Raw genomic sequence first — 144,179 nt, 5'->3', positions numbered from 1 at the left:
ACCCTTCCTTCCCTCACGGCCGTTCAAAATCATAGCATAAAACAAATCACATCATGAAAACCTTTCATAAATCGTTTTAGAATGATCATGCATAAACCAAGGGATTCAACCAAACACTAGGGCAAAGCACTACTCTATCCATTCATGACATTCACATGACATTACTAAGCTTTTCTTAACTTTACTCTATCTCTTTTCAACATAGTTCTTTCCATTCATAATCTCTATATACATCATAACTTTCTCTTTACAATCATGTCCACTAACTAAACTAGTCAAGCATACAAAACAAAGCATAACATCTCTTTATATCCATAAACATATACATACCACTATAACAAAACTAAGCTAAGCTATTACAACCAAGTCCATGCTTATACTCTGATACTTCCCATAGATCACTCTGACTTGACTTTAGCCCTGCAAAACTGGGATTAGGGGAAAGGGATGAGCTAAAAAGCCCAGTGAGTAGAAACAGAGAAAACAGTTCATTAATTACATGCTTTCATGAAATGCGCCATATCACAATTATTACACAACAATCCTTTTCACTCCCGCTTGAGTTCACGCTAGCATTCTCTTCCTCTCGCGGGTGATTTTAGAGGGTTCTCGAAACGTCCTTCCCCTCAGGGTTAGACATGACCCCAACATTCCCTCTGTCAAAAACTCGGCCCCGAAGGAGCTCTCATTGGGCTTTCCTACATGTACTCGCCCGACTAACAAGGACTCAATGACAGACTTACGGGCTATTGAGGTCGCCTTGGTCCACCCATCTCATCATATAATCAACAATTTATGCAATGCGTCACATTCGTGAAACTAGTGCAATCATCCTATTACATATAAACATGATGCATGAACATGCTTTAGGCATTTGATTTTCTTAAAATAAAAGATTAAGTTAGTTCTACTCACCTCTGTAGCCGACGCTGACTGACTCGGCAACAGCTACCACTGATGGCCTCCTCGGTCCCTCGGGTCCGATCCTACACAGGTGGACTCGAATGAGGTGCCAACACACTCTAAACAACTCATAAACAACTCCCCAAAAACCCCCTAGAACATCACTTAAACATGCATAGAAAACAACCTTGAAAAGGCTGGACAGGGCACTTTCGGCGGCACCTTCGGCGGCCGAAAGTCCCACTCCAGAGACGAAAGTCAGGCACTTTCGACGGCCGAATCCTTCCTTCGGCGGCCGAAAGTCTGCTTTCAAGCCAAAACTCAACTTTCGGGGGCAAGGTTAGGCGGCCAATCCATGCATCCAAAGGCAGGTTCGGCGGCCGAAACCACCTTCGGCGGCCGAACCTGAGTTCTTCCCAGAAGGGCAGAACTCAGCTTCTCATGCATTCAAGCCTCCTAAACCTTCCAACACCCCAAAACAAACACCCAACCTTACCAAAACATGCATAAACCCTTAACCATGCACAAAGGAGCTTAACAACTAGATTAAACTCCATAAACAACATCAAAACATACATAGATAGCTTATGACCCACATAGGCCAAAACCATCAAAACAACCCATAATCTCACATACTCTCTCCCCATCATGCATACTCACTCCCACAAGTATAAACTAGCTTAAAACTTCTTCATAACATCACATAAACACACATTGGGCATAAAACCCACATAACTCCTAACATGCATATCTACCCATACTCAACCATTAAAACCTCTTAAAACTTACTTAAAACTTCATGAAACATAAAAGAAAGCATAGATCCGCACTTACCTCTTAAAGATCGAGGGCTGGTGCGACCCAAAGCTTGAGGTGTGGAGAATCCAAGCTCCAAGCTCTCCAAACCTTGATCCAAGCTTTAAAACTCTTCAAAATAACCATAAAACTCATGAAAACATGAAGGAGATGAAGAAAAACATGAAAACGGCCAAGGGAGGACAAAAACTCACCTGAGCTCGAGAATGGGGAGAAAACTCGCCCATTTCCGATCTGAGGGCCTTTTATAGGCGCTCCCGAAGCCTTTCCATGTTCGGCGGCCGAACTTCACTTTCGGCGGCCGAACTTCACTTTCGGCGGCCGAACCTGGCAAACGCCTCCTTGGTCTTTTCTTTTCAAAACTCAATTCTTTTTCATTTAAAACCATGAAATCAGTAAAAACCTTTTAGAAAACACATTTTACCCCTCTAGAAACCTCTGGCATATTCAGAATTCTAGATTCCAACGGAGATTCCACCGGAAGGTAGAGATTCCGATGCCGGAATCTAGCCGGGTATTACATTCTTCCCCCCTTTAAGAACATTCGTCCCCGAATGTTCCACAAACAAACAGGCATAGCATAGAACATAACATCAATCATACATGAACAAGCAAGCAAACCAGCAAGCAAAACCTAAAAATCTCTCTCCTGAAAGAGAGACACACGGATACTGCTGGAGTAAGAACTCCCGGGTCTTCCAGACACTCACTACTGTCCAGGGGTGATTTCCGAAAGCCCTTCACCATTGGGATTTCCTGGTTCCTTAGCTTCTTGACTTGTGTGTCCATGATCCGCACTAGCTACTCAACATAGGTGAGACCTCCTGCGATCTCCACCTCTGGTTCATTAAGAATCCTACTAGGACCTGACATGAACTTCCATAACATAGGAACATGGAAATCCGAATGGATTTTTCTCCATAAGGAATCACCCTTCTCAAAGAGACACCTTAGCAATACCCAACCTACTCCTGAACTCCACTGGCTTCCGCTGCGTTTCTCTGATCCTTACTCTTCTCTCTTCATCTTTACTAACTGGCTTCTTCTCACTGCTAACCCAAAACTAACTCTAACTCTCACAGGTAGTACCCGAATTTCAGATCTATCTTGGAAAACAAACAGCTCCTACTAGCTGTCCCAATAGATCATCCATCCTGTATGGGAATACCTGCTCTTGGTAGTGACCTTGTTTAACTGCTTACAGTCGTTACAAAGTCTCAAGGATCTATCCTTCTTTTCCCACAACCACACCGGAACAATCCAGGGTGAGGTACTAGGTCAGATAAAACCCCTTGTCTACCAAGTCTCGCCTCTACTCGGACTACTACCTCTCTCTACGCAGGCGCCATCCTGTAGGGAAGGAAAGAAATGGTTCTGGTTCCAGACACCACTCCTACTCCAAACTCTAACTCCCTGACAGGTGGTAAACCTGACAACTAGCCTGGGAAAACAACTAAGAACTCTCTCTAACAACTGGCACTGAGGCTGGTTCCCTGACCTGACGGCAAAACTCTCAAACAAGAGCTAGAACCCTCTAACAGCCCCTCCTACGCACCCTACGAACCTGACAGGCTGACATCAGACCTCTAGGCATCCCTACTGTGTCCCCTCAGAAGAAAACCTCTGATCCATCCTATCCTCTGAACCTGACTACCTTGTCTCTACAGACCAAGATAGCACCACGAGCAGAAAAACCCAGTCCAACCCTAAACTAACGTCCAGACAGTCAAGTCTAGAACCTCAAAGTCGGGTGGAAGGCATCTACCCTCAACTGTCACAAAACTGGACCGGCAGACTGACTCTACCACAGATGGATCACGCTCGGGTCCACTAACCCAAAGAGAACACTCTAGCCCAGAAGCTATCAACTCAACCTCTCAACGGTTCCTAGAGCAACTAAAGAAAGAGAAAAACACCAGGGTTCACAAAAACATACACATTAGAACATTCAAAAGTGAGCATACCTGGCACCACTGTGTTCGATGTGTCTGCCCCTTGCTGAGTTTGGGTGAAGATCCGAGCTGAAGCTGACGGACCTTCTCCACGGGAACCTTCCAAAGAAAAGGCTGACCCTCTTCTTCTGCCTCGACCACTAACCTGAACCATGGCTGAAGCTGCTGGCTGAGACTGTGCTACCCGGGGCACAGTAGGACACTCACGTACCATGTGCCCTTCCTGACCGCATCTGAAACATGCTGTCGTCCCCGCGAGACAGACTCCCTTGTGCGGCCTACCGCACCTCATGCATCTTGAACTGCCTGAGCCAGAGCTCGAACCACCACCTAATCCCAGACTAGACTTCAACCGTCTCCACAACTTCTTCTTCTTTCCCCTCAGGGTTCTGCCCCACTTCTTGCTTTTCGTGGAGGCTGTACTCAGAGTGGAGGGATCAATCCCTCCTGAACTTGAGATCCTGGAATCCTGAGTCTGAGCACGCTCCTGAGAATCTCCCATGCCTTCCTCTGGCACTCTGATTCCCAAACTGACATCCCTTCTCTGAACCTCCAACTCTACTTCCCTCATACTAGCTGACATCCTTCTTGGAGCCATTCCTTCTCGACTTACATCAAAAGACCTTCCAGGGTCCCTTGATGTTCCCCATCTGCTGACTCCCCACGACTGCGCTCTTGGCAGAACAGGGGGAAAGGTGTCCAAACCTTCCCTCTCAGATGGGACTCCAGTCGATTCCACAGATCGACGAGCACCTCGCATTCTGGCTCCTCTGAAGAACAACACACAAGCTGTAATACCCGGCTAGACTCTGATATCGGAATCCCTACCGTCCGGTGGGACCTCGGATGTCGGAAACCTCTAGAAGGGTAAAACTATGGTTTTATGAAAAGTTTTCATGTATTTCATGTTTTTAAGTAAGAAATTAAATGAGTTTTTGCATGAAAAATCTTTGGAGGAAAAACCCAGGTTCGGCCGCCGAAAGCCAAGTTCGGCCGCCGAACATGCATGTGATTAGGAGGCACGTTAGGCCCCCGAAAGCATGAGTGAGGGAAGTGCAGGTTCGGCCGCCGAACCTTATATTCGGCCGCCGAACCTTGCATGCATGCGGAGGCACTTTCGGCCCCCGAACGTGGCCTGGCCAGCCACCTATAAAAGGGGCACTTAGCCGAAATGGGAGAGTTTTCTCCCATTTTCAGCCACAGCAAGCTTCCGACCTCCCTCTCCCAAATCTTGTGTTTTTCCTTCAATCCCCACCATTTTCTTTGAGTTTTAAGGTTCCACAAAGGTTTTTGAGTGTTTTTAAGCAAGTTTGGAGCTTGGAAGTATTGGAGCTAAATCCCTCCATTTTCCGAGCTAGGGTTGTTCTTCCTCTCGATCTTCAAGAGGTAAGCTTCGATCTATGCTTCTTTTATGTTTTATGAAAGTTTTATGCAAGATCTATGGGTAGAATGCATGTTTAGGCTTGTTGTTAGGTTTATGGGTTTATGTTGTGATTTGAACAATGTATGTTGGAAATGTGTTGTTTAAAGTGTTGTAGTTGGGGTATATTATAGTTTGAGACCCCTAGGTGTGATGTATGATGTGTATGCATGTGTAGAAACAAGTTTATGCATGTTTTGAGGTGTTTTGGAGGCTGTGGACACAAGGGAGCCAAGTTTCTGCCCTTCGGCAGAAACTCAGGTTCGGCCGCCGAAGTGACTTTCGGCCGCCGAACCCCCTTGTGGAGGCAGTTTCGGCTGCCGAAGCCTGCCCCCGAAACTCAAGTTTCGTCTCTGTCTGGGAGGTTCGGCCGCCGAAAGTGCCGCCGAACCTGCATGACTTTCGGCTGCAGAGGGACTTTCGGCCGCCGAACCTGCCGCCGAAAGTGCCCTGTTCAGCCATTTCTTGCATGTTTTCATGTGATGTTTTCAGGATGTTTTAGGGGGTTTTTGGGGAGTATTTTAGAGTCAGATTCATGTATGTTTGGTCCCTCATTTGAGTCCACCTGTGTAGGTTCGGACCCGAGGAACCGAGACCCCCAGCAGTGAGCCAGCTGCTTCAGAGTCTCTTCAGAGCTAGCCAGAGGTGAGTGGAATAAACTTTAAGTTTAAAGCAAATTAATGAAATGTTTTAGCATGATTCACGCATCATGAATGCCATGAGATATATCAGGTTGTTGCATTAGAATTCACGAATATGTTGCATTGCATACTTTGTTGTTGATGTGGATGAATGTTGAATGATCCATTAGCCCTTGTATGTCATGATAGCCTATGTGAGTCCAGGTGTGCCTGCTACGGCTCTACGCCCCTGGCACTATGACAGATTATGGAAGTCCGGGTGTGCCAGCTACGGCTCTACGCCCCCGGCATGTCTAAGTAAGAAAGATAGGGGCTAAATGGTGACAAGTTCATCCTTGTTGTGAAATGTTTGTGTTATGGCGCATACATGAAAGCATGATTTAAATTGATGTTTTATGATTCTGCTCACTGGGCTCTAGTAGCTCACCCCACTCCCTTTATCCCCAGAGTTGCAGGTACAGGACAGATCGGGAAGTCGGCTAGAGTGAAGTTAAGTCATGTTTGTTGTAATAGATAGTAGTGGACATGAACATGATGTAATGAGTATTTATGGCCATGTAATGTAATGAATAAATTGATGATGTATTGAGGTTTATAGTAGTGCTTGACCTAGAGGTGTGTGAATCCCCATTATGTACAGAGTGTTTAATGAGTAATGAGGTTAATGACCATGATTATCCAAGCTGATATGTATGATGATGATACCCCATTGGAGTATTTGATGAGGACTCCAGTGTGGGGTTTATGTATGATTTTGTGCATGCACAGGTTTTGCTTGGATAAGAGAAAAGAAAAATTTTTACAGATCATGTATATGTTGTTATGTATGGGATTCCACAGGTTTACAGAAGGTATGTAGGCTTGCTACGGGTCCCGGCGGCCTTAAGCCGATCTGGATCCTAGCGCCGGTAACGGGTCGGATTTCCGGGTCGTTACAGAGCATACAATCAATCATTAGCATTATACGGTTCATATGGAAACACATGAACCTGCAACATACATAGCATACATACATACATAGCATAACATCATGGCATATCACATCATCATCATACAAGACAGAACTCTACATCCTATCCTAGTGGACATGATTCTACTCTTGATCTTTCTTATTGTGCTTGCCCTTCTATGACCTCTAAGCCAACCTCTTTCCGATGTGCACCACACCGTACTCTCGAGGCCCAAAGCTTTGATACCAACTGTAACAGCCCGGAAACCGGTACCCTGCCGTAACGGCTCCAAACTGTTCGGCGCTAGGATCCAGATCGGCTTAAGGCCGCCGGGACCCGTAGCAAGCCAAACATACCTCCTATCACCTGGTTAAATCCCATACATGATCACACTTTTCTTGAAAATTAAACTTGTGTTTCAGAAAAAAAACCTTTAATCTTGCTTTCATTACCTCAGCTTGACCTATGCATGAAAACATAGAACCTCATACTAGATGGGTCATCAAGCTTGCTTTAAAACCATGTCCGCTTTGGGTCAAGGGATTGAAACCCTTCCTTCCCTCACGGCCGTTCAAAATCATAGCATAAAACAAATCACATCATGAAAACCTTTCATAAATCGTTTTAGAATGATCATGCATAAACCAAGGGATTCAACCAAACACTAGGGCAAAGCACTACTCTATCCATTCATGACATTCACATGACATTACTAAGCTTTTCTTAACTTTACTCTATCTCTTTTCAACATAGTTCTTTCCATTCATAATCTCTATATACATCATAACTTTCTCTTTACAATCATGTCCACTAACTAAACTAGTCAAGCATACAAAACAAAGCATAACATCTCTTTATATCCATAAACATATACATACCACTATAACAAAACTAAGCTAAGCTATTACAACCAAGTCCATGCTTATACTCTGATACTTCCCATAGATCACTCTGACTTGACTTTAGCCCTGCAAAACTGGGATTAGGGGAAAGGGATGAGCTAAAAAGCCCAGTGAGTAGAAACAGAGAAAACAGTTCATTAATTACATGCTTTCATGAAATGCGCCATATCACAATTATTACACAACAATCCTTTTCACTCCCGCTTGAGTTCACGCTAGCATTCTCTTCCTCTCGCGGGTGATTTTAGAGGGTTCTCGAAACGTCCTTCCCTTCGGGGTTAGACATGACCCCAACATTCCCTCTGTCAAAAACTCGGCCCCGAAGGAGCTCTCATTGGGCTTTCCTACATGTACTCGCCCGACTAACAAGGACTCAATGACAGACTTACGGGCTATTGAGGTCGCCTTGGTCCACCCATCTCATCATATAATCAACAATTTATGCAATGCGTCACATTCGTGAAACTAGTGCAATCATCCTATTACATATAAACATGATGCATGAACATGCTTTAGGCATTTGATTTTCTTAAAATAAAAGATTAAGTTAGTTCTACTCACCTCTGTAGCCGACGCTGACTGACTCGGCAACAGCTACCACTGATGGCCTCCTTGGTCCCTCGGGTCCGATCCTACACAGGTGGACTCGAATGAGGTGCCAACACACTCTAAACAACTCATAAACAACTCCCCAAAAACCCCCTAGAACATCACTTAAACATGCATAGAAAACAACCTTGAAAAGGCTGGACAGGGCACTTTCGGCGGCACCTTCGGCGGCCGAACCCTCCCTCCAGAGACGAAACTCGGGCACTTTCGGCGGCACCTTTGGCAGCCGAAAGTCCCACTCCAGAGACGAAAGTCAGGCACTTTCGGCGACCGAATCCTTCCTTCGGCGGCCGAAAGTCTGCTTTCAAGCCAAAACTCAACTTTCGGGGGCAAGGTTAGGCGGCCAATCCATGCATCCAAAGGCAGGTTCGGCGGCCGAAACCAACTTCGGCGGCCGAACATGAGTTCTTCCCAGAAGGGCAGAACTCAGCTTCTCATGCATTCAAGCCTCCTAAACCTTCCAACACCCCAAAACAAACACCCAACCTTACCAAAACATGCATAAACCCTTAACCATGCACAAAGGAGCTTAACAACTAGATTAAACTCCAAAAACAACATCAAAACATACATAGATAGCTTATGACCCACATAGGCCAAAACCATCAAAACAACCCATAATCTCACATACTCTCTCCCCATCATGCATACTCACTCCCATAAGTATAAAACTAGCTTAAAACTTCTTCATAACATCACATAAACACACATTGGGCATAAAACCCACATAACTCCTAACATGCATATCTACCCATACTCAACCATTAAAACCTCTTAAAACTTACTTAAAACTTCATGAAACATAAAAGAAAGCATAGATCCGCACTTACCTCTTAAAGATCGAGGGCTGGTGCGACCCAAAGCTTGAGGTGTGGAGAATCCAAGCTCCAAAAGCTCCAAGCTCTCCAAACCTTGATCCAAGATTTAAAACTCTTCAAAATAACCATAAAACTCATGAAAACATGAAGGAGATGAAGAAAAACATGAAAACGGCCAAGGGAGGACAAAAACTCACCTGAGCTCGAGAATGGGGAGAAAACTCGCCCATTTTCGATCTGAGGGCCTTTTATAGGTGGCCTGGTCAAAGACCTTCGGCAGCCTAACGTGCCCCCTAAACTCATGCATGTTCGGCGGCCGAACTTGACTTTCGGCGGCCGAACCTTGGCTCGTTCAAACAAGACTTTCGGAGGCCAAAGGCGCTCCCGAAGCCTTTCCATGTTCGGCGGCCGAACTTCACTTTCGGCGGCCGAACCTGGCAAACGCCTCCTTGGTCTTTTCTTTTCAAAACTCAATTCTTTTTCATTTAAAACCATGAAATCAGTAAAAACCTTTTAGAAAACACATTTTACCCCTCTAGAAACCTCTGGCATATTCAGAATTCTAGATTCCAACGGAGATTCCACCGGAAGGTAGAGATTCCGATGCCAGAATCTAGCCGGGTATTACACCTCTTCTAACTAAATTATGTGCTGCCGGTAGAGTATTATGAAGTGAGCGCTAAAGAAAAAACTTAAGTTTTAGCATAACCTAACACTACAAGAATTTACAAATTTACCAATGGAAATTTCCGTTGGTAAACACTGATTTTCCGTTAGTGGAGTTTTTCACTAACGGATCTGTGACGGATTCATTTCGTTTGGAAAATCCTCGTTGGTAAATTATTCACCAACTGAATTTGTATTCGTGAGTGACATTAACGGACCACCAACGGAAATTTCCGTTGGTGACACTAATGGACCACCAACGGAAATTTCCGTTGGTGATACTAACGGATTTCTTGGTTAGTAATCCGTTAGTGAATAGAAATGGACACCAACGAAAATTCTGTTGGTAATCCGTTGGTGATCCATAAAATTACAAACTCACTCGTTTATTTTCATACATTATGCATTATGTACCTGTTATGCACATGTACCTTGTACATTTATATACATCCATCATCATCCTTCATCATACTGGATAATAATAATAATAATACTATATACGTAATAAACAAAAGTACTCATTAAAATATATTTAAAACTAAAAGAAATTGTACTACATTTATAATTTGAAATTAAAATTAGCAACTGGTCATAACAAAAGATACATACTAAACTAAACTAGCTAGCTCATCATCTGTATCATCATCACTATCTGTATGATGATCACCAATGACAGGGGCATCATCACGCCGCTGTAATACCCGGCTAGAATCCGGCATCGGGATTCCTGCCTTCCGGCGGAATCTAGGGTGTTGGATCTCTCTAGAAGGGTAGAATGTGTTTTCTAAAACGTTTTCACATGATTTCATGGTTTTAAATGAAAATGAATTGAGTTTTGAAGAGAAAAGGCCAAGGAGGAAGAACCCAGGTTCGGCCGCCGAACATGAGATGGTTTCGGATGGACTTTTGGCTTCCGAAAGTTGAGTTGGGCAGAAACCAGGTTCGGCTGCCGAACCTCAAGTTCGGCCGCCGAACATGGGGGACTTTAGGGTGCTGGTTTGGCCGCCGAATGTGGCTCAGCCGGTCGCCTATAAAAGGCCTCAGACCGAAAATGGGCGAGTTTTCTCCCCATTCTCGTGCCCAGGAGAGTTCATGTCCTCCCTTGGTCGATTTCACGTTTTCCTTCAATCTTCTATGGTTTTTATGAGTTTCATTCTTGGTTTTGAAGAGTTTTAAGCTTGGATCAAGGATTTGGAGCTTGGAGACCCCGGAGCTAGTTTCCTCCACATCTCCAAGGTTCGGGTCACACCAACCCTCGATCTCCAAGAGGTTAGTGTAGATCCTTGCTTTTCCTTATGTTTAATGAAGTTTTAAGTAAGTTTTATAGAGTTTGATGGTTGAGTTTGGGTAGAAATGCATGTTTAAGGTTTATGTGGGTTTTATACCCAATGTATGTTATGTGATGTTTGTGTTGAGGAGTTTATGTTAGTTTATGCTCCTTTATGCTTGTGGGAGTGAGTATGCATGATTGGGAGAGAGTATGTGAGGATTTGGGTATATTTGAGTTTGGTTTTTGGCTTGGCAGAATCGGACCTGTCGTCCAGAGGGGACCAGGTTCGGCCGCCGAAAGGAGTTTCGGCCGCCGAACCTGCATGGGAGGCAGTCTTTAGGCTGCCGAACGTGCCCCCGAAGGAGGGACTTTCGTTTCTGTCCAGGAGTTTCGGCCGCCGAACCTGCCGCCGAACTTACCCGAGTTTCGTCTCTGGAAGGGACTTTCGGCCGCCGAAGGTGCCGCCGAAAGTGCCCTGTCCAGCCGTTTCTTGGGTGTTTCGTATGCATGTTTTAGTGATGTTTAGAGGGGTTTTTGGGGGTATGTTTATGAGTTGTTTAGAGTATGTTTGGCACCTCATTCGAGTCCACCTGTGTAGGATCGGACCCGAGGGACCGAGGAGGCCAGTAGTGCTAGCAGTTGCAGAGTCTGTCAGCGTCTGCCAGGAGGTGAGTAGAACTAACTAAATCTTTTATTTTAAGAAATCAATGTCTAATGCATCTTTATTTTAAGGAATTCAAATGCCTAAAGCATATGCATGCATCATGTTTATATGTAATAGGATGATTGCACTAGTTTCACGAATATGACGCATTGCATAAATTGCTGTGTATATGATGTGATGGGTGGACCAAGGCGACCTCAATAGCCCACAAGTCTGTCAATGAGTCTTTGTCAACCGGGCAAGTACATGTAGGAAAGCCCTATGAGAGCTCCTTCGGGACCAAGTTTTGACAGAGGGAATGTTGGGGTCATGTCTAACCCTGAGGGGAAGGACGTTTCGAGAACCCTCTAAAATCACCCGCAAGAGGAAGAGATTGCTAGCGTGAACTCAAGAGGGGAAGAAATGTTTGATGTGTATTCGTTGTGATATGACGCATTTCATGAAAGCATGAAATAAAAGAAAGAATAAAATAAAATGAAATAAAAATAAAAATAAATAATGAATAATAAAATGAAATCATAAGTAATGAACTGTTTTCTCTGTTTCTACTCACTGGGCTCTTGTAGCTCACCCCATTCCCTTAACCCCAGTTTTGGCAGGGCCAGAGTAAGTAAGCCAGAGTAAGTCAGATAGAGCTATGGGAAAGAAGAGGTTCAAGCATGGGTTGCCATGTTTGGTTGTAATAGCTTAGCTATGTTTTGTTTATGTTTGAGTAAGGCTTGATGTGTATGTTTATGGTTATAGTGGATGTTATGTAAGGAAGTTGTTAAAGAGATGATATGTTATGTAATGCTATGTATGTTTTGTACGCTTGTTTAGCTTAGTAGTGGACATGATGATAATGATGATAATGATGATAATGATGATATATGGACATGATAGATGGACTTGATGTATGGTCCTTATGTATATAAAGAATATGATGAATGGAAAGAGTAATGAGTATGTTATAAGAGATAGAGCCAAGCTAAGAAAAGTATGTGAGATGTATAGTATAGAGTTGTGCTTTGCCTAGTGTTGGTAAATCCCTTGGTTTTGCATGATCAATATGGAAGTTAAAGAAATGTTTTAAGAATGTTTTCAAGTTATATAAAATGTTTTAATGGTTTGAAGTATGTATGGCCGTGAGGGAAGAAAGGGTCTCAAACCCTTGACCCAAAGCGGATATGTTTTTACAGCTAGCTTGATGACTCATCTAGTATGAAGTTCTATGTTTCTATACATAGGTCAAGCTGAAATAAAGAAAAGTTTAAAGGCTTTCTGAAAAAGCTTAAGTTTTTATGAAAATGCTGATCATGTATGGGATTATACCTAGAGTTCAGGATGTCTAGAGGCTTACTACGGGTCCCGGCGGCCTTAAGCCGATCTGGATCCTAGTGCCGAGCAGTTTGGGGCCGTTACAAGAGGTGTACCGGTTTCCGGGCTGTTACAGCCGCTGCTGTGGAGACGGAGCTGGAGGTGCCGTAGGAGCAGATGTCTGAGTGGATGTCCCAATACCCTGTTGTGCCATCATCCTATGCATAATCGTCTGCAACTCGTCCAGCCTTGTGGTAATTCGACTATTTTCTGTCTCTAGCCGATCAATTTTATTCTGCATCCTGTTCATTGTTTCAATTGTAGGAGGATCCACTGGGGGTGCAGACGTGTATGATGCAGAACAATGAGATGGCTCATGAAAATATGCTGAAGCCTGAGACCCTAACCCATAAACTCGACTCTTTTTATGTCCGCCAACCGCTTCGTAGTACAGTTGGGCCTCATTTATGGGTGTCGGCTCATTGCTTCCCTCCTGTTGATGTGTTGCAGCCTCCTTTAGTTGTACTGTAACGACCCCAAAATGGACCGTCACCGGCGCTAGGATTCAGGTCGGCTTAAGGCCGCCAGAACCCGTAGCAAGCCTGCTATACTCTCTGTGTACCTGTAAACCTCATACATGATCATACATTTTCTGTGAAAATAAAACTCTTTTCTGAACCAAGGCTTAACCTGTGCATGCACTATCTCTGTACTCTGTATCCCTGACTAGAGCTTGCTCTAGATGGGTTAACTCATACCTGTTAAGCCTGGTTTTCACATACAGAAAAACATATATACATATACAGATCATGTACAAAACATACATCACTAGGTCAAGCAACAACTATTACATCTCTTTAATATTACATGTCCACTCTAAGCTATTACAGATCTCTTTACTTTTCCTGTACTTTGCTGGACTGTCCCTGTACACTGTACACTGAACCTGCAAAACAGGGGTTAAGGGAGTGGGATGAGCTCTATAGCTCAGTGAGTAGAACAGTAAAACATCTCAGTAAAATATGATCTCATGGAATGCACCATATCACAGACAAGCCACATCAAGAGTAAACCTGTCACCACATAGTCCCAGTAACTCTGTGCCAGGGCGTAGAATCGAGCACCTGGTCTTCCTGTCATATATGTATATGTGTATATAACACCTCTGTACTTACCATTGCCAGGGCGTAGTCAAAGGCTCCTGGACTTTGCTATACCTGCCAGGGCGTAGTCAAAGGCTCCTGGACTTCGCTATACCTGCCAGGGCGTAGTCAAAGGCTCCTGGACTTCCTGTCTGAGACTATGGGATCATTCAGCATTCACTCACATTACCAAATAACGATGCAATGCAACATATTCGTGAATACTAATGCAATCAACCTATGGCATAAACATGATGCATGAGATATGCTAAAAGCAGTTTGTGGTTCAATTAAATTAAAAGTCATACGTTTAGTTCCACTCACCTCTGGCTATCTGGACTGACTGACTCTGCAGGCTCTGAACCTCTGGCGCAGTACTTACTGCTGCTCTCTCTGGTTCCTCTGGTCTGTACCTATACAGATGGACTCAAATGAGGGACCAAACAAGCGTAGAAATAACTCTCCCCAAGACTCCCCTTAAACTCACTCAACTATCCATGCAAAGCATGCAAAAGAAAGCTGGACAGGACACTTTCGGCGGCAGGTTCGGCGGCCGAATGTCCTTTCCAGAGACGAAACTCAAGCACCTTCGGCGGCACCTTCGGCGGCCGAATCCCCCCAAACAGAGCCGAACATGCAAAACAGGCTGTGGCAGCCAAGCCACCATGCAAGAGGTTCGGCGGCCGAATGAACCTTCGGCTGCCGAACCTGAGTTCATCCAGAACTCAGCTTCAACGGCAAACCATCTCCTCCTTCCCTTCAATCTCTCCAAACATGCATACCTCATCTACTCAACTCACATATACTCAAGTATATGGTCACAGGGGTCCAAAACTATCTAATAACCCCAAACGACAAAACAAACATAACACATACTCATGTATACCTGCATATATCAGCAACACTCCCATGGAAAACCTAAACATGCACCTCTTTCTCCACAACTCCCATAAAACCTTCAGAAAACATAGAAACATGGTCAAGAGCATTACTTACCTCCTGTAACAAGAAGCTGAACACTCTGAACTAAGGAAAACGGACCAACTCTCCTCAAACTCTCAAACTCGCACAAACGGAGCTTTTTGCTTCAAAACATTCAAAACTAAGTTTGTTTTCCCTTCAAAACTTTCCACACCTGTGAAACCCTTAGCCTGAGCAGCTCAAAGCGTGCAGATAAAGCATGGGAGATGTGACCAACTTCTGGACATGATCTGGTGATAACACCTGTCCAAAATGCTGACTAAGGGATACAAAACTGCTGGCTAAGCAACTCAGCTTCGGCTGCCGAATCGCATGCAAAACCATGCAACATTCGGGGGCCGAACCTGAATTCGGAAGCCGAATATTGGGCACTTTCGGCGGCCGAACTTATCTTCGGCGGCCGAACTTGGCTCCTCTGCCTTGGTTCATTTCAACTCAAAACTTGGTTCCATTTACCTGTAACACAGTAAACCACACAACATTCGTGAGAAACTCATATCTCCTACCCTCTAGAGGATTCCGACATCCCAGAGTCCACCGGACGACAAGAATTCCGGTGCCGGACTCTAGCCGGGTATTACATGTACGTATTTATCCTGCATTATAAATTTAAAGTAACGTATAAGTAAAACAATTTAAGTCAATCAAAATTGTTAATAACTACATTTAAGATTAACTTACATAAATAGCTTTTAACCTCGCATCAACAAACTCCTCCGTCCCCTTTCTCTTATGTGTGGCCTCAAAAAGCTCATGAAGATGTGGTTCTCTGCCTAGTCTTTCCCTCTGTTACCAATTATAAGAATTGTAGTATTTATCATCGAACCAAAATATTTATAAGAAGATAATTATAAAATAAAAATTTTAACAAATACCATCCTCCGCTGGTGGGTATATTGTGAAACAGAACCGCATGCGTGCCTGGAAATGCTAGATCCTGACCCTCCAGCCTCACTGCGCCTATTGGCAGAAAACTTCTCACACTTCTCTTTGTATTCAGAAGTGTTCCAAGTTTTCTGCCACTTCCTCAAAACAGAATCAGGGGTTGCAAGATTCTTCGTCTTCCCTTTCCTGATTTCCCAAATTAAGCCCCTGTATCGCTCAGCTGCCTTTTTCTGCCATGTAATTTTTACCAAGTTGTCAATTTCTTGGTCCCATATGAAGTATTTTTTCAAAAAGATTACATTTTATGAGTAGTTAGTAATTAAACATTTCATAAATATATGACAAACTGCTTAAATAATTATGTTTCACTTTGAATTCCTGCCAATAAAACTCCTTAGTTTCATTGGGCACAGTCTTCCAACAGTGGCCTTCCTCGACCAATCTTTCTTTCACTATCAGAGTTATCCTACGGCTGCACATCTCCGACGGATGTAAACTACATGAACAATGGTGAGTAAGTAAATGGTAACATTTAAATTAATCTTAATTAATAAACAATTTATTATTACTTGTTGTTAATGAGTGAAATAGTCTGTCGGAATGACTGTGTTCCGCCTACAGCAGTGGTCGATGCAGCTGATGCTGGAGCAGATGATGGAGTACATGCTGATACAGATCCTGTCCCTCTAGCTAATGCAGTACCAAAAGGGGATGCAGGATGAGGTGAATGTGTATGTGATACCGCTGGTCGTGGAGCTGCAGTAGGGTGGTGAGGATGTAAACTGTGATGTGAGGAGCTGGAAGGGGACGGGGAAGCTGTGCATCGGCACATGGTGGAACTGGTGTATATGATCGATCTGTATGAGATGGCTATACACCGGATGCAAGTGGTACCCATATTTGAAGTTCCGTATCCCCAAGTCCCGTCGATGCCCGTGGTAAATGCGGCTCATGCTCTTGTCCGTCATCTGTATTCGCGTCCTCTTGACTTGCACTAGCAGGAAGTTGAACCAGTCCTCTGGGCTTCTTAACCCTTCCACGTCCCCTCATCTGTGAACAAACAAAAATTGTCATTGCCAAAAATAATATAAAGTTCATCCATATCAAAAGTGCATCATGTTTGGAATATCTACCTATCCAACCACACTTAGTGTAAATTCAAACACATGCATAAAAAAAATTTCACAATGCAATTAGAATTCAATTCTAGAGTAACTTTGAAAACTTTAAAATGGGACATTCCATGTGAATATTCAACATCAATTCAAATCCATTAAATATCATGAAAATTTTCTCTTTTTTTGACTCGACTTTGAGGCCGAATTTATTTACAAATTTGCTAGAAATTGCACCTGCTGGTGCACTTGCCAAGTGCACCAGCAGGTGCAATTTCAAGTGCACCAGCAGGTGCAATTTCAAGTGTGCACCTTAAACATGCACGAACTTGTCAAGGAACCCATTCACAGCCCAAAGCAGTGATGCACCAAGCCTTGAACTTATATACAATCAGTTATACACTGAATATGAATTGCAAGGACAGAAAATTCACAAATGCTGGAAGAAATTTATTCCCCAGCAATGATTTAGATAGCAAAGTGCTATTACATTCCAAAGAAATCTCAGTTTCTGGTTTCAAATAGCAAAACACGGCTACATGTCTATAACAGCAATGAGGATGCATAGATCCATTATTTCTAATTCAGAAGAGCAATAATATTGCAGAGCAATATTACATAACATCCAGTACAGTCTCTTACCCTCAGTGTCACGAGATTTTGGGTGATACAAGTTTCACATTTAGTTTATCTAAATGAATGCTTGGATAATTTGATGATTTAGTGCAGACAATGGGCCTTAAAATTTTCAAGGGGAAGGTACTTGTAGCTACTGATTTAAGATACAAGATTCTATCTATTAAATTGGAACCAAAAAGATGACCCAACAGGCAAATATCCCAGGATAACATTTCCAAACAAAGATTGGACCATACTTGGACTTATACTTGAATTCTATTATTTTTCAAGAAGGTGAGCATTCAATGATTACTTAAAAATCAAAAGTAAAGAGTAGTTCTTAGATTCATGGGGCTAAGTCACATGCAATATCTTTAGCTTTGGCAAACAACCCAAAAGTCAAACTCAATGCAAGTGCCCTAAAAGTTGACGGAGTTCATGAATCAGCATAGACAATACTCGTACCAAACAGATGGTGTTAAAAATTGCTTCTTCTCTCACTCAACATGCTAATAACATCTTCCAAAAGCAAGTACTTATAGTCATCTGAATAGGGCTGTAAATGAGCCAAGCTATTCGTGAGCTACTCGAGACTCGACTCGATAAAAGCTCGACCGAGTTCGGCTCGTTTTTTAAACGAGCCAAGCTCGAGCTCAATTTTGAGGCTCGTCACTTAAACGAGCTGAGCTTGAGCTCAATAGTATTCGGCTCGTTAAAGCTCGCGAGCTGGCTCGTTTTTAGGCTCGCAAGCTGGCTCGTTGAGAAGGCTCGCGAGCTGGCTCGTTGAGAAGGCTCGCGAGCAGGCTCGTTGAGAAGGCTCACGAGCAGGCTCGTTAAATAGGCTCGTGAGTAATATTATTTAAATAAATTGGTGAACTAATTCATTAAATAAATTTATGAACAAGTTCATATATTATTAAAAAAATAAAAATAACTATAAAGTTATAAAATTTAAACTATTATAAATACTTGAAAATTATAGTATTGAAAATTACAAATAATTAAGATTAATTATTATAATTAGTATTCTTTAAAATTAAATTATAAAAATCTTTTGTATATAATTATTATAATAAGATTCCATAAAATTAATGTATAATCACAAATAATTAATATTAATTATTATAATAAGTATTCTTTAAAATTATAGTACTACATGATAAATTGAGTTGTAAAAATTATATACATTTTAAAATTAAAGTATAATTATAAAAAAAATTTATATATAATTAAGCATACAATATAAAAGATGATAATAATTATCAAAGTATATTAATAATAATTAATTAAGGTTATATGGATGTTGAAGTTGAAATTCAAGTTAACTAATTGAACAAGCATGAAGATGATTATGAAGATAATTAAATTATATTAGCTTGTTTCAACCGTTGGGAAGTTGAAATCAACTTTATTCGTTTGATATTAAATTTTGTGTGTAATCTAATTTTATTATGTTGTTGAATTTATATTTATTTGTGTTATTTTAGTTATAAATTGTGTTATGTAATTTTTTTTATGTACACTCTCTTTTTTTTATATTATTTAAATTAATGATGATTAAAAACTGATTAAAGTGTAATTATTAATTCGAGCTCGAGCCTGAACTTGAGTTCAAATCAAACTTTTTAATTTTGAGCTCGGTCTCGAGCTTTTTTAACGAGTTTCTTAATCGAGCTTTCTGAGTTCGAGCTCGAGTTTTATTAACGAGCTTCTTAATCGAGCTTTTCGAGCTCGAGCTCGAATTAGGCTCGTTATTAAATCAAACGAGCCTTTCACGAGTCGAGCTCGAATCGAGCTCGATTATAATATTTAATTCTCGAGCCGAGCTCGAATCAAATATTAGAGCTCGAGTCGAGCTCGAGCTCGAACTCGAGCTTCCAAACTTTTTTAATAAACGAGCTTGAGCTTTACAAAGCTCGGCTCGGCTCGGTTCGATTACAGCCCTACATCTGAATCTAGCAAGACAACTAAGAAATTAAAGCTATTGTGAACCCAGACGTTATCCATGAAGTAGAAATAGATCAACTAAGAAAAGAAGAAGAAGAAGAAGAAGAAGAAGAGGAAGAGCAGTACCAGGTGAGAGCTGAACTGCAGGATTTCTCGTTAAAACCAAAGAGCAGTCCAGTAAATTAGACATCTTGTACTCTAGATGAAAATTACAAGGAAACTAACACACTTAAAGAATGGAAGAAGAATGACATCAAATAAATTTATATCGTGTTAAAAATGGGTAATGAAGAGATGGATAGGGTACTCGTGGACACTGTCCGTGGAGAAGGGAAAGACTGGTAAGAGAGACGGGCTCACTCGTGGACAGTGATGCCGAGAAGGGGCGCACTTGTCGGCGGTGGACGGCGGCGGACCGTTGATCGCGGCGGACGAAGGATGCCGGCGGCAGTGAACGAACGGGAGGTTGGACGCAAGCTCAGATTTCAGAGTGATTTTGATTTGGCAAACACACGATTTAGGGATTTCATTTAGGATTGTGTATTTGGATCCACAATTCACTAACGGAATTATTAGTCCGTTAGTGAAAAAATGTTTACATTAAATAAATAATAAATTCACTTACGGATACTTACAGATTTCTAACGGGAAAAGATCCGTTAGCATTTTACCAACGGACTTCTTACGGATGGTTTCATCCGTTAATGGACAATACGATACAAATATTCCGTCGGTGAATCTGTTAGTATCACTAACGGACTTCAATCCGTTGGTGAAGTCCGTTAGTGATCTGCTCAATTTTTGTAGTGTAAAGCGACCAAACACTTTTCCATATTCTAATATGATATGTGGTAGAAGAAGATAGTTGATCAACCAACGCTCGAGCTTGAGTGTTGTGCATAAGAAATCTGTAATCGTAACATACACTATAATTGTCGTATTTTGTATAATGCCAGACTAACGTATCTGGGTACTGAAAGGTGCAACTGGAATAGATAAAATAGCAACAGCTTACCAATGTGAAAACAGGCTAAAGATAAATTGATGCTTCCAATCAATAACTGTAATACCCGGCTAGAATCCGGCATCGGGATTCCTGCCTTCCGGCGGAATCTAGGGTGTTGGATCTCTCTAGAAGGGTAAAATGTGTTTTCTAAAATATTTTCAAATGATTTTAAGGGTTTTAATTGAAAGAGAATTGAGTTTTGAAGAGAAAAGACCAAGGAGGCAATTGCCAGGTTCGGCCGCCGAAAGTGAAGTTCGGCCGCCGAACATGGAAAGGCTTCGGGAGCGCCTTTGGCCTCCGAAAGTCTTGTTTGAACGAGCCAAGGTTCGGCCGCCGAAAGTCAAGTTCGGCCGCCGAACATGCATGAGTTTAGGGGGCACGTTAGGCTGCCGAAGGTCTTTGACCAGGCCACCTATAAAGGGCCCTCAGATCGGAAATGGGTGAGTTTTCTCCCCATTCTCGAGCTCAGGTGAGTTTATGCCTTCCTTTGGTCGTTTTCGTGTTTTCTCTACCCATCTCTCAAGCTTTTCATGATTTCTACCCTTGTGTTTGAAGATTTAAAGCTTAAAAGGAGTTTTGGGAGCTTGGAGCTTTTGGAGCTTGGATTCTCCACACCTCCGAGTTAGGGGTCGCACCACCCTCGATCTTCAAGAGGTTAGTGTAGATCCTTGCTTTACCTTATGTTTAATGAAGTTTTAAGTAAGTTTTATAGAGTTTGATGTTAGAGTTTGGGTAGAAATGCATGTTTAAGGTTTATGTGGGTTTTATGCCCAATGTATGTTATGTGATGTTTGTGTTGAGGAGTTTATGTTAGGTTATGCTCCTTTATGCTTGTGGGAGTGAGTATGCATGATTGGGAGAGAGTATGTGAGGATTTGGGGCGTTTTGAGTTTGGTTTTTGGCTTGGCAGAATCGGACCTGTCGTCCAGAGGGGACCAGGTTCGGCCGCCGAAAGGAGTTTCGGCCGCCGAACCTGCATGGGAGGCAGTCTTTAGGCTGCCGAACGTGCCCCCGAAGGAGGGACTTTCGTTTCTGTCCTGGGGTTTCGGCCGCCGAACCTGCCGCCGAACCTACCCGAGTTTCGTCTCTGGAAGGGACTTTCGGCCGCCGAAGGTGCCGCCGAAAGTGCCCTGTCCAGCCGTTTCTTGGGTGTTTTCCATGCATGTTTAAGTGATGTTTAGAGGGGTTTTTGGGGAGTTGTTTATGAGTTGTTTAGAGTATGTTTGGCACCTCATTCGAGTCCACCTGTGTAGGATCAGACCCGAGAGACCGAGGAGGCCATCAGTGGTAGCAGTTGCAGAGTCAGTCAGCGTCTGCTAGGAGGTGAGTAGAACTAAACTTAATGTTTTATTTTAAGAAATTCTAATGCCTAAAGCATGAGCATGCATCATGATTATGTATAGTAGGTTGATTGCACTAGTTCACGAATATGTTGCATTGCATTATTTCATGTTGATGCTGAGGTAGGTTTGGACCAAGGCGACTTCAATAGCCCATATCTGTCATTGAGTCTTGGGTGAGTCTTTTGAGAGCCGGACAAGTACATATAGGAAAGTCCTTGTGAGCTCTCTGTGGACTAGGCACCCTGTCATGTATGTGAAGTCCTGTGTGAGCTCCTTTGGGGGAGCCGGGCACCGACAGAGGGATTTTTGAGGTCATGTCCGATCCTTGAGAGTAAAGATGCTAGCAATTCAAAGGAACTCTCTAAAAACACTCCGTGGGGAATATTTATCTGCATGAGCCCCGAGCCGGACAAAGTGATGTGATTTACTTGTGTTATGACGCATTTCATGAAAGCATGTAATTAATGAATGGTTTTTCCTGTTTCTACTCACTGGGCTTTTTAGCTCACCCCTTTCCCCTAACCCCAGTGTTGCAGGTTTAAGTCAGAGTCCAGAGGCTGCAGGGTAAAGTCAAGGTTAAGATATACATGTTGTAATAGCTTAGATTGTGTTTATGTTTAGTATGTTAGAGTGGACATGTATTATAAATTCATGTAAGATAATGTAATGTTAAGTAAAGTTGTGTGTATGGATTAGTTGTGCTTGGCCCTATAGACTGGTTAGTCCCTGTTAATGCATGGTTATGTTTATGTTATATGTTGAAGTTGAGAACCAGGCTTGTTGTATGTAATGTTGACCCAGCTAGAGCATTTGATGAGGGCTCTAGCATGGGAAAGTTTATGTTCACAGTTATGTTGTAGCATACGGATCAAGCTTGGTGTATGTTCAGTTTTACAGGTTTTATGTTAAGGTTTTTAATCATGTATGGGATTTGACCAGGTAATAGTAGGTATGTTTGGCTTGCTACGGGTCCCGGCGGCCTTAAGCCGATCTGGATCCTAGCGCCGGTGATAGTTTGGAGCCGTTACAGAGGGGTATCGGTTTCCGGGCTGTTACAGAATGGTATCAGAGCTTAGGGCCTCAAGAGTACGGTGTTTTGAGCAAGGATGCTCAGGGATGAAGGTATCCCACATCGGAAAGAGGTTAGCCTAAAGGTCATAGAAGGGCAAGCACAATAAGAAAGATCAAGAGTAGAATCATGTCCACTAGGATAGGATGTCGAGTCCTGTCTTGCTATGATGATGTGATATGCCATGATTTCATGCATGTGCATAAATGCTATGATGTATGACATGTTATGTATGCTATGTATGTATGATGTAGGTTCATGTGTTCCCACATGGACCGTATGATGCTGATGTTGTTTGCATGCTTGTGTGTGTGCTTCAGAGGAGTCAGGATGCGAGGTGCTCGTCGATCTGTGGAATCGACTGGAGTTCCATCTGAGAGGGAAGGTATGGATACCTTTTCCCCTGCTCTGCCAAGAGCGCAGTCGTGGGGAGTCAGCAGATGGGGAACATCAAGGGACCCTGGAAGGTCTTTTGATGCAAGCAGAGAAGCAATGGCTCCAAGAAGGATGTCAGCTAGTATGAGGGAAGTAGAGTTGGATGTTCAGAGAAGAGATGTTAGTTTGGAAATCAGAGTGTCAGAAGAAGGCATGGGAGATTCTCAGGAGGATGCTCAGACTCAGGATTCTAGGATTTCAGGTTCAGGAGGGATTGATCCCTCCATTCTGAGTACAGCCACCACTAGAAGAGTGAAGTGGGGCAGAACCCTTAGGGGTAGGAAGAAGAAGTTTTGGCAGAATTTGAAGGCTAGTTTAGGTTTTGGTGGTTCGAGCTCTGGCTCAGGCAATTCAAAGTGCTTGAGGTGCGGAAGGCCGCACAAGGGAGTCTGCCGTTATGGGACGACAGCTTGTTTTCGGTGTGGACAGGAAGGACACATAGCACGTGAGTGTCCTACTGTGCCCCGTTTAGTACAGTCTCAGCCAGTAGCTCCAACCATGTTTCAGGTTAGTGGTCGAGGCAGAGGAAGAGGGTCAGCCTTTTCTTCTGAAGGTTTCCGTGGAGAAGGTCCGTCAGCTCCAGCTCGGATCTTCACCCAAGCTCAGCAGGAGGCAGGCACATCAAACATGGTGGTGTCAGGTACGCTCACTTTTGAATGTTCTGATGTGTGTGTTTTTGTGAACCCTGGAGTTTCTCTTTCTTTAGTTGCTCTAGGAGCCGTCGAGAGGTTGAGTTGATAGCTTCTGGGCTAGAGTGTTCTCTTTGGTCAGTAGACCCGAGTGTGATTCATCTGTGGCAGAGTCAGTCTGCCGGTTCAGTTCTGTGTCAGTTGAGGGTAGATGCCTTCCACCCGACTTTGAGGTCCTAGACTTGATTGTCTGGACGTCAGTTTAGGGTTGGACTGGATTTTTCTGCTCGTGGTGCTATCTTGGTCTGCAGAGACAAGATAGTCAGATTCATAGGACAGGATGGGTCAGAGGTAGATTGTTGAGGGAACACAGTAGGGATGCCTAGAGGTTTGATGTCAGCTGGTCAGGTTCGTAGGGTGCGTAGGAGGGGTTGTCAGAGGGTTCTAGCTCTTGCTTGAAAGTTCTTAGATGTCTTCCCAGGCGAGTTGTCAGGTTTACCATCTGTCAGGGAGTTAGAGTTTGGTATAGGAGTGGTGTCTGGACGCAGAACCATTTCTTTCCCTCCCTATAGGATGGCACCTGTAGTTGAGAGTTGTCAGAATAGAGGTGAGGCTTGGTAGATAAGGATTTTATCCGACCTAGTACCTCACCCTGGGTTGTTCCAGTGTTGTTGTGGGAAAAGAAGGATAGATCCTGTGAGACTTTGTAACGACTGTAAGCAGTTGACTGAGGTCACTACCAAGAGCAGGTATTCCCATACAGGATGGATGATCTATTGGGACAGCTAGTAGGAGCTGTTTGTTTTCCAAGATAGATCTGAAATTCGGGTACTACCTGTGAGAGTTAGAGTTAGTTTGGGTTAGCAGTGAGAAGAAGCCAGTTAGTAAAGATGAGAAGAGAAGAGAAGAGTAAGGATCAAAGTAGCGCAGTGGAAGCGTTGAGTTTCAGAGGAAGTTGGGTATTGCTAGAGGTGTCTCCTATTGGAAGAGTGTTCTTAGGAGAACCGGGAGTTTTACTCCAGCAGTGCCTGTGTCTCTCTTTCAGGAGAGAGGTTTTTAAGTTTTGCTTGCTTGATTGCTTGCTTGTTTATGTATGATTGATGCTATGTTTCAGATGCCTGTTTGTTTGTGGAACATTCGGGGACGAATGTTCTTAAAGGGGGGAAGAATGTAATACCCGGCTAGAATCCGGCATCGGGATTCCTGCCTTCCGGCGGAATCTAGGGTGTTGGATCTCTCTAGAAGGGTAAAATGTGTTTTCTAAAATATTTTCAAATGATTTTAAGGGTTTTAATTGAAAGAGAATTGAGTTTTGAAGAGAAAAGACCAAGGAGGCAATTGCCAGGTTCGGCCGCCGAAAGTGAAGTTCGGCCGCCGAACATGGAAAGGCTTCGGGAGCGCCTTTGGCCTCCGAAAGTCTTGTTTGAACGAGCCAAGGTTCGGCCGCCGAAAGTCAAGTTCGGCCGCCGAACATGCATGAGTTTAGGGGGCACGTTAGGCTGCCGAAGGTCTTTGACCAGGCCACCTATAAAGGGCCCTCAGATCGGAAATGGGTGAGTTTTCTCCCCATTCTCGAGCTCAGGTGAGTTTATGCCTTCCTTTGGTCGTTTTCGTGTTTTCTCTACCCATCTCTCAAGCTTTTCATGATTTCTACCCTTGTGTTTGAAGATTTAAAGCTTAAAAGGAGTTTTGGGAGCTTGGAGCTTTTGGAGCTTGGATTCTCCACACCTCCGAGTTAGGGGTCGCACCACCCTCGATCTTCAAGAGGTTAGTGTAGATCCTTGCTTTACCTTATGTTTAATGAAGTTTTAAGTAAGTTTTATAGAGTTTGATGTTAGAGTTTGGGTAGAAATGCATGTTTAAGGTTTATGTGGGTTTTATGCCCAATGTATGTTATGTGATGTTTGTGTTGAGGAGTTTATGTTAGGTTATGCTCCTTTATGCTTGTGGGAGTGAGTATGCATGATTGGGAGAGAGTATGTGAGGATTTGGGGCGTTTTGAGTTTGGTTTTTGGCTTGGCAGAATCGGACCTGTCGTCCAGAGGGGACCAGGTTCGGCCGCCGAAAGGAGTTTCGGCCGCCGAACCTGCATGGGAGGCAGTCTTTAGGCTGCCGAACGTGCCCCCGAAGGAGGGACTTTCGTTTCTGTCCTGGGGTTTCGGCCGCCGAACCTGCCGCCGAACCTACCCGAGTTTCGTCTCTGGAAGGGACTTTCGGCCGCCGAAGGTGCCGCCGAAAGTGCCCTGTCCAGCCGTTTCTTGGGTGTTTTCCATGCATGTTTAAGTGATGTTTAGAGGGGTTTTTGGGGAGTTGTTTATGAGTTGTTTAGAGTATGTTTGGCACCTCATTCGAGTCCACCTGTGTAGGATCAGACCCGAGAGACCGAGGAGGCCATCAGTGGTAGCAGTTGCAGAGTCAGTCAGCGTCTGCTAGGAGGTGAGTAGAACTAAACTTAATGTTTTATTTTAAGAAATTCTAATGCCTAAAGCATGAGCATGCATCATGATTATGTATAGTAGGTTGATTGCACTAGTTCACGAATATGTTGCATTGCATTATTTCATGTTGATGCTGAGGTAGGTTTGGACCAAGGCGACTTCAATAGCCCATATCTGTCATTGAGTCTTGGGTGAGTCTTTTGAGAGCCGGACAAGTACATATAGGAAAGTCCTTGTGAGCTCTCTGTGGACTAGGCACCCTGTCATGTATGTGAAGTCCTGTGTGAGCTCCTTTGGGGGAGCCGGGCACCGACAGAGGGATTTTTGAGGTCATGTCCGATCCTTGAGAGTAAAGATGCTAGCAATTCAAAGGAACTCTCTAAAAACACTCCGTGGGGAATATTTATCTGCATGAGCCCCGAGCCGGACAAAGTGATGTGATTTACTTGTGTTATGACGCATTTCATGAAAGCATGTAATTAATGAATGGTTTTTCCTGTTTCTACTCACTGGGCTTTTTAGCTCACCCCTTTCCCCTAACCCCAGTGTTGCAGGTTTAAGTCAGAGTCCAGAGGCTGCAGGGTAAAGTCAAGGTTAAGATATACATGTTGTAATAGCTTAGATTGTGTTTATGTTTAGTATGTTAGAGTGGACATGTATTATAAATTCATGTAAGATAATGTAATGTTAAGTAAAGTTGTGTGTATGGATTAGTTGTGCTTGGCCCTATAGACTGGTTAGTCCCTGTTAATGCATGGTTATGTTTATGTTATATGTTGAAGTTGAGAACCAGGCTTGTTGTATGTAATGTTGACCCAGCTAGAGCATTTGATGAGGGCTCTAGCATGGGAAAGTTTATGTTCACAGTTATGTTGTAGCATACGGATCAAGCTTGGTGTATGTTCAGTTTTACAGGTTTTATGTTAAGGTTTTTAATCATGTATGGGATTTGACCAGGTAATAGTAGGTATGTTTGGCTTGCTACGGGTCCCGGCGGCCTTAAGCCGATCTGGATCCTAGCGCCGGTGATAGTTTGGAGCCGTTACAGAGGGGTATCGGTTTCCGGGCTGTTACAATAACATTATGATCAATCAAATCAGATACCATATTGAGACCAATCGGGCATGGAAAAGGTCGGTTCAACTAAAACTATCTAGTTTAAGTACCCAATGATCAAACCAAATATGAGTCGCTCCACCATCACCAATGTTCATGCGCATTTCCTAACGTAGCATGTCCCATCCCGTCAACAGACTCTGCCAAATCCATGAACAATTCCACTTGCATCCAACCTCCCAAAATGAAGCTTGAGGGAAAATAGACTTTTTAAAACACGAGCTCATAAACTAGATGAATTATAATGAGCCAAAACAAACCAAATTGAAGCACTCTAAGTCTTTAAACCCTAAACCACCACTAGACTTTGAACCACAAGATCGTAATCAACGTATCCAATTGAGCTTTTTGAGCTTTATCACTATCTCACCAAAATTGAGAGAACAAACTATTAAGCATTGATAAAAAGTGCTAAGAATATAAAAAGACCAATATAGAATAAGTAGGAATAGCGGCTCAAACTGAAGTGTAGTTGCTTGTCCCGCATGTGATAAACCCGATGTCTTTGAAGGTGCTTTTTAGCTACTCGAGATAGACACTGTGAAAGAAACAGTGAGATAGACGTTTAAGATAAAGTGCTAGCCAACAAGCATTTCTTTAGCCATGAATCTGATTTTGGGAGCATATATATAGTATGCCAACACCTTTTTTTCATTTTCCTATTCGGTTGTCTTTTGAAGAGTATGCCCGGTTTACAATATCACTTACTTATGACACCTCTTCCGTCGTTTTTGGCCCCAATGCCACCACCACACTTGATCTTTTCCAGATGAGAGAGTGAGGTTCTTTGCTTTTAGGAATTGAGTGAACGAAGCACTCGACTCTCACTTTCCAAACATAAGTTTCCTGTACTTGTCTTGTATTGAGGACACCCTCCCACTGCTGTGAGAAAAAGCACTTGGCTCTCATTCCATCTTCAGTATAATACCTTCTGCGGTTAAGCCATCACTTCATACCCTTCGTGTCACTAATACTCATGTGCAGAAACTAGAATTTCTTTCCTCCACTAACACGGAAAAATTAACTCCTTTCCATATAGCCCAAATACCACTCCAGTAGCCATAAAACTTCAAATTCGTCTTTAATGTCCAAAGCCTATGAAGCACTGTAACGACCCGAAAATCGGACCGCTACCGGTGCTAGGATCCAGATCGGTATAAGACCGCTAGGACCTGTAGCAAGCCTAACATACATCCTGTGATCCTGTTTAATCCCATACATGATCAACAACATACATAAAAATTTGAACTTTTCTTTTACCAAGCTCAACTTGTGCATGCCCATAAACATATACATAAACATAAACATAAACCCCACACTGGAGCTCTCATCAAATGCTCCAATGGGGCATCTCATCATACACAAGCTTGGTGGAACATAACATCATAAAACATAGATCATGTTTACAAAAGGGATTACTATACAAACTCGGTCAAGCACAATTTCTAATCCTCAATCTCAAAATCAACATTTACATGACATAACTATTCATAACTGTACATCATTTTACAATTTATCATGTCCACATTCTAACTATTACATACACATGACTTCATTCATCTCGACTTCTCTGCCTAGCCCGTACCTGCAAACCTGGGGGATTAGGGAAAGGGGTGAGCTACTAGAGTCCAGTGAGCAGAATAATAAAAACATTTGAATCATATGCCATAATGGAATGCAACACATCACAGACAAATCACATCACGGATGGTATTGTCACCAATAGTCCTCTACATTCCAAAGTGCCGGGACGTAGAATGGGTCAACCGGTCTTTCTCTTAAACATAACATAACATAACATTTCCAAGATGCCGGGACGTAGAATGGGTCAACCGGTCTTTCTCTTACATAGTGCCGGGACGTAGAATGGGTCAACCGGACTTCCATACCATGACATACCGTACCATATCACATCATATCATATGAGGACTAAAGGATCATCCAATAACCAATCCACATCAACATCATAGAACGCAATGCAACATATTCGTGAATTCTAATGCAAACAACCTAGTATATCACATGGCATTCATGATGTAACAGCCCGGAAACCGACCTGCTACCGGCGCTAGGATCCAGATCGGCTTAAGGCCGCCGGGACCCGTAGCAAGCCTGCTGTGAACTCTGTGTACCTGTGAAATCCCATACATGATCATACATGTTCTAGAAAAATGAAAACTTTTCTCTGTTCCAAGGCTTAACCTGTGTATACACTATCTTTACACTGTAAACCCCTGCTAGAGCTCTCATCTTTGCTCTAGGTGGGCTAACTCATATCCTGTTAAGCCTGGGTTTTCATACATATAACATAAAACATTTACATAAAAGATCATGTATACAAAAGGATTACAACTCTGCTAAAACCATACTCTTACATATACATGTCCATACTAACTATTACATAACCCTTCTCTTCATTTGTACCCTGCTGACACCTCTGGACTCTGAACCTGCAAGACTGGGGTTAAGGGAGAGGGGTGAGCTATACTAGCCCAGTGAGTAGTACATATAAAACATGTTATAAAACATGATCTCATGGAATGCATCACAACACAAGTAAATCACATAATCTCAGACGGACTAATTCAAAATTCCCCCACATTGCCCGGCCCGCGAAGGAGCTCCTCAGGTCTTCATTCAGCACCCTATGGTACCGTGTGCCCTGCCCTTTCAGGGCTCCTCAGGTCTTCATTTAGGGGGCTAATGAATCCAAGCTACGCCCGATCTGTACATGCACTGAGTAATGCAACATCTTTGTGCTCACTAATGCAATACTATAAACATGGCATAAATGATGCATGAAACATGCTAAAAATGTTTGAGTTCTCATATTAAAAGATTTAGTTCAGTTCCACTCACCTCTGGCTGACTCTGTACTGACTCTGCAGGTTCTGAAACAGTGCTCATTGCTGAACTCCTTGGTTCCTCTGGTCCGTTCCTACACAGGTGGACTGAAATGAGGGACCAAACTAACTCAAGAACATCTCTAAGAAACTCCCCAAAAACCCTCTAAAGCATCCTAGAACAATCACATAAAACATGCAAAAGAAAGCTGGACAGGGTACTTTCGGCGGCAGGTTCGGCGGCCGAAACTCCCCGCCAGAGACGAAACTCATGCATGTTAGGCGGAACCTTCAGCAGCCGAAAGTCTCGTCCAGAGACGAAACTCAACCTTCGGTGGCACTTTCGGCGGCCGAACCTTGCCTCCAGAGACGAAAGTCTAAATGTTCGGGGGCAAGCTTTGGCAGTCGAAACTGCCTCCACAAGGGGTTCGGCGGCCGAACCTTCCTTCGGCAGCCGAACCTGGTTTTGCCCGTTGGCCAGAAACCTGCTCTGTTTCATGCAAACTTCACCCAAAACCTATCCAACATGCATAGCAACTACTCCCAACTAGCATATACCATATAACATGCATAAAGAGGTCTAAACCTATCCTAACACCTCCCACAAACATATCAAACAACACTTAACCATGCTGATACACCAAAATCCTCAAAAACCTCCCTTAACCTAAACATGCATAACTACCCATACAACTCTCATAAAACCTTCAAAATCAAGAAAGGAAGTTCAGGATCTTGACTTACCTCTTCCAAACAAGAGATTGAACGATCCCTACGTGGAGATATGGAGAAATCCTCTCTCAAACTCTCCAAGCTTCCAACCTTACTCTTTGTCTCAAAAACTTCAAAACCACATGAAAATCCATCAAAACCATGAAAGATTTGAGAAAACACATAAATCACTCAAGGAAGATCAAGTCTCACCTCAGCTCGTGCAAATGGAAAGAAAATCTTATCCATTTGACCGACCTAGGGCCTTTTATAGTTGGCTGGCTAGACCAACTACGGCGGCCGAATGATAACTCGAATGCCATGCACGTTCGGCGGCCGAAAGTCACCTTCGGCGGCCGAACCTTGGCTTTTCTGCCTTGGTACTTTTCTTGCAAAACCTTACTTCTTTAAACACTTTAAAACATGAAAACACTTTCAAAACATAGGAAAACATAATTCGTACCCTTCCAGAGGATTCCGACATCAGAAATTCCACCGGACTACAGGACTTCCGACGCCGGACTCTAGCCGGGTATTACATTCTCCCCCCCTTAAGAACATTTGTCCCCGAATGTTCCTCAACCACGAAGCACATAAACACATAGAAAAGGGGAAAACTAACCTCAAAACAGATATGGGTATTGCTGGAGCATAGACTCCCGTGTCTTCCAGGTGCACTCTTCTAGGTTATGGTGGTTCCACAGGACTTTTACCATCGGAATTTCCTTGTTTCTCAACTTTCTGATCTAGGTGTCAATGATCCTCACTGGCTGTTCTACATATGTGAGATCTCCTAGGATCTCCACGTCAGGCTCACTGAGAACCTGGCCCGGATCTGACACAAATTTCTGTAGCATAGAAACATGAAAAACCGGATGGATTCTTTCCATAGATGCAGGTAAATCCAGCTTGTACGACACATTCCCGATCCTCTGCAGAATCTCAAAGGGACCAATGTATCGTGGAGCTAGCTTACCCTTTCTCCCAAAGCGAACCACGCCCTTCATTGGAGACACCTTCAGCAAAACCATATCCCTCTCTTGGAACTCTATCTGCTTCCTACGGACATCTGCATAGCTTTTCTGTCTGCTGACAGCTGTTCTGATCCTCTCTCTGATGATAGGCACTAGTCTGCTGGTAATCTCGACTAACTCTGGCCCTGCAAGAGCCTTCTCTCCTACCTCTTCCCAGCAAACAGGTGTTCTGCACTTCCTCCCATACAGAGCTTCATAAGGAGCCATCCCTATGCTAGCATGATGGCTGTTATTGTAGGCAAACTCCACCAGAGGTAGATGCTGCCGCCAAGAACCGCCAAAGTCTAACACACACATTCGGAGCATATCCTCTATTGTCTGGATGGTCCTCTCTGACTGACCGTCTGTCTGTGGATGGAAAGCAGTGCTAAAATCCAACCTCTTGCCCATAGCAGCTTTCAGACTCCGCCAAAACCTGGAGGTGAACTGAGGTCCTCTATCTGATACGATTGACACAGAAACTCCATGCAGCCTTACTATCTCTTCTACATACACCTGCGCTAGCTTGTCCACAGAATAGTTACTCTTGACTGGATCCTAGCGCCGGTGACGGTTCATTTTGGGGTCGTTACAGATGTGAGCAGATTTAGTTAGTCTATCCACAATCACCCATATGGAGTCTAGCCTGTTGGACGTCGCCAGTAACCCCACTACAAAATCCATCGCTATATTCTCCCACTTCCATTCTGGAATCGGCAGTGGGTTAAGCATTCCAGCCGGCTTCTAGTGCTCTAGCTTCACCCTTTGACATGTTTCGCAGGCTGACACATATTGTGCCACTTCTCTCTTCATCGCTGGCCACCAATACACCTTTCTCAAGTCTTGATACATCTTGGTGGCTCCAGGGTGAACGCTATATCGAGCATGATGAGCTTCCCTCATAATGTCTTCCTTTAAACTGTTGTCATCTGGCACGCATAACCTCTTCCCGTGACGAAGAATCCCCTCACTGTCAAATCTGAACTCCGCACTGTTGCCTGACTGAACAGTCCTGGCAATTTTCACTAACTCAGGGTCCTCGTGCTGTTTTAGAGCCACTTGCTCTAGAAACACAGGAGTAACTCTCATCTGTGCAATCAAAGCACCGGTACCAGATAACTCTAACTGTAGCCCTTCTTCCATGAGCTTGTAGAACTCCTTCACCACCGACCTCCTCTCTGCTGTAATGTGGGATAAACTGCCGAGTGACTTCCGGCTTAAGGCATCAGCTACAACATTAGCCTTACCCAGGTGATACTGGATCTTGCAATCATACTCACTGAGCAATTCTACCCACCGTCTCTGCCTCAAGTTTAGCTCTCTCTGGCTCAAGATGTGCTGCAGGCTCTTATGATCCGTGAAGATCTCACACTTTACCCCATAGAGGTAATGCCTCCACATCTTGAGTGCAAAGATAACTGCTGCCATCTCCAGATCGTGTGTAGGATAGTGTAGCTCGTGCTTCTTCAGCTGTTTCCAAGCATAAGCTATCACTCTGTCATTCTGCATCAACACACAACCCAATCCACTCGGGATGCATCACAGAACACTGTGAAGTCTTCATCACTGATCGGCAGAGCTAACACCGGTGCTGAAGTCAACTGTCTCTTCAGCTCTTCAAAACTCTCTTCACACTCTTCTGACCATATGAACTTCTGGTTCTTTCTGGTCAATCTGGTCATCGGAGCAGCAATCTTTGAGAAGTCTTGAACGAACCTTCGATAGTAGCTTGCCAAACCCAGGAAACTCTTGATCTCTGTTACTGTCATGGGTGTAGGCCGGTTGGTGTAACAGCCCGGAAACCGGTACACCTCTTGTAACGGCCCCAAACTGCTCGGCACTAGGATCCAGATCGGCTTAAGGCCGCCGGGACCCGTAGTAAGCCTCTAGACATCCTGAACTCTAGGTATAATCCCATACATGATCAGCATTTTCATAAAAACTTAAGCTTTTACAGAAAGCCTTTAAACTTTTCTTTATTTCAGCTTGACCTATGTATAGAAACATAGAACTTCATACTAGATGAGTCATCAAGCTAGCTGTAAAAACATATCCGCTTTGGGTCAAGGGTTTGAGACCCTTTCTTCCCTCACGGCCATACATACTTCAAACCATTAAAACATTTCATATAACTTGAAAACATTCTTAAAACATTTCTTTAACTTTCATAATGATCATGCAAAACCAAGGGATTTACCAACACTAGGCAAAGCACAACTCTATACTATACATCTCACATACTTTTCTTAGCTTGGCTCTATCTCTTATAACATACTCATTACTCTTTCCATTCATCATATTCTTTATATACATAAGGACCATACATCAAGTCCATCTATCATGTCCATATATCATCATTATCATCATTATCATCATTATCATCATTATCATCATGTCCACTACTAAGCTAAACAAGCGTACAAAACATACATAGCATTACATAACATATCATCTCTTTAACAACTTCCTTACATAACATCCACTATAACCATAAACATACACATCAAGCCTTACTCAAACATAAACAAAACATAGCTAAGCTATTACAACCAAACATGGCAACCCATGCTTGAACCTCTTCTTTCCCATAGCTCTATCTGACTTACTCTGGCTTACTTACTCTGGCCCTGCAAAACTGGGGTTAAGGGAATGGGGTGAGCTACAAGAGCCCAGTGAGTAGAAACAGAGAAAACAGTTCATTAATTATGATTTCATTTTATTATTCATTATTTATTTTTATTTTATTTCATTCTATTTTATTCTTTCTTTTATTTCATGCTTTCATGAAATGCGTCATATCACAACGAATACACATCAAACATTTCTTCCCCGCTTGAGTTCACGCTAGCAATCTCTTCCTCTCGCGGGTGATTTTAGAGGGTTCTCGAAACGTCCTTCCCCTCAGGGTTAGACATGACCCCAACATTCCCTCTGTCAAAACTTGGTCCCGAAGGAGCTCTCATAGGGCTTTCCTACATGTACTTGCCCGATTGACAAAGACTCATTGACAGACTTGTGGGCTATTGAGGTCGCCTTGGTCCACTCATCACATCATATACACAGCAATTTATGCAATGTGTCATATTCGTGAAACTAGTGCAATCATCCTATTACATATAAACATGATGCATGCATATGCTTTAGGCATTTGAATTCCTTAAAATAAAAGATGCATTAGACATTGATTTCTTAAAAATAAGAGATTTAGTTAGTTCTACTCACCTGAAGCCACTGCTCAGCTAACTCTACTGGCCAACTAGCACTGAAGCTAGACACCTCGATGTCTCAGGTCCGATCCTACATAGATGGACTCGAATGAGGTGCCAAACATACTCTAAACAACTTATAAACATACTCCCAAAAACCCCTCTAAACAACACTAAAACATGCGTAGGAAACACCCAAGAAACGGCTGGACAGGGCACTTTCGGCGGCACCTTCGGCGGCCGAAAGTCCCTTCCAGAGACGAAACTCGGGTAAGTTTGGCGGCAGGTTCGGCGGCCGAAACTCCTGGACAGAAACGAAAGTCCCTCCTTCGGGGGCACGTTCGGCAGCCTAAAGACTGCCTCCCATGCAGGTTCGGCGGCCGAAGCTCCTTTCGGCGGCCGAACCTGGTCCCCTCTGGACGACAGGTCCGATTCTGCCAAGCCAAAAACCAAACTCAAATATACCCAAATCCTCACATACTCTCTCCCAATCATGCATACTCACTCCCACAAGCATAAAGGAGCATAAACTAACATAAACTCCTCAACACAAACATCACATAACATACATTGGGTATAAAACCCACATAAACCTTAAACATGCATTTCTACCCAAACTCAACCATCAAACTCTATAAAACTTACTTAAAACTTCATTAAACATAAGGAAAAGCAAGGATCTACACTAACCTCTTGGAGATCGAGGGTTGGTGTGAACCGAACCTTGGAGATGTGGAGGAAACTAGCTCCGGGGTCTCCAAGCTCCAAATCCTTGATCCAAGCTTAAAACTCTTCAAAACCAAGAATGAAACTCATAAAAACCATAGAAGATTGAAGGAAAACGTGAAATCGACCAAGGGAGGACATGAACTCACCTGGGCACGAGAATGGGGAGAAAACTCGCCCATTTTCGGTCTGAGGCCTTTTATAGGCGACCGGCTGAGCCACATTCGGCGGCCAAACCAGCACCCTAAAGTCCCCCATGTTCGGCGGCCGAACTTGGGGTTCGGCAGCCGAACCTGGTTTCTGCCCAACTCAACTTTCGGAAGCCAAAAGTCCATCCGAAACCATCTCATGTTCGGCGGCCGAACATCACCTTCGGCGGCCGAACCTGGGTTCTTCCTCCTTGGCCTTTTCTCTTCAAAACTCAATTCATTTTCATTTAAAACCATGAAATCATGTGAAAACATTTTAGAAAACACATTCTACCCTTCTAGAGAGATCCAACACCCTAGATTCCGCCGGAAGGCAGGAATCCCGATGCCGGATTCTAGCCGGGTATTACATTCTTCCCCCCTTCAAGAACATTCGTCCCCGAATGTTCCACAACAAACAGGCATCTGAAACATAGCATCAATCATACATAATCAAGCAAGCGATCAAGCAAGAAAAACCTAAAAACCTCTCTCCTAAAAGAGAGACACGGCACTGCCGGAGTCAAAACTCCCGGTTCTCCTAAGAACACTCTTCCAATAGGAGACACCTCTAGCAATACCCAATTTCCTCTGAAACTCAACGCTTCCACTGCGCTACTCTGATCCTTACTCTTCTCTTCTCTTCTCATCTTTACTAACTGGCTTCTTCTCACTGCTAACCCAAACTAACTCTAACTTCTCACAGGTAGTACCCGAATTTCAGATCTATCTTGGAAAAACAAACAGCTCCTACTAGCTGTCCCAATAGATCATCCATCTTGCATGGGAATACCTGCTCTTGGTAGTGACCTTGTTTAACTGCTTACAGTCGTTACAAAGTCTCAGGGATCCATCCTTCTTTTCCCACAACCACACTGGAACACTCCAGAGTGAGGTACTAGGTCGGATAAAACCCTTATCTACCAAGCCTCACCTCTATTCTGACAACTCTCAACTACAGGTTTCCCCGACCTGACTGCTAAACTCTTAAACAAGAGCTAGAACCCTCTGACAATCCTTCCTACGCACCCTACGAACCTGACAGGCTGACATCAAACCTCTAGGCATCCCTACTGTGTTCCCTCAACAAACTACCTCTGACCCATCCTGTCCTCTGAACTTGACTACCTCGTCTCTGCAGACCAAGATAGCACCACGAGTAGAAAAACCCAGTCCAACCCTAAACTGACGTCCAGACAGTCAAGTCTAGGACCTCAAAATCGCGTGGAAGGCATCTACCCTCAACTAACACTAAACTGGACCGGCAGACTGACTCTGCCACAGATGGATCACACGTGAGTCCACTGACCCAAAGAGAACACTCTAGCCCAAAAGCTATCAACTCAACCTCTCGACGGCTCCTAGAGCAACTAAAGAAAGAGAAACTCCAGGGTTCACAAAAACACACACATCAGAACATTCAAAAGTGAGCGTACCTGGCGTCACCGTGTTCGATGTGTCTGCTCCCCTTCCTTGCCCACTGGTCTGAGCCACATTACTTGGAGTTAACCGCTGGGACCGTACCATCCTGGGTGCAGTAGGACACTCACGTGCTATGTGTCCCTCCTGTCCGCACCTATAACAAGCTGTTGTCCCATAACGGCAGGCTCCCTTGTGCGGCCCTCCGCACCTCATACATCTTGTAGTATCTCGACCAGAACTCGAACCATCTTCAGCATCTAGCCTAAACCTCTTCCACAACCTACCCTTCCTAGTTCTGCCCCATTGCTTAGGGGTTCTTCTCCCCCTTCTACCTCTCTTGGCGGCTGTACTCAGCATGGAGGGATCAACTTCCCTTGAACTTGAACTCTCAGAATCCTTAGACTCTCCCATGCAGTCCTCATCCATATTCACTTGCACACCTATGTCCCTCCTCTGCACCATTCCTTCTCTGCTGACATCAACAGACCTTCCAGGGTCTCTTGATGTTTCCCCACTGCCAACCATATTTGACTGTACTCCTGGCAGAACGGGAGGAAAGGTCTCCGTACCTTCCCACTCAGACGGATCAGACTCCACAGATCGACTAGCACCTTGCATCTTCAACTCTTCTGAAAACACAACAAGCGCACTGGTACACATAAGCAGCACATCACATAGCATGGCATCATAACACATAGCATGCATCATATCATATGGTCCATGTGACACACTGATAGAGCCAAAATTAGACCCATTTTCTATGTTTATATTTATGTCAATTTACACATTTTCTACCTAACTTTGTGGTTTTTGTCTTATTTTGTAGGAAATGGAGCAAAATGGTAATTTGGCTAAAATGGCCTTAATTCTGCCCAAAAGACAGCAAAAGAGAATAAGCATGGTTTGCCCAACTTGATTGCCCAAGCCAAGGAGAAGCTGAGATAAAGAGGAAAAAGTGATAAAGTATGCTGTCCAGACTGTTTGCCCAAACAGCACTGGGCAAACAGCAAAGAAAGTCAGAAACAGAGCATATGCAGCCAACAGTGATCCCAGACAGCCTGTTTGCCCAAACAGCGACGGGCAAACAGCACCAGCAGGCAAAAAACCAGCAGAATCTGTCAAACTTGCTGACCAAGTCAACACGAATCCCCACGCACTCCAAACACGTGGGACAGCTCAGAAACACCTATTTACACCTCAGCACACTCTCCTACATATTCAGGAAGCCAAGAAATAAAAAGACAAGAATGCCCTCCAAGAATTCAAGACTAAATAGGAAAAAGAGTCCCAAACTAAAAAGGAAAATTAGGGCAGCCTCTTCACCTATAAAAAGGCATGCAAACCAGCAAAGAAGACATCCTGGAATTCGGGGGACTATCCTTGGATCAAGACACCTACGGCAGAAGCTGCACCAACAGCTGCGCCCTTGCGCCAGCCCTTCTTCTTCCTTTTTCTTGTTTTCTTTCTTTTCTTTTATGTTAGTTTCAGCCATGAGTGGCTGAAACCCTTTTGCTAGTTGAAGAATAAGGTGAAACTTTGGTTGTTCATGGATTGTGAGATCTGAACCTTTGTGTTAATCTTTTATTAATCAATATTTATGCAATTTTGTGCTTAATTAATTGTTGCCTTGTTATCTTAATCAAATTGGCCTATTGATTATTGATTGCAAAAATCTGTTTGTTTGGATAATTCTTAGTCCGTAATTGCTGGAATTGTTCACACACAAGAACACTTGGTGTAAAAAACCAAGAAATTGCATAATCTAGCAATATCACCATGCTTATGGGTAGCTAGAATTAGGTTTCTCTTTCTCTTAATGCAATCAACAATTGTTTGTTGCCTATGGCCCAAGGACATTCCTTGGCAATTTGTTGATTAGTGATTGATTAGAGGACGTTCCCTAATTGATCTAAGCTTAAGGAGGGATTTGGTTGGTGAGAAGCTTCTTCCACCTCCTAAACTAATTTATTGAACCTAATAAAAGAATCTTTTGTGTCAATGATCAATCCCAACAACTAAAGTGGATCCAATTCTTCAACTAGGCTTTTCTCATTATTGATTTCTCTTTACTTTATTACTTGCTTTACTTGCTTGCTTTCAATTCTAGTTTAGACATCAAATCTTCAAAACCCCCAATTTTACTTTTATTGTCTCTTTATTTACTTGGTCTTGATAAGAAGAATAAATAGTATTGATTCCCTGTGGATACGATCCCTTTGCCACTGTCTACAAGTTATTAAATTGTTGGTAACCAAAAGGGTTATTTTTGACCGGCCTCGACAACCGACTGTCAAAAATTGGCGCCGTTGCCGGGGAATCAATTTAACTAATCTATTTTTCTTTCATGACCAGGTCTGGACGCAAGGACATCCAGCCTTACGATCCAGAAATTGAGCGCACATCAAGGCAACTAAAGAAGAGGAACCAAGCCTCAAAAGTATCCACATCAACAGCTGCTATCCAAACAGCCCCTGTTGAAGCCTCTACTGTCCAAACAAGGGACAGCACATACAAAATCTGCCATAACAGAACTTGGAGTTGCTGTTCGAACAGAACCAGCAACATTCTTAATCACACCAAACCATTGCAGATCTGAATCATGGAGGAGGTAAGTACATCTAATCTCCCTTCTCAAATTCCTGACATAACCTCTATTGTGGAAAGATATGTCTTAGCTCTACAGGCTCGAAAACTTCAGCAATCCCAACCATGTAGGATATGTGCATATGTAGGACATCTAACCTCTGAATGTCCTACACTTTATGAGGATGACCAACAAGTAGATGCATTTGGAGGATACTATAGCCAGCCAAGACATGATCCCTACCTTGATACATACAATCCATATTGGGGAGACCATCCGAATTATGATTATGCTGGGGTTGACCACTACCAGAACTACCAAGGAAATCAAGCTCAACCAGCACCTCCAAATTTCAATGACACTCTTAATGAGGTAGTGAAGACTATGCAAATGATGCAACAGCAAATGGATCAAATGGCCACCTCGTTAAGTGCAATCATGTTGAGAAGAGAGCAAGAACTTCAAGATGTATGGGATGATGATGAAAGTCCCCAAGAAACAGAACCTGCTGCTGTCCAAACACCAGCAACTTCTGGAAGTGCCCCAACTGAACCAGAACCTGTTGATGGTTTAGACATCATTGATTATTGGAGCCAAGAAACTTTTGATATAAATCAAAATGATATGCTAACCAATGATTTTTGTAGGGAGGACAGCCAAGAAGATGAAAAGAGCCAAGTGGAGCTGCAACACACAGCAAAGGACTTCTGCCTAGAGCAGACAGACTGTTGTTTGCCCAAACAGACTGGGCAAACAAGCAAACAGGCGGCAGAACATGCAGCTGACTGTTTGCCCAAACAACCCGCAAAGGCAGATCAGGCAAGCCTCTGTCTGCCCAAACAGGTTCAGCAGCCAACTGAGACAGAATGCAGACCACCCAAGTCAATTCAGCAAGAAAACCTCAGTTTGCCCACATCAGTTGCCCAAACGGCTGTGGCAGAACACTGTTCACCTGCAAAATCAGCAGAAAAGCAACCATCAAGTTACTGTTTACCCAAACCAGCTGTACAGAAAGAACAAAAAGATTGCAGTTTGCCCAAACAGCAACAACAGGCAGACTCTTGTTTGCCCGAACAACAGCCAGCAAAGGAACATGAGGAAAGTTGTTGTTTGCCCAAACGGCATGAAAAAGGAGAATCCAGCACAACCAGATTTCTGGCACAAGCAAGTTGCTGTTTGCCCGAACCACCAGCAGAGGAAAAGGAGGCAGAAGCTTGTTTGCCCAAACAAGCTATGCAGATTGTACAAGAAAATTGCTGTTTGCCCAAACAGCAAGTCAAGGCAGAATCCTGTTTGCCCAAACAGCAAGTCAAGGCAGAATCCTGTTTGCCCAAACAGCAAGTCAAGACAGATTGCTGTTCGCCCAAACAGCAACATAAGGTAGAATTTATTTTGCCCGAATTCGATACTAAATTGCAGCTACCTATGGAGAAACATGCATTGGAGTTCCAAGTGCTGCCCAATCATCTCAAAAATGCAAACACAAGGGCCAGAAGTACACCTCACCTCAAAGAGGAGGAGCTAATCATGTTACTTCATGAGTACATGAAAGAAATAGGAGGGGTGATGACCAAATCCAAAGGCGCGCTACACTTCTTACTCAATGCAGTTGGGACCCTTTTCCCTCCCCCAATTACTTGAGCCTTGATCAAATGGAGAAGGTCCAGCCCGTGACCTTAAACAAGGGCGCACCACACAAACCACACCAAGGGAGTACTCAATTTTCTTTGAACTTTATTTTTCCAATACATGAGCTAGGTGTGGGGGTGCACATTTTTGAATTTTATTTTTAGTCATTTTTAGTTTTAGTTCGAATAGCCACATTTTTGCTTTCAGCTAATAAAAAAAAAAAAAAAAAAAAAAAAAAAAACACAGAGATATGTCATCGTTTGCCCAAACAGCATGGGCAAACAACCAGGAGTGCAGAAATCAGTGCCATAACCCACTTCCAGGTTTTTAGTTATTTTGCAGGTTAAAGTTGGATGACCAACCTGTTTGCCCACACAAGCTGGGCAAACAGCATAGATAACTCAGAAAAAGTTGGCACACTGTCTGCCCACACAGCAAGCTACCTGTTCAACCAGCTTGTTTGTCCACACGGCTGGGCAAACAACAAGCCTTCACACAGAATGCTGCAGAAATTCCACCTGTTCTACCAGCCTGTTTGCCCAAACTGTCTGGGCCAACACCCAAGGCAGCAACAGCAACAAGGAAGAAATCCTAAACAGGGCAGTACTTTCTTCATCTTTATTCAATATTCTATTATGCCCTTCCCATAACAACTCTTCTTCTTCTCAAAACTTCTTGTTGCTGCACAAAATGGACAAAACCTTTGCATTTTCTGCTGTCCCACTGCATGACAGCATGTTTGGGCATCACACAAACAGCACTAGTGGGCCAACCAGCAGCATACCAAGCTGTTTGCCCACACAAGCTGGTCAAACACCTGCAGCAGGTCAGCAAGCAGCCTATATCAGTAGGCCTACCAATCAGCAGTCCACCACCAAACAGCATATCTTGCCACCTGCACGCAGAGACAGCTAGTTCACCCAGCTGTTTGCCCAAACAGCACTGGGCAAACAGCCACACCAGGGAAGTACCAGTTTTTCTTTTTGAACTTTAATTTTTCCATACATTGAGGACAATGCATGAGCTAGGTGTGGGGGTGCACATCTCTGAATTTTGATGCTTCATGCATTCTTTTTTATTTCTTTTTAGTTCCTTTATGCTTTAATTTTTAATTAGCACACATTAGGCAAAATTTTTTCATTTTTATGCTTTCAATAATACACACACAACCACAACCAACCTTCTTCTTCTTTTTTTTGGTTTGCTTTACTCAAATACATAGGCTATGTTGGATGAGCCTTCTTTCCATGACCCCATTGATGTGATAACTCTTTAAACCTAAGTTGAATCACTTGTAGTGAGTTGCATTCATTTTTGGGAATTTCCTTTTGAATTGAATCCTTGAGCTTGCCATGGTGAAAAATATATTGATGACCCTCAATCGATTGAGAAAAAAAAATTAAATTTGTGTGAATGAACTTAATGTGACTTGATTTAGCAATTGGTGTTGATTTGCCCAAATCATTGAGAGAAAGAAAATTCAGCAAAGGCAAAGACCTCAAAAGCACAAATTGAAAATTGTTCTAATGGTCAAAAGACTATGAACAAGGCTAGTAGCCACTTGGATAGGTGATCAACTGAAAATCTAAACCTTCAAATCAAAAATAGGTTGGTGACCTTTCCAAGCAAGATCTAAAGTGCAAAAGCCTGAATAAAGTACTTCAAGGTAAGGGCAAGTCAATCCAAAAGCTAGAAAAAGTCTTAACATATAATGTGCATGATCTCTCTTGAGGAAAACAAATCCTAGCCATGGTAAGTAAAGGGAGACAAGGAAAAGAGGAAAGTAACCTTGGTGCATGCACACTTCACTACAATGCTTCAAAGTAGGGGTCTAGGGTATGAGCTTAAGTGGTAATAAGGATCAAGTGGAAAAAGAAGCTTGTTTGACTAAACCTATTTGCTTGAGGACAAGCAAAGGGCTAGGTGTGGGGGTATTTGATAGAGCCAAAATTAGACCCATTTTCTATGTTTATATTTATGTCAATTTACACATTTTCTACCTAACTTTGTGGTTTTTGTCTTATTTTGTAGGAAATGGAGCAAAATGGTAATTTGGCTAAAATGGCCTTAATTCTGCCCAAAAGACAGCAAAAGAGAATAAGCATGGTTTGCCCAACTTGATTGCCCAAGCCAAGGAGAAGCTGAGATAAAGAGGAAAAAGTGATAAAGTATGCTGTCCAGACTGTTTGCCCAAACAGCACTGGGCAAACAGCAAAGAAAGTCAGAAACAGAGCATATGCAGCCAACAGTGATCCCAGACAGCCTGTTTGCCCAAACAGCACCAGCAGGCAAAAAACCAGCAGAATCTGTCAAACTTGCTGACCAAGTCAACACGAATCCCCACACACTCCAAACACGTGGGACAGCTCAGAAATACCTATTTACACCTCAGCACACTCTCCTACATATTCAGGAAGCCAAGAAATAAAAAGACAAGAATGCCCTCCAAGAATTCAAGACTAAATAGGAAAAAGAGTCCCAAACTAAAAAGGAAAATTAGGGCAGCCTCTTCACCTATAAAAAGGCATGCAAACCAGCAAAGAAGACATCCTGGAATTCGGGGGACTATCCTTGGATCAAGACACCTACGGCAGAAGCTGCACCAGCAGCTGCGCCCTTGCGCCAGCCCTTCTTCTTCCTTTTTCTTGTTTTCTTTCTTTTCTTTTATGTTAGTTTCAGCCATGAGTGGCTGAAACCCTTTTGCTAGTTGAAGAATAAGGTGAAACTTTGGTTGTTCATGGATTGTGAGATCTGAACCTTTGTGTTAATCTTTTATTAATCAATATTTATGCAATTTTGTGCTTAATTAATTGTTGCCTTGTTATCTTAATCAAATTGGCCTATTGATTATTGATTGCAAAAATCTGTTTGTTTGGATAATTCTTAGTCCGTAATTGCTGGAATTGTTCACACACAAGAACACTTGGTGTAAAAAACCAAGAAATTGCATAATCTAGCAATATCACCATGCTTATGGGTAGCTAGAATTAGGTTTCTCTTTCTCTTAATGCAATCAACAATTGTTTGTTGCCTATGGCCCAAGGACGTTCCTTGGCAATTTGTTGATTAGTGATTGATTAGAGGACGTTCCCTAATTGATCTAAGCTTAAGGAGGGATTTGGTTGGTGAGAAGCTTCTTCCACCTCCTAAACTAATTTATTGAACCTAATAAAAGAATCTTTTGTGTCAATGATCAATCCCAACAACTAAAGTGGATCCAATTCTTCAACTAGGCTTTTCTCATTATTGATTTCTCTTTACTTTATTACTTGCTTTACTTGCTTGCTTTCAATTCTAGTTTAGACATCAAATCTTCAAAACCCCCAATTTTACTTTTATTGTCTCTTTATTTACTTGGTCTTGATAAGAAGAATAAATAGTATTGATTCCCTGTGGATACGATCCCTTTGCCACTGTCTACAAGTTATTAAATTGTTGGTAACCAAAAGGGTTATTTTTGACCGGCCTCGACAACCGACTGTCACACACACATGACCCCTCATGCAATATATATCATGGATGAACCTGTCACCTATAGCCTACAACATAGCAGAACATGTCTTGACCAACTGTGCCAAAGGCCATACCTGGTCTCTCAGCCCATCTCATATCGGTACATATTATGCCATTTCGTAGCTAGGAGACTATCAACATCCATAATACAAACATAAATGCACATGCACCACACATGGCATTACACATCATCAAACAAGACGGGACTCCCCATCCGATCCTAGTGGACATGATCTTACTCTGAATCTTTCTTATTGTGCTTGCCCTTCTATGACATCTAAGCCAACCTCTTTCCGATGTGGGATATCTCTAATCCTTGAGCATCTTTGCTCAACACACCGTACTTATGAGGCCCAAAGCTCTGATACCAACTGTAACAGCCCGGAAACCGGTACACCTCTTGTAACGGCCCCAAACTGCTCGGCACTAGAATCCAGATCGGCTTAAGGCTGCCGGGACCCGTAGTAAGACTCTAGACATCCTGAACTCTAGGTATAATCCCATACATGATCAGCATTTTCATAAAAACTTAAGCTTTTACAGAAAGCCTTTAAACTTTTCTTTATTTCAGCTTGACCTATGTATAGAAACATAGAACTTCATACTAGATGAGTCATCAAGCTAGCTGTAAAAACATATCCGCTTTGGGTCAAGGGTTTGAGACCCTTTCTTCCCTCACGGCCATACATACTTCAAACCATTAAAACATTTCATATAACTTGAAAACATTCTTAAAACATTTCTTTAACTTTCATAATGATCATGCAAAACCAAGGGATTTACCAACACTAGGCAAAGCACAACTCTATACTATACATCTCACATACTTTTCTTAGCTTGGCTCTATCTCTTATAACATACTCATTACTCTTTCCATTCATCATATTCTTTATATACATAAGGACCATACATCAAGTCCATCTATCATGTCCATATATCATCATTATCATCATTATCATCATTATCATCATTATCATCATGTCCACTACTAAGCTAAACAAGCGTACAAAACATACATAGCATTACATAACATATCATCTCTTTAACAACTTCCTTACATAACATCCACTATAACCATAAACATACACATCAAGCCTTACTCAAACATAAACAAAACATAGCTAAGCTATTACAACCAAACATGGCAACCCATGCTTGAACCTCTTCTTTCCCATAGCTCTATCTGACTTACTCTGGCTTACTTACTCTGGCCCTGCAAAACTGGGGTTAAGGGAATGGGGTGAGCTACAAGAGCCCAGTGAGTAGAAACAGAGAAAACAGTTCATTAATTATGATTTCATTTTATTATTCATTATTTATTTTTATTTTATTTCATTCTATTTTATTCTTTCTTTTATTTCATGCTTTCATGAAATGCGTCATATCACAATGAATACACATCAAACATTTCTTCCCCGCTTGAGTTCACGCTAGCAATCTCTTCCTCTCGCGGGTGATTTTAGAGGGTTCTCGAAACGTCCTTCCCCTCAGGGTTAGACATGACCCCAACATTCCCTCTGTCAAAACTTGGTCCCGAAGGAGCTCTCATAGGGCTTTCCTACATGTACTTGCCCGATTGACAAAGACTCATTGACAGACTTGTGGGCTATTGAGGTCGCCTTGGTCCACCCATCACATCATATACACAGCAATTTATGCAATGCGTCATATTCGTGAAACTAGTGCAATCATCCTATTACATATAAACATGATGCATGCATATGCTTTAGGCATTTGAATTCCTTAAAATAAAAGATGCATTAGACATTGATTTCTTAAAAATAAGAGATTTAGTTAGTTCTACTCACCTGAAGCCACTGCTCAGCTAACTCTACTGGCCAACTAGCACTGAAGCTAGACACCTCGATGTCTCAGGTTCGATCCTACATAGATGGACTCGAATGAGGTGCCAAACATACTCTAAACAACTTATAAACATACTCCCAAAAACCCCTCTAAACAACACTAAAACATGCGTAGGAAACACCCAAGAAATGGCTGGACAGGGCACTTTCGGCGGCACCTTCGGCGGCCGAAAGTCCCTTCCAGAGACGAAACTCGGGTAAGTTCGGCGGCAGGTTCGGCGGCCGAAACTCCTGGACAGAAACGAAAGTCCCTCCTTCGGGGGCACGTTCGGCAGCCTAAAGACTGCCTCCCATGCAGGTTCGGCGGCCGAAGCTCCTTTCGGCGGCCGAACCTGGTCCCCTCTGGACGACAGGTCCGATTCTGCCAAGCCAAAAACCAAACTCAAATATACCCAAATCCTCACATACTCTCTCCCAATCATGCATACTCACTCCCACAAGCATAAAGGAGTATAAACTAACATAAACTCCTCAACACAAACATCACATAACATACATTGGGTATAAAACCCACATAAACCTTAAACATGCATTTCTACCCAAACTCAACCATCAAACTCTATAAAACTTACTTAAAACTTCATTAAACATAAGGAAAAGCAAGGATCTACACTAACCTCTTGGAGATCGAGGGTTGGTGTGACCCGAACCTTGGAGATGTGGAGGAAACTAGCTCCGGGGTCTCCAAGCTCCAAATCCTTGATCCAAGCTTAAAACTCTTCAAAACCAAGAATGAAACTCATAAAAACCATAAAAGATTGAAGGAAAACGTGAAATCGACCAAGGGAGGACATGAACTCACCTGGGCACGAGAATGGGGAGAAAACTCGCCCATTTTCGGTCTGAGGCCTTTTATAGGCGACCGGCTGAGCCACATTCGGCGGCCAAACCAGCACCCTAAAGTCCCCCATGTTCGGCGGCCGAACTTGGGGTTCGGCAGCCGAACCTGGTTTCTGCCCAACTCAACTTTCGGAAGCCAAAAGTCCATCCGAAACCATCTCATGTTCGGCGGCCGAACATCACCTTCGGCGGCCGAACCTGGGTTCTTCCTCCTTGGCCTTTTCTCTTCAAAACTCAATTCATTTTCATTTAAAACCATGAAATCATGTGAAAACATTTTAGAAAACACATTCTACCCTTCTAGAGAGATCCAACACCCTAGATTCCGCCGGAAGGCAGGAATCCCGATGCCGGATTCTAGCCGGGTATTACAGTTGGCTACTGCCTCTACCTTCTTGGGGTCCACTGCTATACCTTCATCTGATACTACATGCCCCAAGAAAGAAATGCTCCTCAGCCAGAACTCGCACTTAGAGAACTTGGCTGTAACGACCCGAAAATCGGACCGCTACCGGCGCTAGGATCCGGGTCGACTTAAGGCCGCCGGGACCCGTAGCAAGCCAAACATACATCCTGGAAACCTGTTTAATCCCATACATGATCAAGAAAATACATAAAAATTTAAAACTTTTCTTTCATACATCCAACTCAACCTGAACATGCACTGCACATAGTCATAATCATAAACATGATCCCTCTATGGGATCTCATCAATGCCCCAATGGGCGATACATCATAAGATGAGTTGGCTTTCATGAACATAATAAAACATTTTTGATCATGTAATAAAAGGGATACCTCATACACAATGTCAAGCACAAGATCTAATCCTCAATATCATTACATGACTGAAACTGTACTTTTACATAACATTAATACATCTATCATGTCCACACTAACTATTACATATACGTGACTTCATTACTCTTGTAAACCTCCTGGTCTACCCTGTACCTGCAATCCTGAGGAAATTGGGAGAGGGGTGAGCTACTAGAGCCCAGTGAGCAGAATAATAAAACACTTAAAACATATGATAACATGAAATGCATCACATCACAGCTAATCACATCAAGGATGAACTTGTCACCAATAGCCCTCTACATGGTCCAACTGTGCCAGAACGTAGAATGGGTCCTGGTCTTTCCCTTACATATCATAACATAATAGTGTCCAACTGTGCCAGAACGTAGAATGGGTCCTGGTCTTTCCCTTACATAGTGCCAGCGAACGTAGAATGGGTCCCACTGGTCTTACTTTCCGTACCGTACATATCATATCGTCATATCATAGATCGGGGGCTATGGATCATTCAACATTCATCCACATCAACATCAAAATGTGCAATGCAGCATATTCGTGAATTCTAATGCAAGCAACCTAATTCATCACATGGCATTCATGATGCATGAACAATGCTCAAAACTTGAAATTTATTTACTTTAAAACGTAAAGGTTTATTCCACTCACCTCTGGATAGCTCTGACCAGACACTGGGGCAACAGACTCACTGCGGGGGTCCTCGGTTCCTCGGGTCCGAACCTACACAGGTGGACTCAAATGAGGGACCAAACATACGTGAACATAACTCTAAACTATTCCCCAAAAACCCCCTAAAACATCATGGAAAAATCATAGAAAAACATGCAAGAAATGGCTGAACAGGGCACTTTCGGCGGCAGGTTCGGCGGCCGAAAGTCCCTCCAAAGCCGAAAGTCAGGCAGGTTCGGCGGCACCTTCGGCGGCCGAAACTCCCAGACAGAGGCGAAACTCATGCATGTTCGGCGGCACTTTCGGCAGTCGAAAGTCCCAGACAGAGACGAAAGTCTCCTTTCGGGGGCAAGCTTCGGCAGCCGAAGGCTGTCTCCACAAGAGGGTTCGGCGGCCGAAAGTCCCTTCGGCTGCCGAACCTGGTTTCTCCCAAAGGGCAGAAACTCGGTTCAAACATGCACAAAAGCCTCCAAACTCAAACCAACATGCATTTAGCTCAACCAAAACATGCATTCAAGCTCCTAGGGGTCTCAAACTACCTTAAACCCCAACTACAACACATCAAACACATATTACAAGCCACATTGTTCAAGAACATACATTTATACCCATAAACACAACTTATGACCTAAACATGCATTCTATCCCCATGAACTTCATAAATCTTACTTAAAACATACTATAAGCTAGAGATCGACTCTTACCTCTTGAAGATCGAGAGTAGAGGCGACCAAGCTTGGAGTTGGGAGAGATTTGAGTTCTTGGACCTTAAAACTCCAAATCTTTGCTCAAAAGCTCAAATCTTCAAAACGAAGTAAAAACTTGTGAAAAACTCGAAAGATCTGAAGGAAAAGACTCAAGATCGGTGAAGGGTGGCGGAGGACTCACCTTGGCCGACAACGGGGAGAAAAACTCGCCCGTTTTCGGCTAAGGGACCCTTTTATAGTGGCTGGCCAGGCCACGTTCGGGGGCCGAACGTGCCTCCGCATGCATGCCATGTTCGGCGGCCGAACTTGAGGTTCGGTGGCCGAACCTGGACTTTCCTCACTCATGCTTTCGGGGGCCTAAAGGCGCTCCCGAAGGCATGCATGTTCGGCGGCCGAACTTGAGGTTCGGCGGCCGAACCTGAGTTTTCCTTCAAGGTTGTTTTTATGCAAAAACTCATTTCCATTTTACTTAAAACCATGAAATACCTTAAAACATTTTATGAAAACATGATTCCACCCTACTAGAGGCTTCCGACATCCGAGATTCCACCGGACGGTAGGAATTCCGATACCGGAGTCTAGCCGGGTATTACATTCTCCCCCCCTTAAGAACATTCGTCCCCGAATGTACCTCAACTAGCACATAGCATGGCATGAAACATAACATACATACATACATAGCATATAAACGCAAAGAGATCTAACCTTAAAAGAGATGAGGGTACTGCTGGAGCATAGACTCCCGTGTCTTCCAAGTGCATTCCTCCAAATTGTGGTGGTTCCACAGGACTTTCACCATCGGGATTTCCTTGTTTCTTAACTTTCTGATCTGGGTGTCTAAGATCTGTACTGGCTATTCAACATAAGTGAGATCCTCTTGGACCTCCACATCAGGCTCACTAAGAACCTTGCTCGGATTTGACACAAACTTCCTCAACATTGAAACATGGAAAACCGGATGGATCCTTTCCATTGAAGCAGGTAAATCCAGCTTGTACGACACATTCCCAATCTTTTGCAAGATTTCAAAGAGTCCGATGTATCGTGGGGCTAGTTTACCTTTCTTCCCAAAGCGAACCACTCCTTTCATAGGAGACACCTTGAGCAATACCAGATCCCCCTCCTGAAACTCTAACTGCCTTCTGCGGATGTCTGCATAACTCTTCTGTCTGCTTGTAGCAGTCTTGATCCTTTCTCTGATTATGGGTACTACCCTGCTGGTAATTTCAACTAGCTCAGGCCCTGCCAAGGCCTTTTCTCCCACTTCTTCCCAGCAAACAGGTGATCTGCACTTCCTTCCATACAAAGCTTCATATGGAGCCATCCCGATGCTAGCATGATGGCTGTTATTGTAGGCAAACTCCACCAAAGGTAGATGCTGCCTCCAAGAACCGCCAAAGTCCAGCACACACATTCTAAGCATATCCTCGATATTCTAGATGGTTCTTTCTGACTGTCCGTCAGTCTGGGGGTGGAAGGCAGTGCTGAAATCCAACCTAGTACCCATGGCATTCTGCAGACTCCGCCAAAACCTGGAGGTGAACTGGGGCCCTCTATTTGACACTATCGAAACAGGAACCCCATGCAGCCTGACGATCTCATCTACATACACCTGCGCCAACTTGTCCACAGAATAGCCACTCCTGACAGGGATGAAGTGAGCAGATTTAGTGAGTCTGTCCCCAATCACCCATATGGAGTCCAATCTATTGGACGCCGCCGGTAACCCCACTACGAAGTCCATAGCTATATTTTCCCATTTCTATTCTGGAATAGGTAGCGGGTTAAGCATTCCAGCCGGCTTCTGATGTTCCAGCTTCACCCTCTGACACACTTCGCAGGCTGACACAAACTGTGCCACTTCTTTCTTCATAGCTGGCCACCAATAAACCTTCCTTAGATCTTGATACATCTTGGTGGCTCCGGGGTGAATGCTGTATCTTGCATTATGAGCCTCTCTCATAATGTCTCCTTTCAGCCCTATGTCATCTGGTACACATAGTCTGCTCCCATAGCGGAGGATCCCCTTGCTGTCGAATCTGAACTCACTATCATTGCCTGACTGAACAGTCCTGGCAATCTTCACTAACTCCGGGTCCTCATGCTGTTTCTGAGCCACCTGCTCCAGAAACACGGGTGCCACTTTCATCTGGGCCACCAAGGCACCTGTACCAGACAACTCCATCTGTAGACCTTCCTCAATGAGCTTGTAAAACTCCTTCACCACTGGCCTCCTTTCTGCCGATATGTGGGATAAACTGCCGAGTGATTTCCGGCTTAAGGCGTCTGCCACAACGTTCGCCTTACCCGGATGGTACTGAATCTTACAATCATAGTCACTCAGCAGCTCCACCCATCTTCTCTGTCTCAAGTTCAAATCTCTTTGACTCAGGATGTACTGCAGGCTCTTATGATCTGTAAAGATCTCACATTTAACCCCATAGAGGTAGTGCCTCCACATCTTGAGTGCAAAGATTACTGCTGCCATCTCCAGGTCATGTGTGGGGTAATTCAACTCATGCTTCTTCAAAACTCTCTTCGCACTGGTCGGTCCACACAAACTTCTGATTCTTCCTGGTTAGTCTGGTCAGAGGAGCTGCAATCTTTTAGAAGTCCTGAACGAACCTCCTGTAGTAACCTGCCAAACCCAAGAAACTTCTAATCTCTGTCACTAAAGTGGGTCTAGGCCAGTTAGCCACAGTTTCTGTCTTCTTGGGGTCTACCTCTATACCATTTTCCGACACCACATGCCCCAAGAACGAAATGCTCCTCAGCCAGAACTCACACTTAGAGAACTTGGCATACAAGCCATGTTCCCTCAAGGTCTGTAGAACCAACCTCAGATGATGGGCATGCTCCTCTGCATTGCTAGAATACACTAAGATATCATCTATGAAGACAATAACAAAGTGATCCAGGTATTGGCTAAATACTCTGTTCATAAGATCCATGAATGCTGCAGGGGCGTTGGTTAACCCGAACGGCATCACAAGGAACTCAAAATGCCCATATCTGGTCCTGAAAGCTGTCTTTGGCACATCTTCATCCCTTATCCTTAGCTGATGGTACCCAGATCTTAGATCTATTTTGGAGAAACAACCCGCTTCTGCTAGCTGGTCGAATAGATCATCGATCCTTGGCAGAGGGTACCTATTCTTGGTAGTGACTTTGTTCAATTGCCTGTAGTCGATACAAAGTCTAAGGGATCCATCCTTCTTTCTCACAAACAAGACCGGAGCACCCCAAGGTGAGGTACTCTGTCGGATGAAGCCCTTTTCTACCAGCTCCTGCAACTGTTCTTTCAACTCCTTCAACTCGGCTGGGGCCATCCTGTAGGGAGGGATAGAGATCGGTCTAGTTCCAGGCACCAACTCTATCTCGAACTCTATCTCCCTAGCAGGTGGTAAACTTGGAAGCTCGTCTGGAAAGACATCCTGAAACTCTCTGACAACTGGCACCGAGGCTGGCTCCCTGACCTGACTGTCTAGCTCTCTCACATGAGCTAAGTACCCCTGACATCCCTTCCTAAGCAACCTACGAGCCTGAAGAGCTGATATCAGACCTCTAGGTGTACCCCTTTCGTCTCCTCTGAAGACGACCTCTGACCCGTTCTGATCTCTGAACCTGACTACCTTGTCCCTGAAGTCCAAGGTAGCACCATGGGTAGATAGCCAATCCATCCCTAGAATGACGTCAAAGTCTGTCAAATCTAGAACCACAAGGTCGGCGGAGAGGCATCTTCCCTCAACAAAAACTGGACTGAACCGGCAGACTGACATTGCCACTGACGGGTCACACTTGGGTCCACTGACCCATAGGGGACACTCTAACCCAGAGACTATCAGACCCAACCTCTCGACGGCTCTCGGAGCAATAAATGAATGAGATGCACCCGGGTCCATTAAAGCATACACATCAGAACACCCAATGACGAGATTACCTGACACCACGGTGTTGGATGTGTTAGCCTCCTGCTGAGTCATGGTGAAGATCCTGGCTGGAGCTGATGGACCTTCACCTCGGGAACCAGAAGAAGAGGCTGCCCCTCTCCCTCTACCTCTGCCACTGCCCTGAGTTGTGGCTGGAGCTGCTGGCTGTGCCACACTACCAGAAGCTGTCTGCTGGGGTTGGCCCATAAAAGGTGCTCTAGGACACTCCCGAGCTATGTGTCCCTCCTGTCCGCATCTGAAACATGTATTAGTCCCAGCTCGACACACTCCCCTATGCGGCCTTCCACATCTCTGGCATTCTGTACCATCTGAGCCTGAGCTCGAGCCACCGCCAAATCCCAGACCGGATTTCAACTTATTCCAAAACTTATTCTTCTTCGGCTTCTTGGTGGTGTTATCCCACCTCTTCTTACTTGAGCTCTGAGAAGAGAGACCTGTCCCTCCTCTGCCTGGGGTCTTAACCCCTGAAGACTGGGTCACTGACTGTTTCACTGACCCCTCAACTATAGCACTCGCCTCCATCCTTCGAGCCATATCCACCACAGTGTGGAAACTTTCCCTCTCAACTGACTGGATCAACGAGGAGTACCTAGAATGCAGCTTCATCACATATCTCTTGGCTTTCTTCGTATCTGAATCTAGAGCTTGCCCTGAAAAAGGCAATAGCTCCAAGAATTTATCCGTGAACTCCTCTACACTCATGTGCTCTGTCTGCCTCAGTTGCTCAAACTCAATCATTTTCAGTTCTCTGGAACTGTCTGGAAAAGCCAATCCAGCGAACTCATTCGCAAATTCTTCCGATGTCATGCCGTCTAGTCTCGGGTCCACGTAACACTTGAACCATTCCCGTGCCTTCTTGCACTTTAAGGTGAACCCTGCCATCTGAATGGCCCTGCTATCATCCGCCCCTAGCTCATCAGTTATTGTCTTCACTACTCTCAGATACTCAAAGGGGTCATCCCCTGACTTGTATTTGGGAGCATCCAGCTTAAGGTAATCTGTCATCTTTACCTTGCTCCCACCGGCTGAGCTAGGTCTAGAAGGTTGAGTAACTGGGGCTGCTGGTTCCGTAGGTGGTGGAGGTGGGGGTGCAGCATTCCCTGAGGTGGGGTTTGCCGGGTTTGGATAGAAGGGTGAGGGTGGATAAGCTGGGTACTGTGTGTAAGGTGGATAGAAAGGTGGATAAGGCATGTAGGTAGGATAGGGGTTAAAGCTGGAATAATCCGACGTACCTCCCATCGGATACCCTGAACCCTGTGGAAAGGGTGGATAATGGGGTGGAAAACCATACCCCGAGGCCTGAACGCCTCCCTGAGACTCCCCTGTCCCCTCTTCCTCCATGCTAACATCCAGATTCCCATCCCTCCTCTGATCCTCTTCCGTAACCTCCCTCACATCTGAAGAACTTCCTCCTCTATCTGTCCCCCTTCTGCTAGCATCAAAAGACCTTCTAGGGTCCCTTGACACTCTTTCTCTGTTTGCTCTACATGACATTGCCCTAGGCAATGTAGGAGGACGGGCGCTCGTGCCCTCATCCTCAGGTGGTACTCCAGTCAATCTTGCAGATCGACGGGTTCCTCTCATCCTGTTTTCTGAAAAACAGTACACATCACAAAAACATTAGCATCATATGGTTCATGTGGGCACACATGAACCCTCATCACATATACATCATTCATATCATAGCATCAATGCACATGTATATAATCATGGCATTACACATCATCATACAAGACAGGACTCCACATCCTATCCTAGTGGACATGATCTTTCCTATTGTGCTTGACCTTCTATAACATCTATGAGCCCGACACTCTAGGTCCGATCCTAAGAACCTAGGGCTCTGATACCATTCTGTAACGACCCGAAAATCGGACCGCTACCGGCGCTAGGATCCGGGTCGACTTAAGGCCGCCGGGACCCGTAGCAAGCCAAACATACATCCTGGAAACCTGTTTAATCCCATACATGATCAAGAAAATACATAAAAATTTAAAACTTTTCTTTCATACATCCAACTCAACCTGAACATGCACTGCACATAGTCATAATCATAAACATGATCCCTCTGTGGGATCTCATCAATGCCCCAATGGGCGATACATCATAAGATGAGTTGGCTTTCATGAACATAATAAAACATTTTTGATCATGTAATAAAAGGGATACCTCATACACAATGTCAAGCACAATATCTAATCCTCAATATCATTACATGACTGAAACTGTACTTTTACATAACATTAATACATCTATCATGTCCACACTAACTATTACATACACGTGACTTCATTACTCTTGTAAACCTCCTGGTCTACCCTGTACCTGCAATCCTGGGGAAATTGGGAGAGGGGTGAGCTACTAGAGCCCAGTGAGCAGAATTATAAAACACTTAAAACATATGATAACATGAAATGCATCACATCACAGCTAATCACATCAAGGATGAACTTGTCACCAATAGCCCTCTACATGGTCCAATTGTGCCAGAACGTAGAATGGGTCCTGGTCTTTCCCTTACATATCATAACATAACAGTGTCCAACTGTGCCAGAACGTAGAATGGGTCCTGGTCTTTCCCTTACATAGTGCCAGCGAACGTAGAATGGGTCCCACTGGTCTTACTTTCCGTACTGTACATATCATATCGTCATATCATAGATCGGGGGCTATGGATCATTCAACATTCATCCACATCAACATCAAAATGTGCAATGCAGCATATTCGTGAATTCTAATGCAAGCAACCTAATTCATCACATGGCATTCATGATGCATGAACAATGCTCAAAACTTGAAATTTATTTACTTTAAAACGTAAAGGTTTATTCCACTCACCTCTGGATAGCTCTGACCAGACACTGGGGCAACAGACTCACTGCGGGGGTCCTCGGTTCCTCGGGTCCGAACCTACACAGGTGGACTCAAATGAGGGACCAAACATACGTGAACATAACTCTAAACTATTCCCCAAAAACCCCCTAAAACATCATGGAAAAATCATAGAAAAACATGCAAGAAATGGCTGAACAGGGCACTTTCGGCGGCAGGTTCGGCGGCCGAAAGTCCCTCCAGAGCCGAAAGTCAGGCAGGTTCGGCGGCACCTTTGGCGGCCGAAACTCCCAGACAGAGGCGAAACTCATGCATGTTCGGCGGCACTTTCGGCGGCCGAAAGTCCCAGACAGAGACGAAAGTCTCCTTTCGGGGGCAAGCTTCGGCAGCCGAAGGCTGCCTCCACAAGAGGGTTCGGCGGTCGAAAGTCCCTTCGGCTGCCGAACCTGGTTTCTCCCAAAGGGCAGAAACTCGGTTCAAACATGCACAAAAGCCTCCAAACTCAAACCAACATGCACTTAGCTCAACCAAAACATGCATTCAAGCTCCTAGGGGTCTCAAACTACCTTAAACCCCAACTACAACACATCAAACACATATTACAAGCCACATTGTTCAAGAACATACATTTATACCCATAAACACAACTTATGACCTAAACATGCATTCTATCCCCATGAACTTCATAAATCTTACTTAAAACATACTATAAGCTAGAGATCGACTCTTACCTCTTGAAGATCGAGAGTAGAGGCGACCAAACTTGGAGTTGGGAGAGATTTGAGTTCTTGGACCTTAAAACTCCAAATCTTTGCTCAAAAGCTCAAATCTTCAAAACGAAGTAAAAACTTATGAAAAACTCGAAAGATCTGAAGGAAAAGACTCAAGATCGGTGAGGGGTGGCGGAGGACTCACCTTGGCCGACAACGGGGAGAAAAACTCGCCCGTTTTCGGCTAAGGGACCCTTTTATAGTGGCTGGCCAGGCCACGTTCGGGGGCCGAACGTGCCTCCGCATGCATGCCATGTTCGGCGGCCGAACCTGGACTTTCCTCACTCATGCTTTCGGGGGCCTAAAGGCGCTCCCGAAGGCATGCATGTTCGGCAGCCGAACTTGAGGTTCGGCGGCCGAACCTGAGTTTTCCTTCAAGGTTGTTTTTATGCAAAAACTCATTTCCATTTTACTTAAAACCATTAAATACCTTAAAACATTTTATGAAAACATGATTCTACCCTACTAGAGGCTTCCGACATCCGAGATTCCACCGGACGGTAGGAATTCCGATACCGGAGTCTAGCCGGGTATTACATTCTCCCCCCCTTAAGAACATTCGTCCCCGAATGTACCTCAACTAGCACATAGCATGGCATGAAACATAACATACATACATACATAGCACATAAACACAAAGAGATCTAACCTTAAAAGAGATGAGGGTACTGCTGGAGCATAGACTCCCGTGTCTCCCAAGTGCATTCCTCCAAATTGTGGTGGTTCCACAGGACTTTCACCATCGGGATTTCCTTGTTTCTTAACTTTCTGATCTGGGTGTCTAAGATCCGTACTGGCTGTTCAACATAAGTGAGATCCTCTTGGACCTCCACATCAGGCTCACTAAGAACCTTGCTCGGATCTGACACAAACTTCCTCAACATTGAAACATGGAAAACCGGATGGATCCTTTCCATTGAAGCAGGTAAATCCAGCTTGTACGACACATCCTGAAAGCTGTCTTGGGTACATCCTCTTCCCTGATTCTCAACTGATGGTATCCGGATCTCAGATCTATCTTAGAGAAACATCCTGCTCCTGACAGCTGGTCGAAGAGATCATCGATCCTGGGTAGAGGATACTTGTTCTTGGTAGTGACCTTGTTCAACTGTCTGTAGTCGATACAAAGTCTAAGAGGTCCATCCTTCTTCTTGACAAACAGTACTGGAGCACCCCAAGGTGAGGTACTCGGGCGGATGAAACCCTTGTCTACCAACTCCTGTAACTGCTCTTTCAATTCTCTCAGCTCTGCTGGTGCCATCCTGTAGGGAGGAATAGAGATCGGTCTCGTACCAGGCATTAACTCTATCTCGAACTCTATTTCCCTATCAGGTGATAGTCCTGAAAGCTCTTCAGGAAACACATTTGGGAACTCTCTAACAACTTGTATTGAGGATGGTTCCCTAACCTGCATGTCTAGCTCTCTCACATGAGCTAGGAACCCCTGACAACCCCTCCTCAACAACCGACGAGCCTGAAGGGCTGATATCAAACCTCTAGGTGTCCCTCTCCTGTCTCCTCTGAAGACACACTCTGACCCATCCTGGTCTCTGAAACTGACTACCTTGTCCCTGCAGTTCAAGGTAGCATTATACGTAGATAACCAATCCATCCCTAGAATGACATCAAAATCTGCCAACTCTAGAACCACGAGGTCAGCTGGAAGGTATCTACTCTCTATACACACTGGACTGACTTGACAGACTGACTCTGCCAATGATGGGTCACATCTAGGTCCACTGACCCAGAGAGGACACTCTAACTCGGAGACTATCAAACTCAACCTCTCTGCGGCTCTAGAAGCAATGAAAGAGTGAGAAGCACCGGGGTCCATCAAAGCATACACCTTTGAACACCCAATGATGAGATTACCTGACACCACTGTGTTCGATGTATCTGCCTCCTGTTGAGTCATGGTGAAAATCTGTGCTGGGGCTGACGGACCTGCACCTCGGGAACCCATCCCTGATGAAGAGGCTGACCCTCTTCCTCTACCTCTGCCACTGCTCTGGGGTACGGCTGAAGCTGCTGGCTGTGCTACACTGCCTGAGGTCATCTGCTGGGATGGTGCCATAAAGGTCGCCTGGGGACATTCTCGTACAATATGTCCCTCTTGCCCACATCTATAGCAGGCTGTAGATCCCATCAGACAAACTCCTCTGTGTGGTTTCCCACATTTCTGACATACTAGAGTGCATGTGCCAGAGCTGGAGCCGCTTCCCATTCCCAGTCCTGACTTAATCCTGCTCCAGAACTTGCCTCTCTTGGACTTAAACTTCTCTCCTTTTCTGTTGCCAGAAACTGCTGCACTGGGGGTCTTAGAACCCGAAGACTGTGCCACCTGCTGCTTTCCTGTTCCCTGTATGATGGCACTTGCCTCCATTTTTCTGGCTGCATCCACAATGGAGTGGAAACTCTCTTTCTCTGCTGGAAGAATCAAGGAGAAATACCTGGGGTGAAGCCTTGTGGCATATCTCCTTGCCTTCTTCTGATCCGTATCATACGTCTGACCGACGTATGGTAACAATTCCAGGAACTTATCTGTATACTCATCAACACTCATCTCCTCTGTCTGTCTCAGCTGTTCGAACTCGACAACCTTCATCTCCCTGGAACTGTCAGGAAAAGCCCACCCTGCGAACTCATTAGCAAACTCTTCCCATGTCATGCTGTCTATTCTGGGGTCCACATAGTTCTTGAACCATTCTTTGGCTTTCTTGCACTTTAATGTGAACCCTGCCATCTCAATGGCCCTGCTCTCATCAGCTCCCAACTCACTGGTTATCATTCTGACTGCACTCAGGTACTCAAAGGGATCATCTCCTGTATTGAATTTAGGAGTATCCAACTTTAAGTACTCGGTCATCTTCACCTTATGTCCCCCTGATGAACTAGGCTGCTGTGCTTCAACAACTGAGGCTACAGGTTCTGGTGGTGGTGGAGGTACTGTTTCTCTTGGTTCAGGTTGTGCTGGACTTGGCTGAAAATGTGAGGGTGGATACATGTGATATGGGGGGTAAAAAGAAGGATAAGGCATATATGGCATATAAGGTGGATATGGGGCAAAGCTGGAGAAATTCGACGTACCTCCCATCGGGTACCCCGGACCCTGTGGAAAGGGTGGATAGCTAAACCCCGAGGCCTGTGCGCCTCCTTGGGACTCTCCCATACCTCCTATACCCATACTTTCATCTCTGCTCTGACCCACATTCATAGCCTTTCTCTCTTCCTCTGATCTTCCCCCTCTATCTACTCCTCTTCTGCTCTCGTCAGAAGACCTTCTAGGGTCTCGTGACGTTCCTTCCCTGCTTGACCTGTGAGATCTTGCCCTTGGCAATGCAGGAGGACGAGCAGCTGTACCCTCACTTCCTGGTGGGACTCCAGTCAATCTCGCGGATCGATGAGTTCCTCGCATCGTCACTCTTTGGAACACAACACACATAACATAGCACATGAGCAACATATAGCCCTCAACCACACAGCACATAGATGGCACATGCATGCATCATGGCATTTCACACATCAGATAGACAGGACTGACATCCTATCCTAATGGAAATGCTTTTCTATGGTGCTTGACCATCTATGACCTCTATGAGCCCGACTCTCTCTCTATAGGTCCGACCATATGAACCTAGGGCTCTGATACCAATCTGTAACAGCCCGAAAACCGACCTGCTACCGGCGCTAGGATCCAGATCGGCTTAAGGCCGCCGGGACCCGTAGCAAGCCTGCTGTGAACTCTGTGTACCTGTGAAATCCCATACATGATCATACATGTTCTAGAAAAATGAAAACTTTTCTCTGTTCCAAGACTTAACCTGTGTATACACTATCTTTACACTGTAAACCCCTGCTAGAGCTCTCATCTTTGCTCTAGGTGGGCTAACTCATATCCTGTTAAGCCTGGGTTTTCATACATATAACATAAAATATTTACATAAAAGATCATGTATACAAAAGGATTACAACTCTGCTAAAACCATACTCTTACATATACATGTCCATACTAACTATTACATAACCCTTCTCTTCATTTGTACCCTGCTGACACCTTTGGACTCTGAACCTGCAAGACTGAGGTTAAGGGAGAAGGGTGAGCTATACTAGCCCAGTGAGTAGTACATATAAAACATATTATAAAACATGATCTCATGGAATGCATCACAACACAAGTAAATCACATAATCTCAGACGGACTAATTCAAAATTCCCCCACATTGCCCGGCCCGCGAAGGAGCTCCTCAGGTCTTCATTCAGCACCCTATGGTACCGTGTGCCCGACCCTTTCAGGGCTTCTCAGGTCTTCATTTAGGGGGCTAATGAATCCAAGCTACGCCCGATCTGTACATGCACTGAGTAATGCAACATCTTTATGCTCACTAATGCAATACTATAAACATGGCATAAATGATGCATGAAACATGCTAAAAATGTTTGAGTTCTCATATTAAAAGATTTAGTTCAGTTCCACTCACCTCTGGCTGACTCTATACTGACTCTGCAGGTTCTGAAACAGTGCTCACTGCTGAACTCCTTGGTTCCTCTGGTCCGTTCCTACACAGGTGGACTGAAATGAGGGACCAAACTAACTCAAGAACATCTCTAAGAAACTCCCCAAAAACCCTCTAAAGCATCCTAGAACAATCACATAAAACATGCAAAAGAAAGCTGGACAGGGTACTTTCGGCGGCAGGTTCGGCGGCCGAAACTCCCCGCCAGAGACGAAACTCATGCATGTTAGGCGGCACCTTCGGCAGTCGAAAGTCTCATCCAGAGACGAAACTCAACCTTCGGTGGCACTTTCGGCGGCCGAACCTTGCCTCCAGAGACGAAAGTCTAAATGTTCGGGGGCAAGCTTTGGCAGCTGAAACTGCCTCCACAAGGGGTTCGGCGGCCGAACCTGGTTTTGCCCGTTGGCCAGAAACCTGCTCTGTTTCATGCAAACTTCACCCGAAACCTATCCAACATGCATAACAACTACTCCCAACTAGCATATACCATATAACATGCATAAAGAGGTCTAAACCTATCCTAACACCTCCCACAAACATATCAAACAACACTTAACCATGCTGATACACCAAAATCCTCAAAAACCTCCCTTAACCTAAACATGCATAACTACCCATACAACTCTCATTAAACCTTCAAAATCAAGAAAGGAAGTTCAGGATCTTCACTTACCTCTTCCAAATAAGAGATTGAACGATCCCTACATGGAGATATGGAGAAATCCTCTCTCAAACTCTTCAAGCTTCCAACCTTACTCTTTGTCTCAAAAACTTCAAAACCACATGAAAATCCATCAAAACCATGAAAGATTTGAGAAAACACATAAATCACTCAAGGAAGATCAAGTCTCACCTCAGCTCGTGCAAATGGAAAGAAAATCTTATCCATTTGACCGACCTAGGGCCTTTTATAGTTGGCTGGCCAGACCAACTACGGCGGCCGAATGAGAACCCGAATGCCATGCACGTTCTGCGGCCGAAAGTCACCTTCGGCGGCCGAACGTCACCTTCGGCGGCCGAACCTTGGCTTTTCTGCCTTGGTGCTTTTCTTGCAAAACCTTACTTCTTTAAACACTTTAAAACATGAAAACGCTTTCAAAACATAGGAAAACATAATCCGTACCCTTCCAGAGGATTCCGACATTAGAAATTCCACCGGACTACAGGACTTCCGACGCCAGACTCTAGCCGGGTATTACACATGATGCATGAATATGCTCAAAACTTTATAATTTGTTCGCTTTAAAACGTAAAGTTTTATTCTACTCACCTCAGCTAGCTCTGACAATGACTGAAGCAGCTGACTCACTGCTGGGGTCCTCGGTTCCTCGGGTCCGAACCTACACAGGTGGACTCAAATGAGGGACCAAACATACTAGAACATGACTCTAAAACATCCCCCAAAAACCCCCTAAAACACCTCAAAACAATCATGCAAGACATGCAAAGGAAGGCTGAACAGGGCACTTTCGGCGGCAGGTTCGGCAGCCGAAAGTCCCTCTAGAGCCGAAAGTCTGGCAGGTTCGGCGGCACCTTCGGCGGCCGAAAGTGCCCTCCAGAGACGAAAGTCCATTTTCGGGGGCAGACTTCGGCAGCCGAAAGGCTTGCCTCCCAGGCAGGTTTGGCGGCCGAAAGTCCTTCGGCTTCCGAACCTGGTTTCTGCCAAAAAGGGCAGAAACTCGGCTCCTCATGCACAATTGCCTCCCAAAACCTTTAATCAAGCATACAACTCATCCAAAACATGCATAGATACATACATCAGCTCCTAGGGGCTTCAAACTATCCTAAACCCCATCTACAACACATCAAACATGCATAACCAACATACATTGTCCATAAAACACATAAAACCTAACAATGCTCAACTAACATAAACATACATTTCTACCCCATGAATCAACTTAAAACTTGTTTAAAACATATAGTGAGCTCAAGATCGGCCCTTACCTCTTGAAGATCGAGAGGAAAACGACCCTAGCTCGAAGATGGGAGAGATTGAGTTTCTTGAACCTCAAAACTCCAAAACTTGCTTTATACTCGAAAATCTTCAAAACAAAGTGAAAACTTGTGAAAACCGTGAAAGATCTGAAGGAAGGAACTCAAAATCGGCGAGGGATGGCGGAGAGCTCACCTTGGCCGACAATGGGGGAGAAAAGCTCGCCCATTTCGGCTAAGGGACCCCTTTATAGGTGGCTGGCCAGGCCACATTCGGGAGCCGAATGTGCCTCCGCATGCATGCCATGTTCGGCGGCCGAACCTGGTTTCCCTCACTTATGCCTTCGGGGGCCTAAGGCACACCCGAAACACATGCATGTTCGGCGGCCGAACCTGAGTTTTCCTCCAAGACTATTTTCATGCAAAAACTCATTTTCCTTCTAGCTTAAAAACATAAAATACATTAAAACATTTTATAAAAACATGATTTTACCCTTCTAGAGGTTTCCGACACCCGAGATTCCACCGGACGGTAGGAATTCCGATACCGGAGTCTAGCCGGGTATTACAAGCACTATTATTGAATTCCACTAATGCATAATCAAATTTATTGATTATAGAAGAAGACAAATTATTATTTAAATTAATAAAATTAATCAGTTTAAAAATATACCGACTTTAATTAAAATGAATTTATCAGGTTTAATTGCTATTTAAAAAGTGAAATATGTCAAAATAAAATTAATAGAACGATAAATAATTATAGAATTGAAAAATATGCTAACGGCACTATTAATAAAAAATTTTTTAAATTGAATCACATAAAAGCATTGGAATTACTAGAAATGGTGTTGTAGTGCAAAAAGAAGAGAGATGTGGAATGGTACATCAGATGTAGAAGTGGTCAGAGGTAAGTATTCAGTCAATTTAATTTAAAATTCAACTGAATTGAATAAATTAAAAATTGAAATTTTAGTATGTATAAAAATTAAATTAAATTGATTTTGATAAAAAATGAATTAAATTGAATCGATTTGATTCGGTTTGATTTGATCGGTTTCAAGTTTTAATAATTTTTTTTATTTTTTACCCTTTACTTTTAATATTTTAAATATTTTATTTGTTACTCTTTATTTTTAATATTTTAAAATTTAATTAAAATATTTTAACTTTAATATGATTTAATTTTTTTATATTATTGAAAATAATATATTATTATCACTAATCGGTTTTATTCAAATTTTAAAATTTTTTTTTATTAAAATTAAATTCAACTGAAAATAATTGAAATTTTTAAAATTAAAAATCAAATCAAACTGAAATAAATAAAAATTTAAATTAAAATTTTAAATTAATTCAATTTTATAAAATTTTTTAATTTAAATACTGTTCACTTCTAAAAAAATATTCTAAACAATTCCGTGAAATCTGTGTTTTTTTATGCTAAATCATTAAAATTTATTTTAAAGTAGTTAAAGATTTAAAATAAATTTTTTAAAATGACACATCAATTAAACTAAACTAAACGGTGATAATTAAAATTACGTCATTTGCTTTGCTATGCGTATCGTTTTGTCGCAAAATAAAATTCAGGCCTGAAGTGAAATTCCCCTAATTTTATTAAAACAAAACAATTAAATTAGAGTGGGTGTGATCAAAATAAAACACACCTTAAATAAAAACTACTCCCGCTTTTGTCTTCCATATTCTCCTCCCTACCGCCACCAATACACAGCCGCCAGCAACGGCCAACGACAGCCACACCAACACCCAACGTCGTTTCTCCCTCCGTTCATTGTCTCTCCCACAGCTCGCTGTTAACGCGGTACTCACTCAGGCACGCTGTCCATAGACCCGCTGCACTTATCCTCGTTGCTGCTTCTCGTGCAGCTTCTCGCCTCCTTGCTGCTAGTCCTCGTCCTCAGTCACGCCGCTGCTCTTTGTGGTGCTGCTTCCACCCGCTCAGTGAGGTATTAAATCGATGTCTCCCACTACAAAACTGTGTATATTGTTTACAGTTTTAGTCAGAATACCATAGTAAATTTGAAATGACAGTTTACTACAATTTAAAGCAATTCGAAGATGGGTTTATGAGATTTTTTAGTTGATATTCCCAACTGATTTGCATTTCTGGAAATTTGGAATGTGTTTGTTGAATTTTAAGATTTATTGAATGTTAGTTGAAATAGATTTCTGGGATTGTGTGTCTGGGTTTGGGTTCGTTCCTATATTTAACCGAAAAGCTATGTTAAATTAATTAGCATTTCGACACAATTATTAAGGTTTAATGGGGTTTGGTTGGATTCGGGTTGTGTATGGGTAATGGTAAATGGATTTGGCACAGATACTGGTGTTGAAACTTCATTTCTAAACGGTTTTGTGATGGGTTTGGGTATTATAGCTTTAATCGGGTTTGGATTTGGGTACCCAGAATTTCTCGTGTATCTTACCCGGTACCTTCCTAATTATGTTTATGTTCTATAATTATTAGTGTGATGAATTTAGATGGATTGTGTTTCATTCAAAATTAAATTAATGTTTGTTTATTTCAATTTTAAGTTTATATAGTTTTTAATGATTTTATCTCATGTACTTCAATTTAATATTTTGATCCGTGAATTTATTTTTTTGAGCAAAAATAGTTAAAATTAATATTGGTCAGGATAAACGGGTTTGGAGCAGATGTGGGTAGTGATATGTAATTTGTAAATGGGTTTGGGTTGCATATATTACTCGTCACTTTGATTTGTTTTGTGTAAGATCATGTTTTGAAATGCTTTTTCTTTTTTCGTTTTTGCTAATAGCAAACTGACTTTGGGATTATGGTGTCACCCTTTCACTCCAAACCCACCCTTTAGCAGGAAAAAACTTGAAACCCCATTCTCCTTTTAGTATCCTGTCTTTGTTCTTAACCCTGGCTCAGTTATTTAGTTCCTTCTATATCCATTTATAGTTTGTTTGTGATTGTCTGCAGTAGTAGTGGTCTCGATCAAAGATGCAGAATACGCGACAAAAAACACAAGAAATACTGTACACGAAGCAGCCTTACATCGAGAATGTAGGCCCACGCAGAATGTTAGTGTTGTTTTTTCAATTTCTATTGCATGCTTTTTTTTTCAATCAGTGTTCTCTTGCTCTTCTTCTTTATTATATTGGATTTACGATGTCGCTTTTTTGTGTCCAGCAAAAGTATGCAATTCTGCATGATGTCTGGGGTGGAGATTATCAAAGCTGCAGAGTGTCAAGTGCATTTGGGTGTGTACTATGACTCTAATAGAAAGCCTGTTCAAGCTGGCTTATTGGATACCCACATGGTACAATCTTACATTTCCCTCTTCTCTGCATTTGTTTATTTCTATGAATGTTTAACTATGCATGTGTAAAAGGGTTTCTATCAAATTGGTTTTCTCGGTGTTCTATTAGCTACTGCATTATGTATTGTGTTAATAGGGGGAAGGATTCTAAGGAACTACATTTCTTTTGTGTGTTGGTTTCAGGGTCCTGCCAATAAGAATAGTACATGCCAAACTTGTGGTGCTGGGTTTCACGAGTGTCCTGGGCACTTTGGATACTTGAACCTTGTATTGCCTGTTTTTAATGTTGGATATATAAGCAATATCTTGGACATTTTGAAGTGCATCTGTAAGGTAAGTGGCTTTTTGGCTTTTGCACACACATATATATGTGCTGTAATTTGTAGTGAACCATTTTTTTTTTTTTTTTGGTTTTTCTCCCTATTGTTTTCATGTTGAACTATGTTTTTTTCATTCTGTTTGTTTGTGGTGGGTCTATAAGTAAAATCAGGTAATAAAGGCTTATTTATTCTTGATTTCTCATTTCCTTTCCTTTTTTTCCCTGGATAACCAAATATCCAAGGAAAGGAAATGGTACTTGACTGTGATGCTGCTTGCATCCTGTGAGCATAGACAATTAGTCTCTTCATCCACATTTTTCTTTGTGTTTTCCCCCTTCCATTTTTCCTTGAAGACATTTCCTGCAGTCTTCCAATAGAAGCAATTAATGTTAAGTTAGTGACTCACCTTGGAGATTTCTAGTATGATACTGCTCAAGTAACAGTGGTCAATGTTCTTGCCAATTACTCACCTATTGTGCTAATTTTTGTTTCAAAGATTTTCGTTCAGGATTTCCTTACAATTTTTTTAGAAATCTTTGAATGAGGGTAACTGGTGGTAGGGAAATTGCACTGTCAAATCAATAGTTGTGGTTGTCAACTTGTCGCCGCTTTTCATACTTGATATATTGGTTCTTAGTGCCTTTAGTTTCTCTGCAGTCTTGCTCTCATATACTTTTGGGTGATAAGTTATATAAAGAACAATTGAGAAAGATGAGAAATCCAAAGATAGATCCCCTGAGGAAAAGCGATCTCATGAAAATGATGGTGAAGAAGTGTAGTACCATGGTGAGCAATAAAGCTGTGAAGTGCACAAGATGTGGAGAGATGAATGGTATTTCTTCTACTTTTGTCTTGATTAATTCTATTTTGTTGGTTATCTTTTTATCACTAACATGGAGAAAGCACTTCTACTGTTTTGCTTTGTCAAGAAATGCATGAAGGATATAGCATGTTTGAGAGATTGTTATGCTGCTTATTCTTTTAAAAGTTTTCTTCCCAAATTCATATCATGTTGAAGGATAACCCAGAACAATATTGCTTTGAATAAGAAGTCTTTTCTTTTTGGGTAATTATGTTTTATTCTCGACTTCTGGTTGCAGCACAAAAATTTTTGTGAGAAGTAATATGAAGGTGCTGTCATCATGTTTCTTATACACAGATGGTGTCTTATGCTTGTAAGCATTCACAAAAACATGCAGAGATATATGTTTGTAAATAAGCTAGCTTACATGTAATGAGGGTCGAATGCTTGGAAACCAGATTTTAGAATTTGCTTATGTTTAGTTCAGATTGTAACTTTGGCATGTCAAGTACCAAAGAAGGAAGTTAAATAAATTATGAACTTGAAGGCTTTGGGCATGGGCATTCATGTCTTCCTTGTTATCAAAGGATATTTTTCAAATTTGAATATGTCCTACTGTTGATACTTTTCACTTTTGATATGGATCATTAAAAACAGCGTGAGCATTATTCCCATGGTGCTATAGCACATGCTTAAACAATTTGGCTGTATGCTCATATTCTTTTTAGTTTGAAGAATTTAGGCTGTAGAGGTTGACAAAGTGGCTCGCTCTTTATCAATAAATAGGCCTGAAAAACCTTTTTTTAATTATTTTTTATGGTTGTTCCCAGGATGTAGGCTTAGGTCTTGTTTGCATTGAGTTTTATGGTCAAAGGAGTGTTTTTTCAGGAAAAGAATTATTTTAATTGTTGTTGAAAGAAGCTTTTAAGAATAAATGTTTTGTTATTTTCTTTAGTATTCCTGTGATGAAAACATATAAAATAAAATTATTTTTTAATCAATTTTTAATATTCTCTAGCTAATATACGTAAGGAAGTTCTTTTCTCAATAGTATTGCCAACCCTTAGGACATTTTTGATAAGCTCCTGGTAATTCAGATTGCTGGAATTTTCTGGCAGCAGAGAAATCAGATTCAGCAGTAAAGTGGCAATGTACTTAGGTCATTTTTGCATGAGGAAACCTTAATTAATGAGAAAAGGAATACTTCATAATCTTTGACAGGAAATGTTTGCAAGAATATTTTCCAAGTGCATAAAGTCAACGGATTTTCAAGGTTGTACAGCTTTTATGATATGCAATGGGGTCTTTGCTTAGTTTGATATTATGATTTCAGGTATGGTCAAGAAGGCTGGGTCTGCACTAAGCATTATTCATGATCGTGGAAAAATAATTGATGGCTATGTGGATGAATGTAAATCTGCAATTTCACACACAAAAGAGTATAGGGCACCAATTAGTCCAGCTACATACATTCTTAATCCTGCCAGAGTTTTGTCTCTTTTTGAGAGAATTTCAGAGGAGGTATGCCATTGTATATTCAATTGACAAGGCTTGTTTTTGCTCATGCAGTTTCTTAAAATTTCAGGATGCTATTTGGTTGTATTCCAGGATTGTGAAGTGCTTGGTCTGGCTGACAGACCTGAGAAACTCATCATAACAAACGTTGCTGTGCCACCTATACCAATCCGACCTTCTGTTATTATGGATGGATCACAGAGGTTTCCACAACATATTTTTTTCTCTAGTTGCTTTAACCTGTTATGCTTTTGTAGTAGTATGATTTTGATGTTTAAACACTCCCTTCCAATTGCAGCAATGAAAATGACCTCACGGAGAGGTTAAAACAAATTATTCAGGCAAATGCTAGCCTTCGTATGGAGTTATTGGAAGGGAGGAGGAGTATGAATAAATATCTGGTACGGTGGAAGGCTCTGGTACAGTTTTGGGTGTTAGATAATAGACACTAAACTGGAATATCTTTGATTCTTTTATTTATTGTTTGTTTTTACCTGCACATACCCTATTCATTTGTTATGAAGCATTAATTGAGAATCCACTTTGCTTTTCTAGTCTTTATGTCTGTCTGCCTGTCCTTTTTGAACTTTATTAAAACCTGACGAGCTCTTTGCCTCAAGTCCTTTTGCTCCAGTCCCTAATCTCCACCTCCCTTGCCTTTTTAGTATTCTAATTTATATACTTCTAAGTTTTCCATTATTATGATTCCCTAACAACTATGGCTTGAAACCTATTTACTTTTGATTGCCCAATCAAACTTGAAAATTTGTTTTTCATCCTAAATGGCCAGAACAGTATTTCGGAGGCTTAGATTGCCAAATATTTTGCCATTCCGTGTCATTTTTCTTAGAGTTGTGATTGCTTTTATGTTGTATGGTTCTACCATGTTATTGACAGTTGCCATTTGGCTAATGGTTTAGTTTCATAAATTTATTTTTCAGATTGCCATTCTCAAATATAGTTGTATTTTTTTCCAGAACATGGCTGCAACTTACAAGGTATTAGTGCATTGTGCTCATGTTGAAGATTTTGGTGTAGGATTCCTGGGATGGTCTTCAAGCTGCAGTTGCACTCTATGTAAATAGTGATGTTCGTGTTCCAAATAATGTGGAAGTTGGGAAGCCACTTAGTGGCTTTGTTCAGCGCCTTAAAGGAAAGCAGGGACGATTTCGTGGGAATTTATCTGGGAAGCGTGTTGAATATACTGGCAGGACTGTTATATCACCAGACCCTAATCTGAAAATTACTGAGGTTAGGTGCTGTACTAAATCTTGAATTACTTGTTAGGAATGTCTGTGCCTTTTGTATATTTCTTCTGTAATGGTTTATGCATTTAGGTAGCGATTCCCATCCATATGGCTCGGATTCTATCATACCCTGAACGTGTTTCCCATCACAATATTGAGAAGTTGAAGCAGTGTGTCAGTAATGGCCCTCATAAATACCCTGGTGCCAGGATGGTCAGACATCCTGATGGTTCTTCAAAGTTTGTACTCTTGGAATTTGTTTAATATGCACAAATGCTTCTTTTCAACTAGAATTCATTGTTCTGTTCTACAGTGTTTTGACAGGTACTTACAGAAAACGCATTGCAGAGGAACTAAAAGTTGGTTGTATAGTTGATCGCCATTTGGAAGATGGAGATATTGTTCTTTTTAACAGACAACCAAGCTTGCATAGAATGTCTATCATGTGCCATAGGGTGATTTTTTATTTTAGTTAAAATATATTATATCACATACTATTCATCCTCTGTTTAATTCAAATATCTTTTTGTTTTTGCAGGCAAGAGTTATGCCTTGGAGAACATTGAGATTTAACGAATCTGTTTGCAATCCATATAATGCTGATTTTGACGGTGATGAGATGAATATGCATGTTCCACAAACAGAAGAGGCTCGAACAGAGGCTCTCTTGCTGATGGGAGTAAATTCTTTAGATCCTATCATCACATGTGTTTTCATGTTTTGAGATCTATAATGTTTGGTATCGAAGTTTCTGTTTTTCTTTTAATGTGCATTTTTCTGTTACTGTCATTTTAAAACTATCCTGTCTCTGCATGGTGGTAATGATAGACTCGCAACTTTGCATGGAATAGACACTACATTCCAAATATATGTATTCTTCAACATGTCCTAGTGATGACTTCATTTTCTCGTGTCCTATAAAATAAGAAACTGGATAACATTATAATTTTCTGTGAAGGGTGACTGTTCCACCTTGCATGAAATCAATTAGACATTCCATTTCTAGTTCACTTGGTTCTCATTCTCTATGATGTTTTAGATGTGATAGTTAAAACATGAAATTGGAACTTTTAGAACTGTTTCTACAGAAATACACCCTGATGGGCTGATTAGTATAGAATAACTGGGAGCAGTAATGTGGCCAAGTCTTGACTGTTTAGCCATAATTGTGAAGTGAAACCTTATGTGAAAATCGAGTTTACTTGTCAAGCTTGTATATGTAGTTATAAATGTAATAATTCAATAGAATATCTTTTCTTTTGCAATGTTTGGAGTTTACTTTTTTGCCTGGCTCATTTTTTTTTATTCCTTCTCAACCTGGTAGTCCTTTAGTGAAACAGCTTATTTCTTGCTACTCCTTGGTTTTTTGACAACGAATTATCTTCTAATATTAAGTATTCTGGGTGCTTTCCTTCCAAGTCACTTTATGATGGCCGTTTCATCTCCTTATTGGCTGCACTATGATTCTTGCTACCTGTTGTGATACTTTCTGTAAATAGGTTAGATTATGTTATATGATTGGGATATGATTAGACTATAATTAGGGGATTGATTTATTTTATTTCCTATTATATATTCTTGTAAGTAGTATATATATCCCAATTGGCTTGAGGAAATCATCAAGTATCTTGCTCTCAAATTTCTTGTATCTCTCTCCTTTTTCATTATTGTTTCATGGTATCAGAGTCAAGAAACTTGGTCTAACTGTGAGTGGTAGATCTGTCACTTTCGTTTGGAGACTTTCTGAAAATTAGTTGGTCTCGCCACCTAGCTCACCAGTCTCGCTGTCTTCCGATTGGCTACCCTATGAAGCGTTGCCACCAAAATCGGTGGCGCGTGAACATTATTTCGACGACTTTTTCATGCCGGCGATTCTTCCTCCAGCATCGCCAAAGACTGGCTACTCCAGCCCATTCGGTTCGGTTGCCTGCACAACTCTTCTTTACACGTACATTGTGAACAGTAGCTTTGGATCTACTATTCACAATCACATATTATCTTTTCTGCAGATTTAGTTCCTATAGCGCAATCAAATAGAGTAGGGCCACATTCTAAACCATATTCAATCAATCTAAATGAAGCAGAGTACAGAGAATATCTATAGTTCTGAGCTACTCAGCAACATTCTTCTTCAAATATTGCTCATGCTAGTAATTATTTTGTTTATCTAACCAAGTCTTTACCCATTGCTTCGTGGATCCTCGACTCTAGTGCTTTTTGATCATATCTCTGGTAATCCCAATATTTTCTCTACTCTTGTTTCACCTTCTACACCATCGAAAACCATTTTAACTAATGGTTCATAAACTCAAGTTGAAGGGATAGGTAACATGTATCTCCTTCCTTCTATCTCCTTGATTAATATTTTATGCACTCCTGAATGTTCATACAACCTAATATTTGTTAGCAAATTGACTAAAGATCTTCACTGTTTAGTTATTTTTAGTGCTAAATCTGTGGATATGCAGAATCAGAGTACTGGGAAGATGATTGAAGCAGGATATGAGTGATAAGGATTGTACTAGTTTTCCACTTCTAACCCTTCAACTGCTTTTGTGTCTACCACTTCCGCTGAATTCATTCATAGTCGTTGGGGACATCCAAGTCTAAATAAGTTATAAACACTGGTTTCTAGTTTCTCTTCCTTGCCTTTTTTTAGAATGTGAGTCTTGTCAATTTGGGAAGCAAACTCTAGCTTCTTTTCCCAAGCGAGTTAATAATAGTTTGAACCAAGTAACCGCACTGGGCATTATTCTAGTAACTATTCCATTCTATTACAGCATAACCAACTACCATAAATAGAAATTTCAAAATGCAGTATAGTAATGGTTGCATGATGACTTTGATTATACTTGCCAAACATGCACTAGGGTGCCAAGATCTAAGGGTTTTTTTTTCATAATGCATGTTACGGGTAACTGAATGATGTTTTTGGGAATATGCATCTTTTTTTAGAAGTGGCCAAAGTTATAAACTGGCTGTGCTAATTATTATTCGTAAGAAATACTTGGATTTGGGTGCTTTTCTTGTATATATTATCTTTGCTTTTGTACAAGATGATGGTTGTTAATTTTATGAGATTTTGTGTTCCTCAGGTGCAAAATAATTTATGCACACCAAAAAATGGAGAGATCTTGGTTGCTTCCACTCAAGATTTTCTAACATCATCTTTTCTCATAACAAGGAAGGACACATTTTATGACCGTGCAGCTTTCTCACTCATGTGTTCTTATATGAATGATGGCATGGATATTGTTGATTTGCCAACACCTGCAATACTGAAGGTTAGATGCTAGATGTGAAATCTTGCTTGCATGTCTATATTAACTCAATGATATCAGTTACCTTCCTAGAGAAATAGACTGTTTTAAATTCTGCATCTTTTCTTTTGAATGAATCCTGTTTTTGTCCTTCCTTGGTTTCTACTTGAAGAAGACTTTCTACAAAATGCTCTGAAGAATTTTGGGAGGAATTGATATTTACAAGGTTAAGTATTTATACACAAAGAATCAACCTAATTTAGGAATATTTACAGCACACCTAATTATGAATATCTATAATAAAGGTAGAAAATAAAATCCCTATAATCAAGGATAATTAGAATCCCAAAGATCTAAATCCTTCTAATTAGGAACCTTTTATATTGGTCAACATGTTCACAATTCTCTTTGATAAACACTGATAAATTCTTGATTATCTGAAACAGTTGAGACTGAAGACCATTTCCTCATCTCCATCTGGTTTTGGGTTTTAGATGTTAATTTTCTTTGTTAATTTCTGCAATCATAATTGAATCTGAAGGGAATAAGATTGGCCTTTTACCTCCTGACTGCAACATCTCACACTTGGGATCAGAAAAGATTCCATGAGGCCACAACTAAATTGAGTAGCTTAGTATACAGTCACAGCAAGAACATTAATCTCTAACCACCAGAAAAATTTACTGCGCAGCTACCTGCACATCACACATACACTATTTATAAACTGTCATTCTTATGTGCAATTGAGTTGGATTCAGTTGAGGACCTCAGTTCTGTCATCAGGACAAGTATGTGGTTTGTGAGACTGATAATGCTTTTGAAAATGGATTGGAGATCATAATTGATAGAAGTATTTGAAGTAGATGGATTTGATATCTTTTGATGGTCTGGTTTTCGTATATCTTTGACCATTAGGTAGTTGTTGTTATGCAGCCAATAGAGCTTTGGACTGGTAAACAATTATTCAGTGTCCTACTTCGTCCAAGTGCAAATGTGAGAGTCTTCCTGAATCTCATTGTTAAGGAGAAAATCTACTCCAAACCTAAAAAAGGGGATACAAGAGAAAAAGAAACAATGTGTCCCAATGATGGTTTTGTTTATATCCGGAACAGTGAGCTAATATCTGGACAGCTGGGAAAGGCGACTCTTGGTGAGTATTCTTGTTTTTTCTAATGGTAGTAGGGGTATGTGATTTTCTTTTATTTTGTTGAGACTATCTTTTCAAAATGATCTATGCTTTAAAGAAAATTACAAGCATAATGTTCTTTACTTTGTAAAAGATGAGTACTCATGAATCTGATACTGGATGGATGTTGGCTTCCCTTTTGCAAGTCTATTGTTGTAGCCATAGATAATTCTAGAACTTTTTTTTTATTACTGTAGTTTAGTTGGGCTTATGTGTTCAACTGTCAGAAAAGCTCACAACTGGGCTTGAAGTGCTTTCCATTTCCATTTGTTTGCTTAAAAACACTTCTAAATAGCAAGAGGCTGTACAGGCACTGAAAACAAAATTAGTGAAACAGTTGCTATGCTCATTATTTTTTTGGTTTTTTTGGGTTTTTCTTTTTTTTTTTTTTGTCTTTTTGTGGTTTTTAATTACATTGTTGCCTGTCTCCCGAAATGATGCTAATTTTCTAAAATCTGTTCAATTTTTTATGAACAATGGTCTGTGTTTAATGTTTATATCTCAAACTGGAGGAGTTTCACTGGCCTAAGTTAATCATTTATGTAGGAATTCTGACTAAAGTAAAGTCTACATGCAGCTTCAAGATGAATCATTTGATAGCCTTGAACTTATTTTAGGCCTCTTTTTCCATCTTACATGACTGAGAAGCTATTTTACTTTAGTTATCTGTTGCAAGCTGCATTTTTTTTTGGTGTGCAAATATGTTCTTATAGTAATAGTATTCCAGGAAATGGCAACAAGGACGGACTTTACTCTGTGCTTCTTAGAGACTACAAAGCACATGCTGCTGCCACTTGCATGAATCGGCTAGCTAAATTGAGGTAATTGTCTGGTTCAAGTCCTCTAATAATCAAATACTCCTTTTTATTTTGGTTGAAGCGCAATCAACTTTGATTTTTTTTTTTCAAGTTATCTCTATAGTTCATAAACCAGAACTTAATTTTCTTGCTTTATGATGAATGTGTGTTATCTGGTTGATGTTGTCGATTGGACAAGTTCGTGATGTTCGACCATGGAATTTAATTTCCTGATGGAAATTTTGCCCTAAGTTACTTTTTAATTGTTGCTCGAATGAGATTCTAATTGTGATATATTATAGAGAAGTTATTTTCTTTCTTTCTTTCTTTTTTTTTTTAACTTGGGAAAGTTTTCAGGAACCTGCCTGCCAGCAGGATTGAAAATGGAAGATTTAGGGAATTGGATTTAAAGAAAAATGATTGGTTGTTTGGGATTGAATGTTATTGGAAAATTGCAGACGTTTTGATTAAAAATTATAACTATTTTGAATTAAGTTGCTGACATTTTTTTTTGTGTGGATGTTCCAACACACAAACTAAGAAGTGTAAAATAAGAAAGATATATGTTTCTGCATATGCTTCAGTTGCCATTACCATATCTCTGTGCATATGATAGTTTCGTTGCTTTAAATTCAAGATTCTTAGTGATAAAAAGAAAAATCTGCTGCATTACTATCACAAATCATCTACGTCAATATCATTTTCTTCATTGACTTGTTTGGCTAATGGCATTTTCATTGTTTCTTCTTAATGCAGTGCTCGATTTATAGGAAATCATGGCTTCTCAATTGGGATCGATGATGTCCAACCAGGAAAAAAATTGATTGATGAAAAAGGGAAAACAATTTCAAATGGTTATCAACAGTGTGATAAACTAATAGAGGAATACAATGAAGGAAAGCTTTCACTTAAACCTGGTTGCGATGCCATTCAAACGCTAGAAGCTGAAATAACTGAGAAACTAAATAAGCTTCGAGAAGAAGCTGGTGATGTGAGGATCTTGCCTCCTTTTATTTTTAGATCTTTACGTGAATGTGCTTGGTGGAAGCTATTAGGATATGTTAATTGCTTAACTAACCGTGTGACTTTTTCTTCCATTCTCTCTAGCATAGCAGTCTGGGGTGCTTATAGTTAGGGAAATGATCTATTTGTAATATGTTGTTATTTAGCAGATCCCTACTGTTCAGTATAGCTTAGAATATAGAGGAAAGAATAGGAAAAGAAGAGAAAGCAGCAGAGAAAATACAGAGAGAGAAGAATAGAATTTAGCGAGAGAAGACTGAGAATCTCATTCATTAGATTGAGAAATGATAGCTGCAGTCACTTTTTCAAGTAACTCTCAGAGACTCTTTATCTTATTGGTTGAAGAGTATAATAAATAGTTATTAATTAAGGAAAGAGAATATAGTAATTAATATAACTAATACTTTTCAACCAAGAGGATTGAGAGTGGTTGATGTTAATTTGAGAAAGTGACTGCAGCTAGAATTTCTCAGTGTCTGGTAGAGTCCCCCTTTACTTGCAATATCTGTTATTTGTACAGCTTTTATACAGCTTTAGATCTCTCATCAAGTGTTTGATGAAATATTTCACAATGCTACTATATACTGGTTTGCTTGGTTAACCAATGAATTTTCACACAAGAAAACTAAAATCAAACCAAACTTTAAAAATATGAAAATGCAAACTGAGACTAAACTGATTACCCAGTCAATATTTTTCATTTTCAGTTTATCTGATCCTCCCTGTTGATTGATAACCTGGCTTTTGCTTTAGAAACTCATTAAAAATTTTACATTTTTATTTATTTGAATTAAGTTGTTTTTTTTTTTTTTATTTTTATTGCAAGGCATCAAGTTATTTTTTGTTTAGTTGTGGAGGCACTTCGCAGATCCCAGCAATAAATTCATTTTCTTCTTATAGGTATGCATGAAAGAATTGCATTGGAGAAACAGTCCATTGATCATGTCACAGTGTGGATCGAAAGGATCTCCTATTAATATCAGCCAGATGATTGCATGTGTTGGTCAGCAATCAGTTGGAGGTCGCCGTGCACCAGATGGATTCATAGATCGAAGCCTTCCTCATTTCCCTATAAAATCCAAAACCCCTGGAGTAAGTTCATTCTCATTTTTTAATCTCCTTATCATATATTTGTTCTTTGTATTTTTGATGTGAAAACTCAATCAAGTGGAGGCATCATGTACCTTCAACCAAACTGTTGAGAATTGCAGTCAGTGAGCATCAACAAACAAGCTGGCCTCTATACTGAATTGCGCTTGGACTTGGGCTGCCCATCACCAAAATGACCTAACCCATTTTGGTTTTGTTTTGCTTACTAAAGCCCTCTTTTCTTCATGCACAACTGATGTGGGACTCGCTCCAAGTCTCCATATTCCATTGCTCCCCCTTAAGTGCAACTAGTTTGATTTTGCCTCACTTTTTAAAGCCCTCATTTTCTTCATGCACAGCTGATGTGGGGCTTTCTCCAAGTCTCCATATTCTGACAATTTCTTCAATAACTTACTCAGCTATGAATTCATCCAAAAGTTTTAGTTAGTATATATTTTCCCAAAGCACTGCCTTCTGAGTTCTGAGTAATCTTTCAGATCCTTGTTGTCTAGTTTTTGAGGGAATAATAGAAAGCTACAGTTTGTTGTGATGCTGTAATAGTCTTTGAAAGAGTTCTCCTTCTAGCTTTTATTTATCTTGTTCTGATAATCTTTGGTTGAAATATGTAGGTAGAAACCCTAAATGACACTGAGTAGAAGAAGAATAGAGCAGAGAAGAGAAAGGTAGAGAGAGAGAATAGAAAATAGGGAGAGAGTAGGGATAGATATTATTGATTCAGTTTTTGAGTCGTCAACACAGGAGCTTATCCAGCTCTGTTTATTCTCCTATTCCTGCCAAGAGAGCAGTTACAACTGCTCGAACTAACCAACTGTTATTGACCAATTTCCCTCCAATTCTACAACTCTGCTTATTCTTATACTTTCTCCTATAATATGTGACAAAATCATACTTGAGTTTTGATTGAAAATGCAGGATTGGGACATCACTTGGGTGCTATTGATATCTACACATTATTTTTAGTATTAGCTGATTGTATTTCATCAATCTATATGTGTACTGCATAGGCAAAAATGGTAGATAATAGAGAAAAAGAGAAAAAAAAAACTTCTGAACTTGTGCCTTCGCCTAGCTGTCTTTGTGATCCTTCATCATGCTAATAATGGCAGAGACAGAGTTCCTAAGATTTTTCACTTCACCTATTTACAACTTTAGCTGGTGGAAATAATTAGATGTTTAACTTGATACTCTTTGAAAGAATGCTAGCAACAAAAATAATTGCGGATTTCTTCATTGGCCTAAGGCTATAAAATTGCTCACTGCTCAGAACAAGTTAAATAGTTGACCATGAGTTTTTGGTATTGAACTTGATTTTCTACCATTTTTTGCAGGCTAAAGGCTTTGTTGCTAATTCATTCTATAGCGGTTTGACGGCAACCGAATTTTTCTTCCATACTATGGGTGGAAGAGAAGGTCTTGTGGACACTGCGGTATGTGTAATAATCTACATTGCGTATTTTTCAATTTAGATTGAGTAAACGTTTTACTCATCTACTATTGGTGTAATAAAATTGTAGGATGATTTGATGAATAGTTGGATTTCTCTCATCTACTATTGGTGTAATAAAATTGTAGGATGATTTGATGAATAGTTGGATGAAATCCAAGGAACTGGAAAGTTTTAGCTTTACGAGTTACTAATTTGTTCAAGTAATAAACATACTTTCCAATTTTTATGAGCATCGTTGATCCTGAGCCCTGAAATTTTTGTCATATCACCGTAGTATGGAATGTATGAGCTGGGGAAACTGATACTATCTCAATATTAAAATTCTGAACACAACTTATTGTTGCTCCAGGTCAAAACGGCTGACACTGGGTACATGTCTCGTAAACTAATCAAAGGACTAGAGGACTTGTCTATCCAATATGATAATACAGTGCGAAATGCAAGTGGATGTATAGTTCAATTTCTTTATGGGGATGATGGCTTGGATCCTGCAAAAATGGAAGGGAAAGGTGGATTTCCATTGAATCTTGATCGATTGTTCATAAAAGTGAAGGTTAGTAGCTTTGTGTCTCATATTGTCCAGGATCTCACCAACTATGGAAAAATTGAAATTTGAATTGTACATGCACTTGTAGGCCACCTCTCCTGCTGTAGAAGGGGACTATCTATCTCCATCAGATATCTCCATTATGGTGGAAAATTTGATAGTAAAGTATGATACTGCTCTTGGCAGCATTTGTACTGAAGCCTTCAAAAAAAGTTTGCGTTCCTTCCTTGGAGATCATGTGAAGAAATTGGAAAGCATGATGAAACTGGTTGGTGGTGTTGAGGAGGAAAGTTCTGAGGATATAGAAGTTGGAGCTGTAAGAGGAGATACTAAGAATATAGAAAAAGTGGCACATAAGATATTTGGTATTAGTAAAAGACAGCTAGAGGTCAGTATTTGCTATTTCCTGCTATTTGTTTTAGACTGACATTTCAGCCCCTTTCAGTTATTATGTTATTTTATGACAACTTTGTGCTTTATTTATGGCCTTCTTTCTGGTAGTTCATACATTTAGGTTGGCATGAATTGAAGAGCTAGAATTAATGTGGAGAATGGTTGCAGGTGTACTATCCTTTTAGTTGTTGAGGTTAAACGCCAGCTAAATAAAATTGCATCAGTAAGAGTTATCAAGAGGAATAAAGGATGGTGTGCTAGGTATTAGGACTATTCGGAAATTTTGGCATTATTGGGTTACTGCTAGCATTGGTCTCATAGTTCCTATAGTTTTGTTTTCTCCTTGAGGATGAAATAAGCCAGAAACAAAAAGACAGTTGAGACTTGAGATTTTCAAGTTATTTAGAGGTCAATGTGATAAAGGCTTAGTTATTGCTGTCATCTGTTGTATTGTTATAGGTCATTGTGCAGAACTAGACGTACAAGTCCTTATACATTTTCTAATTGAAGAGCATTTAATCAATTGCAAACAGTTGAGAACATTGTCATAGTTTAAGGGATGTATACCGATTAGTCCTGCAGTTTTGCGGCATTGAGGATGCAATAGAGCAGAACTTGCAATTTCGTTTCTTGATCTTAATGTTCTTTGCATATAGCAATTAGGTCAAACTTGTTCTGTTGCTCTTCTTTTTTCAGTTCAATTGGTTATATGGGGAATTCTTGGTTCAAACACCAAATAAGAGCATGTAAAACTACAATTTGACATTGTGGCTTTAGGTGAAACTTAATAACAGCATTGTTTTAGTGCTAGAGGTAATTGGCCTTAAACTTTGCACCTTTATTATTTGATTTTGATATATTTGTCAAAGGTATTTATCTGTGCCCTGTAGTGCAGTTAGACCTTATGGTTTGCACATGGGGCCGCCTCAGGTGAATCACTATCCATCAGGTGCTTTCCTGGCACTGCCCACACAGCTGCCTGAGAAGCTCTAAGAAATTTATGTTAGGCTCTGATGGATTTGCTTTGGAACCTTTTATTTGCCAGCTTTACTAGACCCTTGCATGTTAATACTTGGTAAATGTATTTGGGACACTGGATATGTTGATAAAAAGACATCAGGGACATGGAAGGAAATCTATGTAAAAGGGAGATCCTTATTTCCATTTCCTGCACCCCTCTTCCCCAGCAAGCTGCTGCAACAAATTTGGTCTGGTCTTTATAGTTTTTTCTGCTCTTCTCCCCCCTCCCCTCCCCCTCTTTTTGATCTTGTTTTGGCTTAATATGCATTAACCTTAGTAATTATTTCTGGTCACTATTACGATTTTCTGGTCACTTGTAATTTAATTTTAGTACACAATATTATCTGGTTGTTTTATGCCCAGTTATCTGATTGTTTTATACTCAATTTTGATAAATATGCTCCTTGTGTCCCGTAGAAATGTCAGAATGTTGCAGCTTTTGCATTTTTACAGCCATGGATTTAGAATTGTCGATCAGATTTTTTCTGTAAATAGTCTAGATTTGTAGTGATAATTAGGGATATGATTATGTGATATGATTGGGATATGATTAGGCTATAATTAGGGAATTAATTTATTTTCTTATTTAGTATGTACTCTTATAAGTAGTATATATACCCAATTGGCTTGAGGAGAATAATCAAGTATTTTCTCTCAAAGCTTCTGCATTCTTCTTCTTCTTTTCATCATCGGTTTCAGTGTATGTTTTTTTTTTCCTGCTTTTCTTTTTGGACCTGGGTATTTTACTTGATGTTTTGAACTTGTCTTATGACACTAATTATTTGTGGTGATATGCTTATATGAGTGTAATTTATGGTCAAAACAATAGGTTTTCTTGAGAACCTGCATAGATCGTTACCTTTGGAAAAGAGTTGAACCTGGGACTGCAATTGGTGCAATTGGTGCTCAAAGTATAGGAGAGCCTGGAACGCAAATGACTTTGAAGACATTTCACTTTGCTGGGGTTGCAAGCATGAGTATCCTTTGCTGATTTCATTTTACTGGAAAAATTGGTCCTATATTTGACTGTTTCTTGATCTGGCTATAAATGGGTTCCCAATTTGATCCTTAGCACCAGGTTAGATATAACACAGGGAGTTCCTCGTATCAAAGAAATAATAAATGGGGCCAAAAAGATCAGTACACCAATAATTACTGCGGAGCTTGAGAATAATACTAATGTGAATGCTGCTCGAATTGTAAAAAGTCGCATCCAAAAGACTACTTTAGGCCAGGTATGCAGTCAGTTCTTCTGTGGAATTTAATAGCTACCTTGTCAGTTAGTCTTCTCAATAAGGTCTTCATGTAATATTCTATGAAAGTTTCAAATGTTACGCAATCTTGATTCATATGGATCAAGATATTCTTGATTCTTGCAGTTTAGTTTTTGTTTCAGATATTTGAAATGCTTGAATCTGCCCTTTGTGGTTTGGTTGTTGCTGATGATTTCAGCATTTATGGTGTTTCTTTTCATCATTTACTGGAGTTAGTTTATCTCTACTGTCAAGAATCTTCCATGAGCCCTAGGGTCTTCTTGCACCGTGCTATATCCTCAATCAGCTTTAAAATTCTATCACGATTAAATTTGTATGCTTGCAGTTCTTTTACTCTGTAGTGAAATGAATTTATCTTGCTCCCTTTCTGCTAAGCTTTTATGTTCTGATGATCTGTTTTGCATTGTTGTTGGAGCTGCTGTGAGAAAAGCACTTTCCTAAATATACTATTTGGAAAATATTCAAAAATAATTTAAAATTATTTTTGACATAATTTAGTCATAAGAACACCAAAATAATAAATTTTTTCTTAAACTGCTTTTTTCAATAGCATCTAAATGGTGCTTTTTGTAAAAAGTGTTTTTTGGGTCTCCAAACTCGTGCCACACACTCTACGTTGCCTTGTTATATTGCAGGTTGCCAAGAGTATCAAAATTGTGATGACTTCAAGATCGGCATCTGTAGTGGTCTCACTGGACATGCAAACAATCCAAGAGGCACAATTATCTTTGGATGCTAACATTGTGAAGGAATCAATATTACGAACTCCAAGAATTAAAATAAAGCCACAGGTAGGAAATTATCTTATGATGATTTTTTAACATGTGGATAGTGACAAGTCTGGATGTGAAGCATTCAATGCTTATGTTAACATGCAGAATGTCAAGGTTTTGGATATTAGAAAGTTGGAAGTTATTCCTCCAGGTGACAGAGAAAAAGTTCACTTTGAACTCCATGCTCTTAAAAATCTGCTTCCAAGAATTGTGGTAAAGGTGAGATTTTTAGATTTCTTTTAGTAGTATACAATACTATAGCACATTGAATTTTTATCCATTCTTTTCACTGGTGGTACATTTGTAATTACAATTTCTTCGGACAACAGGGCATAGGAACTGTTGAACGCGTTGTTATTGCCCAAAAGAAACATGACGGTAAAGCAACTGACCGAGAGCTCCCAACATACAACATGTTAGTAGAAGGGTTAGTTTTCTATTACTTACAATATGTCCCATCCGTGTGATTTTGTTTGGAAATTAATGTTTTTGTTTTGGAAAACCCTTGTTCCTTGTCAGTTAGAAAGCAATTTTAATCTCCTAGCATATCTGATCACCCATAGAAATGAGTGCATATGCGAGTGCACATGTTTCTCCTCCTTGTACCCATTAAATGCCAGCCAGACCATTAGATTCAGCAACTCTTCATAATGCAGATGCTTGCTTATATCTATTTTAATTGTGTCCGATCTTTTCGGTAAGATGTCCTTCACTTGGTAAAAATATTTGACATATTAGATTGGTTATGTATGCAATCTGAATTTAAGTTAGTAGTTGAGGAGATTGAGATACTTTATCTTGCCTCACCAAATTTTAGATTGAAAGATATGGGGTTACTGTACACTCTTGTTCACTTGCAGCTTAATATAACAAGACTTGAGAAAACCAAAATGTGAGGCAATGTGACAAGAACAAAAAAATAAAACAAATTACTATGGAGCCTATTACACAAATTTAATTATTGCATTATCTGGGAAAAACCTATTGGATCCTTGAGACCTCGACCTTCTATTTTCATTATTAATAATCTAAAAATTCTCCAGGTCACCAAGATTGCCATTTTTCATGTGAAAGAAATAATCTTGCCTTCTTTCTGTGTGCAGAACTCTCCTTCCAACGATCACCCCATCCTGTTTTCTTCCTCTTACCTTGAAAAGAAACCTATAATTGGTCTTCATAACCTCTCCTTCACTAAGGGTTGGTGGGTGGGTTTTCCTTGGGGTGGGGATCCAATTCTAATGGTTGATTTGAAACAGTATAGGCAGCAACCCAATCTGCACCATTTTTCATGAAGCAGTAATTCAACTTACCAAAGAACAAAATTAAAATGAAACTTAAACCAAAGACACATAGTGGATTTGCTTGTTCTTTATCTTGGAGGTTCTTAACAAAGCTCTTAATTGATGCTGTTAATCTCCCTTGATAGTAATTTGCAAGAGAGTACCTCAACTATTTATATTTTGTTAGCCTAAAAGATGGGCTAGAAAATAGAATGTTTTACCATTACTTCCTGAACAATATCACAATATGGTTATTGAATCTTGTCAATTTATAATGATGTTCTATGTTGGCATTATGGAGCATGTGATCTTAAATATTTTTACTAATTTTAACTATGTTTTTCCCCATCTTTATAGCACTGGTCTTCAAGATGTCATGGGGACAGAAGGAGTGGATGGGCGCAAGACAACATGTAATCATGTAATGGAAGTTCATAAATACCTTGGAATTGAGGCTTCAAGAAAATGCATTATTGATGAGATAAAAAATGTTATGGAAGGTCATGGAATGAGCATTGACATACGTCATATGATGCTTTTAGCAGATCTGATGACATTTAAGGTGATTTTAAGTCATTTTTAATTTATTTTATCCAAATTCATAGCAAAGAGATTAGCATTCTGGACCATGGTTTTAAATAACGGTTATTACGTAACATAATGGCCGTTAAACGGGTTTTGGGGGGCCGTTACCCGTTTCTCCATTATACAACACCCCCCCTGATTTGTAGGGGCAACGGCCGTTACCAATAATTAACATTCTTTTATATCCTTCCTCTTCTGCTCCCTATTTTCATTTTCATTAGTTTCTACAGTTTTTAGCAGCTTTAAATACTATATTTTTTAAGTTTTCTTTTCCCTTTCTCTTTCAAATTTCAATATTCCCTTAAGCTTAGATTCATCATAAACTACTCTATTTCCAAGCTTATTTCTTCTAAAAAGTTAGTTAAATTTTATCTATTTTGGTTTTTAATTGTTGTTTTTTTTTTTTATTTTACAAAAAGTTTTTATGGATTAAAGTGTTAGTTTTGAGTTAAAATTATACTTTGAGCTATTAGTTTACTCGATTTATAAAGATTATGTTGATTTTTCTTATTTTAAACTATATGATATTTAATTCAAGTTAAATAATCTATATTTTATATATGTATGTTTATTATGCATTTGTAGATATTGTTCTGAATTAAATATAATCAATATTATTTCATTTATGAACTTTGTAAATTTTTTTGAAAAATTTGCATTGTACCAAGCCGTTACCCTTACATTACAGCAGTTATAGACCTGTTTCCGTTACTCGCTATCGCGACTGCGGCTGCGATTTAAAACCATGATCTAGAGACACATATTGGGGAATTCTTACGTGAATTATATTGTAACAGGGCGAAGTTCTTGGAATTAATAGATTTGGCATTCAAAAGATGGAAAAAAGCGTGTTGATGTTGGCTTCATTTGAAAAAACAGCAGATCATCTTTTCCATGCTGCTGTAAACGGTAGAGATGACAAGATTGAGGGAGTTAGTGAATGTATCATTATGGGCATCCCTATGCAGCTAGGCACCGGTATACTCAAAGTACAGCAAAGGTAAGGACATGTTATTATTATTATTGTTAATTCCTTCATCTCTTCTTTTTTCAATACTGGTTACATTGGACAATAGCTTTAATCAATTTGCTAAAGGAAACAACATCAGTACCATTAGGCAGTATATTTCTGGGACGTAACTTACACTACTAATTTGAATATGGTATGGGAAATTATAGCATCAGATGAGAACAAGGGCCAAAAAGAATCTATGGTATAAAGGGTAAACCAAGTTCATTGCAGCGTGTCTGAGTATTTGTCACTCCTGAGCATTTGGAGCTAAAATTCCGTTAAGCGTATTTCCTGTGGTTATTAAAGGTGCGCTCCAAGTGCAAGGCAACCCAAGCTCTCGGCAGACCCTGTACACTCCTTCCAGGCAGGTGAATTTCCTGAGGCAAGCCAAACGACCAAGGTTCACCTAGGCGCAAGGCGCGCCTCAACTACATCAGGTGATCCAAACCATTAGAACAACAAGAAGAAGAAAGAATCCAAACTCCAGGGATCTAGAGAATGCCATAAAAGGCTACATAACCGAGCATCAATTCTTATTCCAAACTGTTCTATCAGTAGCAGCAATGTTACTAGCATTCTTAATCAAGTGATCTTCATACCCTTGCCCTATCAACTATAGTTTGACTGATGCTGACCATGACATGTAATTACTATTACCATGCAGCTTAACAGTAGTGACGGTAGGGCTACTGGAAATAGAAGAGAAGAATGGTTTAGTCACCTGAAATTGATCCTTCTTTGTCGCACATGCTTGAACATGGCTTCAACACACGTTCTAAGTCACAAAAAACAAAGGTTGTTTGCCTTAGAGGTAGAAGAAAGAAAGAAGACCCAGGATTGTTCTCTGGTTGGGGAGAGTTGCCAGACCGAGGGGACCAGGAGAGGAAATTTCGGCTGCAATGGTTGCCGGAAAAGTGGCTCACGTGCTGGTGCGTGAGGGTTGTCGTCGAAAAAGAAAGAGGCACATGGAGGTTTACAGCAAGGTTTTTGGCTTGCTGGATAGGTGGTGTATGACACCTCCCCTCGTGGATCCTCAACTGATTTATCTGGCCTTTTTTTTTTTTTTATATAGACTTTCAGATCTTATAACCAGGCTCTGATACCATGAGAAATAAAGAAGAAAGAAAGGAAGAGAAGCTTGATTATTCTCTCAAGCTGATTGGGAGTTTATAGGATTTACAAAGATCACAAAATAGGAATATTTACAGATTCTAGGCTAATAAACATCCTAATTACAGCAGCAAATCAAGCATGTATATGGCAAGATATCATGGATCTCAACACTTTCTTTCTTCTTCCCCTTCTTCTTCTTCTCCTTTTCTTCCTGCTTTTCACTTTTTCTTGATGACATCATCGGGTTTTTTTTTTTTCCTTCTCTCTTTCTTCTTGCTCTTCTGCTCCCCCTTGAAGACTATCTGGTCAGTTCTGTTTTTCTGCTTCATGAAGGCGGGATTTCCTCTGCTTTTTGTGGTATCTGTAAGTGATATCCTGTTCTATGCTTTTCTTATACAGTGCAGTTCAGTTCAGGCTCTAATATTAACATGCAAAGGCGCCACCTGTAATAAATAACATGCAGAAGTGCCTTTCTTCAATAGATTAGGATGGGCTGCTAACTAATGCATTTTCAATTTTCATGTATTTTTAATTCTTTCTATGAATTAAATATTGAAGTTATTGTTATATTAAATATATAATTCATAACAAATTTATAAAATTCATATAAAATAATCAGAAAATTAAATATACAGTAAAATGTAAAATTTTAATACATTAGGTAAGTAAAATTATCATTTTACTATTATTTTTCATTAAAAATAAAATTACTGCAATGCATTTTAATAATGATTTTCACTCAATAATGGTAGTAATAGTGCAATAAAATAGCAAAATGTATTGCAATTAATAATATATTAACTCACTTTATCGTGTTTATATATATAGTATTCATATAATTTTTTTTGCACCTCGTTTTTCTTAGGCGTGCCCTTGTGGCTTGTGTCTAGGCTCTAGAACCCCTTGAGCCTTGAGCCTTTAATAACTATGGTATTTCCTCACTAATATTTGAGAAACCATGGTTTAACTTTATTCACATGGACTTGGTTTCCTTGCTACAGTGTGACCTAAGTTTCTTTTTCTGCTAATATTATTTACTCATTTTAAAACTTTTCTTGGTTTGGAATTACCCAAGTAGTAGTTTCCGGCTTAAGGCGTAAAGGCACCAGGTCTAGAGCCTCTCCCACGGTCAGGTGGCCAACCTAAATAAGGCATGTGCCTTGTTGCCTGAGCAAGCACCTTTATCTTGGTGCAGGGCACAACATATGCACACATTTGGTGTATTATGACTAAGCCTTTTTTTTTAAGTTTGACCATTATAACTATGCTCCAAACACGATCCCACAGTACCCTCTTCCCAGTCACTCTCTTTCTCCCTCTCTCGATTTTTGTTTCACCCGCTGCTCTCTTAATCACTTTTTCTCCATTTTCTGTTCCTTTCCTCCTTTCCCATCTGAATTGAAGCCTAAATATTGTTGTACTTCACTAGGATGGTCATTGACATTTTTGGGGTCCTCAACTATGGATTCTATTTTTAGTTTTTCCTAATCTTTGTGTGTTCTCTACTGTTTCTTCTTGGCATGTAATATGGATTTTAGGTATTTTTTAACTTATTTGTTGATTTTAGGGATATGATTTGATTTGATCAGGATCCTTAATTATCTCTGTAATTATTATTTGATTATCTGTTTCCTGTTTAGATATAATTCTTTATGTTTAAATAGTCATGTAAACCAATTGTAAAAATCAAGAGTGAAATACAAGAATATTCTAAACTTCTCCAAAATTCTTCAGAGATTCTAGCAACCATCATCCCACAAGAGATCATAAATGGAACATATAATTATCAATTGAAATGGGAATATTATCTACAATTTACCTGTCTTACGAATATATGACAGTAATTTTCAGTCGTATATCTAATTTTATGTCCTCTGCACGTTTCATCTCAAAGATTTTTGCCTATGCTTGTGCCTTTGGCTTAGGCTGCAGGACCCCTCACCACCTTTGCCTTGCACCTTCAATAACAAGGAGTTTATCTTGGCTCACAAACTGCTGGATATTTAATACCGTAGCAGAGTACAGGACTCTTATAGAAGGGCCCCATACAAGATTAATCAACAACCCAAATTGTTAGACTGGAATGATTATCATGCGACACTGGGTATCTCATCTATTTTTACAGTAACCAAAATTGGAGCAGCATTATTATTTTTCAAACAGTTTTAAGACTTTAACTAACTTGAGGGAAGCAGCATTAAGAAAAATATTAGATGGAACTATGAAACCAGCCTCACTTATGCTAGCAGTTCGTAAAAACTGTGATTTGAATGCTTTCAAGTGCGTGCACACCAACTCAGACAAAAGTTTTAATGATGTAGATCTTTTCTTGAGCCTATATGCAATTTCAAAGACTTAAATCACTCGTATTGCATCTAATGAGCCAATTGGCAGAGCATATTCCCCCTCAAAGCTATGCTAACTATGTTTTCTGTGCAGGGTTAATCCACTGCCAATGCTGAATTACAGATTTGATCCTATCATCTCTTAAAGTGTTGGTAATTCCAAAGTTCATCAAGCAATGAATATGGATGACTGTCTTACACATGGTGCACGTGCATTAGTTTCCTATTTGATGGAGGTAAGAAAACATACATAGTGACCTAAAAATCGTCCTTTTTTTTGCGTAACTTGTCAAATTTTGCTGCAGAGCTAAAGGAAAAAAGATTGATCAATCCAGCGTTCTCAGGAAAGCTCTAGTTTCTCTGCCTTCCGCTAATATACACATACATTGCAGAAGTAACCATGTGCTGTTGGTGGCTTTGGCTGAATACAAGTTGGCAAATTATAGGCATGCAACAACATTTGCATTTGTGTATCTGTAAAGCTTCTAGGTCTTGTCCCTTTCTTTTTACACTACTGATATTTCTAAATTTTGTTTCTGAATTAATAATATGCTATTTCTTAATCTGTATATAAAAATTTTGGCTAAAATTTTTCAGAGGTGGATCTGTTCTAATATTGAGAGTTATTCAAATTATAGTTTTGAAGTCCTATTCATATTCTTGTTAACCACGGATTTCATCTGATATTGTTGTTGAGGAAAATGATCAATCTGGTATTTAAAATGGTATAATTCCTATAAATTGCTGGTATTTAACATTGATAAATGCCTGTGTTTAAGAAAATGCTTAGTAAAATAGCCTAGCACCACAGACGATCTCTATTTACCATGTTATTATTTCATCAGAGGCTCATCTAAATCCTGTTCACAATCATCCAAACATCCAGAGGAAGCCCTTCCTACACTGCTTCATGTAGCTTTTTCCATATCCAATCATATCTACGCATTACCTTGTAATTATGACAGGACTGGAGAGATTAGAGCACTGTTCTCATCCATCAACATAATTTTTTGTTAGATTATAGTGCAAAACTGATTGTATCATCCGTGCATGGATGTCATCTGAATTCTGTTTATTTCCCAATGTGTTTACAGCTTCTCAGACCTCACGACAATGTGCATGTGGTTTGGATTGGTGTGCATTTCAATTTGGATAATCGCATTGAACTGTAGAAATTAAACTTCAAAAAGTTTAGGGACTTGATGACGGAATAAAAGACAGGTAGATTCAACCATTTTAGAAAGGAGATGCAGTTCAATGGAAGAGATCTCACTTGCAAGCATATTTAGGTGGGATTAAATATATGGGTTACCCAATATTGTAATATTGTTGATTAGGAAGAAGAACGTAGGAGTATTCGAGAATGTATGGCTTAAGGGAATTTTAATGATAGATTAAACAGATGATTAAATTGTAAATATAATTATAATAAGATAGAAAAATTAAGTCTTTTTTGGTACCAAGATTCGTCCTCTCTCAATGGCAATGCATACCCATAGTTGGGTAGTTATTTTACTGATCTAATGCCTGTAAGTTCCCTTTGATCTGCACATAATTCATCTGTTGTTTCTTGATCAAATTTTCGGCTTTTTAAGCTATTTTGCCCGTTAAACCACCTCGATCATGCCTGGTTTTCATAGAGTAAATTCGAAGATGGAGAAAAGCAGTGCAGGCTAAGATCTCTAATCTTTAGCAAAATAACACTTGGATAGTGACTGATCTTTCTCATGGGAAGAGTCTAATTGATCTTTCAAATAAAGAAATTGATTTTATTTGAGGCAAATGACACGTTAGGTAGCAAAGATTACACTCAAACAGAAGGTGCAGATCATTTTAATATTTTTTCCTCTAGTGGCAAAAATTACAATCATCATATTGCTGTTGGTCATGGAAGCAGTACACAACTGGGATCTCAAATAGCTTGGTGTTAATAAAACTTTCTTATATAGAAATCTCCATAAAGAAGTTTAAATGCTTTTATCTTTTGACTTTTCTGCTCACAGTCCAAATAAGTTGTTACCATCAGAAATCTCATTAAGACTAAAGCAAGCTAACAAAAAAAAATAGTTTTCGAAGCTGTCTACTACCTCGCTTTCTCTTAATTAGGCTCATTTTGAAACAGATCATTCTTTATTTTTCAAACAATCAATTGATTCATCACAATTCTCTTAGTATATGTTGATTATCTAATTATTGCAGGTACAAATTTGATTGCAACTTGTAGTGTACAAGCAGTTTTGAATAAAGAATTTAAGATTAAAGATTTGAATGATCTCAAGACTTTCCTAGATTGAAAATAGCGAGAAGTAAAGAAGTTATTTCATTAAACTAAAGAAAAAACATTTTTGACATTTCATTTGACACTGGCTTTCTTGATCCCAAGCCTACCAAGAATCTCATGGAAAGAGCAAGCTTTTGCTTTATCTAATGTTCTTCAATATAGAAATTTGGTTTGCAGGTTGCTTTCTCTTATCCCTATAAGACCAAACATATGTTTTGTAATGCAACTTAGTCAATATAACGACAAACTCACCGATGTGCATATGCAATCTACACATGGAGTCTTATGATAAATTGAAGATTCACTATCATGACCCATAATTGAGAGGGAAGCTAGTGAGTTAGTTGTGCGAGTTAGCAAATAAGTTGAGTCTATTGAGTTAGTTAGGTAAGTTATTAGTCACTGGCGGGAAATTGCAAATATAAGAGCTGCGTTGTACTAACAGAAGCTTCATTCATGGAATAACAATCATAAGCTTCTTTATTCTCTCCCCCTCTCTCTCTCTTCTTCTTCTTCTCCCTTCTCTTCTCTTCTATATTCAATTCTTGTCCATGGTTACTTATGGGTCAGATCTATGAGACTAGGTCCTGACATTTTAGTATCAAAGCAATTTGATCCAGAGGACTAGAAGCTACTAGAGTTCAAGCTAGCAAGGAAGAAGGAAGCGACGAAAAATCCGAGACTACAACTTTTGGAGGAGTAGGTGCAATCCCAAAACTAGAGCAATCAAGAAGTTAAAGGAGATGATGGAAATGATGAGGAATTGGCAATTAATGCAAGGTAAGGGAAAGATCCATTAGTTCTTGATTCCTAACCCCCTATTCAAGAAATTAAATGCACCAGAAATGAGACTAGGAGTACTGTGTTAGAGACGAGAGGAATTTTACCCCTGCCCAAAATAAAAGAAATTGAGGAAGCTAGTAGTTGAGGATTGGACCACAAAGGGTGGAATGCGAATATGAAATTGAAAGTGGATTTGTCCCAATTTGAAGGTCCGAACCCTAAAGGCTAGGTGAGGAGGAAGTGTTAGAAATATTTTCAGGTGTATGGGGTGACTGAGAATCATAAGGTAGAGATAGAATCCTTGTTCCTTGGGGAAAAGGTTGATATTTGGTATCATGGTTGGCAAGCCACAAATCCAATAGCCTCTTGGCTGGATTTCTCTGAAGAGTTGTGGAGGAATTTAATAAGCTTCACTAAGAGAAGATTGTTCTTGAATATTATGAGAAATTTGAGGAATTGAAGTCTTTAATGCTTAAACATAACCCAGGTTGAATGAGGCCTATTTTATCTCAAGTTTTATTAGTGGATTGGGAGAAGAACTTAGGCCATTTGTTAAGGTGTTGAAACTCACCTCTCTCCATCAGGCTTTTGAGCAAGCCAAGCTTCAAGGACAGTCCATTGAGGCTATTTTCAAGAAGCAAAGATCTTGAGGAAGAGGGTTTAGTTATTGAGGATCTATTAATAAAAATAGCCCATATAGAGGGAATTATCATACATTTAAGTCCATTTTTTTGGGGCCTCAGGTAGTGGATAGTTCTAACGCATTAGAAGGGCATGAAGGTGGAAAAGGAGGCCCCAGGATTGGACTTTCAAACCAGAAGAAGGCTTAACCCTACTTAGGCCATCTCCAACGCTGCGCCAGTTTCTATTTTGGCGTTGGAGATGGCCCTCCAACGCATGCCAAAATCCTACGGGATTTTGGCGTACCACTACAGTGTCACGCCAAATATGGTGTGACACTGTAGCAGCGCCATTCTCTCAGCGCCATTCTCTTTTTTTTTTTTTTTTTAATTTATAATATAATTTAAAATTTATATCTTTTTCTATTTTTTTAAATTATAATATAATTTAAAATTTATATATATTTTTAATTAAGTTTAATTTTTTTTTACTCTCATAATTTATTATATTTTTAATTTATTTTATATTTTTATAATTATTGAAATTTAATTTAAATTAATATATTCATAATTATAAATAATATTTATAATAAATTAATTTATTTATAATATATTATATAGAATGTATGTTTATAATATGTATGAGTTTATTTTATTTTTAATTTGCTAATTAATATTTAATTAATGTATGTTTATAATTAATGTTTAAGTAATGTTTTTTTTTATAATTATTATTTAATTAATACATTTTTATAATTAATATGTTTTTTTGTTTATTTATAAAATAATTAAATATTTGAATATTGAATGGAAATATAAAATATATAAATATTTAAAGTGAATATATAAAATTATATGAATTTTTTGAATAAAATATATAAATAAAATTAAAGTTAAATAAATAATATAATATTAAAGAGGGAGAAGAATATAAATAGAATATTCTGTTTTGGTGTTAAAATTGGTGCAGAAGGTTGGAGAGAATATTGCATTATTTTAATGCAAAGCACCAAAATAGTGCAAAAAATGGTGCATAGGGTTGGAGATGGCCTTATTACAAATGTGGAGACAGATTCTTTCCAGGCCATCATTGTCAACCTAAAAAGATATTAGCCATTACAGGCAATAAGGATGAGAATGAGGAATGGAGTTTAGGTGAGGATGTTGAGATAGAAGATGATGAAAGTGAGATATCCATGCATGCATTAGATGGGAGTACAACCCCTAACACTCTGAAGGTTAAGGGAATAGTAGGCAAGAACTCTATGGTGATTTTAGTGGACAGTGCGATCATATATAACTATTTGGATATGAAAATAGCTAAGGAGTTAGGGTGTAAGATTGTGAAGGCTTCCCCATTAACTATCACAGTGGCCAATGGTCAAAAGATGGTTAGTAGAGCTAAATGTGCTGGTTTCACTTGGGCTATGCAAGGCTATACCTTTTGTTTCAATTTGAGATTGCTAGAATTAGGAGGTTACCACATAGTTTTTTGGTGGATGGATTACAGTCTAGTGTCCTTTGATTTCAAAAACATGAAAGCTTCATTTCACAAGGATGGAAAGTTGATTGACTGATAGCCGATAGGGGTCACTGAAGAAGGAAATTTTCAATTCATGACTGCTAAACAACTTCACAAATTATTTAAGAAGAAACTTTCTAGTATGGTTCCTCACTTCCTTTCCCTATAAGTTTTTGATAAAAAACAAAAGAGTGTAGAGGTTACGGATCCAGCCTTGAAGTCATTATTAAAAGAATATATATATTTGTTTTAGGAACCTAAAACTATTCCTCCTTATAGGGATTTCAACCATTTTATTGACCTTAAACCTAACGCATAGCCTACAAATATAAGGCCTTATAGGCATAGTCACTTTCAGAAGATTGAGATTGAGAAACAAGTGAAGAAAATGCTCTAATCTGGTGTCATCCAACCCAGTCACAACCCTTTTGCTTCTCCAGTCTTACTAGTCAAAAAGAAAGATAACAGCTGGAGATTTTATATTGATTATAGGTAACTAAATGAGGCTATTGTCAAGAATAGGTTTCCTATTTCTATTATTGATGATCTCCTTGATGAGTTATATGGAGATATTGTTTTTTTCTATATTGACATTAAAGCTGGATATCACCATATTCATATGAGGGAAAATGGCATTGAGAAGACAGCTTTTAGAACACATTTGGGGTACCATGAGTTCAAAGTCATGTCTTTTGGTTTAAATAATGCTCGAACAACCTTCCAAGAGCTCATGAATCACATTTTTGCTCATCTCAGAAAGTTTGTTTGTTTTCTTTGGTGACATACTGGTATACAACAGCTTAATGAAGGAACATGTACAACATCTGTCTATTGTGTTTGAAGTATTGAGGAAGCAAGTCCTTTTTGCCAAGAGATCTAAATGCATGTTTGCAGTCCTTGAGATTGAATATTTAGGACGTCATTTTTGCCGAAGGAGTAAACACTGGCCCTGCAAAGGTTAAAGTAAATTTAAATTTGCCTGGACCAGCCTGCTTGAAGTCCTTAGGAGGGTTTTTGGGTTTTATAGGGTTTTCAAAAAAATATATTAAGCAATATCAGTGGATTGCTAGGCCATTAACAAACTTGTTAAAGAAGACTAGATTCTGCTAGAATGATGAAGCAGAAGCTGATTTTGTTAAGCTTAAGGAGCTAATGGCCACTGCTCCTATATTAGCTCTTCCAGACTTCACCAAGCCTTTTCTTTTGGAGACAGATGCCAGTGGTAAAGGAGTGGGAGTTGTTTTAATGTAAGGAGCCAAGCTTATTACTTATCTGAGCAAACCCTTAGAAGTGAAGAATCGAGGGTTGTCCATTTATGAGAATGAGTTATTGGTTGTAATTGTAGCTATATCCAAGTGGAGACATTAATTGGAGAATTCCCACTTAATTTTTAATACTGACCATGAGAGACTCAAATTCTTGTTGTAGTAGAGATTGCACACCTATGTGCAACAAAAAAGTGTGACTAAATTGTTGGGATTGAATTATGAGATCAATTATAGGCCTCGTTATGAGAATAAGGCTACTAATACCTTATCAAGATACCCTGTACAAGGTGAAATAGCTGCTATGACTACTATCATTCCTTTGTAGCAACAGGAGTTAAGTGATAGTTATAAGGAGGACCTTGTAGCTAAAGAGTTAATAGTTCCACTCTTCATTGATCCTTAAGGCAAGCTTAATTTTCGGTATAAGTCAGGATTACTGAAACACAAAGACAGATTATATGTGGGGACTGATTTGGTGCTGCGACACCAATTAATTGCCTTTGTCTATAATTCTCCTATTAGTGGTCATTCAAGTATCAGAGCCACTTATCATAGACTCTCAGCATTTTATTGGCCTAAAATCAAGAAAGATGTGCAATCATGGATATTAAGTTATGATGTTTGTCAAAAATGTAAAGGGAATCTATTCGTTATCCTGGGCTTCTGCAATCCTTTTTCTATTTCATCTCAGGCTTGATCTTGTATATCCTTGGATTTTACTAACTGCCTAAATTTGAAGGGAAGGATACTATCTTGCTATTGGTAGATAGATTCACTAAGTTTTCCTATTTCATTGCCTTAACCCATCCCTTTACTGCTGAAAAAGTTGCCAAGTTGTTCATGGATAAAATTTTCATGGGATGCCTACTAGTATGGTGAGTGATAGGGATAAGGTCTTCACAAGTGGCTTTTGACAGCAATTAATCAAGTAAAAGTGCTAAAAGCAGAGGAAGCATCAAAGTTAGTTAGGTCAATGAAGCTAGAGTGCTCTTGTATGACATGGATAGAATGAGTTAGTTTAGTTGTTATAGTATCGTTACCTCAGTTATATGTATCTTTATAAAAATTTATTTCCTTTTATTCAATCAATGAGAAATTTCATTTTCCCTCTTCTCAATTTTATAAGATCTTCAAAGGCTCTATTGAAAGAGAGGTAGATGGTGACTCGGGCGAGTTGGTGTGTGAGTTGACTCAATAGAGTTAAAGTGGGGTGGAGATTTTAGGAGAGTGTTGCAACATAGAAAGTTCTTGAAAGTGAAAAGCAAAGTATTTGATCTAAGATAAATGCATGCTTTATCATCATTGATACTTCTATTGATACTGCCATTTGAAATTCAATTCTTAAGGGTACATAAATAGAGATGCAAATAAAAGGAGTATCAATTTCAGGAATCCAACAGTATCATATATTGGGATCTTTTCCTAAGAAAAAGCCATGATTCCAGCAACTCCTCGACTCTTTGACTAAGTTGGATATCATGTCAAAATGATAAAATATGAGGTTAGACGCCTACCTAATGGCTTAGAATAGGAAAACTATGCATACCTTAACTGAATCTTGCTTTTGTAAGTGTTTAAGGAAGAGATACTTTAACTCAATCTTGTACAATCCAGATGGTACTGGCTAGTTAATCCCATGGTTTTAAGAAGTTATCTAATTTCATTAATTAGTTGTTGAGATTATCTAGCGAGGCGTTAAGCTTATTTGGCGAACCAATCTATACGACAAATTTGTCAAACTAAGCAAAGAGACAAGGAAAAGCTTCTAAACAAATGAATTATACGCCATGTGCTCTACTTTCTTGGTTTGGCCAAGTTGAACCAAATAAGCAAGGATGCCAACTATTGATGTCAGGTAAACAGACCATCATCAAGTTAGACAGCACAAGCAGTATCAATAAGCAACCAGGTGTTTTTCGAGAAGAGCACACTTGAATTATTTTTAATTATTTAATCTTTTTAATTGAAAAAAATTAATGTTTATTTAACTATTGAGTTAAACTTTGAAGTACTCAAATAGACATTTACTCTTTTGAAATTTTGGAATGCTTTGCACCATGATGAACTAACGCTCTTTTATCCCTTGAATATATTACTTAAATTCAATAGAGAGAATAAAGCATATACGAAATGAAAATATAAAATAGTGAAATATATATATTATTGGATTTTAATCGGATTAACGCAATGAAAAAAATAAAAAATAAAATATATATATTGATCGAAAAGATTTAAATATAATAAAAAATTTACAGTTATAATTATATTATAATTTTTATAATAATATAATTTTATACTTTATTTTTAAATTAAAAATTTTTATTAAAATATATTAAATATTTAAAAATACATAAAACATAATATCTCATTATAACAAATCGATTATCTGCAAGACACATTTTATATATATATATATATATATATATATATATATATATATATATAAAAGTAGTAAAGTGTTAGTTTTATTAAAATAAAACGATCACATAATAATTTTTAAAAATAAAAAAGAATTTCTACCTTATTTCTTAGCTTAGCCCAAAATATGTGGGAGGCAATCCCTATTCCTTAGGAAACGCCACTGTCTTCCACTCTTCCCTTCAAACTCAGAGGTTCAGCCTTCAGCTTACCCATTAAATCCATATATAAATAAATAAATGCAAAACAATTCATTGGGCATTGCAACCTTCTATTCTTTTTTCCATAAAACAAAACTTTTTTTTTTTAATCTTAATTCTCTCAACTTTGCCATATATGTCTGTCCCCTCCGTAGACAACACTTGATGGACTTATTTGTTTATTTAAATTTACTATTGAGTACAGAAAAATTATTATTTAGTTTAGTGAATTTAATTATTTAATTTTTCTGATTATAAAGAAATTAATTAATAGAGATACCATTTAATCGGTTTAATTTTAAATGAATCAAATTAAATAAATTATAAATTAAAATTTTAATATTTATAAAAAATAATAAAATTGATGTTAGATAAAAAATCAAATTAAATCAAATCGGCTTAATTTAATTTAATTTAATTTGTTAAATTTTTTAATAGATTTTTTATTTTTATATATTATTTTTAATATTTTAAAATTAAAAATTATATTTAATAATTAAAAATAAAAAAATTATATATGATATGGTTAATATAAATATATGTATTAAATTATTATTAGAAAAGGTAAAATTACTTGAGATTTAAATATAAAAATAATATTTTAATTAAATTAATTTGGAAGCCAAAACTAAAATGTTGGGAAAGTTTTTAGTACTCTGATAATATGGTCTCATCCTATTCTCTTCGTTTATAATTTTTATTCACTCTATTTTTTTATACATATTAAAAAATATAATTTTTTTATTAATTTTTCAATAATATTTATTTTAAATATATTAAATTTTATTAAATATTAAAAAATATTTTAAAGAGCTTTTTAAAAATAAAATAAAAAAGACGATGGACAATAATTTTAAAATAATTTAAAAAAATAAATAAAAATTATAGAAAAGAGAAAATAAATTTTTATTTTAAAGTAATAATTAATTTAGTATATCACTTTAATATGATAATGTGGTAATTTTTTTTTTTTGAATCAAGATAAAGTGGTAATTTAAATGTATTAAAATGCCAAAAATGCCAAAAATATTAGTGAAAGTTTAAAAAATAAAATAAAATAAAATTGGGAGAAAGTAAATGAAAATTAGCCATTTTATCTTTTTATACCTTAGTGAGAGATAGCAAATCCATAGGCAGATAATAACACTCCTTTTCTATCGGCGCCTTTTTAGGAACGGCCCTTGAAAAGATCAATCCACTCATTTCTCTTTTTTACTTCAAATTTCAAACTTAACCATTTTAATATTACATTATAAAACTCTATCACTTTTATGTTTGGTTTCAAGTTAAAAGCTTCACATTTAAATATTTATTTTTCTCATTCCAATGATGTATAGAAATGAGTAATATTGATAGACTAAATAATAGAAAATAACCTTTTTTTCCTATGAAAGATTATTTCGATGGAGAGAATTTGAAATAAAGATTTTTTTATATTTATAATATTATTTTGATTGAAAAAATTCTAACTATTCAATGAAATCTATATAGATTTCATTCGAAATTTTGTGTTAAAACCCACATGCAAGAGAATGTCAAGTTACCTTACATGTTGAGTTATAACTTTTATTTCAATCTTGAGTTTTTTGGTAAAATCCTTGTTAGTTGATAATGTTAGTGTTTTTTATTGTTTTAGTCGTTGTTGACCTCCTGCGATTGTATAGTTTAGTTTTTAGCCTTTGTTTGCAGTTATGGGTTCATTTTGGGGGCTATTGACAGAAGGCAGAATCGGGTTCTGCATTGTAAAAGAATTTAGATTTGACCGCTGAAACTAGATTCGACTACCAAACCTGTCTATGAATATTGCCTTTTAGTTCGCCTAACTTGCCTCCAAAAATTTGACTTTTGAATCTGTAAAGAAACTTTAGGCCGTCGAACCTGCCACTGAAAGTTCCTTGTCTAGCCGTTTTCAACTTGTTTTCTACATACTTTCTTTTATGCTTTTAGGGGTCCCTTGGAGTAGTTTTAAGAGTTGTAAAAGTTATATTTGATATCTCATTTAAGTCCATCTATGTAGGATCAGACTTGGGAGACCGCAGAGATCAGCAGTGAGATAACTACGCACAGATAGGCTTGTGTCAGCCAGAGGGGAGTAAAACTAAGCTAAACTATTTTTTAAAAGAAATCGAATGTTTTAAGCATGCTCATGCATCACAAATTTCATGAGTATATGATTAGGTTATTTTGTATTAAAATTCACAAATATGATGCATTGCATAATTAATTGTCGTTGTGGATAGATGTTGGATGACCCGCTAGCCCTTAAGTATGTTATGATATGTTATGATGGATATGAAAGACCAGGGTGCTCATTCTACATCCCTGGCACTATAATTATATTATGTTTAAGAGGAAGTCTTGAGGAGCATCCTTTGTGAGCTGGGCACTTGGATATGTTAAGATATGTTTAAGAGAAAGTCTTAAGATCATCTTTTGTGAACTAGGCACTTGGATATGTTAAGTTATGTTTAAGAGAAATTCCTAAGGATCATCCGTTGTGAGTCGGACACTATTGAAATTATGAAGGGTTACTGGTGATGAGTCCGTTTTGATGTGAATTATTTGTGTTGTGACTCATTCATAGGATATATATCTTATTAAACTATTTTATGTTATGTTTCTACTCACTAGACTCTAGTAGCTTATCCATTTTCCCTAATTCCAGATTTGCAGGACCAGTGCTAACTCAGGAGCTTAGAAATGTTCTATGGTATAGCTTTTTGTAATAGTATAGTTGTGGACATATAATATATTGTGGTTTAGAATTGTGGTTTGCCCAGGTTTTTCTTTTATGATCCCGTTGTTAATGATATTTTTATGTAAAATTTTTAAGTTTAAGCTATGTTTAAACCTAATAAAAGCATGTAATGATGACCATACTGGAGCATTTGATGAGGGCTCTACTATGGGTTCATGCTTTCAGTTATGTATGTATGCACATGCCGAATTTTGGTTCACGAAATGTAATATTCATGTATATTTTTAAGATCATATTTGAGTTCATATTAGATGTTACAAGATGTATAGTAGACTTGCTACATGCTGCAACGACCTTAAGTCAATCTAAACCCTAGCACTGGTGGAAGTTCAATTTCTAGGTCGTTACAGAGTGGTAATAGAATCTTAGGTTTATATGGTTGGACCTAGAGTGTTGGGCTCACAGATGTTAGTAGGGAAGCACAATTAGAAAAATACATGTCCACTAGGGATAGGATGTAGAGTCATGTCTTGATGTATGTATGCTTATGTATAATGCCATGACTATATGCATGTGCATTGCTGATATGATATGTATATTGCGGGTTCATGTGTATCCACATGAATCATATGATGCTATTATTTGTGTTTAATGTTGTTTTTCATAAGACAGGATACGTGGCTCGCATCGATCTGCATGATTGACTAGAATCCTATTTGAAAATGAGGGTATGGATGTCCTTTCCCCTACTGCTTTATCAAGAGCACAGATAAGTAGAAGTAATAGGGAAGAAGCATCAAGGGACCCTGATATAGACAAAAAAAGAATAGATCCAGGTAGGATATTTGAAGATGTCGAGGAATCAGTGGATGAGGATCAGAGGAGAGATGGAAGTTTGAGTGTGAGCTTTGAGGAGGTATGGGAGAGTCTGAAGGAGGAATAGGAGGTGCTCAGGCCTCAGGATCCGCTTATTCCCCTCAGTATCAGCCTTACCTACAAGGACATGAGTGTCTAATGGGAGGTTCATCGGATAACTCTAACTACCATCTGTACCTCTTATACATACTCTGTCCTCCCTACTACCCACTATATCCACCCTATCCTATATTTTTACCTCCACTCTATTACTAGAATCTACTAAACCCTAATTGAAGAAGTGCTGCACCACCACCTCCTCCTCTAACAGAATCATTAATTCCTAAAATCCAACCACCTAAACCTAACTCATCAATAGGGAGCAAGGTAAAGATGATGGATTATCTAAAGTTGGATGCTCTTAAGTATAAGGAGGGTGATGACCTATTTGAATATATCAAAGCAGTGAAGATGATAGCTGATGAGTTAGGAGCCAGTGACAGCAGAGCTATTCAGATGGCAGGGTTCACTCTGAAGTGCAAAAAGGCTAAGGAGTGGTATGGAACTAAAACTGGAGAACTTATCCACGGAGTAATTTGCAAATGAGTTTGCAAGATGGGCTTTCCAGATAGTTCAATGGAGCTGAAGAAGATAGAGTTTGAGCAGTTAAGGCAAATAGAAGAAATGAGTGTAGATGAATACACAGACAAGTATCTGGAGTTGCTCCAGTATGTGGGTTAAGCTTATGACACAGACTAGAAGAAGGCTAGGAGGTATACCATAAAACTCCACTTTAGGTATTCTTTCCGATCTTAGCAATGGAGTGAGAGAGCTTCCACACTATAGTAGATGCAACTAGAAAGATGGAGGCTAGTGTCATCATTTAGGGAACAGTGAAGCAACAGGTGGCACAATCATCGAATTCCAAGGCCTCGAGTACTGGAAAGTTTGATCTCTTTTCTCTGAGTGCAACCGCCACATGAAACAGAAAGTGGAATAAGCCCACTAAAAAGACCAAGAAGAACAAGTTCTAGAATAGGTTGAAGTATGGTATGGGAATGGGCAATGGTTCAAATTATGGTTCAGACATCTCTAGATGTGCCAGATGTGGGAAACTGCATAGAGGGCCTTGTTGGTTTGGTATTACATCTTGTTATAGATGTGGACAAGAGGGACATATGACACGTGAGTTTCCTCAATGCAACTACGATGGCACAATCTCAGGGCCCAAGTGTGATCTGTCTGTGGCAGAGTTAATTTGTCGATTTAGTCCAGTTATATTTGATGACAAGTTAGGTGTGCCTAAAGGTTTGATATTTGCTTACAGGCTTATAGGTTGCTTAGGAGGGGTTGTCAGGGGTTTCTTAGAAAGGTAAAATGTGGTTTTTCTAAAAGAATTTTTAAGCATTTTTGAAAATGTATTTTAGAATTTTTAAGTTTAGCCGTCGAACCTCCAGGTTTTGCCACTAAATGTGCTTCAAGTAGCACACTATAAATAGTTACCAACTTGAAATAGAGAGAATTTCTCTCCATTTCGGGCAGAGGTAAGCATCAACCTTTATGTTTTCTTCTTTTCCTTTTCTGTGTTAAATCTACTCACAATATAAAAGAAAACTAATCTTGTTTTGAAGATTTGAAATTGAATTCAAGATTTTGAAAGTTTATCAAGTCATCTCTCCTCTCTTTCATATTCTCTTTCGTGGATGATTTCTCTAAGGTAAGTCCATTTTTCTTTGAATAATCTACTGTTTTTATATCTTTTTCTGTGAATATATGTTGGTTTTAAGGCTTGGTTGGAATATATCTTAGCTTTAATCTCTTAAAGACTAAGTTTTGATTAAGTGTGGTTTTAGGTGTGTTTATGCACGATTAGTTGTTTATATTCAGCAATTTCCAATTGAGTTTTCTGGATGTTTTTTGTTATGTTTCTAGGAGTCTCTTATAGTAGTTTTAAGAGTCGTAAAAATTATATTTGATCCCTCTTTCGGGCTTATCTATGTAGGGTCGAACTTAAAAGAATGTAAAAGCTAACAATGAGGTATTTACTAGAGAGCAAGACTTATGTCTATAAGAGTTGAGTAAAACTAAACTAAATTCTTATTTAAAATCAAATTAAATGTTTTTAAACATATACATGCATGACAAATACTATGTATATTTGAATATGTTTTTCTGTATTAGATTTATGAATATTATGTATTGCGTATTTAACTATTGTTGTGGTTGGGTATTGGATGATCCACTAGTACTCATGACATGATATAATATGAATATATATGACGAATATAAAAGTCCAGGTCGATCCCCACTCTATGCCCCTGAATTACGTCAAAGAAAGACCATAGTATTCATTTTACACTACACCCCTGACACTATAAATATATTATATTTAAGAGAAATTTTTTAGGAACACCTATTGTGAGTCGGCCATTATTGAATCTTTTATGGAGAGTTATTAATAGTAAATTTATTTTGTTGTGAATTATTTGTGTCATGATATATACATTCGAATATATATTATATTATATTATTTTATATCATATTGTTGCTTATTAAGCTATACTAACTTATTCCTTTTCTCTAACTCTAAATGTGCAGAATTGAGATTAACCTGGAAGATTAGCAGAATTCGTCGGTTATAATTCATAACTTAGTTATGAATATATAAAATTGTTATGGTTTAGTATTATTCTTTTTCTGAAATTCTTTTATAACGCCTGTCATATATTATATTTAAATTGAAGGTGATTATATTAAAGTGTGAATTTTAATATATATTTATATTTATGATTATATATATATATATATACATATTTAATGATAATATTTTATATATATTATTTAAATTATATTAAAATTATATATGTATACTAATAAATATAATTAAATATTATAATAATTTTAAATCGATATAAAATCTAATAGTGGTAATGATACAGCTCTAAATCATTACACAAATATTTTAATTAAGTAAATTTAAAATAAATTGAACAATATTACAATAAATAAGAATGGGTGAATTTTTTAAAAATTTAGTAAGCTAATAGTAATTTATTCAAAAACTAATAAAGAAAGCCATAGGGTCCCACATACGCTTCCCATTTTGGACGCCTCTAAGGCTCTTGATACTGTAGAAGGAGCCTGACAAAGCTTTTGCACATTTCTCTCTGTCTCTCTCATCAAAAGAAGAGAGAAATAATTTCTTTTTTCTTTTTTCTCAAAGGGAGAAAGCAAAAATCTCACTTTAGATGTCTCCCTATTAAATGCCTCTCCATTCCCCATTCTCTCTATACATCTCAACGACACGAAGAAGAAGAAGAAGAAATCGAGACTGAAATCTCCACTACTGCCCTTTGCTGCTCTCTTCTCTTTGGTATTATGTTGTTGCTCGCTGCTTAGAGATATGCTTCTTTCAACGATCTTTGCTCTTCATTCTTCACTCTTCACCTCGTACTGGTGCGTTTCTTCCTCTCTCTTCCTTGCTTCTGAAATCTCATCTACCCCATTCTCGAAATTCCTTTTTTTTTAATTTTTTTATATAATTTTTATTCTGAAAATTTTGAATATTAGGTTTTTCAGTATTAACCTTTTTTTCGGGGGGGGAAGTTGGATGCTCGTGTAAGACAAAGCGATTTCGATTTTACCTTTTGACTGCCAATCCACAAAAGTATTTTCATAATCATTGCTCCTTTACAAGTTCTTATCACCAGTTTTCAATTATTTTTTTATAAAACAAATCATTTTATTTTATTTTCAATTAGAAAAACTCTAATTTTATGATTTTTTTTAGTTAATCACAAAGCTTAAGAAACTCATTTCTCAATATTTGGCTTATTTTTTAATTAAATAGGGAATTTTCAACACGTGGCAGTATTTCATTGGCTCAGATAGTTGTGTGTATATGCAAGTACGGTGGAAAAGTATGAGTAGGTCTTTTAGCTAATTTATTACATATTGATTTCGATTCCCCAACTTTTATGCCAATGCATTGATTCATATACATTCTTTTACTTATTTATTTATTTTTTTACAAAGATAACAATTGAAGACTTGATTCTCTTCAAGATCATTTTTATTTTCTAAATGATATTATTTAAATAAAAATCAGTGATTTTAGATTCTAGCTAGGAATTCCATATATTGGACTTTTTTCGATGATTTATGTTTCAATTTAAGGAAAATTTTGATTTGCATTTATTATTTTGATTTTTAATTTAATATTTTATACTCATTTAACTGTTTTTTTTTTAAAAAAAAATGGATCAAATTCTCGAGTTAAACTGTTAATTTAGATCCAATTTGATTAAAATAAATAACTTTTTCGAATTTTAATCCAATTTAGAATTGCAAATTATTAATTGATATTAATTTTAAATTTAATTATATCGATTCTAATTTAATTTAAATTCAATCTCAACAGTGCCCATATCTAATTATACATAATAAAAATTAATATAAAATTGATAATTATGTCTTTTAATATATAATTTATTTTAATATATTTAAATATAATTTTATTATTTTCGTATTATTTTAAACTCAGCACTGAAAATAAGTGTCCAGTAATCTTTCCTTATTGGCAACGGTTGGAGCACGAATTAGGATGTAAATGGGTACGGTATTCTTTGAAAATTAAATTATTCGAATTTAATTTCGATTAAAAATTAATATAAATTTATTTTAAATTTAATTATTATTATTTAAATTAAATTTAAATTTATTTAATTTTACATAGTTTAATTAATAAATTATATAAAAAATATTTCTATTTAAAAAATTTAGTATTTAAAATTAATTAATTTTAATTTTTAAATAAAAATATATAAATATTATTGTAAAGCATTTTTTATATTAAATTAATTATTTATATAAAAATATTCAAATACTGATATTTTATAAATAAATTTAAATTCATAACTAATATTATTTTTTAAACTTTAATCTATTTCAAATTTAATTATAATTACTCGAGTTGTTGTCCCTTGCATGTTTGATTAACTTATTATCTATATAACAATAATAATAATAATGATGGGTGTTATTTATTTTACGCAGGGCGTTGTTTGCAGCTTCCAAATGATGAGTGTTCAATCATCTTATTGAGTAATTTTTAGGCAGAGAAGGAGAAAATTATTTTTAAAAAAATAATAATAAAGAAAAATATGATGATGATGATGAGAAGAAGGCTCGCTTGCTGCACCTGGGATAGAGAAATAAGCCTTGACTTCGATGAGCAAGAGAGTGAGTATTATTCATAATTATTTAATTATTTTTATTTATAATTTAGTGGCTGAGTTTTTTTTAAGTATATAGTTTAGAAAATGAAATTTCAAATTTGATATTTCATTTATCATGTGTGACACACCCACCACATGGAGAGTAATTTTATATGGTATGATTTATTGTTATAGGCAATAAATTAGACGTTAGATTACTAAAATTGTTTAATGGAGCTATGTATTGATGTGTTTAAAAATTAATCCACGTGCTTTTTAATTTTAGATTAATCTATAATTTGGTCCAGTAATCTAACGTCCAATTATGATGTTTTATTTTTTAAAATAAGCTATTTGATTTTTATAATTTTAAAAAATCAATAAATTAATAATTACTATGAAAAACAAATGGATTAATATTAGGTTTATTATACAGACAGGATTAAATTGTAGTTAATTATTATTTAAATTGCTGATAAAATATTTATTTTTTTAAAATTTTACTTTAAGATATTTGATTTTAAATTTTTTCAAATTATATTTAAAAATACAATTTCAAATTATTATTTAAAGTCTCATCCAAGATCTCAAAACGTAAACTCAAAATCTTTTGAAAGCAAAGGGTGGGACCATAACATGGCAGACCATGAAAGCTGTATTTGGGTACATTAATGATGGCTCTGATCATATTTATATATTTTATTTGAGGCAGTGGACATTTATGATGCCTGAGAAGACGAGTACTGTTCGTCTGTCTTTTGGACAACCTCAACCTAACTCTCACACTGTATACTGCTTCCTCTTTCAAATATTTATTACTTTTGACCATGTGTTTTCATTTTTCACATCCTGGATTTTCATTTATTTTTCTCTCTCTCCAATTTTATGCTTTGTACGCTTCTTTGAAAAAATAAAAAAAAATTACTGCATGTCTCATTTTTGAGCTGAAAACTTATATGCTTAATAACATCTAGTTAATAAATTATATTTATTAATTTCCCTCTCATTATAAACTATTTATGAATTACAACTATTTATTATTAATTTTTATATTGATACCATAGAAATAAATGTAATTTTTCATAAAAATAATGTATTGTTATATATAAAATATAATAACAATAGATGCACTCATAAGTTTAGTTAAGTGATAAGTGAATCTGAATAAATTTGAGAGATCTCCAGATTCTACTCTTCCAATTTTGAATCTCTGTTTCATAAAAAAAAAAAAAATAGATATTTGTATTTAATATTTTTAATAATTAAAAAGTTAAGTTGATTGGTAAAATTGATAATTATTTAGTTTTTATAGTGTAGATTAATTTTTAAAATTTTAAAAAATATATTAAATATTCTTAAGTTTTTAAAAAATTTATTAATTAATTTTTTGATAATTTTAATAAAAATTATTAAAAAATCTAAAATACTTTCCATATAAATTGTAGAGTTTTATTAATAATCAAATAATGAGTTTTATCAATATATTGATATTTTTTTTTAAAATTAGTGAACCAAATAATGAGAACTACATAAAAAATTTCCCTTTAAATTTGAACTCAAACAGACAATTATATTCTTTAGTAACCTCTCCATAGAATCCGGCCATAAAATTTTTTATCCTTATTAAATTGAGGGCAGGCGGGTAGGTGGGTAGGTTTAGGGTTTGAAAAATACAAATATATTCTTGAAATTGGTGATTGTTGATTTTTTTTTTTTGAGAAAAAGTAAGTTGCATTGTTGAATTTAGACTAACGTGAAACTTGCGTGTGAGCTACATGGGACTCACATGGAAGTCAATATCCATCAACAGTCTGTAGCAAGGAGGGGAATGGGATAGATGACCCACTTATTTAGTGAGCTTTGCCCAATAACTTGAACTTGTGTGTTTTGTGTTTAACCTTTCTAGGATGGCAAATTATGTTGCAGAATCCTCCTTTCCAAATAGGAAAAGGTGATAGTGATATGTCCTGCAAATTTATTGACAAAGAAAACATATATATCAGTGTAGATATAGAAAACGTATTTTTTCCCCATACCCACAAGTTAAATGAATTTTTATTTTTATTGTTATTATTTTTAGTGAAATTATATCATCAACAAGTTTTGTGCACGATGATAAATCCAGATCGTTGAAGGAAATATTACTTCTATCATAGGAATCTTTCTATACAATATGTCAATATAATGCAATCCCATAAAGAGTGCTACTGCATGACAGATCAATATCACGGGTTTGGCATTTTTTGTTGGTGAGGCAAAGCAGTGGAGTTTGGGGGTAGGTAGGGGCCCATTTTGTCTCATTCAAATGGGTTTCTAAGAAATTTCTCCCTTCTTGTGGTCCATACAATATAATACTCACAGGAAGCTTCTGCCTTCTATTTGTATGCTTTTCAGTAAATTATGGAAATTTGCAGAAAAATTATATTTGATCTAACACTGGTTAAAAAGGCAAATTAGCGTATATTTAAAATCCATCAAGTATCATTTCTGTTTTTTTTTTTTTTTTTTAATTTGACAAATGTGCTCCATGATGTGAATGGAAGACCAAAACAAAGGGTAGCAAGCAAAGTTTAATAATTATACTTGCATTTGCAGCTAGTAACGTTTAATAATGATACTTGCATTTGCATGTGTTATTGTCTAATTTTTCTCTAATGGGGACAAGTTTGACAGATCACCTGGCACATTTACACGAGTAATGTGGGATCTTATAATCATTTTCCGCCAGGAGAAAAAAAAAACTGAGGAACGAGAATGTCCTTTCTCAGTTCAAGTCTCCCAAATCCCAATCCATTAAAACATTGATGGTTTTAAAAGTAGGGTGATGGTTGGAAAATCATGTAGCCCAAGGCCAGGAGGCCTCCAAATCAACCAAAAAAACAAAAGAAAACCTGCATACTCGGAACAAAATTTCTTTTTTCAAGAAACTTTTGGACAACATAGCTTAACGCATTCTGCTTTTGCTGACAAGTTTTTAATTGTGAGTTTGGACAGCATAAGGAATGTTATTGATACGCATAATTATATATTTCAGGGATTATGACATATAATGGCCTTGAGAGCTGCATTCAAAACAACCAATCTTATGAAAATGAAAGTGGCACAAGCCAAGGAGATGGGTGTATGAGTGACTCCTTTGATGATGATGACTTGAGCTGTTCTTCTACCAAAGATGCTTTTGGATCATTTTCTTCTAATTCTAAATGTTTGACAATGAAGAGGGATGAGCACGGTTTGGATGATTGGGAGCTCACAGAAAGCCCCCAACATTTTTATGTCAAAGCAAAACCAGTTTATACTACTCAATTTTCAGATGTAGAGACGATGAGGGAAAAATTTGCAAAGTTATTATTGGGTGAAGATATAACAGGAGGTTGTAAGGGCCTCACTACTGCATTAGCATTATCTAATGCCATTACTAATCTTGCAGGTACAGTTTCTACTGATGCTTTAAAATCAGAATATTTTTAGTATTATTGTTATTACTATTACTAAGCGAAGTTTATGCAGAGGCACAGAATGTGTGCAAACAAGTGACTACCTTTTTTAAGCATAATCCCAAGCTTTTTCTGCTTTGATATTGTTGCAAGTTCACATTTCCATTGTTATGCATTTGCAGCTTCAGTTTTTGGGGAACTGTGGAAATTAGAGCCATTGCCTGAAGAAAACAAGAATAAATGGCGAAAAGAAATGGATTGGTTGCTCTCTCCTACAAACTATATGGTTGAGTTAGTTCCTACAAAGCAAAATGGCGCCAATGGCAAGACCTTAGAGGTATTGTTTGTTTTGCTGGATTAAGAAGAATAGAACTATACGTTTTGTTTAATTTTCTGATATGCGATTGATGTTGATATTGAAGCAGATAATGACTCCAAAAGCTCGTGCAGACATCCATGTGAATCTTCCAGCACTTCAGAAGTTGGACTCCATGCTTATTGTAGGTGATCTCTTCTTTCCTATGTTTCTGATTTATTCACTGATGCATTATTCACATTCACTGCATTGAATTCATCAATTATTTACAGGAGACACTGGATTCAATGGTGAATACTGAGTTTTGGTACACAGAAGTTGGCAGCCGGGCAGAAGGTAGGACCAAAAGCACAAAGCAGAGCAAGAGGTGGTGGCTTCCATTCCCACAAGTACCCACAACTGGGCTTTCTGACTCAGAAAAAAAGAAATTGCTCTATCAGAGTAAAGTTGTCTATCAAGTCTTCAAGGCTGCCAAATCTATCAACGAAAATGTATTGCTTGAAATGCCTGTGCCGACCATTATCAGGGATGCGCTACCCAAAGTAAGCTTGCTCTGACCACTGAAGCATAATCAGTGACCAGCATCCTTTCAAAATAATAGCTTTGCATCAATCTAAAAACATCTTAAGTTTTGGTATAACCGATTTTGTCCATATTTACAGTCTGGCAAGGCAAACCTCGGCGAGGAACTCTACAAGATCTTGACTGTAGATTCCAAAACAACTGAGGAAATGCTCAGTTCTCTTAATTTGAAATCTGAACACAGTGCACTTGAGGCCATTAACAAATTGGAAGCTGCCATATTTGCATGGAAAGAGAAGATTACAGCACAAATAAGTAGTAAATCCCCCGTTCGAACATCTTGGTCCTTTGTTAAGGACCCTATATCAGAGTTTGACAAGACAGAGTCACTGTTGGACACAGCAGAAATCCTTCTGCAGCAAGTCAAGGCCAGATATCCAAATCTTCCTCAAACATTTCTTGAAGCTACAAAAATCCAATATGGCAGGGTGAGTTTGATAATTAGGCATTTATTATAAGCTTTAGGATATATTTCATGTTATTATTGTTTCACTGGATTTATTCATGGCATCATATTATGTGAGCTTGCAAAAACACTGTTACATATCATAGTCATAAGTAAATCTATCATCATTCCTGAACATGCCAATGATATACTTTGGACCAATCTTAGTGATCAAGAATTGAATCCCTTCATACAGAAAAACAACCTACTACACAGCTCAATAAACTTGTGCATTCATCAGCTCAACTCCGATTATTCCATCTCTCTTCTCATGTAATTAATCTAGTGAAATTTCTTATTTTAATCAAAACTAGAGTTGCTCCACTCTTTTCTAAACTGGGTTATATAAGTTACAACTTACAAGCAAGTAGCCAATCATGTTAGCTATAGGACTTGTAGAAAGTTTTCTTAAGAATAAACTGGTATTTGATTTTGTTAGTTCCACTATAAATTCTTTAAAGTTATAATATAGTGTATTTTTAGCTGAACCTTTGGAATAACTGAGGTTGTTAATTTGGCATAGGATGTTGGGCATTCAATACTAGAGGCATACTCCAGAGTTCTTGGGAATTTGGCCTTCAGCATATTGTGTAGAATAGGTGACATTTTACAGGAAGATGCTTCAAGCAATCCGAATTCTCCAGCAACAATCAGTTACTTTCCAAGAATAAATGTATCAGGAATTCCAGAAACTCCACTTCATGTTCTTCACTCGCGACACTCATTGATCGATCAGATGAATAAGGTGGATGGGAAGTACCGTGAATCTGATGCTTCAGATATAGGATTCTCTTACAGTGAAGAAGCAAAAACAAGCTCTGTAAATGCAACACCAAGTAGAAGCAGAGTATGGTGCATTGGTAGAGAAGCTTGTATAAGTGTGTCTCCTAGTAATTCACCTTGATAAACCATAACTGTTTGACTCAAACCATCTTTTTCTTACTCTAATAGAAGATGTTTTTATATGCCAAGCTTATGTAGATGATATGATTATATGATTAATGAAATATGTAGAGGTTGATTTTTGCCTTCTATGTACATGAGCACAATAGCCATGATATTTTAGAACTTCTTTAATAAATAAATCATAAATACACATAAAAGTTTGTTTAGTATTGTTGTTTGAGCTGTTGTTGAGATTGGTAGGTTTTACATGTGTGATATAAGAAATTCAAAACAATTAAACTGATTTTTCAAATTGCTTTATTTTATATTGAATCCTAAATAGTAATTTTTCAGAAAATGGTACTATTTTCGGAAAATGTTTTGTTGACCGTTTAATCATAATTCCAGTGTAGTCTAACCAGGCATTTGACTTTTATTTTTTGCAAAGAAAACAACAAACTTCATATATTAAGCAGCTCAAATAAAAAAACTTCGTACACCGAGGGAAATATGAGTAGGAACATCGCAAAGGAATGGTGGTGGTGAAGGAAGGGTGAGCCCACTGACTCGCTGATCGATGAACAAAAGAAAAAGGATACAATTACAAATTCTAAGCTCTCTTAATCCAAATTTAACATTAAACACCAAATTTTCAAATACGATCTGTCCGCATTATTAGTGATTTCTAGGAAAGGTAATTGTGGCTGCAAATATATATATATATATATATATATATTAAAGGGATAACAAGAAATGTCTCTTTATAAGTTGCAACCATCGTTGCTTGGCTATTTTGTTGCCTAACCATGCTAGAACCTATCAAATTTATTGATTTTTTTTTTAAGGACAGGTTTTTTACTATTCTAGTATTCATATGACTAAAAGTTTATCAAATTTAATTTAAAATTACCTTTTTAATATTTTCTAACCAATAAATTTGAAAAAGCAATTCTCAACAATAACTCTAGAAAGTAATGGCAAACAGACCTGTTGAAAATAGAATTAAAGAGATATATTACTTTCAAGAATGCCAGAAAGTTGATGCCTTTCTCATCATTTATGACATGAGAAAATGCATCATTTCAACAATCTCAGAATAATTGTCGAACACATTTTACATAATTAAAAATGTTTCTAATTTTGGTTTTTTCTAAGAAAAAAGGGAAATAAAAGGAAATAACAAGATCCATCCACATTATTAGTGATTTCTTGGCAAAGATTATTACAGCTGCAAACAAATTAAGGGGTTACCAAGAAATGTCCTTGTATATGTAAGAATGCCAGAAAGTTGAAGCTTCTAATAATTTACATCGCATGAAAATGTACCAATTCAACAATCTCAAAGCAACAATTGTCATACACAATTTACATAAAGGAAAGATGAAAGGAAAACAAAGAGAAACTCTTGCTGAAAACATAAATCAACACCCAATTCAGCACTCACAGAGTGCATCATTGTTTTTGGGTCCAGTGATTTGAGATGATGACCCTCTTAAACGATGCCGTTCTCATTTATGTATTCCACAAATTCATCAATGAGATAGGGCCAAGCACCCTCCGGATCATAATTTGATAGTGTGGGATCTACTGTCTGCACAATATAAAAAACAATATATATAAATATAATCACCACTATAAGGTTAAGAAATTATTCTTATAATACAAATAGAAGTCATCTACACGAGAAATAAGTACACCCTCAACATTTTCCAACAGAACAATATTTTAGGTTCTCTTTGCTCTCTAATGTCTTTGACAGAATGTAATTATATTAGAAATTGCACCTCTGTAATTCAAATTTAATTTAAGTTTCTGAAAGTTTTTTTTTCCTAATTAATGTCTTCACATATGTATACAGAATAAATTTTCTTAATGAATTTGTCTAAATTTTTAGGAAAATAATTCAACAAATTGAAACTATGAAATAACCAAGAAAAGCAGGCGGTAGCCAACATGTTGGAAAGCTCCGTGAAAATCATTTTGAGCAAACACAAATAAACTTTCGTTGTTATGTTTTTATAGGAGAAAAATAATAACAAGAGACAGAAGCACAAATGATAACCAAGCCGCCCTTACATTCTAGAAATTTGCAAAAGCATCATGTTTGATAAAACAAAAGATAAAAAATTAAAAAAAAAAAAAAAAAAAACACCGCAAATCCTCCAGTTTTTCACTAATAAACAAGCCTTAAGTTCTCAATTTTCAATTAGGATTGGAAAATATTACAGAAATCAGTTCAAATCCTTCGCAACTAAAAGTATCCTTAATTTTCAGGTAGGAGAATCTGGAAAGTAAAGGCTCCTTTCAAGAAACTCGTCTTTTTATGGGATAAATTTCAAAGAGGAGGTTAACCATTAACAATCTTCAAAAAGGGATAATATTGTGGTAACTAAATATTTTCTTCTGTAAGAAAGCAGAAGCCAACCTGATTTGTAGTTGGGCTGGACTTATAGATGTCGGCATATATTCATTTTTTGGGTAATGGGCGGAAGCAGGACAACTGAAGAGGCCTTGGAAGAGCATGCTTAAATTCAATGGAATAGTAGTTTTAACTATGATCCCTATTTTACCAAATTTTACCCACTACTGGGGGGCAAACAAATAAGCCTTTGAAGACACAGAAAGGTCTCTATCCAACTGCTGGGTACTAATTAATCTTTCTTGCTCTCTCTATTATAAAAGAAACTGGGAATAAAATCAATTTCAAAACTTCCTATCTTACCCTGGTAAATTCCAATAGTTGAGCCCAAGTGTCCTTAGAGATTGCTTTATTGTGCCGAGCCTGAAATGAAAGCCACTAAAGCATAAGGAAAAGAAAAAAGGAATATAAATCAAGCACAAAATTATAAATTATAAATAGTCAATAGAAAGTGCTTCTTTAGTTCACAGGATCCGACCAGAATTTATTAATTTGACAAGTTCCTATCCATATAAAATTCTGGTGAAACAGACAGCATAGATCATCAAGCATGGAAGAAAATCATGACCTAGAACTTAATGCCTAATGAGGAAATACCATAGAAACAAAGTTTCAGATTATTCTAGCCATACATTCCTTTTGTAGCAATGAGGTTCTGGGACATCCACACCACTCAACATGACATGCTCATCTTATGATGCAGGGTACTATTGATACATACATTACTTTTTAACAATACAAAACTTAAAAGAGCACCAGTATTCTTCAAACTCACTCTGAATTTCAATGACAGCCTCGGAATCACATGGAATCAAATAATTTTAGGAGGATCAAGGCATTCGGAATCAAAATTATGCTTGGAAAGCATGGGAGCAATCATAAAAGGATATTTGCAGCATGATTCAACAAAATGCATCAAGATCACTTTGGGTAGCTAAAGGCTTAAACCCATATTTTATTATGCTTGCCCATATTTTCTATTGTAGTGAGTTTGGGATTTGAGTTATTTTGAGCTTCAATGTTATTGAGTATTTTTAGGCCATTATGATGTAAATTCGTCCATATTACTAGAGTACGATTACTTAACTTGTTTTAGTTGGATTAGGCTTACTTTCCTAGTTTAGGTAGGATTTTCTTATATTAGTAGGATTAGCTAATTGTTTTTATCATTTTACAAGAATTAGTAATGTTATCCTTGTACTGTTAGGATGAAATTTAGTTTTCCTCCTTCAAATAAGATTTATTTTATTATCCTATTTCAATTAAGATTTATTTTGTTTCCTATTTTCAACTATGATTTGCTTTGTATTTCAATTAGGACTTGTTTTATTTGTCAGGATTAGAAGATATTTTCCTATAAATAGCATTTATTTGTACATATGGAGAGTGTTATATTTTTAATAATGTAAATTTATTCTTAAAACTTTAATCCTTTTATCCGTGGAAAACATGATTAATATTTTGTGCCTCCATGTTTAGTTACTTTTTAATGATCTTTCTTATGGCATTTTAATTTGGATTTTATTGCTCCATTATCTTTTGTTTCTAGTTACATTGATTGATTAGAGTTGTGGTAGAACAACCTTTGAAAGATATATTTAGCATCTTTTGCCATTAAAATTGTGTGACGAGATTTTTTTATTAGAAGTTGATCATGAATTCTGCATCAACTACGATCACACTAAAGAAGATGACATCAGTTTACTCAGCAATCCAAAGCTTTAATTTCAAGCACCTATCACCATGTACTAGACTGAAAAGAAACCAGCTACTGTTTGACTTAGGTTGTAAACAATCTCACCAACTGACAAGAAGAATACACCTTACCCAACTATTTGGTCACATCAACTCACGGTTGTTAAAAGGCACTAGGTAGGCCTGGAGCCAAAAACAACTTTTTTTCAACAGTAAAACAAAAAACAGAGAGAAGAAGAAGCAGAGAAAGAAGAGAAGGAAGAAGGTGGTCATATTGGAACTTGGAAGAGAAAGTGGTTTTACTAATATTTAAATGTCACTCTTTTCCTTGGAAGAAGAAAAGGCATGGGAATCTTTTGACTTTTCTTCTTTTTTTGCTTTTTTCCTTAGTATTAGTAGGCATTAGTAATATGAAAATAAAATATTAATATCGACATTAGTAATATATAATAAATAATATTTATTTATTTGTAAATAATATTTATTTATAGAAAATTAACATTAATTTCTTTACTTATATTTATATATTTTATTTTTTATTCTACATTATATTATTATTCTATTTTTTATATTTATAATTACATTCTATATTTATATTTTGTATCAAATAATGTTATACAAATTATTCTATTATATTATTCAATTATATAGTATATATAATTTATATAATTTAAAAAATTATATATTATTTTATTTTTAGTTAATATTATTATTTATCAATTATTAATTTTTTATTATTTAATTATTTATATATTATAATAATTATAATTTTTATTTATATATTAATTTATTTATATATATTTAAAAAAATTAATATTAATCTTCTACACATTATATAGGTATAATTTATCACCAACTATATTTTATATATTTAAAATTTATATAAAAAAATTATTGGCTTTGTCGCCTTTTTCAAAAAGGCGATAGAAGACTCTATCACCTCCCGACTTGATAATACCGTATCAACTACAAGCCAAAATGGAATTGAATACCGTGGAAGACTAGTTGCAACACCAGAAATCCATCATTTTGTTCAACATAAACTTTAGAGTGACGAGCATATTCTGTTGAGAATTATGAGCACAGGAATGCAGATCATTGATAAGAATTAAGATGAAAAGACGGACTTTAGATTAAAATGTATAAACTATAATGTATATTATATATACATATATATTTAAATTTTATATAAAAAAAATTTTGGTTTTATTGCCTTTCTCAAAAAGGCGATAGAAGACTCTGTCATCTCTCAACTTAATAACACTGTTCTACAAGCCAAAATGGAACCGAATACCATGGAAGACTAGCTGCAACACCATAAATCAATCATTTTGTTCAACATAAACTTAAGAGTGACAAGCATATTCTGTTCAGAATTACAAGCACAGGAATGCAGATCATTGATATGAATCAAGATGAAAAGATGGACTCAGCAGAGAATGTTATAAGCCCAGGAAGGCACAGAGTCTATTTTAGAAGAAAGAAGATGGGAAACAACAGGTTCTGGAATCATTGAGCTGGAAGGAAAGAGGATAGAGGAGCCAAATCAATTGGAGAGGATTGAGGAGATCCCACCTGGAGATCCTTCTGACAGATTGAACAGTTGAAGAATCTATAAATAGAGTGAGGAGAAGGGAAAAGGGCATGCAGTATTCTGTTATTGTTTTGGCAGTATAACGGGGCAACAGAGTTAGATTCTCTAGCTAATTAGAAGCTTCTTAATTGATTTCATGTTTCCAGAAAATAATGCCAGGATATTCCTTGAGGGATTGTGATTGAGAAAGATTGCTTTATATTATTTACTGCTCTTGGTAATTTATACAATTTCTCTTCCATATTTATTCTATTGAAAAATATTCATGTTCCTAACTCTATCAATCATCAAAGAGACAGGCCTCTATACTGAACTTGGCTTGAAATTTTGCTTCCCCTCGCCAAAATACCCTATGCTACTTTTATTTGGTTTGTACTTCATAAGCCCTTTAATTTTTTTTAATCTGGAACTTGTCCAAATAAGCCACATTCCAACTATTGATTTATGTTCATCTCTTTAACAAAGAGTGTAATAAAATCCCTAGCTAATTAGTATCATTATGTATGTGATGATGTATGGGAAAATATGGGAGTTGCTGTCATGTGACTAGGTTAGTAGCTATATAAGGTTAAGGTTCACTTCTTGTATGCCATGTTGATTGATAAAGAAATCATCTCACTTTCCGCATAAACTTCTGCTCTATCTATTTCTCTGTTTTCCTCCCTCTTTCTCTTATTTTCTTGGATGCCAAACTAGTTGCAGGAATCACTATGCAACATCATATGGGAAAAAAAGGGAGTTGTGGTTAAATGAGTAGTTAGGCAGCTATAGAAGGGGAAGAATCACTTCTTGCAAGTTGTGTCAATTCACAACGAAAATCCTACTCTTGCCCTGTAAACTTCTACTCTCTCCCTTCTCTCTGTTTCCTTGATTCCTCCCTCTTTCTCTCATTTTCTTCTATTTTCTTGATTCCCAAACACAGTTGCAGAATTTCTCTGCAACAAGTTGTACCAAAGCAAAATAGAACTTTGGCATCCATGTAAATTAAAGAAAGAGGGAAGAAACCAGAGAAACAGAGAAGATTACAAGCAAGTAAATGTGTGCCCGTGAGAGAGAGCAGATGATTCCAATTTTTGGTGTACGTTTTTCCCTTTTTGAGTGCCCTTTACATCAGTACCATAATAGAATAAGATTTAAGAGCAAAATACGAACTTTACTTTGCAAACAAGATTTTGCAAAAAAAAAAAAAAAAAAAATTAAATGTGAATATATTGCTAATTTGCTACCCATGTTTCAACATGTAAGATATCAATGGGACAAATCACAGAAAGGCAGTCATCAGTTATCACAAGTTTGCATATGAATGCAGGTAAGAACCATATCATCACTCACCATAATTCATAAAAATTTTGAATAACTCACAAAGAATAATAGAAAATGGCTTTAAAAAGCTACCTGCAAGAACTGGCACCAGTGATCAACCAATGGCCAGCGCCTCTCAGCAAACAGCAGTTGCCACATTCCAATAGCTGTATCCAATGCCAACGATTTTTGACCCTGTAATCAATTGAAACCCTCAATGCCAGCAGTTTATAGGGACACATGAGCATTGAAAAATCATTCATATTCTAGGCCCTAACTGAACAAGAAAAGAAACGGTGCTAATTTTTACTCTCTAAACAATATAGGTATGTCCAATAATATATGTTAAACTGGGAAGATAAAACAACAGATATTTAAAAGAACTCACAAGTACAAAAGATCAAGTGGATGAACAGAATGCGCACCTTACCAAAATTTCAGGGAACACCTACACTTGGAAACATTTTCAAAGAATATTTTCTTAATTACAATGCCTATGGCATCTATCCATAGGTGGCAATACTTTAAACTCTCTGTATTACTCATCCCATATGCCCACAGCATTCTCATGACTATAGCATCATTACCTCAAGCACAGATGGACCTAGAACAACAAAAGAAAATAGAATATAAAATCTTACCTACCCTGGAACTCAGCACAGTGCGGTAGGTTTCTTTGGATTTATTAATTAGAATGAAATATTCTTGTGTGGCATGTGAATAGAAATGGATGATCACGAAGGAGGAGAATAACCATTTGAAAATTTCATACAAGGGAAAAGATCATTTAGTCATTATATGGATGGAAGTACACGGAAACCAGACCATAAAGTCCAGAAAGAGCACAGGAGAACCGAGTGGAAAGATCATTGAGGTGCTAATGACTGGAAGAGCAAGGATTATAAAGCTATAGTTAGAAGAACTTGTGCTTGCATTAATATGCACTGATGTTAGCTGGAAAATCATGTGGAATTTTGAAGAGAGACAAGGATGGGAATGCAAAAGAAGCAACATCTCAATAGTATTAAAAGGGGAGAAATTTTAAATAAGTTGTTCATTCTCAAATGGAAAGACACAAATGTACCAAGAATGGGAATCTATTGATGTAACATTCAGTTCCTTAATCTATTTGACCCATAGTTGTCAAATCGAGAATCGAAATCCTAATATTTTGAATCGAGAATAGAATTGAATCGTAAGATTCAGTGCAACTTCTGAAAAATCAATTGCAAATTACACACACACATATATACCTATTAATTTTATTAAAAGATATTAAATGTTTAAATTGCATACATGCACACATACATACATATATGTCTTTTCCCCTTTTCTTGTGGAATTTGGACATTTGCTTCCCTTCACTTTACGAATTGATCAATTTGTAACTATTCTCACGATTTACCTTTGCTTCATGCAATTCTTATCCGATTCTTAGCTACTTATGATACACTCATCGATTCGTATTTTGTTAGATTAATGATTCAAAACGAGATACAAGTCAAATGATTTTAACAACACTGATTTGACTCTTGGAATCACTATCTGAGGAAGTGACATCACTGGGGTGTAAATGAAAATCATAAATTCATTGAACCACTACCAACATAGAGAAAGCATCCCCATAGTCATCTCTGCTGTAAGTAGAACCAAAATTCAAAGAACTCTGTTGCATAGGCTTTAGATTCAGGCATTGTAGAGATATTGTTAAAATCTAAAATCAAGTATTTTTAGTTTTATGTTCACAACAACAAGAAATAGCTGCATTCCAGTCCAATTTCTTGTCATTCATCTTAATCTTGCAGACCTAAGCTCTCTCTTTTTTCCCTTTCAAAACCACATACATCTGCAACACCAAGATGAAATCGATGTACACCTCCTTCCATAATAAATACCTAAAATCAAGTGTCCTTTCTCACCTTCCAGCACAAAGTTAACTATTCCTTTGAAGTCAAATATTTGATTTCTTCGATCTCATAGGACAAAAGGTTAACAGGCTTCAAAACATTATGCTAAGATTTGTGTCAGGTTTCAATATAAAAATAAAAAATGGCAAGGCTTCAAATCAGATACAATCGTCAACATAGGTATTTTTTTTTCTCCCATAGATTACAGAATTACATTAGAAATTTACACTTGTCAGATTAAAAAAGAAAAATGAGAGATGATGTGTGGGGAGCCTAGAGCATTAAGACAACTACTTCAAAGCACAACCATATGCAAGGCAGATAAAAATCAGGTCAGAGGATAAAATATTAAGGCAGGGGGTCAACTCTCAAGAATTTGTAATCTTCTTAGCAACAAAACAGTTACAGGTTAGTATGGAAACTGGGTCCAAATTTGGAAATGATACCACGTAAAAGCAAATAAGGATAGGAATCAATTTCTTCAACCGATCAAGATAATAATATCAAATGGTTCTATCTTCCGTAGATGTTCAGTTGAGATTTATAAGAGGACTCTTCTTCTGAAACCAGATCTCTGAACCAACAAGGTAAGCTAAGGCCTAAAAGCAAACACCAATTACCAGACCAATATTGTAGCTATATCAATGGCAGATTGCTTTGCCTATTACATGCTAGTTATGCAAACTACAAGTATACGCAAGACATGTACTAGTCCTTGATGATATATGGGTACCTTTTCTTTTGCCCAACCAAAAGCAAAGCTGTATATCTCACGAAACTTTTCTGGACAATCAGAGAAAAGATAATGTTAACAAGCACATAAATAAATATCTCCGAAAAGGAACAATTTTTCAGAACATATGCATATGATAAAGCCTCTCCAACTAAATCAAAATGAAATTTTCGAAGTCTGTTCATGACAAAATTCTTCATATTTGACACTGTTGTACATACGTTCATCTTTCAGCTCAGATCGCATAAAAGGTATCCTTTCATGGAACTTTTCCAGAGAATCTATCCTGCCATCAAAACACACAACTGATATTAGGTTTGCATTCACATTATTTTAGACTATAACCAACCATTAGTTTAGAATCCAAGTCCAACAATAAATACAAAATGAAAATAAATGTACACTTACCCTAGTGCTCGTAGTCCTCCTATGAATTCCTGCTTTGAGAATTCACACATGGTGGCAGCCTTCATGTGCCATGAAACAACTAGCTGAAATAAGCAAATGCACGCATCAGCAAGATATTCAAGCAAACCACCATGACCATCATACATATGCTTTGAGTTGACAATCAAAAACAAAAATTTTGCAACACAAAATACACCAGAGTTTTATAATATGACACAATTGTGATGGACGCCCCTACGGATGCATGCTTTTGACAATGTAACACAAACATAAATTTCATGACGAAAAAATCACAATTGTTGTTGAAATAATAATGGTTCAGCCTCATGTCTGCAAAACCATGAAGCACCATTAAACTTGCACGTTCACACAGCTAGGGCCAGTTTGGATTTGAGGGGCACAAGCAATAAGCTTGTTTCTTCCAGCGTTTGGCATAAATATCATTTTGATAATTGGAGTCAGAGAAGCCTGATTACAATGCCAAAATCACTCTTAGAACTAGTAAAAAAAAATGCACATAGAATTCATGCCCAACCATAGCATGCACATAAATGTGCTGACCTCTTAGCCAAGTGTTAGTGCTTGAAAGAACTTAGATAAAACACATACAGAGAGAGCCCCACACCAGAAAAAGCTTTATGGGCTGACTGCAGTGAGATTCAGACTTAGATAACAAGACCATTAGGTCCCAAGTCCCAACTTTATAGAACATGGGATTAGCCTCAAGCTCAGTATACGAGCATGTGGACTCAAATTATAGCTAATGTTGAAAATGATGACGAAAAGAAGAAGAGGGAGCAGAAGCTTTGAGAGAAAAATGCTTGATGATTCCCCTCAAGCCAATTGGGGTATACTACTTACAAGAATACATACTAGATAAGAAAATAAATTGATTCCCTAATTATAGCCTAATCATATCCTAATTATATCACACAATTATATCCCTAATTATATACACAATCACTACAAATCTAGGTTATTTACAGAAAGTATCTCAACACTCCCCCTCAAGTTAAAGCGTACATGTCATATGCTCCAAACTTATTACAAATATACTCAATTCGTGAACCCCGAATAGATTTTATGAAAATATCAACTAGTTGATCATTTGAGATGACAAAACTAGTAGAAATGCATCCCGACTCAATCTTTTGCCTAATAAAATGGCAATCCACCTCTATATGTTTCGTCCTCTCATGAAAAACTGGATTTGATGCAATATGGAGGGCAGCTTGATTATTATATTTCAATTCCTGAAAGAGTTGCTTCAACCAAATGAGTTCGCATGTTGCCAAAGCCATAGCTCAATATTCTGCTTCTGTACTTGGTTTTGCAACCACACCCTATTTTTTACTTTTCCAGGATATAAGATTCCCTCCAATCATAATATAATATCCTGAAGTAGATCGTCTATCTGAAGGGAAACCTGCCCAAACTGCATCTAAATAGCCAACATTTTGTGAGCGACCCTTGTCCTCATAGAGTAGACCATGTCCTAAAGCTCATTTGGTATATCTAAGAATACAAACCAGTGAATATTGTATGGGATTTGAAGAAATTGACTAACCACACTTATAGCAAAAGAAATATATGGTCGAATGATAGTGAGATAATTGAGCTAGCCAACTAATCTTATGTATCTAGCAGGACCTTTAAGTGGCTCCCTCTATTCAGAAACCAGTTTGACATTTAGATCTATGGGAATGTCCACATGTCTACAGTCTAACATGTCTGTTTCTTCCGATATATCCAAAGATATTTTCGTTGAGAAATTGCAATACCTGTTTTAGATTGTGCCACTTCAATCCCCAAGAAATACTTCAATTTTCCCTGATTTTTAATTTGGAAATGACTAAACAAATGTTGCTTAAGCTGAGAGATTTCATCATGATCATTTCCTGTAATGACAATATCATCAACATAAACCACCAAGTAAATGCATCTATCGCCATTATGATTAAAATACGGAATGATCAAAATTACTTCTAGACATTCCAAACTGTTGAACTACAATGCTGAATCATCCAAACCATACTCTAGGAGGCTGTTTTAGATCATACAAGGAGCATCAAAGACAATATACTAAGCCTGACTCTCCCTGAGCAACAAACCCTGGAGGTTGCTCTATATAGACTTCTTCGGCGAGCTCACCATGAAGAAAGGCATTTTTAATGTCCAGTTGATGAAAGTCCAGTGATTAATTGCAGTCAGTGAGATAGAAAGTATCACTGTAATCAAGCCCAAAAATCTGTGTAACATTTAGCTACAAGGTGAGCTTTAAGGCGATCAATTTTGCCACCAGGTCCCACCTTAACTGTGTAAACCAGCGACAACTAATAGTAGACTTGCCAGGTGGTAAAGATACTAGTTCCCAATTCATTATTATGAAGACCAGTCATCTCCTCAATCATTGATTACACCAACCAGGATGATCCAATACTTCTCTAACTGTTTTGGTCATAGAAACAACAGACACAGTGGAAACAAAAGTATAATAGAAAGGAGACAAATGATGGTAACTCAACATTATAAATGGGATGAGAATTTCGAGAAGAGCGAATATGTTTTCAGAGAGCAAAAGGAGTAGCTATTGTTACTGAATACATGACCGAAGTAGGTGAGTCATTAGAAATACCTGCATCAGGGATAGAAGTATCATTGTTATTAGTAGATGGGTGAGGCCGACATGTATAAACCTGAAGAGGTGGTGTAGGAGTGGGAGATGGACTAACTTGAGGCCAAGGAGAAATAAGAGTTGCAGGTATAGGCAAAACTCTAGAAACAAAGGTTTTGTGCATTGGACTAAAAGAAAAGGGGAGATTTCAAAAAAGGTGACATCTGCAAAGACAAAATATCTATTAGTAGTGGGATCATAGCATTTTTAACCTTTTTGAAGCCGAGAATAGCCGAGAAAGACACGTTTAACTGATTTGGTTGGAGTTTGTCTTTACCAGAGTATGACCATGAACAAAACATATACATTCAAAAACTCGCAGAGACAACGGGTTGGAGGTCTAGTTAGGAAAGAGAACCAAATGAGGACTCTGATGCTGCAAAACAGAGGAAGGCATACGGTTGATCAAGTATGCAGGCAGCAAGGAACGCCTCGCCCCAAAAATGCAACGGAACATTATGATGTATAAGTAAGATGCGGGCGGTTTCAATCAAATGCCCATTTCTTCACTCGGCAGCACCATTTTGTTGAGGAGTATGGGCACAAGAAGTCTGGTGAGTAACACCCTGAGTAGACAAGAAATGAGAAAAAGAAGAGGAAAGATATTCTCACGCATTATCACTACGCAAAACCTTAATGCGAACACCAAATTGATTATGTATTTTAGCACAAAATTTTTGAAAAATGGAGAATAACTCAGAGCGATTCTTCATTAAAAAAAAAAGCCAAGTGCAACGAGAATAATCATCAATAAAAGTAACAAAATACTGAAATCCCAAAGTTGTATTGACACGATTTGGACCCCAAATGTCTGAATGAACAATATCCCCCAAATGTCTGAATAAACAATGTCAAACATCGAGGTGGCCTTGTTATTGACTCGTTTGGGAAATGAAGCCCGAGTTTATTCCCAAGTTGACATGACTCATATGCTAAAGAAGACAAAGAAGAAAGACTAGGGATGATTTTCTGCAATTTGAGAAGATTATAAGGTCCCAAACTGTTATAAATAAGCTCAACGGAAGTGGTAGAAACAAAAGCAACTGGAGAGGTGGAGAGGTGGTGCAATCCTTGTGACTCAAATCCCGTTCCAATCATTCTCTCAGTGCTCTGGTCCTGCACCACAACAGAATCAGCAATAAAGGTTACTGAACAATTAAGATTTTTGGTCAATTTGCTAATGGAGATTAAATTATATGAACATTCAGGAGTGAACAAGACAGTAGTTAAGGGAATAGAAGAAAGGAGTTGTACTTTTTCTATTCCTTTAATTTGAGTTTGTGAACCATTAGCTAAGGTAACTTTAAATGGTGTGAAAGGTGAAACAAGAGTAGAGAAAAGATTGTGATTACCAGAGATGTGATCAAAAGCACCAGAGTCTAGGATCCATGGACCTACAAGTGAAGACTTAGACAAGCAAAGGAATTACCAGAGTGAGCACTGCTGGAAGATGGAGGATGTTGCTTAGCTGTTTGGAACTGTAAGTATTCTTTATAGTCTTCTCCGGTTAAAGTGATTGAATCTAGTTCCTGAGATTTATTGGTAGGTTGTGGAAGCAGGCCTTCTTCATTAGATTGGGCAAGATGAACTGTTGACTTGCCTGTATTATCGAGTTGATTGAGCCGTGATGGTCGGCCATGAAATGCCCAACATGCATCCCATATGTGGCCTTTCTTATCACAATAGGAGCAATGAAACTTCTTCCCTTTACCTTTGCGATTTCCTCTTGTCCTTGATTCCCTTGCTACACAGCCAAAACTAAGGATTCCATATCTGTAGTGTCACTCTTACTAAGGAAAATACGTAAGAGCCTAACCGACACTTCTTCTAAAGTTGGAATAATGGAACCAATCAAAATTTGATCTTTCACAAAACAAAGGTCAGGTCGCAACCCAATTAATGCCAAAACCATAAAGAATTTATCTCGTTGTTCTTGCGCATCAACATCATCAGTAAAAGGCATAAGAGAATTAAATTCATCTTTCAGTGTTTCTACTTGACCCAAGTAACTAGTCATATTCTGATGATTACATTGTAAGTGAACTATATCTGACACAACCTTATAGATGCATTGTACGTCATTAGTATACAATGTTTTGGCCTTAGTCCAAACCTTACAATAAATTTTGCAAGACTGAAACAAAGCAAACAATTTTGGATCTAATGAATGCCATAAAAGACTACATAGTTTAGCATCAATCTTAACCCAGTTGCAGTGATATCAGTGGCATTTTTTGTTAAATGATCATCAAACCGCTGTCCTAAAAACTATAATTCTACTAATTTAGCCCAAAACACATAATTATTACTTCCTTGCAACTTCACCGTAGCAATTGAAAAGAAAGGTTTAAGAGACTCAAAACCTGTATTGAGGATATTTTGCTTCTCAGACATGTCCAGAGAGACTCTAGAACAATAGGGAACTGAATAGAAACCTGAATCTGCCAAAAAAGGAGGATTTGTGCCTATGAACAGTAAATCCGAAGCTACTGTTCACAATAGACGAGTGAAGAAGGGCTGGACAGGTGACCGGACCTACTGAGCTGGAGTGGTCACCAGCGTGAAAAGGTCGACATAGAACAGTTCACGCGCTGGCGTGTGTATCAGAGACAGATGGCTTGAGTGGCATGTGGCGGCGCGTGGGGCCGATTCTGGTGGCGGCGCTTTCGCTGATCAGAAGCCGGCGAGAAAGATGGGCTAGATGGTGAGACCAACTGATTTTTAGAAAGTCTCCAAAGCAAGGTGACAGATCTGCCACTGTCAGCTGAACCAAGTTTCTTGGCTCTAATACCATAAAAACGATGATGAAAAGTAGAAGAGGGAAGCAGAAGCTTTGAAAGAAAAATGCTTGATGATTCCCCTCAAGCTAATTGGGATATATATATTACTTACAAGAATACATTTTAGGTAAGAAAATAAATTGATTCTCTAATTATAGCCTAATCATATCCTAATTATATCACACAATCATATCACTAATTATGTACACAATCATATCACAAATCTAGACTATTTACAGAAAGTATCTCAACATATTACAAGCATATGAAGTCTCCTCAATGTAGTTTACATCACTTAGCATTTATAATTCCAGTAAGGAACTTTCTTTAGATATAAAAAATTATTGCAAAAACCTAACGTTTGTTGTGAAATTACTATATTCTGAATATGCAATTAAATGGGTGAACCTTTCTTTTTGTATTGATAAAAAATATGAAGCTCCATCTTGCAAATTGCTTTTCATTACCCAATTGAATAAAAGGGTTGTATAGAGAAGGAACTTTCTTCTTTCACTTGCAAACATTAGAAAACGATTTTAAAAAATTATTCTGACTTAAGCCCACATCTAGTTCCTAAATAAATACTAAACTTATTTGTATGAATCTCAAACCTCCAATATTAATGGGGAAGCAGACAATTCTTGTTCAATAAATGTATTTAAATTTATCCCCTTTATGTAACTGTAGAGAAATCCACCATGATTTCCTCTCGCTAAAGGACCACAAAAAGAGGCCAGAATCCATATCAACGGCCTTTTCCTCAAATCTTGTAATTGCTAACTCCCAAGCACTAGAAGTTTTAAGGCAAAAAGCCTATTTTAGCCCTTAAGTTCTAGGTCTATAGTCAGATACACCCTTTAACTTATTTTGGGTCCAAATAGGCTCTTCAACTGTTAAAATAAATCAAATAAGACCTTTAAATTTTAATAATAGATCAAATATGCTCTTGGGGAATATATAAACCCTTTAAAATCTAAAAAAAGCGAAATAAAGCTTTCAAATTTTTAAAATACATCAATAAAATAATCCACATTTTTAAAATAGTTCTGTCAGCTTATATTGTCTACTAACCTCTCAATAGAATAATCGACATCATTTTTTACTAGATCACATTAAATTAGTGATGATCACCATGAGGAAGACAATAAACCCATTGAGAAGCTTTCTGAACCATTTAACAAAAGGCAAATTATCAATTTGTTCTAGTGATACATTAAATACTCATCATGATATTATATATCGAATACATAAAATAATTGATGAAAACCTCATGCACTGGAAAAAATTTTCATGCGTGGCTTTACACCTTTACCTAGATTGAATTGAAACAAAATATAATCTATTCTCTTTGTTTGTCTATTTTAAAAAGTTAAAGAACTTATTTTATCCCATTTTGAAATTTGAAGGGCATATATGCACTCTTAGGATACATTTATTTTGATCTATCTTAAAAAAATTAAATGACTTATTTGGCCTATTTAATAAGTGAACAGCTTGTTTGGACCAAAAAAAAGTTTTAAGGGTTTATTTTACTATTCGGCATCGCTAATACTTTAAGGGCTAAAATAGACCTTTTTCCGAGCTTTAAGGAAAGGACATAGGAAATTGGGAGAACATGGGATAAAGGAAGCAACATCTTGTCTATCTTTCTATAAATTTCTCGACTTTCCATGCAATATTCAATCAAATTCTTTAAAAGTTGTCTCCAACGCAAAAAGAAAATTAACATCTGCACATATGTGCATCTTGTAATGTAAGGTATGGTCAAAGCATTTATTGTATACGTACCATAACTATATCTTGAGGATCCACCTGACAAAAAAGAAGGTTTAAATCTCATTACAGCATGTAAAAAATAATAATAATAATAATAAAGAGCACAATGAGGGAAAAAAATATATATATATTACCTTGAAATAATTCAAACACAAACCAAATAAACCACAGATTTGTAGAAATTTATGAGGTGTAAACATCAATGTAGGGTAACTCAAAAAGTATCCATGAAATTCCAACATTAAGAACATTAAATTCAGTGTAAATGTTGATTAACCAGCAAGGGCACAGCTACCTGAAGGTCATTGCAAAGGAGAGTGATTCCATCAACTAGTACCATATCAACATGCGGATCTGCAAAAGAAATCAAAATAAAGCCTCCTATTAAATGAGAAACTGCTTGCATGCACCAAAATATCCATGTTTCACATCATTAATAAATTTATAAAAAAATAAAATAAAATAAAAAAGCAATTAGTTCAGAAGTAGTACAAAAACTTCCCGAGTTAGAGACCATTATGGGAGTTTCTCAATCACAACCGTCCCCACTTATTAATGGCTCATCCATACTACAAACAAATCCAAAGTTACTTTTAGGCTGTACATGTCCCACAGTTAAATAAGTCCTTAGCTTCTCCATTTGTCCAGAATTTAACAGGGAAAAAAATTAAGATACTTCAATAGGTAATCTATAACGTTGCTGAAACAAAATTTGCAAATCATAATATGCACATAAATATTGTTGAGCAACAAAAATTAAAAAAATAACAATTAATATAAACTCATAAGTGCATTGCGCCTACAAACAAAATCACAGGAAACAAAATCAAAATTGTTTGCTTTAAAGTGGACGAAAATTAGGTGGGTCAGATGCTTGGAGTGATTTAAAGGATTAATTTAATCATGAAACCCATTTCAGTAAAAATAAAAAATAAAGCAAGCAATTCACAATACTAAAATGTCAAGAGGATAACACTGCAATGTAGTGTAAAGCTTGCCTTTATATCTATTGTAAAGCCTTTCCAAATATCTAGAATCAGTAAATGTTTTAATCTGGGGTTGGTTGTAGAAGACATCAAATGCTCCTTCAAGATGCCAATCTCTGCCCTTGAAAGACTGGAAGGAAGCTTTCTCACTGCACCAAAAACAAAAATATTAAAATTTTCCAAACCCTAGTCTAGATTATCTCAAATTACAGATGGAAAATAGACAGACTTTGCACTTGACATTGAGACAATCCCGTCCTCTTCCTCTTGTCGAAATTTCTTCTTGGATTTCTTAGAAAACTTGAGATTTGTGGGATTCAACATCTAATTTTATTCTTAATCTTCAATATTTCATGCTATTCAGATCTCCTTCCTTCTACTATGTGCCCCGCAATTCCAAAAGGAGATTGTTTGGATTGGGGCGTGTAGATTTGAAGGAAGGAAATTCTCAGAATCTGGCTCACTGCAATATCCCTAAATACGAAAGCCGACTCTTACTTCAGAATCGGGTCATTTCAGGCGGACATTATCAGCAATTTAGCCTGCACAAAATTTTTTTGAAAAGTTACATTTTAGTCCCTATATCTATTGAATTTAAAAAATATATTAAAGGGCAAATTATATTTTAATTAACACTTATGTCCCTCCATTTTAACGATCCAACACTTAATTCTCTCACTTTCTCTTCCATCTGAATTCGTAGTTCTTCCGTCAAAAATAACCGTTTGGTCAAAGAGTCAAAGGTGAGAGATGAAATTTTTTACCAAAAATACCCTTAATGAAATTGTTAAAATCCATTTCAACGTGAAATCTCTCCATCCTTCTTACGCAATTGAATATTTTGTTACTTACAGCTTCTAGATTCTCAACAGCTGTTGCAAGCATAGAGGACAAGTCTCTAACATGAGCAATATTAGTTAGTTGCATCCCAAATTCAAGGATGGGCACTGGCCTTTTCTGAACAATCTCTGTTTAGAACAAAACATCGTCAATTTTGTTCTTGGACCAGTCCGCTACAGGCCTGTTTGTGAAGGTTGGTTAGGATTTGTTGCTTATATTAATAATGGGTTTGAGTCAATAGACATAATGTTGACAAACCTCACAGCATCAAGGTCCTTACCATTGCTATCTAACACCACATCAAAGGTTGCTCCTTCCACAGCTTTTCCAACTTCTGCTGGGTCTCCCCACACCGTCCGCCATCCCGCACTCACAATTTCCTAAATCAGAAAGAAAATGATAAAAGAAATCAAGTTCCCATAGAAATTTCATCAAGTTCCCATTGAAATTTCAATAATTATTTAATGATTTCTAGAACTCACTGTGAATTTGGTGAATGGCGGCCTTTTCATTTTGTCAGAATTCTGATCACCAACCGTCATGATAGTAACCTTATGGCCAAAACCCAGAAGCTCTTTCGCACAATAGAACCCAATAACTACATGACCACCGCTGTTTGTGTTAACTATATGGACCTTCTTCTTTGCGGCACTAGCCTTGACAGTGAAGGTTGAGGTAGAGAGGCACCTTGAAAATGTGGGGTATGTAAAGAAAGTTGGAGAAATAGAGAGAATAGAAGAGAGAGGGGAGGATTGAGAGGAAGGAGAAGAAAGAGAGATGCGCGGAGAGGATAAAAGAAATAGAAAAGATATGAAGGTGAAGAAGGATGGAGGGAAGAAATAGAAAAGATATGAAGGAGAAGAAGCAGAGGAGATATGAGGGAGAAGAAGGATGGAAGGATTTCAAGTTGAGAAGGGTTTTAACAATTTTATTAAGGGCATTTTTGGTAAAAAATTTCACCTCTCACCTTTGACTCACCAAACGACTATTTTTTATGAAAGGACTACGAATTCGGACAGAAGAGAAAGTAAGGGATTTAAGTGTTGGATCGTTAAAATAGAGAGACAGAAGTGCTAATTATGTTAAACTTTAGGGACTAAAAAGTAATTTTCCTATATTAAAATATATATTTAATTTTTAAATATTATAAAAAATTTAAAAATTTTTTTATAATACTTAATGATTAATTAGTAGATTTTTTATAAAATTAATAAATTAATTAATAAATTTTTTAAATCATAAAAACTAGCATCTACGGTGTTCTAAGTCCAATCCAATACAAATGGACTTAAATGAGGGACTAGACATGATTTTTACAACACTGAAACTACCCCCAAGAAAACCCCTAAGAACACAATAACACACGTAGGAAACAAGCTGAAAAAGGCTGAATAGGGGACTTTCTGCGGTAGGTTCAACAGCTAAAAGTCCCTCACAGATCTGAAGGTCAAAACCTTTGGGGGCCGATTAGGCTGCCTCCACAAACAGGTTCAGTGGCCAAATCTTGCTTCGGCGGCCGAACCTGGGTTCTCCAGTAAGGCAAAACACGATTTTGCCCTAAACATGCAGCCACCAAAATGCTTCCAAACTCACATATAAGGTTTTTAAACTTGCTCAAAATATAATTAGGGTCATTAATCATTAAAAAACCAAGGAAAGAACCCACATGCATTCATAAAACGAGGAGGATCACCAATTCTCAAAACAAAAGCTCCAACTCTAAAGCTTAGAAAAATGATGATCATGCATACCACAACAACCCATTAAGCACTTAATACACTTGTTGAAAACCTTCAGAAGATAGAAGAAAAGGCAAGGATTGAACTTACCTCTTTAGAGACACAAGGGTGACAGCAACCAAGATTTAGAGAAGAGGGTAACCGATCTCCGAAGGATCTCCAAAAGCTAAAACTTAAAATTCAAACCCAAATCTTCAAAATCGAAGTAAAAACTCATGAATTCTTTAAGGGATTTGGAGAAACTCCATAAAATATCGAGGAGAGTGCATGGACTCACCTCTACCAGAAAATGTGAGAACTACTAGAAAATGGAGAAAGAGTTCTCACATTTTCAGGCTAAAAGCCTTTTATAGGTAGCCTGGAGGAGCCACCTTCGGCGGCCGACCTTCAAACTCCTCTAAAACCTTCTATTTTTTTTATATTTATTTTAACGCGTTTAAAAATGCTTCAAATTCATTTCATAAAAGCCCTTACCCTTCTAAATATTCTAGCTTTGAGATTCTGGATTCCATTGGAGATTCCATCAGAAAGTGAAAATTCCGACACTGTAGTTTAGCCGGGTATTATAGGATTGTGAGCAGAGAGGCTGACAGATGACAGAGGAGTCGCAGCATGGAAGGCCTCCATAGTGGCATCGACAACAAACTTGTAAGCCTGAAAAGCTAACAGTGTTTCTTTAAGATTTTCTCTGGACAAGGTAAAGTTCTTAGGAATCTTGATTTTGTCCATTAATATGGAAGAAACTGCACAGAGAAAGAAAGAGGAAAATTCAGTTAGAACTGGGTATCACAAAAAGAAAAATTCAAAGGAAAAACTCAGAAATACCAGCTTGATGACAGTCCTTCAAGGAGGACATGAACAAGCAATTCTCTATAACATATTTTTTTCCTATAAAGGTTAGTCGAAAAAGGCAGATCTGATCTATAAGGTTTGACCTAAGGAATCCATTGCAACCCTGAGGTATTTTCCCCTAAGATAGGTCGACATCCCATTCGACCTCAAAACTCTCTTTCATCTCTACAACAACAAAGTCTTCTATCTAGTCCTTGATCGAATATTTATAACTAGTAAAGATGGACAATCTCGTTCGAGGACTGAAATAATAGAACCCATTGGTGGACCTAATCAAACGAAAAAATGTAGAAAATAGGTCGCATCCAACACAAACAAATAGACTCAAAACAGCTCATGAATAAGATAGAATTAGGCGTCAACATTCTAGGGGTTACCTCGTAATGTTGAAAAATCTCGATAAAAAAAGGGGTGAAAGGGAAAACTAACCTGAATTCATATTGCTTGAGGAAAAACACTAAATTACACCCCTTCTAAGCATCTACCAAACCCCTAAGTAATGGATCGGATATAACTATTCTCTCATTACTTAAAGGAGTCCTAATTTTAAAGATTTTAATATCTATGAGGTCTCAGGAAAGATGTTGGAGTAAGGAAAAATAGAGTGATAGAGGAGATCAAGTCGTCTACTGTTGGAATTTCAGTAGGAGCCATAAGAAGAGCGAAAATATACCTTTGATTGGAGAAGCAAGATTACAAAGGAAGGGAAGGTAGAATAGCAAAAACAAAATAGAAATGAAGGCAATGAGTGAAAAGCAAAATTTGAAATTAGAAGAAGACGAAAGAAACGACACCTATCAGAGTCCTTCTCTCGAGCCAAACAAAATTAAATGAAATCTCGAAGTTTATTCTCTCAGTAATCATGAAATAATTGGTAAGGTAGTAAAAGGGCATTTGATAATTAATGGGCCTCAGACCAATAGGCACACATCAACCCATACTAAAGAGGCTTGGGGCAAACATCACATAGGCCCATAACATATCGCTTAGAGGGAATTGAAACCAACTAGGACCTGGTTTCATGGACTGGACAGGGTTCAAAGGAGCCCGAGGACAGTTAGGCTCGATCGATCATTAACATTTGTATGTGAGCAAAGCCTGAAATAATAGGAATGTGTCCCAAAAGGGTCAAAAGAATTAAATAGCCGCTTGACAGGAGTTAGAACCTCTTACCCACAAACAAGCTATCCCCGTGAAAGTGGCAGTCGGGTCAAGGTGTAGGACGGTGGAGGTACGCTTGAAAAAGACAAGAGGAAATAGAGATAAAAGAGGAGGAAGTCAGGGTCGATTGGAGTACTGCAACAAAGTTTTTAGAAATGGAGGGAGTCATAAATTCAGAGAAATTGAGATGTCCATATCTAAGTTGTTGATAAGGTTGGATAATAAGTCAAAGAAAGAGATGCAAGAGGAGCTATTTGTGATCTCTATCTAAAAAGTTTATTGGATTTGTTGTGATTTGATGAATTTTGAGTATATGATCCAGGTGAGTTTTTTTTTTTTTTGGCATTCATTAACCCACAACAAAAATATATTATTTATATAAGAGATGAACTAGTCAAGAATTCTAAATTCCTTTTGCATTGAGTTTTCATATTTTCTACTTTTAAGTTTGTAATTCTTCAGGGATTATTCAGCATAGTTACAAAGGATAATGATCATTCATTTGTGCAATGTGAATATGAAATTGAGGATTTTTCAATTTAGGATTTTTTTATTAAAGGGATATAAAAGTTACCAATATATACTATAGTTAACAAGTAATTATGGTTACCTATGTATCAATGTGGAATTCAGTTTTAATATTTAAAATTGTCACATGTCATGCTAAGTCACTAATGACATACTCTCCTTAATTAGGATTTCAAATTAGAATAAAATATTTATAAAAGTTTCAATTTTAGACTAAATTGCTAAAATTAAAACATTTGAAAAAAATCGCTAAACTACTTAAATGTTTGGTTTTTTAAGATCAATTTTCCAATTAAATACAATGATGCATGGCATGGATATTCCTCTAGTGATTAGAGTAATGAATAAAACATTTGAATTCAAATCCAAACGAATCATTTGGCTTTTTTTATTTTTTATTAGAAGGTAAATTCATTGATAAGGAGAGCAATACAAGTCAAGTCTATGCCTAAAACATTTAATTTAAAGAAAAAACGCCTCTAAAAATGCAAAAAAAGTGTAGAAAATCAATTAGGGTAGAGGCCCATCATGGCCTAAAGGTCTCTAAAGTCCAAACATATAAAAAGCCCATAGTAGAATCAACTCTAAAGACCTAACACGGCTTCAACCCGGTGCACATCTCTATCAAATGCTGCTCTCTGCTTCTGGAGGTGTCGGTCGTCAATGTTGGTAGAAAAAAAAATATGAAATTTTTTGCTACTTTAGCTCCAAAAGCAATGAAAGTCATACCGAAGATTTGGGGAGATAAATCACAACCAAGCAAAGCCTTTCAAAAAAAATAAAGATCGAGGCAATGATCAGGTTAAGCACATGCAATGAAGGGACGGTCGGGAGAGAAGATTGAAGCTTTCTCAATAATGCTTGAAACAAGAAAAAACAACTTTAGAAAAGATAGCATTGGAAAAGATAAAGATGTACTCTTAGTGACCCTTCTCGCCTATGAGCCCCAGCCCATGAGCCACCATTACGGTCTAATTCCCGAGCTTGACGGCCACTGACAGAATAAATAGTATAATTTAGGGGTGAGTATCGGGTTTGGGGTTCAAAATGAAGTAAAATGAATAAATTAAAAATTGTAATTTTAGTATTTATAAAAATTAAATTAAATTAATTTTAGTAAGAAATATTAATTTTATTTAATTTAATTCAGTTTGATTTGCTCAGTTTAAATTTTTAATAAATTTTTTATTTTTTATATTATATTTGTAGTATTTTAAAATTTAATTAAAATATTTTAACTTTAATTATGATCTGAATTAATTTAAAAATTTAATTTAATTTTTTATTTATTTTAATTCACTTTAATTTAATTTTTAATTTTAAAAATTTTAATTATTTTAATTTAATTCGATTTTAATAAAAAAATTAAAAAAATCGCTGAATCGATTAGCGATAAAAAAAACTTCTTAATTTTTTTATTAAAATAAGAAATTAAAATATTTAACTTGAAAATAAAGAATTCAGCTTATTTTATTTTTGGTTTGATTGCAAAATTATGAACTTTGAGTTAATTACACTTAAATTATTTTTAATTAATTTAAATAAAAATTTAAAAATAATTTAATTTGAACATCCTAGAGGGAGTAATTTAAAATCCATTATTTATTATAAAAATTTATCATGTAATCTATACATTATGATAAAACACATTAATTATTTTTTTAATTTTAAAAAATATATTAAAATATTTACAAAATATTAAAAAATTTATTAATTAATTATTTTATTAATTTTATTTATTAAATATTTGATTATTTAATTTTTATAATATAAAAATAATTTTTTAATTTTATAAAAATATTTACTAATTAATAATTTCATATTAAAAATATTTTAAAATCTTTTATGGATAAATTTACAAAAGAATCAATCAATAAATTTTTGAAACCTCATTAATCTTTTAATATATTTTTTAAAATTAAAAAATTTCTTATATTATATATAGAGACCTATTTCTTTTCCAGCACTGTAATGCGAACTGGAGCCGAAAAGTGCAGATAAACGAAGCCACAGCAAAGGTTCTCTTCACTCTCAGGGTCAGACGTTGATTCTTTTACACGCACAGCAATAGTTTATGAAGAATTTAATCTCTTTTCTCCTTAATTCTACCATTTTTCCCTTTATAAACCCTAGCCATGGCTGCTTTGGCTGAAAACCCTAGGACCAAGCTCCAATTACGTCTCCATTCGCAATCCAACCACTACCCAACCCACCACGACACCGTTGATGTTTCCTCATCAGCTAGACTCTTCTCTGAGATTCTTAGTCATACCGATCCTAAAGATGTTGAATCTGCACTCTCCTCCTCTGGAATTCCTCCTACCCCTGATCTTGTCCATCAAGTCCTTAAGCTTAGTTACAACAATCCCTCTTCTGCTGTGGTGTTTTTCCGGTGGGTGGGCCGGGCACATAAACCCACCCCTTATGCATGGAACCTGATGGTGGATTTACTTGGCAAGAATGGGCTTTTTGAATCCATGTGGGATGCAATTCGCTCTATGAAGCAAGAAAATGTATTGTCGATAGCGACTTTTGCTTCTGTTTTTGGGAGTTATTGTGCAGCTGGCAGATTTGATGAAGCTGTAATGAGCTTTGATGTTATGGATAAGTATGGGATTCAGCAAGATGTTGTTGCTGTGAATTCGCTTTTGAGCGCTATGTGTAATGAGGATAATCAGACAATAAAGGCATTGGAGTTTTTTGAAAGGGTAAAATCTAAGATACCCCCAGATGGTGATACATTTGCTATTTTGTTGGAAGGGTGGGAGAAGGAAGGCAACCCTGCCAAAGCAAGGACTACATTTGGTGAGATGGTTGTTCGCATCGGATGGAGCCCATCAAACATGCCGGCTTATGATGCGTTTTTGACCACACTTGTTCAAGCCTCGCAAACAGATGAGGCTCTCAAGTTCCTGCACGTTATGAAGGGGAAGGCTTGTATGCCAGGTTTGAAATTTTTTTCTAATGCTCTTGATATGTTTTGTAAGCAGAATGATCATGTGAATGCTGTCCCATTGTGGGATACAATGGTCGGCAGTGGGGTAGTGCCTAATTTGATTATGTACAATAGGATGATTAGCTTGCTTTGCAACAAAAGTGACATTGATAATGCATTTCGGTTGCTTGATGAGATGGTCTTCAATGGAGTTTTTCCAGATTTTTTGACTTATAATATGATTTTTCAATGTCTGATAAAGGACAAAAAGGTTTACCAAGTAGGAAAGTTTTTCTGCGAGATGACCAAGAATGAAATGCTTCCCAATCATCTTGATTGTGCTGCAGCCATCGCAGTGCTGATGGATGGTGATGACCCTGAAATGGCAATTGAGATATGGGACTACATGGTTGAGAACCATGTGTTGCCCCTTGATGAGAGCGCAAACGCTCTACTCATAGGACTTTGTAATTTGGGTAGGTTGTCGGAGGTGAGGAGGTTTGCAGACGATATGCTTGATAGAAAAATCAATATATATGAATCAACTATGTCAAAGTTGAAGGGCACCTTTTACAAGGAGGGTAGCAGTGCAAGGGACAGGTTTGATAACCTCTCAAGGAGATGGAGAGCTACCTAGATATGACTCTGTATATTTCTTTTTGGTCCATCTAGTGAAGCTTTCAATTTGATGTATCTGTGACAGTCATTAATAGAGAAGCTTTGCTGTGAGCATGATCTTCCCATGTCCTAGATCCTTTTCCTTGTCATCTTCTATTCATATGATACATGTTTTTTTTTCCTCACATTATGATATCCTGGAATTTTGTTAATCCGTCAACTGTAGTAATTGATTCCCTCTCCTTCCTCCCTTCTACACTTTCTTTCTCTCAAATGCTCATGCACATGGGTTGTTAGTTTTAAATTGCATGGTCTGTTATGCCTTCGTGCATATAATTCTGTTCCTTTTTCAATTTATTTTAGTTAAATGTGCAGGAAGCTTTTTGCTGAAGTGGACTAAACTAAAATGGAGCTGATTTTTGAAATAATTCTGCAATTCTAATTGCTTTCTTTCTATTAATGATGCTGGCTCTAGATTTAAAAAAAAAAAAAAATTTAGACTTTAAAGATTTTGGCTATATCTCATTACTTACATTTTTTTTTGACACTTGCACACATAAATCAACTAAAGCAACTTTTAGAATTCTCCTGGAGGATGGAACTCTGATGTTCATGTATATTTTGGGATACACTCAGGAGGAGATGTAAACCTTCCTAGATGTCCTGCTTTAGTTTCCTTTATTATCTGCTCACTGGAGAAGTTATACTTGCAATTCCTTTTTGTTGAAAATTATAGATGTGTGGCAGTTATAAGGTTTTTGTGCAGGCCCTTTCTTATGCCTCTCCTTGCCATTTTCATGTTAATGTCGTATAGGTAACACATCTTTAATTCATATTGATATCTCTCTATGCTGATAATTAATCAGCCATAGCAGTGATCTTTCGCCTCTCATTCTTTCATGAATTCATCCCTTCAGTTTTGTTGTTGTGATGCTAGCAACAAAGGATCAAGGAAAAACAAGATTAAAGACTTGAACATTTAGAATAATTGTCCAGATTTACTATAGGGTTTACTTGGTGAGGTTTACATGTCTATTTAATAAAGTTAATTGTGGTCAGTTTCTTTAGTTTCAACCTTGGTAAAGAATCTAGCTCAGGATTAGTTTCAGACTTCTGTACTGCAGTTTTCTTATTGAATAAATAGTTGTGCTATATAGAACGAACGAATTAGGACGAAGAAGTGCACTAAATTTTATCCACTGTCAGATTAATGCATCCCATGGGAACTATATTTATGTTTGTGAGACTCACTAGCGATTTCTACACCATCTTGTGTGAATTGATTGGTGTATTTCAGCATTTTCCTTGAATAAATACCAGCGGGTTGTGTTTCTTGGATTTGATGCAACTCTACCTTAAAATGTGATGTCTAAGGAAGTTTAGCCTTTTTTTTTAGCTTTGAAACCTAAACTCATTTATTTTCCTGTTCTAGTGTTACTGCATAGAGTGTCTAACCAGCAGTGCAAAAAAGTCCTACAACTACAAGGCTACAACCCTTTAATCCATGTTTAATTATACTTGTAAAAACCCTAATTGTGCACCTGAATCCTGCTCATTGTAACCAAATGGCATCAAAAAATTCATCCATGCAAGCTGTCCCATGTCATGTTGATTATGGGTTTCTGAGATCCTTCTTGCTGCTCTGTTTAATATGCTTGTGTAAATCAGATTTCGTATCAAAGGTAGGTGATTTTGCCTTTTTGAGGTTAAAAAAAGTTTAATTTGTTAATTTGGGTCCATAGCAAACTTACTTGCCAAAAAGATTTTGACGACCATGTCAGACTCACTACAAACGCAATAGATTTTTTTGTTTTTTTTTTAAAAAACATGTCAGCTGGCAGAAGAGCTTCTTGTGCCAGCCCGACATTAAAAAATAATTTTAATTATAAATCTTGCACTACAAGAAAATCTTAAATTACCAACGGACATTTCCGTTGGTAAATACAGAGATTCCGTTGGTGAAACGGATCACCAACGGATCTGTGACGGACTAAGTCCGTCGGGAAAATCCTCGTTGGTAATTTTAATCACTAACGGAATTGGTGTCCGTTGGTGTCACCAACGGATCACCAACGGAAATTGCCGTTGGTGACACCAACGGATCACCAACGGAAATTCCGTTGGTGACACCAACTGATCACCAACGGAAATTCCGTTGGTGACACCAACGGATCACCAACGGAAATTCCGTTGGTGACACCAACTGATCACCATTAGGTGTCACCAACGGAAATTCCGTTGGTGATCTGTACCCCTGTTCATCCAATTCCCTTGGTAAATCATAAATATTTTCATACCTGTTCTCCTGTGCATTCATCCATCATCATCCATTCATATCCATCCATCATCATGTACATTAATAATACTACGTAAAAAACCAAATTACTCATTCAAATATATGTGAAACTTAAAGAATTTGTACTACAATTTTAATTTGAAATAAAAATTATGGGCAGCACCATTATGTGCTTCAGCTTGTTTATAACCATAAGGTCCTCTCTTCAAAGTTCTATTGGAAACTATATTAGGGCTCTTGGAGATTCTCCTTGTTCACTTTAGGAAAGCAATCATTCTTTACACGTTCATTTAACCTTGTCTTTGCCATTCGAACGTTGTTCATGGATTTTCTCTCGCACTTTGTAGTTGAATTTTTGTCATGTTTTGCACCTTCACAGCTGCCAGGACCCTGGACACAAAATCAAAATACATAAATATATATGTATTAAATATGTAAAATCAACTAAAAAAGTTAATTTCATGGAGATGTCATTTTCAAAGCAGTATAATTGAAGATGTGTAGTTAAGAGTGAAAAATGAACAATGTAACTCCAATCTCAAACTTATAAAGGACTGCCTGCACTTTGGATATAAAAATTTTAGAATGACCAATTTATAGAAATTCCTGTCCATTCTTTTTAATATCAGAAAGAAAAGAAAAAGATCCTATATTCACAAAACCAAAAGATGCTAACTTAG

General features: G+C 38.2%; 6 protein-coding genes and 1 long non-coding RNA gene across 17 annotated transcripts in view; 3 read left to right on the top strand and 4 right to left on the bottom strand.

Moving 5' to 3' along the window:
- Positions 1-13,037: 13,037 nt before the first annotated feature.
- On the bottom strand, positions 13,038-16,747 carry LOC122722295. Its single transcript, XM_043952765.1, has 6 exons — positions 16,485-16,747; positions 16,285-16,411; positions 15,906-16,145; positions 15,712-15,816; positions 15,612-15,626; positions 13,038-13,400 (listed from the first exon to the last, which is right to left on the bottom strand). Exons 1-6 carry the CDS (start codon positions 16,745-16,747, stop codon positions 13,038-13,040), a joined length of 1,113 nt encoding a protein of 370 aa, XP_043808700.1.
- Positions 16,748-66,017: 49,270 nt separating this feature from the next.
- On the top strand, positions 66,018-92,297 carry LOC110604705 (DNA-directed RNA polymerase III subunit 1). 8 transcript variants are annotated; one of them, XM_043952265.1, is made up of 31 exons: positions 66,019-66,337; positions 67,342-67,442; positions 67,552-67,681; positions 67,865-68,014; positions 68,659-68,833; positions 70,137-70,324; positions 70,412-70,521; positions 70,617-70,719; positions 71,357-71,569; positions 71,656-71,804; positions 71,879-72,020; positions 72,104-72,244; positions 74,661-74,849; positions 75,759-75,975; positions 76,739-76,832; positions 77,565-77,799; positions 78,732-78,923; positions 80,270-80,368; positions 80,738-80,941; positions 81,024-81,323; positions 83,178-83,325; positions 83,432-83,583; positions 84,258-84,413; positions 84,501-84,614; positions 84,725-84,822; positions 86,033-86,237; positions 87,058-87,260; positions 90,311-90,489; positions 90,825-90,966; positions 91,123-91,219; positions 91,825-92,297. In XM_043952265.1, the coding sequence occupies exons 2-28, from the start codon at positions 67,363-67,365 to the stop codon at positions 90,390-90,392; spliced, it is 4,269 nt and encodes a 1,422-aa protein (XP_043808200.1). In that variant the 5' UTR covers positions 66,019-66,337; positions 67,342-67,362; the 3' UTR covers positions 90,393-90,489; positions 90,825-90,966; positions 91,123-91,219; positions 91,825-92,297. The 8 variants fall into 8 exon arrangements, with proteins under 8 accessions (XP_043808198.1, XP_043808200.1, XP_043808201.1 ...); XM_043952263.1 differs by lacking the exon at positions 91,825-92,297 and having other exon boundaries at positions 66,018-66,337; positions 91,036-91,334; XM_043952266.1 differs by lacking the exon at positions 90,311-90,489 and having other exon boundaries at positions 91,036-91,219; positions 91,825-92,287.
- Positions 92,298-106,515: 14,218 nt separating this feature from the next.
- Positions 106,516-114,403, top strand: LOC110604614 (rop guanine nucleotide exchange factor 14). 2 transcript variants are annotated; one of them, XM_021742863.2, is made up of 8 exons: positions 106,516-106,831; positions 108,431-108,616; positions 111,626-112,021; positions 112,211-112,365; positions 112,454-112,528; positions 112,617-112,886; positions 113,007-113,354; positions 113,895-114,403. In XM_021742863.2, exons 2-8 carry the CDS (start codon positions 108,538-108,540, stop codon positions 114,273-114,275), a joined length of 1,704 nt encoding a protein of 567 aa, XP_021598555.1. In that variant the 5' UTR covers positions 106,516-106,831; positions 108,431-108,537; the 3' UTR covers positions 114,276-114,403. The 2 variants fall into 2 exon arrangements, with proteins under 2 accessions (XP_021598555.1, XP_043808708.1); XM_043952773.1 differs by lacking the exon at positions 106,516-106,831 and adding an exon at positions 109,304-109,380 and having other exon boundaries at positions 108,479-108,616.
- A 1,092-nt stretch (positions 114,404-115,495) lies between these two features.
- On the bottom strand, positions 115,496-133,076 carry LOC110604615 (DCN1-like protein 1). 2 transcript variants are annotated; one of them, XM_021742865.2, is made up of 10 exons: positions 132,760-133,063; positions 132,543-132,679; positions 131,840-131,898; positions 131,557-131,580; positions 124,315-124,397; positions 124,128-124,192; positions 123,907-123,956; positions 121,360-121,461; positions 116,979-117,038; positions 115,496-115,847 (listed from the first exon to the last, which is right to left on the bottom strand). In XM_021742865.2, the coding sequence occupies exons 1-10, from the start codon at positions 132,852-132,854 to the stop codon at positions 115,749-115,751; spliced, it is 774 nt and encodes a 257-aa protein (XP_021598557.1). In that variant the 5' UTR covers positions 132,855-133,063; the 3' UTR covers positions 115,496-115,748. The 2 variants fall into 2 exon arrangements, with proteins under 2 accessions (XP_021598557.1, XP_021598558.1); XM_021742866.2 differs by lacking the exons at positions 115,496-115,847; positions 116,979-117,038; positions 121,360-121,461; ... (1 more) ...; positions 124,128-124,192; positions 124,315-124,397 and adding an exon at positions 126,939-128,104 and having other exon boundaries at positions 132,760-133,076.
- LOC110605408 (chloroplast stem-loop binding protein of 41 kDa a, chloroplastic-like) lies at positions 133,046-134,176 on the bottom strand (the record flags this gene model as incomplete). Its single annotated transcript, XM_021743988.1, has 5 exons — positions 133,046-133,072; positions 133,359-133,428; positions 133,510-133,551; positions 133,629-133,750; positions 133,853-134,176. Coding segments are annotated over 5 exons (585 nt in total), but the record flags the coding sequence as incomplete, so codon positions are not given.
- A 5,448-nt stretch (positions 134,177-139,624) lies between these two features.
- Positions 139,625-141,417, top strand: LOC110604367 (pentatricopeptide repeat-containing protein At1g77360, mitochondrial). Its single transcript, XM_021742501.2, has one exon. The coding sequence runs from the start codon at positions 139,786-139,788 to the stop codon at positions 141,220-141,222; it is 1,437 nt and encodes a 478-aa protein (XP_021598193.1). The 5' UTR covers positions 139,625-139,785; the 3' UTR covers positions 141,223-141,417.
- Positions 141,418-143,566: 2,149 nt separating this feature from the next.
- The window catches only part of LOC122722286, a 1,756-nt gene continuing 1,143 nt past the window's right edge, over positions 143,567-144,179 (bottom strand). For both annotated transcript variants that reach the window (XR_006349234.1, XR_006349233.1), the window contains exon 4: positions 143,567-143,889. This is a non-coding gene — a long non-coding RNA (uncharacterized LOC122722286). The remainder of the gene's footprint in view (positions 143,890-144,179) is intronic.

Source organism: Manihot esculenta, chromosome 17 (assembly GCF_001659605.2).
Source record: "Manihot esculenta cultivar AM560-2 chromosome 17, M.esculenta_v8, whole genome shotgun sequence".
Lineage (NCBI taxonomy): Eukaryota > Viridiplantae > Streptophyta > Magnoliopsida > Malpighiales > Euphorbiaceae > Manihot > Manihot esculenta.
The sequence above is the reverse complement of the archived record's forward strand: the minus strand, read 5'-3'. Positions and strand labels throughout refer to the sequence as shown.

Coding starts and splice junctions, on each gene's coding strand:
- LOC110604614 (XM_021742863.2), top strand. CDS start 108,538: ATGATGATGATGATGAGAAGAAGGCTCGCTTGCTGCACCTGGGATAGA. Junction 112,366..112,453: donor CCAATGGCAAGACCTTAGAG/GTATTGTTTGTT, acceptor ATATTGAAGCAG/ATAATGACTCCAAAAGCTCG. Junction 113,355..113,894: donor CAAAAATCCAATATGGCAGG/GTGAGTTTGATA, acceptor AATTTGGCATAG/GATGTTGGGCATTCAATACT.
- LOC110604367 (XM_021742501.2), top strand. CDS start 139,786: ATGGCTGCTTTGGCTGAAAACCCTAGGACCAAGCTCCAATTACGTCTC.
- LOC122722295 (XM_043952765.1), bottom strand. CDS start 16,747: ATGTGCCGATGCACAGCTTCCCCGTCCCCTTCCAGCTCCTCACATCAC. Junction 16,146..16,284: donor TTTATTGGCAGGAATTCAAA/GTGAAACATAAT, acceptor ATTACATGGCAG/AAAAAGGCAGCTGAGCGATA. Junction 15,817..15,905: donor ATACCCACCAGCGGAGGATG/GTATTTGTTAAA, acceptor AATTGGTAACAG/AGGGAAAGACTAGGCAGAGA.
- LOC110604705 (XM_043952265.1), top strand. CDS start 67,363: ATGCAGAATACGCGACAAAAAACACAAGAAATACTGTACACGAAGCAG. Junction 67,682..67,864: donor GCTTATTGGATACCCACATG/GTACAATCTTAC, acceptor TGTTGGTTTCAG/GGTCCTGCCAATAAGAATAG. Junction 81,324..83,177: donor TTAGTAAAAGACAGCTAGAG/GTCAGTATTTGC, acceptor TCAAAACAATAG/GTTTTCTTGAGAACCTGCAT.
- LOC110604615 (XM_021742865.2), bottom strand. CDS start 132,854: ATGTTGAATCCCACAAATCTCAAGTTTTCTAAGAAATCCAAGAAGAAA. Junction 132,680..132,759: donor GTCTCAATGTCAAGTGCAAA/GTCTGTCTATTT, acceptor TTTTTGGTGCAG/TGAGAAAGCTTCCTTCCAGT. Junction 121,462..123,906: donor TTGGTTGGGCAAAAGAAAAG/GTACCCATATAT, acceptor AATTGATTACAG/GGTCAAAAATCGTTGGCATT.